General features: G+C 36.1%; 2 protein-coding genes across 7 annotated transcripts; one reads left to right on the top strand and one right to left on the bottom strand.

The window, feature by feature from the left end:
- Nucleotides 1-12,174: 12,174 nt before the first annotated feature.
- KMO (kynurenine 3-monooxygenase) lies at nucleotides 12,175-60,645 on the top strand. Of its 5 annotated transcripts, none has more exons than XM_056816075.1 (16): nucleotides 12,186-12,514; nucleotides 21,551-21,783; nucleotides 25,183-25,252; nucleotides 25,523-25,620; nucleotides 27,134-27,223; nucleotides 33,537-33,585; nucleotides 34,488-34,575; nucleotides 38,342-38,507; nucleotides 40,002-40,073; nucleotides 42,578-42,699; nucleotides 43,508-43,655; nucleotides 47,601-47,658; nucleotides 49,924-50,006; nucleotides 54,925-55,026; nucleotides 55,117-55,176; nucleotides 60,177-60,645. In XM_056816075.1, exons 5-16 carry the CDS (start codon nucleotides 27,155-27,157, stop codon nucleotides 60,339-60,341), a joined length of 1,182 nt encoding a protein of 393 aa, XP_056672053.1. In that variant the 5' UTR covers nucleotides 12,186-12,514; nucleotides 21,551-21,783; nucleotides 25,183-25,252; nucleotides 25,523-25,620; nucleotides 27,134-27,154; the 3' UTR covers nucleotides 60,342-60,645. The 5 variants fall into 5 exon arrangements, with proteins under 5 accessions (XP_007481618.1, XP_056672053.1, XP_056672052.1 ...); XM_056816074.1 differs by having other exon boundaries at nucleotides 21,548-21,783; XM_007481556.3 differs by lacking the exon at nucleotides 21,551-21,783 and having other exon boundaries at nucleotides 12,175-12,514.
- Nucleotides 60,646-61,755: 1,110 nt separating this feature from the next.
- OPN3 (opsin 3) lies at nucleotides 61,756-132,109 on the bottom strand. 2 transcript variants are annotated; one of them, XM_016430230.2, is made up of 5 exons: nucleotides 131,291-131,951; nucleotides 71,452-71,771; nucleotides 68,468-68,719; nucleotides 63,414-63,647; nucleotides 61,756-61,999 (listed from the first exon to the last, which is right to left on the bottom strand). In XM_016430230.2, the coding sequence occupies exons 1-5, from the start codon at nucleotides 131,931-131,933 to the stop codon at nucleotides 61,868-61,870; spliced, it is 1,581 nt and encodes a 526-aa protein (XP_016285716.1). In that variant the 5' UTR covers nucleotides 131,934-131,951; the 3' UTR covers nucleotides 61,756-61,867. The 2 variants fall into 2 exon arrangements, with proteins under 2 accessions (XP_016285716.1, XP_001377924.1); XM_001377887.4 differs by having other exon boundaries at nucleotides 61,756-63,647; nucleotides 131,291-132,109.
- Nucleotides 132,110-132,528: the final 419 nt, after the last annotated feature.

Below are 132,528 nucleotides of genomic sequence, written 5' to 3'. Positions count from 1 at the left end.
TATGTCTTTGGATTGCACAGGTACATATAGTACAATCTATATCCTTCCTATCATTCTCTCTATAATACTTTTGGTAAGTAGTCATCCAGCTTCCTTGAAAACCTTCAGCCAGGGAGATTGTCTCTAAACCAAGTAAACACATTTATATTGTAATGGTTAGATGATTTTTTTTTCCTTACATCAATCTAAAATCTGCATCTTTTCAAGTCCTCCCCATAGTTCCTTGTCCTTCCTTCTGGAGCCAAGCAAAATATATCTCTTACAAAGTATTGTCTCTCAGGTATTTAAAATTAACCATTATTTTCCCCTGTCATTCTTTCCCTCTGGTCTAAATATTCCTTTTTAATTTATCTTCCTATAGAGCCATCATGGTACTTTGGAAATTAATAACTAATCAATAAACATTTATTAAGTATCTACTTTTTGCTAGGCACTACTGTAGGCACTAGGAATACAAATACAAGATTTATTCAGTCCCTCCTCTTACAGAGCTTTTAACGGGGGCAGATGATACACAAAAAAAGGTCTAGTATAATTTGAGATCTACTACTGGTAGAAAGAGACTCTGCCTTGCCACTTTTTTGTCATTATTACACTTGATCTTGACTTTTGTTCCTCCAGAAGAATTGGGTTTTTTTATCTCTATAAAATAATCCTTTGGGAATTTGATTGGTACAAGACTGAATAAGAAACTTAATTTATTTATTGTCATTTTTATTACATAAGAAATTAATATTTCACCTGTTATAAGCCTGTATTTTTGCAAAGAGTATTTTGTACTTGTATTCATCTAGTTCCTAGATGTATTTTGATAGATATACTCCCAAATTTTTAATAATCTTCTGTAGTTATTTTGAATAGGATATCTTCTTTCTGAGTTTTATTAGTATTCTACAAGAACTTTTGTATATTTATTTTATATCCTGCAGTTTTGTGGAATGTGCTATTTCAATTACATTTTATTGACTCTAGAGTTTTTTGAGTATCATACAAGCTGCAAAAAACAATAATTTTGTTCCCTCTTTGCTATACTTATTCTTTCAATTTTTCTTTTTTATCTTATTTCTATAGCTAAAATTCCTAGGACTCTGTTGAAGGGTAGTCATAATATTGGCCACCCATTCATTACATCTGATCTTATTGGAAAAGCTTCTAACTTTTCTCATTTACATATGATATTTGCTCTTTATTTTAGAGAAATTTTATATTATATTAAGGAAAGATTCATTTGTTCCAATAAAAGGTTCCTCATCTTCTTCCTAAGACCTCATTTGAGCCAGCTATTTGGTACAATAAACAGAGTGCTGGGCTTGGAGTCAGAAAAACTCCTTTCCATGAGTTCAATTCTGACCTTAGTATTTTTTAACAGAAACAGGCAATGAATTTTTTCAAAAGTCTTTTTATTATCTGTTGATATAATCATGTGATTTTAGCTATTTATATTATCATTATTTATTATATTTATGGCCTTTTTGTTGAACCAACCTTATATTTTTGCTATAAATCCAACGTGATGATAGTGTATAATCTTTCTAATATATTATTATAGCCTATCTACAAATATTTACTAAAATTTTTGCAATACTAGTCATTAGAATATTGTTTTATAATTTTCTTCCCTTGTTTTGTTTCTCCTTGGTATAGGTATCAAGACTATATTTTTATCATTGTTAATATCGTATTATTTTCCTATTATTTCAAACAATAATATTTGAGCAATTGTCTGTGCAGTATTAGAACTGATTGTTGTTCTTTGAATGTTTGATACAATTAATTTATTTTCCAAATATTGTGTTGGCCCTATAATTCACTGAGTTTTTTTTATGGATATTTATTAAGTACCTAGAATCTGTTTGAGAATGGTGGGAAGAAAAAGAAGTTCAAGATGTGGTCCCTGCCCTCAATGAGTGTACAGTGTCCCTTAAGTGACAAGATAGTACATTATATGCCAGATAAGGAATATGGATAGATGATATTAAAAGAGTTCAGAAGATGAATCTGTCACTGAGTTGTGGTAGACAGGAAAAGCTTTATAGAAGAAACAAAATTCCAGCTGGGCAATGAAGAATGGTTAGAATTTGGATTAGCAAAGTAAAGGAAAGCATTCCAAGCTACTGAAATAAGGTAATTTGGAGACATAAATGAACAAGTTATCTTCAGAGAACAACAAAAAGACCACTCTGACAAGAGTTCAAATTAAGAAATATTGAAATTTAAAATGGAAATTTTGTCAAGAGGTTATGAAGGGATCTTGAGTAACATAATAAATCCCATGGCAAAAAAAATGGCAGACACCATTGGTATAGCTTTAAAAAACTTAGGGAAAACTGTAGAACCAACATAATATTTGAAAAACAAATTAATCCTATTAAAATTCAAAGGACAATTAATTCCAATATTGCACACACTGTTCACAAAAATAGAAAAAGAAAGCACATTTCCAATATCATGTTTGATACAAATATAGTCTTGATATGTATTGTAAGAGCAGGTTGCAAAGGGAAAGATGGAACATTGAATGAAGAGATGATTAACAGAAAGAGACTGTTGGTAAAAGAGGATCATGGGAAAGGAGAACAACCTGGGAGAACTCCGAAAGGAACTCAAGGCTTTTGAACTGGGATCTCAAAGTGGCAGGAAGCACTTTTCCTTGCTGAGATCTTGTCAAGAGCCAACCAAAGATATACCAGTGACTAGCCCTGTGATTTCACCTGAAGATTATATCTACATCATTGTACCTCTAAGAACATCTATCAAGATTGTCAGGTCTCTTCGGACCTGTGGGGGTCTTGGATTCTTGGTTAGAGAGCTTGACTCTCTCTCCCTGTCTATTGCATTTGCTCTATTATTCTTTGATCCTTGTAATATTAAATTTAGAGTAAGAAAGAGTGGAAAGGGAAGGTGAAACTCTACCTGGCTTTGCAGCTGACAGAGTGAAGGGCTTTTTGGGACATAGATAATAGGAACCCTGATTTCTTTAATCCAACTCCCCACTTCCCTATATCCAACATCTATTAAACATATTCAAATCACAGTCAGATATTTTCTAGAGTTGTTCAAAAGAGAACAGCCTTTACCAGTGTTGATCAAGACCCCACCCTCCAAGACTTGGGGCAGGCTTATCTTTCTGGCCAGTTCGTGCAAGGGAATTTAGGAGTACCCATTCCATCACCTGATAGGGAAGACTTCCCTTCAACTCCCCATAACTTGCTTATAACAGGGGAACCCCATTTTCCTAAGTAACACCCCTTGATATCACAGCCCAGAAAGTGAGTGTGTGAGCTCAGTAAGAGTCAATCCACCTGGACTTCTTTCCTTCATCACCTCACCTGCTCATCAATTGTAGCCTCCTCTAGCTCCTTTCTACCAATAAACATCATCCCTAAGCATCATCATTACAGTTTCATAGATTAACCATTATAGTATATGCAGGAGAGAGAAAACTGAAAGAGAATAATGCCCTAATGAACATTATGCAAAATTTCAAATAAATATTTGCAAATAGTCTATAATTACATAGTTTCCCTAATAAATCATTCATGAAGTCCAGTAGTATGGTAAACTGAGAACACTAGATTTAAAGTCAAAGAACTTTGGTTCAAAGCCTGACTTACTAGTGTGATTTCAGGCAAAATACTTATTATCTTCTCTGGTCCTCAATTTCTTTTTCTATAGATTTCCCTGATCAATACGAGTATTCCTTTTTACTTAAAAGATTATTGAAATATGGTTCAGCATCTTAAGAAAAGGATCAATTCGACAAGTGATTAATTGATTTCCAGTGACTAGGGCTTCCCTTAAGGCAGGGGTCCCCAAACTTTTTTACACAGAGGGCCAGTTCATTGTCCCTCAGACCATTGGAGGGCCGGACTATTAAAAAAAACTATGAACAAATCCATATACTGCTGTCTGGGATGAAAGAGGCTGCAGCGCTGGCTGTGATGGGCCTGTTCTACCTTGCACAGGCCCATCACCACCACCACTATACCGGGCAGCAGTATACACAGTGCATAATCCCCTCCCCCAGATCACTGCTCACCATACTGATGCCTTCCATTGTGCAGCCACAGAATCCTTCAAACGGCGCCTCTTTCTCATTCAGTTATTCTCAGAACAAGGCGCCAGGCAAAGGATTATGTCACCGGAAGTAGTACTGTAGGTGAGCGGCACCGCGCTTTGCAGGGCCACCACATACAAGTGCACCTCTCACTAACCACCAATGAAAGAGGTGCCCCTTCCGGAAGTGCAGTGGGGGCCGGTTAAATGGCCTCAAGGGGTGGCCAGCAGGCCGTAGTTTGGGGACCCCTGACTTAGGGTCTGGCTGAGACCCAGGAGTTTAGATTCTTTTTTATATGTACTGCCCCTTTGCATTAGCATATAAGGAAGAATGATAAACTGCTCTCGATTTTCCTATTACCTCACCCCCAAAAAGCAACTGATGTCAACTTATGAAAAAGTACATGAGGTAGAGGTAGAAATATCCATGCATGTGATTTTTCCAGCTGAAGTGATAGCACCTTCTGGCACACTGATAGAGTTCCCATAGAAGTGCTATGGCAAGAGTCAAGTGTGTCCCCTCAACCTGCAAGAGGAACTTATAAATAATATCCCTGATCCCTAAATTCCTATGTAGAGGGGGAAAGAAAAATAATTTCAAGTCTCAGTGTTGACCCAGAATCTGGCCTTCTGGTCAGAATATATAAACTTCCTGAATAATATCTGTTTTGTGGGTTTTCTTACAGCTCAAACACCAAATTCAAAAGTTCCTATTAATTTGTGGAAGAGGATTACTCAGGTAGCAGCTGGGCCTGGTAGAGCAGGAAAACATATCTATGACTTGAAGAAACAGGGGCCCTGGACCCTTCCCACCAACACCCTTAAATAGTGAGAGATTCACACAGTTCAAGTCAACTGGGAAGGGGCATTTCTTGTTCAAGACTCCAAATATGATGATTGCCTAGGGACATATATATTTATGGGCTATTAGAGTGTTTTGTGTTTTCTATATTTGCTTATGAGTTCCTATGAGTCTTTTCTATTTTCTTTCTGGTGAAATACTGTCCTACTCAATATGTGTTTATTACCTTAAATGCTAGGAACTATTTTTGCTCATAATGGGAGAATTTCCTAAGCTATATTTAGAGATTTTTCCCATAGTTAATTCCAGGTGGGAGCATAACATCACAAAAAGAGGAAATTACCTGGTTTGGAGTCAGCCTCCAAGTTCAAAGTATAACTATTTTGCCTAGAGATTTGGGAGTGAAAGACAGTCATGGGTAAAGAAAAGTGATGGTTACATGACCTCTAAGATTAGCTCTCAATATCTGATCCTATATATTACACTGTACCTACCCTATTCCAGGTCCTCATCATCTCATTCTAAGGTTATTATACCAACTTCCTAACAGCTTCTTAGATTCTGGTCTCTCCTCCTGCACTCTATGTTAAATACATAGTAATAATTTACATTTGTTCAGACTTTTAAAATCTACAACATGCTATATATACAAAATCTTATTTGATCTTCTTAATGACCATACAAGTTAGGTTCCAGAGAATGTCATCTCCACCTCAGGTAGCCCAGGAACAATTCCAGGTTTGGGCTCTAGTCTAAAGGTTCTCTGCAGCAAGGGGATATTTTAAAAGTGGGACTCAGAGTACAAATATGAATCAGGTCTGGAACAGGTAGTTTTATTCCTGAAGGGAAAGGGAATTCAGAGCAAAAGTCATAGAATGACTAGAACATAAGATAGTAATATCATTCTGTGTGCCAGCAGTTGAGAAGTCAGTATTTAAGCTACATTGAGGCGTTTGCAAATAGTTTCTTTGTGAGAAGTGTTAATTTGTTAATTACCTTTTTTAAAAAAAACTTTTTATCTCCACTGAGCATAGCCCAATCAATCCCAGCCTGTCCAGTCTGATCTCATACTAATCTTGCCCCCACACCAGCTATTAAAACCAACTAATATGACTCAACCACACAGACAGACAGACACCCTCCTCATACTGACCACCTCTGTCTCCTTACCTTAGTTCATGCTATTCCCTCTTCCTAGCGAAGATAACTCTTCCGTTTCCCAGCCCATCTCCATCTTTAATTCTCTCTTTTTTTAAAGGTTCAACTCAGATGCCACTTTCTTCATAAAGTCTTCCCTGACTTTCCCAACTGAAAATGGCTTATCTTTCTTCAAGTTTCTCATAGCCCTTATATTACACCCTACCATATATTAGAATCATTTGTGTGCCACTCCTGCACCCGTGTTACATTAGAAGCACCTTGAGAGCAAGGTTTGGCCCATTTCAGTTTATTCGTGGGGTCCTAGCACAATTCTTTGTTTAATATTACCCAGGAAGGTACCTAATCAAAATCTGTCAATGAAATTATAACTAGAATTCTTAGGGAGCCATATGACCAAGCTACCACAAGGGGTCACTATTGAATGACTTTTGACTCAATCCTAGAAGAGAAAACATTGTACTTTATAGTTTTTGCATCCTGATTAAGGAATTAATAAATGAAAGAATAATTTCTTAAATTTAACTACCGAATGTTTCACTAAAATATCACTCTAATGCCTCATCATGGGATGGCAAAGGCTAATGATTTTTAAGTCACAAGACTAAAACTATCTGCTTAGTCAAAGAGGGATTGAGGGCTGACCCAAAGGAACATCCAGTTTCTTGAAGTACTGATACTTTTAAATACGATCCAAAATTACCAAGTCAGATGTGCAAGAAATCAAACCATTCCCCAATTGGCAAATGGTCAAGGGATATAAATAGGCAGTTTTCAGATGAAGACATCAAAACTATTAATAATCACATGAAAAGGTGTTCAAAATCTCTCCTGATTAGAGAAATGCAAACCGGAACAGCTCTGAGGTACCACCTCACACCTAGCAGACTGGGCAAGATGACAGTAAAGGAAAATAATAAATGTTGAAGAAGATGTGGCAAAATGGGGACACTAGCCTCATTTATGAACCTTTTCCAAGTTTGAGTGCCCAGAGGGCAAATTCAAGCTGTTGCAGAGTCCCTGCATTACCGGAGAGTGTTGAGGGAGAAAGTACTTGCTTTGGATGACTGGACAGAGGGGTGGGGCATGCAAAAAAATGTCCCTGGGTGCTGGTTAGAAGGGGAACAGAGCAGCTCCTGAGTGCCAGCTCTGCATTTCTGCCACATCTTTGCCAACACAGTAATGCATTGCTGGTGAAACTGTGAATTGATCCAACCATTCTGGAAGGCAATTTAGAATTGTGCCTAAAGGGCTTTAAAAGAATGCATGGCTTTGATTCAGCAGTATCACTACTAGGTTTGTACCCCAGAGATAAAAAATGGGGATGGACCTGTTTGTACAAAAATACTTATAGGAGAGCAGCTGGGTGGTTCAGTGGGTTGAGAGTCAGTCCTAAATTCAAATCTGACCTCAGACACTTCCTAGCTGTGTGACCGGGCAAGTCATTTAACCCTCATTGCCTAAACCTTACTGTTCTTCTGCCTTGGAACCAAAACTGTGTTGATTCTAAGATGGAAGGCAAGGGTTTTTAAAAATATATTTAGAGGTACACTTTTTGTGGTGGCAAAAAAATTTGAAAATATGGGATTGTCCCTCTATTGGGGAATAGATAAACAAATTGTGGTCTATGATGGTGATGGTACAATAGTACCAATCATACAATAGTAATTGTGCTATAAGAACTGGGAAGACCTCCGTGAACTGATGCAGAGTGAAATGAGTAGAACCAGGAGAACATTGTACACAGTAACTGAAACATTTTGAGATGATCAAATGTGATACTAATTTGTTACTAATAGCAATGTAATGATCCAGGACAATCCCCAGGGCTTTATGAGAAAGAATCCTACCCACATCTAGAGAAAGAACTGTGGACATAGAAATCTATATATATACATACATGTATATATATATATATATATATGATTTATCACTTGTTCCTATGAGTATATGATTTGGGGTTTGGGTTTTAAAATATTATTCTGTTATAATAATGAATAATATGGAAATAGATTTTAAGTGATAATACATCTATAACCCAGTAGAATTACTTGCCAGTTCTGGGAGTGGGGAGGGAAGAAAGGAGGGAGAGAACATGAATCGTGTAACCATGGAAAAGAGATTTTTGAATAATAAAATAAAAATTATATTTAAAAATATCCAAAATGCCTTTTATGGCTTTTTTTTTGCTCTCTGATTCTCTTTTGACTCATATCTTCTTGATTTGATCTCATATTTGTATGTATATCTTGTCTCCCTAACTGAATTCTGAAATTCCCTGAGAGAAAAATTGGGGGACTATTATTTGTTTGTTTTTAAAAGCTAGAAGCATCACTATCAATAATTATAATAATAACTGAATTTGTATAATGACTCTGTGAACCAGGTAGTGGAAAAACATATTTTACACATGAAAAAGGTGAAGTTTGGAGAAGTACCCAGACTTTTTCAAGGTCAGATAGCTAGCAAGGATTACAACCTGGACTCTACCTCAAATATTTTAATTCCTAAACAAGTTCCCAAGAACACCTATCATACATTACAAAAACACAGATTTAGGACTTCTAGGCAAAAATTAAGTGTTTAATAAATGCTTGCTTAATTGATATTTGGGTGAGAGTTTGTATAACTCCATGAAAAAATGCTCCAAATCACTATTATTTAGAGAAATGCAAATTAAAACAACTCTGAGATACTATCTGACACCTCTCAGACATGCAAAAAGGGAAGATGACAAATGCTGGTGATGATGTAGAAAAATTGAGACATTGATACACCATTGGTGGAAATGTGAACTAGTCCAACCATTCTGAAGAATAATTTGGAAATTTATCCAGAGCTATAGGACTGCATTCTTGTTGGCCTAGCAATACCACTAATAGGTTTGCATTCCAAAGATTTCAAAGAAATAGGAAAAGGACCTATTAGTAATAAAAATTTATAGCAGCTCTTTTTGTGGTGGCAAAGATTTGAAAATTGAGAGAATACCTATCAATTGTAGAATGACCGAACAAACTATGGTATATGGTTGTGATTGTCTACTACTATGTTATAAAAAATGACCAGCAGGATAGTTTCAGGAAAAAAAAAAACTGGGAAGATTCATATGAACTGATGCAAAAGCAAAAGGAGCAAAGTCAAGAGAACATTTTACCCAGTAACTGCAATATTGTTATAATGAGCATCTGTGAAATATTTATCTATTCTCTACAAAATAATGATCCAAGACAAGTCCAGAGAACCTATGGTGAAAAGTGCTATTCACCTTTAGAGAAAGAATGATGAACTCTCAGTGAAGATTGAAACATAGTTTTATTTACTTGCTTTATTTTAATTTTATGTGTTTTATTTGTTTTTTTGAAGTACCGGCTTCTAGTCTTATTTATTATTTCAATAGTTCTTTGACTTTCAATTTTATTAATTTCTCCTTTGATTTGTATGATCTCTAATTTAGTCTTCATCTGAGGATTTTTAATTTGTTCGCTTTTTAGTTTTTTAATTTGCATGCCCAATTCTTTGACCTCTGCTCTTCTTCATTTGTTAATATATAAACACAAGGATATAAATTTCCCCCTGAGTACTGCTTTGACTGCATCCCATAGGTTTTGAAAGGATGTCTCATCATTATCATTTTCTTCAATGAAGTTATTAATTTGCTTTATTTTTATGCGTATCTGTGTTTTCTTTATAAGTATGACTTATATGTACATATGTTTTTCATGACTTCACAATACCATATTGCTTGCCTTCTCAAGTGTAGGGCAAGGGTAGGGGAAAGGGAGAGAATTTGGAATTCAAAAATTTAAAAATCAAATGTTAAAAATATTTTACATGTAACTGGAAATATTTAATGTAATAAAGTGTGTGTGTGTGCTATTGTTGTGGGGGTGAAGAGATGCACCCCTTGGGTTCGGGAAGGATATCTTTCTGCAAGAATGCAAGACTCCAAAACTTAGCTTAAAAATAAAAAGAGAAATTTATTAATTTAGAAAGTAATATTGAGGATGACCAGGAGGATAGTACAGGTGGAAAAGCAAGATGGAAGGCTACTCCTTGGGAAAACAGCATGAATGGAAAAGCTGTCCCCCTAGTAGGACAGCATGGATAGAAAATCTGTCCCCCAGACAACATCAGTTATTGGGATTTTATACTCTTTACAACATGCTATGTCATGGTATGGACATGACTCTAGAGTAATAAACCCTCAGGCATTCCATCAGGGGTTTGGTCATCTGACTGGGGTCTGCCTGGAGACATTGGGGATGACCCTCATAAAAGATTTTTTAGTTTTAGGGAACAGACAGATGTCTAAGATACAGCCTGATGGTATTGAGGTGTAGCCTGGAGGTGCATCTCTCTGTCCATCTTAAATCTAAAGGAGGATCAAAGGAGCACAATCATTTCAGGGTCCTATAGGGGTCATTAGATGTTTTAGTCTAGGAGTCACGAGGAAGTAAGGGAGCAAAGGAATTTCCCTGATAATAGTTTGCCTGAGTTTCTGGGGGTGTAGTGCCCATGTCACTATGACTCATACACTATTTGGAGCTGCAGAAGTAAGGAGAGACCATAAAGATAATATAGTCTAATACTCCTCAGTTTATGAATCAAGAAACTGAGGCACTGAGAAGTTAGAATTGCCAAAGGTCACTTAGTTACCAACAGATCTGGGTTCTTTGGCCTCTCACTTTATGATTTCTTTCCCACAACACCACAATTTCTTAATCTTAACTTTTTTTAAGAAATCAAAATATGTGCTGATGGAGTTGTGAATTAATCCAACCATTCTGGAGGGTAGTTTGGAACTATGCCCAAAGGGCACTAAAAGAATGTCTGCCCTTTGATCCAGCCATAGCACTGCTGGGTTTGTACCCCAAAGAGATAATAAGGAAAAAGACATGTACAAAAATATTCATAGCTGTGCTCTTTGTGGTGGCAAAAAATTGGAAAATATGGGGATGCCCTTCAATTGGGGAATGGCTAAACAAATTGTGTTATCTGTTTGTGATGGAATACTATTGTACTCAAAGGAATAATAAAGTGGAGGAATTCCAAGGGAACTGAAACAACCTCCAGGAACTGACGCAGAGTGAGAGGAGCAGAACCAGGAAAACATTGTACACAGAGACTGATACACTATGGTACAATCGAATGTAATGAACTTCTCCATTAGTGGCAATGCAGTGATCCTGAACAACTTTTCTCTAAGAGAAAAACCACTATCTACATTCAGAAGAAAAACTGTGGGAGTAGAAACACAGAAGAAAAACAACTGCTTGATTATATGGGTCCAGGGGACATGGCTGGGGATGTAGACTCTAAATGAACATCCTAGTGCAAACAACAACATGGAAATAGGTTCTGATCAAGGACACAAGTAATACCCAATGAAATTGCACATCAGCTGCGGGAAGGGTGGGTGGAGGGGAGTGAGGGAAATAAAGTGAGTATTGTAACCAAAAATAATAATAAAAATAAAATAAAAGTTAAGAGTTAAAAAAAGAAATCAAAATATGATGCACTGAAATGATTTTCTAATTTTAAGGAAAATTTACTATATTGTGTGTATGTTGATTATCAGAAGTTTTAGGAGTATTCATTTACCTTTAGAAATCCTGGTGCATTTATTTGCCTTTCTAATTCATATTGTGTCTATCTTTGAGGCTTGAGAAATTTGAGGTGATTACAATAATAGCTAACATTTTACATAGAATTTTAATATTTGAGCAGCAGTTTACATGTTATATCATTTGATCCTCACTACAAGCCTATAAGGCAAATCATATTATTAATCCTGTTTTGCAGATGAAGAATCTGAGGCTGACAAATTAAAAAAAAAAAACCCTAAACACATGGGGTTGAAAAATGACTGTTGTCATAAATTGCAATTGCCTAAATACTTAATTAAGGAGGATAGCATATGAAAACTTAATGAAGATTGAGAACCCCAATGATGATCCCCCATTGGAAGAAAATTAAGCCACTGTTTAAACTTTAGTATGTTAAACCTCATCTGAAAGTTCCTCAGTAACTTAGAATGACTAATCATGAATGAAATTGAAACTAAGAAAATATCCTTTTAGAAAAACCACTATAATATGGTTCTGTGTTGAAAGGATGTATACTACACATCTTTATGGGAAGTCAATTTTTATACATATCTAAAACTTTTGAGCTCTGGTTAGTTTGAGTAAGTAAGGAATTTCCTCAGTTCCTGAATTAGAATGATTCTGGATGGGGAAATTATAGAGTTAAACACTATTCTGTTAGTTTAAGAGACACTACTGCCTGACAAGAAGCCAACTTATCCTGACGTTTGAACTGCTGGTTAAAGCTTCAAGGTTCTCAGTAATATAAAGCCTGAGGAAAGAAATGAGTAGGAAAATAGTCTCCCTATTGAATTAAAGAGAAATTGAAGAAGAGTCACTGAAAAATACTTCTGTGATTATGGAGTCAACTCACAACAAAAAGAAAAAAATAGTTATCATTGGTGGTGGATTGGTAAGATTTTAAGTCTATTCAAATCTGTTGCTTTTAATGCTGTTTTATTATTGTAGCAATTATTATTACACACATAGAAACCAAAATTTTACTTTTGAGATTATTTTATTTTTCTGCATTTAAGTGGACTAATTTTGATTTTGACCTACTAGTAAATGATACATTATCATATAATACTTTAATTTAAATATAATCTTTCCTCCCCTCTCTCTTCTTTGCCATTTTGGCTTAGAATTTCCTTAAGACTTAAAGCTGTGTTTCCTTTTGCTATTGACGGTTTTTACTATAGCATATCTAGTTTTTGCCTTAAATTTTATTTTCCAAATGGATTTAGGATCTCTGTATGTGTGGTATACAAACCATTCCATTTAAAACTAAAAATAACTAAAAAACATAATTATGTCTATGCACAGCCTCAGTTGGTCTATTGAGCAACCTTAATCAACTAATAAACCACAACAATTTACATTTTTTTAAAATAAAAGTTGATGATTGCTAAGCAAAACAGATGGGCATATTCATTTATAACATTTACTTTTTCTGTGGAAGGACATGGACTATATCTCCTAAATTAATAAACTAACTCATTCGATTCAAAATACTCAGCGGGAGCCAAACAGGGAGGGGGGGAAAAACTTTTAAAGTGTCTTTTTTGATCATTGTTATTCATTTTTTCCATTTTAAATAAGTCATTGTGGAACAAGTTCATTCAATTAACAAGTACACTAGAACTTCTTGTTCTCATATTAGTTTGAGTTCCTATCACAGTGCCTTGCTCATAGTAGTTACTTATTACATGTTTTTTTCTTTTTAATGAATCAGATAGTACTATAGGAAAACTTGATCTCCTTTAACCTCTCCTCTGGGACTTCACATAACACCTTGTTTTTCATGTCTCATATACTTATCATGTTAGAGGATTTTAGGATTATAGTTACCAGCGTTTGTGTCTTATATTCCTACTAGATTGTGATAATTGTGTTTTATTTAAATTTTGTATTTATTACTACCCTCCCATCTCCTTTATTTATTTTTGTTGTTCAGTAGTGTCCAACACTTTGTCAGTCTACTCTGGGGTATTCTTTCCAAAGATACTGGAGTGTTTTGCCATTTCCTTCTCCAGTGAATTAAGGCAAAGAGAGGATCAAATATAAAAATCCTCTGCTTAACCAAGTCCCTTTTCCCTTTCCAGTCCAGCTATACCTTACACTACCCTCTCTCCACCTTCCACTCTGTACTCTATAGTCCAGTAATGTCATTCTCCTGGCTGTTCTCCATATATTGATAAACCATCTCCTGACTCTGGACATTTTCACTTATTGTGCCTCATCCCTGGAACTCTCTCCTTCCTCATTTCCAACACCTAGCTTCCCTGGCTTCCTTCAAGTCTCAGCTAAAGTTCCACTTCTACAAGAAGCCTTTCCCCAGCCCCCCTTAATGCTAGGGTTTCCCTGATTATCTCCAATTTATCCTGTTTGTATGTAGTTTGCATGTTTTGCATTAGAATCTATCAGACTTCCATTAATCTTGTAAGTACCTTGAGAGCAGGGACTGTCTTCTACCTTTCTTTGTATTTCCAGTGCTTATCTCAGTGCCTGGCACATAGTGGGTGCTTACTCAATGTCAGCTGACTGGCTGGAAGTTCAGAGGAATGAAAGATCACTCCTGTTTCAAAGAAAATAGGGAAGACTTCATGGAAGTGGTAGCATGTAGGAGGGATCTAGAGGAATGGATGGTGTAATTTACTCTGATGATCATAAAGAATTAAAAAGAAATTAATATTGCTTTACAAAAACAAAATCTGTCAAAACAGAATTAGACTTCAGAGCTTAGGCATTTCTCTTTTGATTTAGATTTGGAAGATAGCCTTTTGAGGTCAAATAACTCTCCTAGTAAGAGTAAAATCCTCAGTGGCAGTTCCACAGTTTCCCATGAAACTAGTACTTTGTTGATCCCCTTGGATGGTATCCTGTGTTTTATCTTTTCAGGTTAAGCAAGAAGAAAAAAGTAATTGACTATATATGGAGGAGTTCTTAACCTAGGGCCTTAACCCCAGCAACTAACTTGGGCCCTTAACTGAGGTCAAATGTTAGTGAGTCCATAAATTCAGATGAGAAGAATAATTATATCTTTATTTTCATTAGCATCTAACATAAATTTATATTCCCTTCAATGATGAATGTAGGCAAAAACTACAGTACTATTTACCACCACCATATTAACAAAGGTATATGACACACACACACAAAAAGTTTAAAATGTCTGGTCTAGAAATTCAGCCCAATGATTTTTACCTAGGAATTTGCCCTGACTACTTGTTTTTTAAAATTGATAATTACATGTCTGAAAAAGTAGGAGAATTGAGAGAATCCTATCCTTTAGGCATACTGAAATTCTGTGTATATGTGTGCAGATGTACGTGTTGTTTTCCATTGCAACAAAAAAATTCTGTTACCACAAATGATTATTGTCAGTGTAAGGACTGCTGAAAAGATCGATATATGATCCAGAGTACAAAGGTTGACCTTTGAATCCCAGCTGAAGCTTTTCTGTACAGACCATATTTTGGTGACTCTGTCTCTTGTATATCTGCAGGAAACCCAAACTCTTTGCTCAAAGAGATCTTAGCCTTTCCTTATCAGATTGACTAATCTACTTCAACTTTGCCTTTTAGGAGTCTGTAATTGAATCTTATATTAGAACAAAGTCATATTTTTGTGAATCTTGAAAGCATATTTTTTCTTTCCTTACTATTTAGCTATTAGCTATATTCACTTTACCATCCTTCAGTTGCATGAGTATCTTTCATTTCTCCAATCTCATTTAACTCAGCATAATTGTTTCAAAGTATAACAAAGAGTTTTGAAAAGGGTCCCCTTGAAGCATGAACTCTCTCAAGTCAGTTCTTTCACCTCTAGACAGATCTAACTGCTAGGAAGTATATCTCCCAACATCAAGTCCAAATTGCCAATACATAACTCTTACTCATTGGTTTCAGCTTAGTTTTCTGACACCAAACAAAAAAAATCTAATCCCTCTTCCATTTGAGAGGCCCTCAAATATGTTTACCACTCCCACACATCACTGTATCTGTGAAATCCACTACTTAATTCCAAGCAAAATGTTTGGAGATAGCATTTCCAAGATCCCACACACAAATCTAATAACCAAAACCATTATGAAATTCTATGGTGGTGTCCACATTGATTGAAAGAGACTTAAAAAAAGTAAAATTAAAGTTGAGTCTGACTTCTCTAACAAGAATTCTAAAAGAAACGCTAACATCTTTAACTCAAATCCTACCTGCATAGGAAAAAAAATTTCAGAATTCTCTATGGAATGACAAATAATTCAAAAATTTTACTAGAAATGTAAGAAGCTACAAGTGAGAATAGAGCTTATAATGAACATATTTTCCAAAGCAAAGACTGTAACCTATGGTTTGACAAAATTTGTCCCCATTCCCATCCTGATTTATGACTCTTAAATCAGGAAAATTGCATAAGCTTTGCATAGTTAACACTAATTACTTCATGCTAACATTATGGTGTTAGTAAACTTTAAAACTAGATGTATCCAGGCTATTCATTATTACTACCTGCTGTTCATGCTATTTCTCCCACACAATTAGCACACAACCTATGTGGACAGCTATTGATATAGATGATAAAAGTAAGCACACAGTTTGTAGGTAAAGAGATATATTGAAGAAACACACAGATGAATGAATGAATGAATGAATGAATGAATGAATGAATGAATGAATGAAGAATGAAAAAACCATTATTAAGCTCTTACTAATATGCCAAACAGGGTACTGACCACTGGGGATTCATATGCAAAAATGAGACAGTCCACACCCTCCAGAAGCTAACATTCTAACAGGAAGAGACAATCCAAGGAAGGGAATGGGTGCTCAGTAAAGATTTTTTGGTCTTGGGACCCTGAGGTGATGAATGAATGAATGAATGAATGAATGAATGAATGAATGAATGAATGAATGAAGCATTTAGTAAATTGACTGTAGAACAACAGGAGATTCTATTGGCATGCCCTTTTCAGAGATAGCATTGATTTAAGGACAATTCTTGGGTCAAGAGGTGGAAAGGTGTGGGAGTTAGGGGAGATGGGAGGCTTCTCTGTGTGACAGGTATGAATACACTCAGGGTGGGAAATGACTGGAGGGAGGATGAGGATACATGCCCCCAGGATTTCAGAGATGGGGACCTGGCCTCTCTGAGACTTGGTCTCTGGAGGTTCACTTTGGAGGTTTTAGCAACAGCTGCAGGACAGAAAACAGATGGGATAAATTGAAGACCTATATGTTCCAAGGAGGTCAGAACTGAGTGGACTGGTTGCTCTGAGGTCTGAATGGTCTCTAGAGGTCTCCTCTGGAGGTTAAGCAGCTGCTGCTGCAGTAGAACTGTGTCCTTCATTATGAGTGTTCTCAAGTTTGTGCAACCTATGTGTATTTTACTTCTTCCAGGAGGTGCTGATAATGACAGTGTGTGTGGGTGGGGGTGATAGTAGTGATAAGTAACATTTCTATGTGGTTGTTCTTTAAGTTGTTCATAAAGTGCTTTACATATAGGTTATCTTGTTTGTTCCTCACACCAGGCCTGGAGAGGAAAAGTACCACAAGTTGGGGGTTTTTTAATACTCATTGTACAGATGAGAAAAATCAGACTCTGAGAAGTTGGGTGACTTGCTAATGGTAACACTGTAAGCTTTTGAAGTGGAGACAGTATTAACCTAACCATTTCTTACCTTCCCCACCTCCCTGTTTCCCCTTTCAAGAAGACAGCTGTGCTTTAAGCAGACGTTTTGTGGGTTAATCACATACTGTATTTTTTCCCATAACAACTATTTCATAAACTAAATTGAATGCTAATTTTTTAGAAAGTGTTAAGGGGAAATAATATAATCTTTATACTTCTTATATTATTTTCCCCAGGCTTTCTTCCTGTCTACCATCCCTACTATTGGCCATCAGTTGAGAAAGGGGCTCTTACTAAGAGCCACCACAAAGATGGTAGCATATGGCCTCCTAAGCAAACTCTAGTATAGACTTCAGACCTTTCAAGATCTCATAAGACCCTACACCAAAAGAAAGAAGATGATATAAAATCAGAGAAAGAACATTTGTGAAAAGTGGAAAGCTACTATATAAAATTAAAATAAAAAAATTTCACCAAATAATATATTTTCCCCAAATAAAATTTTCTTTACTTTAATTTGACTAATATTCTCACATATGAAACAATAATGAGGTAGCAAAGAAAAGAGGACAAGACAGAAAGAGAAAAAAGGAAGACAAGTTTACTATATATATTAACTATTCCACAAGGCAATATAAAGTGACTTTTTTTGTTGTTGTTAAATGCAGGCTGATTCACATAAAATCGTGATGTCCAAAGTAAGTCAATATTTAGGGCACGTGCTATCATTTGCAAGGAAGGGACAACAAGATAAACTAGAGTTCAAACACAATCTCAGGTACAGTGACCCAGATAACCTTTGAGGTCCCTTTCTACTCCATGATTCCCAGATGTCATAAACAAAGAAGGATTGTTACAGAAAGATCCAGAAGTGAGCCTGCTGGTCTCAGGTCAGTAAAGGTGCCCAGGGTCAGAGACCCAAAGAATTTCCAAAGTGGTACAGGAGACGAACAATGAGTTTACACCATCAACTTGACAGTATTTGTTCACTGCCACATTTCAGATTTTGCCAAGGTCTTCCTCCATCTCCATCTGTCTACATCCTATGATCTCTGAATTCATTACATGGGTAGGCTTCTTCAGCATATAAAATATGAGTCTAAAACCTCCACTATATAGTAAGACCTATTAATTTTTACTTCTTCACAAGTCCTTCTGAACTGTGATACCTATGTAGAGGACCCCTAGGGTAAGTACTATATTACATGACCTATTGGAGAATATGTTTCATTATGTTTCTATTAATATAGTAAAAGATCAAATTAAGTTTTCCAACTAACTTGTTTAGAACTTGGGCTGACTATGTCACTACCCTGCCTTGGCTAAGGCATCTAGGTGGTTCAGTGGATGGAATCCTGAGCCTGAAGTCAAGAAGACCTGAATTCGAATCCTACTTCAGACACTTAATAGCTGTGTGGCTCTGATCAAGTCACTTTAACTCAGTTTTCTCATAGGGAAAATATAATAATGTAAGTATAATAACATATATGATATGATATGATACAACAATATAATATGATGATATATATTATATGATGTGATGTGTGATTATATAATATATGTATGATATGATATTTATAATATATGTATAACATAATATAAATAATAATATAAAATGGGGATAATAACAGTACCCACCTCACAGGATGTTGTGAGGCTAAATGAGACAATATTTATAAAGCACTTAGCACAGTGTTTAGCACATAGTAGGAATATATAAATGCTTATTCCCTCCTCTCCCTGCTCAAAAAATGTTTAGTGGCTTCTAATGTTCCTTCAGTGTTTCTCAGCTTGACATTCAAGGATCTCCATGCTTTGGTTCCTACACAGCCTTACAGCTTTATTTAATACTAAACCTGAATAGAAGACAGGCCCTGGAGTCAGAAAGATAAAAGTTAAAATCCTGGTTCAGGTCCTTACTAGCTGTGTGACCTTGGGCAAATCATTTAACCTCTGACTCAATTTCTTATTAGTAAAATGAAGATAATAATACCACTTACCTCATAGGGTTGTAAGAATCAAACAAGATAACATACGTAAAGTTCTTTGCAAACTTTAAAGTATTATATAAAATTTTTAAATAAATTTATATAAATTCTAAATACATATTTATAAATATAATATATACATTTAAAATTATAAATTATTTCCAGAGTGTTATATTTCAGTCAAACTGGACTATTACTTGGTCCCTAATCCCATCTCAATCCCTCTATTCTCTATCTCCATGCATCCACATAGGTAAATCTCTCATCCTGGAAGACACTCTTTCCTATCATCTGGCTCTCAACCTCCTTGTCTTCCTAAGCCTCCTCTGTTCCATCCCTTTCCCTGCTGCTCTGGCCCCACACTATTAATGCTCTTATCCCTCCTCAAATCATTCCATCACCCCAGTCCCCTTCTGCCCTGTGTTTTGCACATTTTGGGGGACTCTATTCCTGAACCTGTGATAGGTGGAGTTAGCTCTTGGTGAGGGGAATCCCTTTACCTATCACAGCACACTAGTTACTGCTCAGAATTAATAGGCTGAGAGAATTGCCTGGTGCATTAAGGGATTAAATGACTTCTCCACAGCCATATGGCCTGTGATTATCAGAGCTGGGACTTTAGCCTAAGTCATCTTGACTCCAAGATCAGCCCTGTGTCCTCTGTGCCACACAGACTCCAAGACTATGTGCTTTATCTATATCTATATCTATATCTATATTATGCACTTAATCAATGTTTGCTCAGTTTATTGAATTGAAATCCTCTTAAAAACCTCCTTCTTTTTTGTATGATCTACTCTCTCCATTCTATTCATGGGCAGGTTTTTAACCTAAGTGCAAGACTTTTTAGTTGTATCTATTAATTTCCTCTTATTAGTTTAGTTATTTTAGCCTTTTTTATACATTTTTGGAATACTAATTCTGTTAGCAAATACACTATCTTTTCATCTATAAATTAATAATGATGTTTTGTTCTTATGCATTCATATGATGAAAATATTAAATTAAGTTTAATTTAACTTAATTTAATGGTTTACAGAATACAGTCAAGAACAGAGTGCAAAACAAACCACTAAAAAAGTCTTTCCAAGCCAACATCAACCATTAGTCTTTGGGTGTGGTCATTTACCCTACTACAAATGGTTTGAATCCATATTGTTACAGACTGTGCATGTTTTTGAGCAAGCAATTTAACATACCAGGACCTCAGTTTCCTCATCTGTAAAAAAGGAATAATGGACTGGGTGATCTTTAAGGCTCCTTACAATTCTAAATCCAGTGAACTATGTTTTTATCTTGTCTACAATTCTACAAAAATAGACTTCAAAGGCCAAAGGTGTCAAAATCTATGATCCTAAACAATATGATTTAGTCAAATTCTTTTTTGAAATCAAAGATTATTTTTATACAGAGTTTGGATTACATGACTACTGAGACCCCTTCAGTCTCCTAGATTTAGTGATTCTACTTTTGTTTATTAACTTCTTTGAGCCATTTATGTTGTGTGCACTTTTTTGTGAGGTAAAATAAAGGTCCTCCTAAGAAGGACATTGGTTGATCTAGGGAGTGTCCAGAGGTAGGTAAATAGAATGATGAAGGACCATAACTCCAGGTCATATGAGGAACAGTTGAAGAAACTGAATATTTAACCTGGAGAACAGAAGGCTCAAAGGAAAAATAATATCAGTTTTCAAGTATTTGAAGGGGGTTAAACTTATTTGACTCCAGAGTGCAGAAACAGGAACAAAGGACAGAAGCCACAGTTAGATGAATTTAGGTTGTTTTGTCAGGGAAAAAAAAATCTACCAATAGCTATGATCTATACAAAAATGGAGAGGTTGCCTTAAGATATGGGAGTTTCCTTGTCATTGCAGGTCTTCAAACAGAGGCAGGAAATCCCTTTTGAGTATTTACTGGATTCAATCAATAATGAGGTTCCTTCCAACTCTCAAATTATGTATCTTTTCTATAGAATTTCCTCATTTTGGAGGCTTTTTACTTGTTAAAAAGGAAAATAGATTTGTTAGCTGCCAGGGACATCTATGGAGTTGCAATAGGGGACAGTTTAGAACTGTCGGGGGACAGCTTAGAGCTGTCGGAGAACAGCTATGGAGTCACAAGAAAGAAAGACTGGAACATTATCAAAGAGGGATAATGAAAACGTTTATTGTAAGCAGCACATCAGATTTAAAGCTCTTCTCGAGAGACACAATCTATCCTCCCCAATCCTCCCCAGAATGTGAACAGGGGAGTTAACCCATTCCCAAGAGATCTTGGAACTGTTCATGCAGCCTTGAACTGAGATTACTATGTTTTGGCATATTCAGCAGGAATGGTATGTCACAAACACCTGGGAAGAGGAACTCTATTCCATGAAGGCATGGATGGTTCACTGCAGTTAGCCTGGCATGAATTCTTCCTAAAGAACCTGGAATACAGAGAGGCGATGTGGTTTAATGCGAGGAGGGAAACAAGCATTTATTAATCACCCACTACATGCCAGTTGCTGTGTTAAGTGCTTTCCAAATGTTATCTTATTTGATACTCACAACAACCCTACAAGGTAGGTATTATGATTGTCCACCTTTTACAGTTAAGAAAATAAGCCAGACAGAGGTTTAGTGACTTGCCCAGGGTCACACAACTCTTAAAGTGTCTGAGGCCAAATTTGAAACCAGGTCTTATTATTATTATTGTACTTCATAGCCACCTGAAGGAAAGAATTCTTGATCTTGAATCAGGAAAGACATAGGTTTTAATCTTTTCAAGGCACATTTCTCATCAATAATATATAGATAATAATAATTTTTGTGATTCTCTTAGGGTTGTTGTGAGTAAAATGTTTTATAAACCTTTTAAATGTTATGTGAATGTGAGCTATTATTACTGACCTGTAGTAACCACCACTTCCCTTTCTAAGTGCTCAAAAACTATGACTTTATGACGATAATCTCTTAGAATTTTTCCAGGAATCAGCATCAGCATTTAGTTAATTGACTTGCTGTTGGTATAGTTTACTTCCTTCCTCTTTTTGAAAATGTTTGCTTCCATTCCTATGGCAAACCTCTTACTCTCCACTGTTCCTCAAATATCAAGATAGTGGTTTAGTGTTCAGCCCTGTAAGTTCTTACATCACTCTACTCCCCATAGCTTACTCTCTCGTCAGCTTCCATTCCCTACCACCTTTACACAGACAATTTCTGGATCTATATATCCAGCTCTTTCCTCAGAGCTCCAATTCTTCATTATCATATTGGCTACTGAACATTTCAAATTGATTGTCCTAAGCATCTCAACATATCCAGAACTGAACTCATTATCTTACCGCTTCCACCACTCAATAAATTTTCACCTCTTCCAGTCTTCCTTATTTCTGTGAAAGCATGTTCCCTACTCCCACCCCTCCAAAGAAAGGGAAATGGAGAAGAATAAGAGGTCCATTGAATCAAATAAATTATTCAAAGAAAACACCAAGTTATATTAGCTCATTATAGGAAAGGGCAGCATGATGCAGATGGGGGGAAAAATCTCAAAACAAACACTGGAGGAGATCTTAGAAAACCTTAATTTCTTTTTTTTTTTAAACTTAATTTCAATTGCAGCTCTGACCTCCCTGGGCTCCTTCCGAACTTGTAATAGGAGAATAATCATTACAATCTGTACATCACAGGATTGCTAAGAAGAAAATTTTTGTAAATGATAAAACATAATGTGTGATCTAATATTATGATAGTTTAGTAGGCAAAAAAATCCTTAGAAGAGGGCAAGAGAAAGGCTACACATACAATAAGCTGAGCTACTCATTTGTATAAGAAGCTCACAAGTCATGTAGCTATGTCTAGAGAAGTACTTACATATTAAAACTGAAATTTACAAAACCCAAAATTAGTGAGTGATTGTTTGCTTTTGAAAAAATACCACATTCTTCCTTTGAAATATTATCCATTTTGTCCATTTCAGATTATTTTTCTCAAAAATATTTATAGTAGCTCTTTTTGTGGTGGCAAATAATTGAAAATTTAAGGGAATACCCATCAATTAGGGAATGGTTGAACAAGTCGTGATATATGATTATAACTGAATGCTACTGTCCTATAAGAAATAATGTGAAGGATCATTTCAGAAAAACCTAGAAAGATATGAACTGATACAGAATGAAGTGAACAGAACCAGGAGAATATTGTACACAGTAACACCAATATTGGAGAATATTGTACACAGTAACACCAATATTACATGATAAACATTTGTGAATGACTTAGCTATATTGGCAATATATAGATCTGAGAAAATCTTTAAGAAGTCATGATGAAAAATGCCATTTGCCTTCACAGAAAGAACTGAAAGAGTCTGAATGGAGACTAAGACATACTATCTTTTATTTTATTTCTTCCCTTTTCTTTTGTTTGAGTTCTCTTTTACAAAATGATTAATATGGAAAACCATTTTACATTATTACACATGTAAAATCTATATCAGATTGCATTCTGTCTCAGTGAGGGGTGAGGGGAGGAGGAAAAGTGAAAATCTGGCTCAACTTTTTTACAAAGAAGGTTAAAATTGTTTTTTCACTGAATTGAGAAAAAATATTTTAAAAGAAAAATGAAATTATTTTCTTTATAAGAATCAAAATTACAACCAATTTTTAGAATACATCTATTAGGTCAAGTAAATTAATAATACTAATCTACTTATATAAAGCTTTAGTGTTTATAAAATTTTTTGTTTATAACAACTTTGTGTGATAGTACATACATTATTATCTCCATTTAATTGAGGAATAAATTAAGGTCCAGAGAGGATCAACGAGTTGCTCAGGGTCACATAGCAAGTCATCATGAGAGCTACTATTTCAATCCTGTACTCCCAATTTCTAGGTCTCATATCCTGTACTCATTGCACTATATCTTGCAGGTATTACAGTACAACCATAGTGGCTTAAATTAGAGGTATCAGACACAAGGTGGGCTAGCAGCATTCTCAAAGACAAACCTAAACCAGATTAAAATATAATTGGAGAAATGCTTAACAAAAGAAGTAAAAATAAAGTAAAGCACAGGTGATGTAGGTTTGTGGTTTTTCTAAGTCAATATGTGGCCTATAGGGATCCATATGTATAGATGAGTGGTTCCATTTGTATTTGAGTTTGACACCACTGGCTTAAATCACTATATTCTACTATTTAGAAACTAGATCTGGTGAGGTTCCTACTATATAGCCAGAAACTTTAAAAAATGAATGTGTCTCTGATGCTTTTGTGTAATTTGAAGAGCCTGGCACTATGCCTCACATATGGAACGCAATAAATATTTTTGAGTGATAATGACATTATTCTGGGTCTCGTGAATATTTTAAAGTTTTCAAAAAGATCGGAGGAGCTCGGGCTATATATATTGGTAGTACTGAATTACAGACATTTCACCAAATCTGGAAACTCTGCCAAATGGACTTTTGTTAAACTGAGGTTGCCAAAAGAGGGAGTTAAGTGAGAGGGTTTTGAGAAAGTAGAGCTTAAACTCTGGTCTGTATGTAAGTTACTGTGCCTTAAGAATGATGACTGGTAAATTAAATGATGGATGCAAGTTGCAAAATTGGCAAAATGAACCAGAGAGGCAACAAACATTTATTAAGTGCTCATTACATGCCAGACACTGTGCTAAGTTCTGCAAATATAAAGAAAGGGGAAAACACAGTCCTAGTTCTCAAAATACTCTCTTTCTAATGGGGAAGAAACATGTAAACAGCTGTGATATATATATGAGGTAAATGGAAGGTAATCTCTGAGAACTAACAGTGGAGGAGTGAGATGAATGGAAAGGAAGGAAGGGGCCAGATTGTGAAGGATTTCAGAAGACAATTGGTGTGATTCATTTAATTCTGGTGACTTTAAAATTCCTTTCATTTCAAAAGCCTTTCATGTCAAAAATAGAAATATGAAAAAAAGAGGTCTCTTTACTTCTAGGTGGGTGCATTAAATGCTTGCTTCCTTGCAAAAAGAGGTTTCGAGGTTGATGTCTATGAAGCCAGGGAAGGTAAGCAAAAAATGACTCTGTGGTTTTGATTCCTTGGCCTTGCCTGTTTTTCTAGACTTCCAGAATGAAAAGAGAATAAAGGAACTATTGGTATGTTTTAAAATTCCATTAGGAATAGTAATATCTTATTTAAAGAAATTATTAGGATTTCAAAAATTTAGTTGTGAATTTTCCAGCTTCTCCAATAACATTTTTAGTTTGCTGTATAGTGTATCTTGTGCCACCAACTACATTTACATAACCTGGAATTTGTTTCTCTTTATATTATAGATATTCGACTTGCGAAATCTGCCCGTGGAAGAAGTATTAATTTGGCCCTTTCTCATAGAGGGCGTCAGGCTCTTAAAGCTGTTGGACTAGAAGACCAGGTTGTTTGTCTTCTATTTCTTCCCCAGGGCTTGTAGAGTATAATCCTCTCTTGAAGTTTTCCTATGTTGTCTCCTCTTGGAGTGGAGGTGATCCTGGATTCATTCTTATTCCCACTCTCTGACAACACGGTATAAGATTTTTGGGGTTCTACTGATTGATGATGATGATGTCGATGACAGACAACTAGCATACAGCTTTTTGAGGTTTACTAAATCCTTTACGTGTGTTATATCTTGAGTACAAGCTTTTCTTAATTCCCCTAATTGTTCATGTATACTTATTTATGTACATGGTGTATGCCCCAGTACAAGATGAGTTTCCTGAGGGCAGTGTCTTTTTAAATTTTATTTATATATCCTGAGAACCTAGCACTATGCCTCACAAAGAACAGTCACTCTTTGATCAACGCTTAGTAAGTGAAGGAACAAATGGATGGACAATCTTTTGGTAATGCACTTCTTCAAACAAAGTGGATTGGTAATCAAACATGCAGTCAATTCTTGGACCCACATTTAGAGTCTCTAGCTTTTTAGGACTTTCTCAAGTTTACATTCCATTGAAATAGCCTTTCAAAAACCTTTACACCACAATGAGCTGTCAGTGTGAGGCAATACCAAGTACCTTCCAGTAATACAAAGACAGAACCATAAAATAACACAATCTCAGAGGTAGAAGGGATCTCAGAAGTGATTTAGTCCAACCTGTACCTGATCAGGAATTCCTCTAAAATAATAATATAAGAGTCTGATAATTCCACTCTTATTATATTTCTTACTATTACAAGATCCTATAACTATAACAAGATAATTTTATGGTGAGGGACAACATAAAGTTGCCTCAGGTTCATATAGTTCCCTACAACCAAAATAACAATTACTCTGAACCCTTAGTTAGGAAAAGAACATTAAGACAGATATTAGAATTGATTTATATTTATATTATCTCTAGTAAACCCCTGGCTTCTTTGAAATTGAGGCAAAATTCAGGTTACTAGAAATGACTAGGTAAAGAAGCAGCAGAACATGCTAATAGATAGGCACTAGGCAGGGAAGTTGGGGAAAGAATAGGCCTTTCTTGGAATTTCCCTTGATCTATGAGAAGCCATATACAATTAATGGCATTCGCTCTAACTTTCTGTTCCCAGGTGCCTGGAAAGCACTGGCCCTTCTCACATTCTCCTTTGTTTCAGTTCAGTCCTGCTTCTTCCCCCTTTCACTTGTTGCTCCTATGTTTCTAGTTTTTTCTGACTCATTTCTTGACTTCCTTTTTCCTTCCTCTTTGCTACCAGATCCTTAAAATCCTCTCCTGAGTCTGAAATACTCTTGTAGAAGCTCCTTTAGTAAAGATCAAGGTCCCCAGGCATTCATTAAGTGAGATACTACTATGCTATATAAATCAGCCAATCCTTTAAATGAATTTCATAAAAGAGAATTGCAAGCTATACATTATAATCTGTTTATTTGATAAATTTTGTTGTTTGAAAATAATTAGTCACTTCTAATTTTAATGTAGGTTGTATCCCAAGGTATTCCCATGAGAGCAAGAATGATTCATTCCCTTTCAGGAAAAAAATCTGCAATTCCTTATGGGACAAAAAATCAAGTAAGTTTTCCCTTGAAATTCCATTTTGCATGATAGTTATGTCTAAAGCCTAGAACTTAATAACTTTGTTTTTTATTCTTCTTACCTTGGTATTACCCAAAATATGACACCTATCTGAACAATAGCATACTAACAATAATGATAATAATCGTTGATAAGAGTGGTTCAAGGATTATAAAGTTTTTTTGTATATATTGTCTCATTTGATACTTATAACAGCCTTATAATTTAGGTACATGTATATTATTATATCTATTTCATAGATAAAAAGGCTAAAGCTCAGAAAGACTGAATAATTTATCCATGGAAATATAGCTAGTTACAGAGCAAGGATGTCAATAAATGCTATTCTTCAAAGTATTCACTGTGGGAGGCTATATGATTATTCCAAAAGCGTTGTCATTGTTCAAAACATTTTTGAAATTGTCTTAAGAATAAGTCTATTTCTGTCTCTCTCTCTCTCTCTCCCTCTCTCTCTCTCTTTCTCTCTCTCTCTTTCACACACACACACACACACACACACACACACAGTCTTGTATTATAGCCAAAACTCGGGTTTTGTACCTCAAATGGCATTTCCCTGTTTAATTATTTACCTTATTCTTAAATGTCCTTCTAAATGATCTTTAGCTCTTTCCAAAGATCAAACCCATTCAAAAAGACCAAAAAGTTCTAATTCCTGAAATTATGTGTTACAGTCTCTCAAGATAATCAATACCAAAAAGAGTAGTTTAAAAAGGTTCTGGGTAATGGCATCATCTTTGTAATAAGTTCACAGCTATTACTTTGAAGGGGCACCACTCATTTTGTCATATAGATTCTGTTAAGCTTGTTTAAAAATCTCTTACATTAGTTTGCCTTAAATATTATAGATATACTAACATGCATATATGTGTGTATATATTTGCATAGATATAGGTATTCATGTATCTATCAGGGATTATTTGCATGAGATAAAAATATTTTTCTGGGCTAGATGAAGGGTTAGGAGTCTTATTCCCTCTCCCTCTGGAATTCTCCCTTTGGAATAAGGGCATCACCGATTGTTTCTAACTATTGACCTTCTCTTTCCACTGAGGGTGACTTCCTCTCTAATTAGCATCCTTAGTTGCATTCTGAAGGAGGGGTGGGGGAACATCTCCCTGAGCATGTACTAAGTAGAAATGTAGTGAAGGCCATGTAGCCCATGATGGCAGGTTGTCCTGTCACCAGACGGGAACTGCTTCTGAATTCACCTTTTGTCTAGGGAAAAATAGGATTCATGACTTTACCTAGCTTTGGGGAAAAGATGAATTATAAATAAAGAAGAGTCTCTTTAATTTGGTGGGTAGATTCTAGCAATCTCCAACAGAAAATCTTATCTCATTCTCTTTGTTTCTATGTAATATCTTAGTCACTAGCTCTCTTTCTTACATTCCAGGCTCACTAATGAAACACATACAAATCAGAAATTGTTATGGTTGGCTACTCCATTATTTTATTCTGGCCTTCAATACTAGCTGAACAGAGATTTAACCAAACTTTAAGGAATGGATAGACTTTGGATTTAACATAAATTCTCCTATACAATTTCTGGTAAATCATAATCTGGTATCAGTTCATCTAAATGGAAAGCAAGTTCAACAATGACTGAACTTAATAAAGACATCCTCTGGTCTCAGGATGCTCTTCAGGCTATGATGGGTAGTCATCATCAACAGTAGGGGGCAATAGATGAGTTCCAGTAGTTACCAAAACATCCATCACCCTATCTGACTTCGTATCCACTCCATACTCACAAAAAATCTCAAATGGAAGCACCCAAGCTGATTCCTGTGCCTGCACATAGCTTTACCACTCACTTCTCAAGTAAGGGCAAGGGGAAGACAATGCTTTCTTTTTAAGGCATTGTCCCTCTTTAGAGTGGATGGAAAATTAGAAAAAAGAAACCTGAATGATTCTGTGCCAGCCTGAAGGCTTTATCTCAGCTTCTCTGAATCTTTCAATCTAATGATGTAAATGTGCTCTATAGAGAAAAATAGAAAAAGTAATAAATAACCATCTATTCATTCAATACTGATGAGCAAAAGCTTTTCTAGTAGGCTGAATTTTTTCATGTTCCTTCAAAAATAACTTGGTCAGAACTGATTTGCATTTCAACTTAGAGAAATGGAGTAGAACCATTTCCCTCTCACCTGCATCAGTTTCTAAAAGAGAAAATAGAATCCAGATGGTACTATGTAGTTTTTAAAAGCAAAATAAGATTTTTGATTTATATATTTTTTCTTTTGATTTATTTTCATGTGGTTTTCTTTACTTGTTAACTTTCATACATTTTCTTGAGCTCAAAAAAGGGTTTCATTATATAATTATATTTTCTGAATTTGCTTCCTTGGGAAAGAAGCAGGTATGCAAAATGTCCTTCCACAAACTGGAAACTCTAACACTTATTTTTTACACAGAAATGTAAAGTTTGGGGATTTTTGTTTTTTCCCTATGAACAAAAATAAAAGTTGAGCAATCCTGATTTTCCTCTGGTTCTGGCTTTATTCTTCAGAGTTCCTTTATTTTCCTTATTTTTAGTCAACAGTGGTACCTTCAAGGAAGCAAAATCTGTAGGTGCATAATGACAATGAAGCCCACAGAAAACTGAAAAATTCACATATTTAACATGGTTTTTTTTTTGTTTGAATCCCTTATTATTGAATTCTGCTTATTTTTCACTCCCATGGAATGCAAAATTCATTTTTGGCATCATACTGACACCTTCCCAAGGATAGAGAGTGGGGAAAGAAGAAGAGAGAAGAAAGTCAACTGGTTTAAGTTTCAAATAATATGTCACAATCAATCAGTCATTGTTTGGACATTTACTGCCTTCCCAATATTGGTCTAAGTGCTACTAGATATGCATTAGAAGAATAAGATACTATTTTTGGCTTCAGGAAACATATCATTACATCCTATGGTGTGGTACATCTTCTATATTTGAAATTATTTGAAAACAGTACCAAATACAATAAAACTTTCAACTAGAAAGGACCAATAAAAAAGTTTAGGAAAGAAGAAAGTTGATTAGAGGAAACATCGTTAGACTAGATAACCTTAAAAATCCTTTCCAACTCTTATGCCATGATCCTTTACTACTGAGAGGCCCCGAGCCTTGAAGAATGGGCAGAATTCAGTCAGGGAGAGGAAAGAGCAAAGTGCATATTCCACACCAAAATTCTTCCAGACACATGGGAAAGTATTTATGAAATGTATTTGGCTGTGGGGGGCACAATAGTGGGGGTGAAAGAAAGGGACAAGGAGTTGGGAAAAATAAAAACTGCAAAGTTCAGAAAATGGGTTTCGGGTCAGAAAAGTCCTACCTCTCTATATAGATTTTTTTGTTTTTTTGTTTGTTTGTTTGTTTTCATGAAGTCCTAACCACTGGAGCTAAAAGCATTTATAAGAACATGTTGGGGGCTCTGAAAAATGTTGTTTAGTTAGTTTCATTCTGTCATCCAATCTAGCTTGGAATAGCATGGAATCCTGTCACTTTTCTCATTGTTCCTTTCTGAGTCTGGTACCATGTTAGAAGCTGCACCAATGTAAATAATGTGAAAGTCAGTTGTACCTATCTCCTGAATTCTATAAATTCTATAAATTTATGTAAATTTATAAATTTAAAAATTATAATTCTATAAATGAATTCTATAATTTCTATAAGTCACTTGTAGATATTGTTTTTTCAGGTAATTAAAAAACCTCCAGACTAATTTATTGCTACTCTTGTTTTTTATTATTTACAGCATCACCATTTAGCATTAGATTAGCATTAGGGAAATGAGACTTGGGGAGGAATTTTATTTTACCTTTGGTTAATTTTAGTTAAGAAAGAATGAATCAACTTTCTTTTTATTTTAGTTGTATATGAAAGTTGGAGGGATGATATCTTGGGATTCTTTAAAACCTTGTGAATTTATGTATATAACAAAGTATCCAACCAGATGTAAAAATCATTTATGTATGCTCTCTGAACAGGAAGGAATATCTGAATTCTTCCCATTCATTGAAATTCTTTCTGACATACTAAAATAACATTTCTCAGTTCTGTTGCATTGAAAAAATAAACAATCAGCACATCAGACACCAGGGGTACAGTGCAGAGTAATAAAAAGTGCCTTGATTTTAAGCAAGGCAATAAGAAAATTCTTTTTTTTTATTCCTAGCATAGCAGAACTGAGTTATTTAAATATTAACCACAGTCTAAGTTAATTCAGATTTTCACTTTACAATGCATCATGTACTTACTAATTAGCTCTATCAGTAATTCTTTAGAGTTGTCAATATTCCTTTAATTTGGAATTTTATGTACTTAAGGTGGGTCAATTCTGTCATAATTTTGGATTCTCTACTTCCAGTCCAGAGCAATCACCAATGTGTTGAGCCCTAAAAACTTTAACCTGTGTAAAAGTTGTCTTCCATGTCCTCCCAACTTCCCTTTCTTTGCTCTCTGTTATTACTCAAAATGTCAAGTGCTCTCATGTTGCTCCCTAACTACTCTGGTCCTCCTACTTCATTCTTGAACTAGGCACATCCTTGTTCCCATGAGGGGTGCCTTAAATTCCTCGGAAATAAAAATTCTGGCTATCTTGGGGTCCTACCTCTTAACTAGCTATTTCAAAGGATGTGGCATTAGGAAATAAGAGTTTTAATCATTAAGAGGCCATATAATCTCTCTGGGGCTCAATTCTTCGTAAAGTGAGGTAGTTAGATTAAAATGATCTCCAAGATTCATTCTAGCTCTGAGATTCTGATTCTATGACAATAATATGTCATAGAATAACATGTCAAAAAAACCAAAATCATATCAAAGTAAGAATGACAGAGCAAACTGAATTTTAAAACAATATCTAGCATTAAACATACCTCAACCTAAATGAATGATTCTCTAATCATAAGATTACAGAACCTGTCTTTGTTAAGCACTTGAGGAAAATACAGGGGTAGAGGGGACAGCCTTGAGGTTTTATAAGATCCCTTGAATTACAACATAGAATATTGAATGTTCTATTGACTTTGTACTAGTTCAAAGTATGTGTGAGGGAGCAGGGGAGCCCAGAAATTTTCTTAGTCCCACCCTCTAAGATATTCACTTATAAAATATTCTTTATTTTTATTAGTCAATTTCCACCGAATATTACTTTTTAATGAATGTATCTTTGTGTATTGTATGTAGGATTTACTCTATTTGTGGTATAACTATAAATTAATGTCACTTTTTTGCTTTCAAATAAATGTGTGCATACGTGTGTGTGTGTGTGTGTGTGTGTGTGTGTGTGTGTGTGTGTAATGTTATCTCATTCAAAGTAACTCCTTTGAGAAGCTTTTGTATGATACTTAATGCTGGTAAATATTTTTCACTTTTGGAAATAGCCCAAAGCCATTCAGAGATGAATCTTTTGTTGGGCTTAATGACCAAAGTGGACCTTCCTGTTATGGGTCAAAACCAACATATGAGTCTAAAAGATTAATATGACTAATTTTCTTGTGTTGGTGTCTCTGTTGCTAAATGTGGAAAACATTGCAAAGAATTCCAAAGTTTTTTATTTGTTTTTTAATAATAATAGTACACTTGGGCCATAGAGGGAGTTTCCATACCTGGAAGTTTCTTATGTCAGGGAAATCACAGGTCCTGAATTTATTTCCTTTGTGGAATTGTATGAGGGTATGTAGAGTTCAGGAGGTTTCTGAAGCAACTGAATAGGATGATCTGATTTAGTTCAATGCAGCAAACATTTATTAGGTGAATTTACTCTGCAAGGAAAGGCACTAGCCACTAAGTGAATATACACTGACTTTATGATTAGTTTCTTGTTATGATTGGTTATATCCTCTTTTTGTGGAAACACTGCTAAATTCTAAAAAAGAAGAGTTTGACTTTAACAATATCAAATCTTAATAACATAAATAACAAAAATTATATATTTAGGTTGAAGACTTTAAAAGAAATAGCACTGTGTTTATTGATTATCTAACTATTTAAATTGAAAAATTGAATGATTGTTCGGAAGCATATTTGTATATTCTTCTTCTTTTTTTTTTTTAAACCCTTGCCTTCTGTCTTGGAGTCAATACTGTGTATTGGCTCCAAGGCAGAAGAGTGGTAAGGACTAGGCAATGGGGGATAAGTGACTTGCCCAGGGTCACACAGCTGGGAAGTGTCTGAGGCCAGATTTGAACCTAGGACCTCCCATCTCTAGGACTGGCTCTCAATCCACTGAGCTACCAAGCTGCCCTCTGTATATTCTTCTTAAGGGAACCTTTCACATTTCTTTTTTTTTTCTTTTAGTATATTCTTTCTATAAGTAGAGAAAGTCTGAACAAGGACCTGTTGACGGGTAAGTCTAGCATCTTTATACAACCAAACCTTATTTGCTTTTTTGCAATGTTATGTTACCATGATGTTTGAGACTGATATAGCAACCTTAACATTTAAACTATAGTTTGTCTGGTTGCCTGATTTTTTGTATCCATAGCACTTAGTAAGTACATAATCAGTGCTTAGTTAAATGCTCTTTAACTGATAATTTTCTACTATACACTGATTATACAATGCAGACAATCTAAAATATCAAGTTATATTATCATGAATTTAAAGCCTTCCAGGCAATGGAAATGTTCACAACAGATAACTAGGATAAATAACTATGTAAAAATTTGAATTATTATTTACTTAGAAGTACTTATTCAAATGACATCTTATAATATGATCTAGCTGATTCTTATTTTTTTTAATTTTTTTTTAAAAAACCCTTACCTTCTGTCTTAGAACCAATTTGGTTCTAAGGCAGAAGAGTGGTAAGGGAGAGGTAATGGGATTTAAGTGACTTGGTCACACAGCTGGAAAGTGTCTGAGGCCAGATTTGAATCTCGGACCTCCCGTCTCTAGACCTGGCTGCCTGAGCTATCCACTGAGCTACCTAGCTGCCCCCTGATTCTTATTTTCATTGTGTCATTTATGTCAGGTATATGAGACTTAAACAAATAAGTCTGAATTTTAAAAAATTTTAATATGAAATGTGCAAAAAGAAGATAAGTTTATACACGAAGTTTTAATATCAGAATGATACTGGGAAACAGGAAATAATGTCAACTAAGAATGATGTTAAACCAATAGACTTCAATATTGTAAATGAATCACTTAGCCAGGTTAAAAAATAAATTAAACCCTCATCTTTTCTTGAATTAGGTAAAGAGAATTTAAATTACATCTCCATATGTTTTTCTATTTGTTCCTTAGCTGTTGAAAAACACCCCACTGCAAAGATGCACTTTGGACACAAGTTGTTGAACTGTAAACCTGAAGAAGGTGTAATCACTCTCCTTGGGTAATTAATCACAGTCATCAGTCTCCATAAAGGACTAGGGAGGTGAAATATCAGGAAGTATGGAATTATTGTTTGATTAATCTTTTTTAAAAGGCTTCAATATTTATCTAGGGAAATGTTCATTTAAAATATGCTTCCTTCTTTTAAGAGGCAAAATTTTACAGCTTGAAGGAATCTTTGAGGCTTTCAAGTGTACTTTTAAATTAAATGAAATTTTCATTCTCTGTCTGAATGATCAATATCATGTTTATACAATCTCAATTATCTAATTAATTTAGCTTTCCCTTAAAATCCTCTGGGATAAGAATGAACTGTAAAAATAGGGAAAATATATGAGATTAGACAAATCCACTGACCTTATTGAGTTTTCAGCCTCCTTGATCTATGTAAATTCAAAACTAGTGATCAATCTTTCTTAAAATACTATCTCCCTCTGCCATGCAATTTTTGTACTCTAACAGTTATGACAACAACAATAACAATAGTAATAGCTGCTGTTTGTATAGCAATTTGATGTTTCTGTAGTGCTTTACAAATATAACCTCATTCAATCTGGACAACAAACAAGCCCTTTAGATAGGTACTCCAAGTGTTCTTGTATTTATTTTATAATGAGGAAGCCAGAGTTCATAAGCAGACAACATTTGCTGAATTAAACTCAAGTTTTCCTTTATCCAGGTCCAATAGTCTCTTTTCTATACTGTCATTTTTGTGCCTAATTCTTGAGCTATTCTGTATATTTTCTTCGCTGGTTATATTTCCTCCTCCTATCATTTAACATAGCCTCATCCTTTACTCTGGCCCTCTTTCTCCTCACCTCTAGTCAATTAACAAATTCTACCCAGAATTTCTTCTTTATGTTTCTCCTTCCTGTCCCTTCCTTTTAATTTCCATTGCAATTAACCTAGGGCTTGTCCTTATCACCTCACACCTTTTTCTAATCCATCCTTCTTGATAGATTCATTTTTCTAAATACCATTTTGTATTTGTATATAGTACCAACTCCTACACCTTAATCTTCCATTTCATACAGGATAAAGACATTTAAAGTCCACTATGGTCCAACCCTTGCCTGCCTTGCCAACCTTATTTTCTATAACTTTGCTTAATGACCTACATGCTTTAGTCATATCAATGGGACACTATTCCCTGATTATATGAATTCCTACTTCCAAGTCTTTTTTTCTGCTATCTTGATTGCTATTCATGCCGTTTTCCTTAATTTTTATATTCTACCTTATCTTAAAGGCCTAACTCAGGTCCCATCTCTTCCATGAGACAACTCATGACCCTCATTTATTTTTCTGTATTTTAAACATCTAAAACTCAGCACTGTGATATATATGTGTGTGTGTGTGTGTGTGTGTGTGTGTGTGTGTGTATGTATGTGTGACAAGGAAATCACTTTAAAAGACTGATATATATTAAATTAAGGTCGCCAAGGAATTCAGCTATGTAATTCCTAAATGAAAACTCAAGTCAGCAGTCAACCTTTTATGGAGTTTAATTACAAACAGCAGGAAGAAAGGTATTAGAGATAGAGAGAGAGAGGGAGAGAGAAAGGGGAGAGAAGGGAATAGGGCTTAAATACCCCTTCTGTTTAGGCTGGGCCAAAAGGCCCAAGCCCTTAGATAGCTGAAGCAAAGAAAAGAGATCAGTCCCTATCACTCACGTGACCAAAATGGAGAAACAGTCTCAGGGGCCTCCACCTCCAGCTTCCTTCAGAGCCAGCCTTCTCAGAGCAACACCTCTCAGAGCAAAACCTCTCCAACCACCCACCAGTCCTCAGACCCTGCTATCTTTAAGGAAACCATCCAAGTTCCCTCCCCTCGGTTTTCACATCTACCAATCATTGTCCATGTCTTCCCTGTGCCAATGGTGGCTCTACCTTAACCCAGGACCGTCCAGAGGTCTGTGGCTTTGCACATGTCTGTTGAAGGTCATATTCTCAAATAATTAAATCTTGATCCTTTGCTGCAGCCCTTCCTAAATCCTGTTACCCTGAGTAGGGTGGAGATTGGAATAATTAAATTTTGATCTATGCTGCAGCCCTTCCTAAATCCTGTTAGGACTGAGTAGGGTGGAGATTGGAATAATTAAATTTTGATCTATGCTGCAGCCCTTTCCATTGTTCAGCAAAAGGTTTCTGTCCTAAAGTAATCTTAAGAAGGGAGGAGGAGGAACCTCCCTTGCCAATGGGGTTCACATTCCAATGGTGAAATTTCCAACATTCACAAGTCTAAGAAATTTTAAGGTTTACATATGTATGTATATAGTGAATGAGCAATCAATTTTTCTTGAGTATCAGAATGATCATAGGATTATATATTTAAAACTAGAAACCTTAATCAACACTTAGTACAAATCCTTCATTTTATAGAAAAATAATGAGGTCACTTGCTCAAGGTCAGTCAGGTAGTAAGTAGCAGTCCCTTACCTTCAGTCTTGGAATCAATACTGTGTATTGGTTCCAAGGCAGAAGAGTGATAAAGGCTAGGCAATGGGGGTTAAGTGACTTGCCCAGGGTCACATAGCTGGGAAGTGTCTGAGGCCAGATTTGAACCTAGGACCTCCTATTTCTAGGTCTGGCTCTCAACCCATTGACTTACCCAGCTTCCCCCAGTAGCAGAACTCTTATTTAACTCAGATCCCCTGACTCCAAAAACATTACTCTTTCCAGTGAACAATATCATGGATTGCTCTTTTTCAATTAAAAAACTTTGATATCTTTTTATAATGTCATGTACTTTCCCAATATGTCCTTTCCCTTTCCCCTTATAGAAAGCTATTCTTTATAAGAAGGAATAATATTTTTTTAATTCACTAAAACCAAATAATGACATTGTATGCAAAATGCCACATCCATAATCCTCCCACTCTACAAAGAAGGAAGAGTTGCCTTCTCCTGTCTTTTCTTTGGGACCAGGCTTGACCACTCTAATTTCACATCATTCCATTTCATTTGCTATTTGGTGGCTTATTTCCATTTACATTCTTGTAGTCATTTTGTATATGATTTTCCTTGTTCTCATTTCACTTTCTATTAATTCACGTGGTCCCTCACACTTCTCCCTGTTCATCATATCCTTTTCTTAAAGGACTAGAATGTTCCCTTATATTCCTGTACCACAATTTACTTCTTTATATTCTGTAAGGTATATATTTTGTTTGTAGTTTTTAGCCACTACAGAAATGTTTCCATCAATATTTGGGCATATACAGAGTCATTTTATTCATTTTTGATCTACCTGGGGTTTATGCCTAGCAATATAATCTCTTTGACAAAGAATGCTGACATTTACTTACCTCCTTAGCACAATTCCAAATTCCAAATGGCTTTCCAAAATGTTTGTACCAAATCATAATTCCTACCAACAGTGCATTAGTGTGGATCGCACTTAACAATAATAAAAACACCAGCAATAATAGCTAGCACTTATATAGCAGTACTTTAAGGTTTTTTGAATGCTTTACATGTTAACAAATGATCTCATTTGATCCTCACAACAAAAGATGATATTATTATTCCCATTTTAGAGCTGAGGAAACTGAGGCAAAGAAAAGTGGCATGCCCAAGGTAACACAGCTAGTATCTGAAGCAAGTTTTGAACTCAGATCTTTCTGAATCCATGAAAATTCATGGCACATTTGAAGAAGTTCACTGAGTGACAGTACTAAAATCTCTGGGCAACTCTGTTACACTGAAGAGGCATACATTTCTGTTCTAATCATTATGCCTAAAGATGAACTCTACTTGTTTTCACAGATCTAATCAGGTCCCTGTAGAAGTTACTTGTGACCTTATTGTAGGATGTGATGGAGCCTATTCAACAGTCAGAGCACAGTTCATGAAGCGGGCTAGGTTCAACTACAGTCAACAGTATATTCCTCATGGATATATGGAACTGACTATTCCACCTAAGAATGGGGAGGTAAGGAGAATCTCCTCCCGCCTCATTAAAATTTCTGCTTTATCTATTTTTTAAACTGCCCTTTAAAAAAGATGTACTATAAAGTGGTATCCATTACTTTCAGAAAACTTGACCACTAGACCATGAAAGAAAGAAAGGGCCAAAGTTCTTCACATCATGACTCTGGCTAGTTAAACATTAGGTTAAAAAGGTAAGTAGCAAGTTTGGAATTAGTGGAAGGATGTTTCTTCTCCCATCTTCCTCTTGGCTTAAAAATATTTTTAGCATACAGGAAACATTTTTATGGTGTCATAAGCAAATAAAACCAGCAAGTTATAATGAAATAAACTGTCAGCCAACAGAACAGTAATACTGGTTCTTAGGAAGAACTAGCAAATAGCATTGCCAAGATACTTGCATTTTACTGGAAGATCTTTTGTCTGTCATGCACTGATTTAATCCAGCCTGACAATCAGAACATTTGTTAGATCACCGGTTTGTTAATTCATAACCAGATGGAACTTTGGAGTTCATTTAGTAATTGGCAGTCTCGGGAATCAAAGCCAAGTCCTCTGATTAGATATGCTTATATTACTACCATACCATGAAGGGATAATACTACTATGTATCAGTCAGCAACCTTAGTTACATCTAAAGCCTAAACAAATTATTTATGCATTTTGAACAAGTTTGGAAAATGTATTCTGTTGCATTTGTATGTTATTTTGTTATTGTGTAACAGAGGTTTTAAGCCTTCAGTGTAACAACATGCCTTGATATTTCAAGGGTTCATCTTTCTTAGAGTCTTTAGAGAAGGCAGCTGGGTAGTTCAGTGGATTGAGAGCCAGGCCTAGAGATGGGAGGTCCTAGGTTCAAATCTGGACTCAGACACTTCCTAGCTATGTGACCCTGGTCAAGTCATTTAACCCCCATTGCCTAGCCCTTACCACTCTTCTGCCTTGGAACCAATACACAGTATTGATTCTAAGAAGGAAGGTAAGAACTAAAAAAAAAAGTCGTCAAATACTAGATGTCCACTCATTAGATAAGTTGTACTATGAATTCTTTTGGCACTTCCCATCAATTGTCAACCAGTAGACATAATAAACTTAAAGCAAAAGCATTTGCCAAAATGGTAGAATAAGAACAGTAACTTTGAAACATCCCTCCTTATAAATCTGAAGCACACACAAACAGCATCAGAAAGAAAAGTTCATACAAATTAAAAATACAATTGGAGTGAAGATTGCACCCCAGAAACACATATGTCAAAAGAAACATATTATTCTATTACCACAAGGACAATGTACTTTGTGCCCTATTGAAGACTTCTAGAAGCTTCCAGATGGGCCCAGTGTCTGCTGAGAAGATGACAGAGAGTCAAGCCATTCTGTTTAAGAAATAACACAACTTTGGTTACATTATCAGGGAAACAATTGTGCCACATGGAGAATGAGTTTAATAGAGGTGTTTCCTTAATGCTTGAGTAAATTTATGTGGTTTTTCCCATTTCAGTATGCCATGGAACCTAATTATCTACACATATGGCCTAGAAACACTTTCATGATGATTGCACTTCCTAACCAGGTAGAGTATACTACACCATTATTCACTTTTGTATATGTACTCTGTTTGCTTCTCTATTTACTGTTGTCTATGGTTAATTTTTTAAAAGCTTTTATTTATTTAATAATGACTAAATATTTTCCATGAATGTGCTCTATCTATGAGGAAAAATTTGAAGGATTCAGGATTGGTTCAAAGGAAAGAGTTTCTTATAACTGTAAGGGTTAAAATGGGAGTTTTGACAAAATAAGAGGGCAACTTTTAATAATTTAAGTTTTAACAAAAATATAGTAAAGTTGTAAATTAATATTGTCCCTTTAAGCCAGAGAAAAGAATACTTCTAGCAGCTTTTAACAATTAACAATTTAGTTTAATTAAAATAGAGATAGTAAAAGAATATAGTAAAATGAATATAGTAAAGGAGAGAAATATAGGAAAGAGGTACAGAAAGAAAATTTCCTATTGTTATCCTATAGCTAACAATAACTAATTATAATTACTACTAAAACTGTCTCTGTCTTCTCAGGACAGGTTCTTCTGCCTGGCACAACATAGGCCAAATCCAACCTACTCTATCTATAAATGATTCACTAACTATCTAACTCCCTAAAATAATAGCCACCACTCACTCACTCCTTCAATCAGTTTTCTACAGCCTCCTGTCAGTAGCCAACTGCCAGCAGATCCTTGCCTCAGAGACAGACCTGCTGTCTAGAGATCCTAGAGGCAAAAAGCCCCTCAACTGCCAGTAGCTGCTTCCTTTTCTACTCACTAACCAACTGTCCCCCCTAACTTCTTGTCAGAGGGCTGCCTAATTCCTCTCCTCAGTCCTAGTCTCCCTGGTAATGGAAGCTTCGGCTCTGGCTCACTGACTCCTCAGTTCTGATCCACTGAGAAATCCTGCTCTCTAGCCTCTTAAGGAGACAGAGGGAGAGATTAAGAAAATGCCTTTAATGTAACTTTTCCTGAGTGCATTCTTGAAGAAAGTCAGGGAACTTATGAGGCAGAGGTTAGGAGGGTGAACATTCCAAACATCCAGGACTGCCAGCTCAAATGTGTTATCCTTTTCATTAAAATATAAACTCCTTGGGGGCAGCTGGGTGGCTCAGTGATTTGAGAGTCAGGCCTAGAGATGGGACTCCTAGGTTCAAATATGGCCTCAGACACTTCCCAGCTGTGTGACCCTGGGCAAGTCACTTAACCCCCATTGCCTAGCCCTTACCACTCTTCTGCCTTGGAACCAATATACAGTATTAATTTCAAGATGGAAGGTAAAGGTTTAACAAAAAAGAATGTAAGCTCCTTGAGGGCATGGAAGTGTTATTTTTCAGCTAGGTGTCCTTAGAGCCTAGCACAATGTTTAAACATAGTATTTGCCTAGTGAATGTTTGTCAAAATGAATTTGAATACTGATGAAGATAATGTTATTTAATATATGAAAATGAACTGATATATATTAAGTGATTGTGAAGTCTCCAAGAAAGCTGGAGAATTTCTTCTACTTATTAGTACTTTTCCTTCCTTCTGTCTGCTGTAATTTAGCTCAACAACTGGGCCACCATATCTTATGTGTTTGTTATATGCAAGGCACTATACTAGGCACTAGAAAAATAAAAACATCACAATTACTGGTATTCATATAGGTTTTATAAATTATATTTCATTTAGTCCATACAGTAATCCTATGAATTAATAGTATCATTAGAATTTTACAGAGGAGAAAACTGAGATTCATAGAAGTTGAATGGCTTACACATAGTGACACAACTAGTATCAGGGACAAGTTTTAAACCTAGGTGTCTAGTGTCTCCAAATTCACATCTTTTCCACTATTCCCTTACTGGTTCCTCTGCTATTTGACAATTTTCATTCTTCATTAATATTTCCAGTGTATTGATTGGAATCTTGAACCCTTGGGACTACATTTCCCACAATCCCCTTTTCCTTTTCTTATACATGTGTCATTGTTAATTTGGTATTCGGTTCTCATTTCTTCCACACTTGCTCTCACACACACACCCCCCAAGCTTTCTTTGGCTTGGACCAGCATGGAGGAAAGGAGCAGCTTTCTTTCTCTGGAGTTACTTTCCCTTTGATCTAAGTTGATTTTAATAAATAGCACTAAAGTAATACTTGAAGTATCAGATATTAATTTTAATCTTTACACCAGGAAAGATGAGAGAGAAAGGACAAAGGAGAGGAAACTCAGTCCAAGACTGTTGGCTGACATTCTGGATAGTCACATGCATACCTGAGAGAAACTATTGGCTTTCACAGTATGGAGTTAAGGGACAGAATATTCAACCCAACTTGGGCCTGTGGGAACAGTTCTTGGACTCCTTTTATACTTCGGGTACAGGAGTGAGGATAAACTGATGAGGTTTTCCTCTACAAGTCATATATTAGGCTTCAAACCATATGGCTGGACTTCCTCTTGGACATTAACATGTCTAACCAAGGCTATCTCTTCATTTTCCATATTCCTGTTCCCTTTGATATGTGAGGTACCCTTTTTCTTTTTGCAGAACAAATCCTTTACCTGTACTTTGTTCATGCCCTTTGAAGATTTTGAAAAACTCACTACAGGTAGTGATGTGCTGGATTTCTTCCAGAAGCACTTCCCAGATTCCATCCCTCTAATGGGAGAGTAAGTTTCATTATCCACTGCTATACATTCTGGTTCATGATCTTGGGTTGTCCAGAATCAAGTAAGGGAGTTTATATTCTTTTCTCTTTTGGTTTAGATTGGTTATACAGTCACCAAGAGCTGAACTTGGCATTAGTACACAAAGCTGAGCAAATGCTTTATTTTTATAAAGAAATCTGTATAATCTCTAGTCTTTTCCCTCAAACTCCCCACCACCATCACCACCACCAAAAAACAAACAAACAAACAAAAAAAAAACTCCAGGAAAGGCTTTTTGCATGTGTTTTTTGTGGGGTATGAGATTTCTCTGAACCTTAGTTACTTCATTTGTGAAATATGGAGAATAGTATTTGCACTGTCCTTAAAGATGTGCGATAAAGCTGGTAATTTGTAAACCTCAAAGCATTCTAGAAATGTGAATTACTGCCCTTCTTTCATGGAAATACCTATATTGAAATACTGCAATATCTAAATTGAGTTTACCAGGACATATTAATGAATTTGAAAAAATGCATCACAGGGAAATACAAAAGCTAAATATGGTTACTCAACTTTAGCCTAAAGATATTTGCATTGCAACAGACATGGCAAACACTTGGTCTAGGCAATTAGAAACATAGGATCACATGATGCCAGAGCTGCGCAGACCTTTCCTTCTTTGCCTTTCCTGTTTCTTCAATGGCACACCTAGGTATGTTTTAATATGCCATAGCCAGTAGACTTGAACATAATAAAGTGAGTTTCACCATGATGTAAATTCTGCTACTTATTGCTAATCTATATATGTTGTGAATTTTGTCCCCCAAAGAGAAGCACTGAAACGAGATTACTTTCTGCTGCCAGCCCAGCCCATGATAGCTGTCAAGTGCTCAACATTCCACATTGGTTCCCAGTGTGTACTCATGGGAGATGCGGCACATGCTATTGTACCCTTTTTTGGACAAGGCATGAATGCGGTGAGTTCCCATTGCTAAGCAAGTTACTGAAGACATTATTTCAACCAAATATCCCAATTACTTGATGTCAAAGGCTCTGTTCATATGATCTCCAAGAACTAGTTAATTAGTAAAAGAATCCCTCAACGGGGTCATTTGGCTGATCAGGTCAGTTGATTAAGTGAAAACAATTGAACTGATAATCCACAGACATGTCAGGGGTGGAATTGATAGGAGGTGTCATAGTTTTTGGTTCAGTGAGAAAAAGAATGCACATATTAGAAATTTTAAATTGATCTTTTTCAGGAACACAAGGCCATATATACATACATATGTATATTCACAAATAGCATGAATGTTACATATATTTTATATATGTATATATGTGTATATATTTATTCATATATTTCATAGGCTCCATATCCTACATGGCAAACCCAAGGAAATAATTTACTTCATATATGACAGTATTAAATAAAAGTACTATACTGTTAAAACCTGAATAATGATGTCTCTTTTGAAAATTCAGTGTTCTTATAAGTAGTTTACTGGAAGGAATTAAAGGTCTTCAAGATTGTCAACGAACACAAAATAAATGATAAAATGAAACACAAGTGAAATCATGATGGTTTCCCAAAAATAGCTGCTATAGACAAACGAAGAAAGGGAGAGAAAATGGAGCCTAAATTATGAATTCACTAACAGAGATTACAAAAAGGGGTAAAGATAAGAAACTTAAAAAGAATAAGCCTGTAAAGGAAAAATGTTTGATACATGTTAGTATAGTATCTCTATAGATATATTTATAATCTATTGTATCTACTATATATGCTGGGTTTCTTGTATATGTAGTATTCTTTCTGGAAGCCAGGGACTATAGCACCTAAAACATTATTATTCTACAAATATTGGACAAAATGATATTGAGGCAGTATAATACAATGGAAAGAATATCAGACTTGGGAGTCAGGATTCCCTGGTATTAGCCATGTGGTTAGCGGGCAAGTCACTTAATGCCTCTGAACCCCAGTTTTTCACTATAATACAGGGATATCATACTCATATCACCTACTTCACTGGTTTGTCATGAGAAAAGTACTTTTTGACCCTTAAATCCCTTTTAAAATATGGCGTTTTAATAATAATTAGTACTACTGAAATAATCATGGTCTGCCCAAATGTACCTGAGATCATGAAGTGTTTATATAGATTAGTCAGTCCATTAGCTTTGATGATGGGGAGATAATTTAATATTCAAAGCTGTAAACAGTTGGTAAGCATAGGCAATTCTTTTTGTGATTCTCTTTTAGAAGACTTTATTGTTTAAATGGAAAGATGAGTATTTATACTTCTATTACTCTGGTCAGTAAACCATGTGAAACTGGTTTAGTCACTGCTGTTCACTGGGTTCCAAACATACTTCTTGCTTTCCATACAAAAGTTACATAAGACAAGAACCCAGACATGAAAGAACTTAAAGGAAATGACACCCAGAAACACTTAACAATAATATATAATTTTACATAACAGATTCTTTAGAAGTTCAAGATAAAGTGCTATATGAGGTGCTGGGGGAAAGTTATTACTGTACTGACAAGGGAGGAGCTTCATGGGAGAAGTGGGATTTAAACTGGGATTTAAAGGCATTCAGTAGTCAAGAAAGGAGATGGAGTATATTCTAGGCAATAGGTCAGAGTGAAGAAAGGCAATGAGGAAAGTGGGAATATGGTATTTTCCTGAGGCAGAGATTAGCAGTTTGGCTAAAGGGCAAAGGCATAAAGGGGAGCAATATGAAATAAGACTGGAAGGGAAGGGTAGTGCCAGAGTGTGAAGGACTTTAAATGTTAAGTAAACCTTTATAAATAAAATAAATAATAAATAATACTGTTGAACAGCCAAATGAAATATACCTAAGGAACATTAGTCAGGAATTGGTATGGAGCCAGTAAGAATGGATTGGAGAGTGGTGAAAGTGAACATGGGAATAATTCTAATGATCTATAACAATAACTTAAAATGGATAGTAATAAAGCTTTGTACCTTAGTGGTGGCAGTGGAATTTGAGAAGGAATGTACCTGATTGACATCTGCAGATAAAATTGATCCAGTAATCAGTTAAATCCAGTAAATCAGTTAAAGATGCAGGCTTGGAGCCAGAAAATGTAAAATGTTTACACATATATTTCCAAATATATATATATATATATATATATATACATATATATTTACACATATATACAAGTTAAAATATGGGAATGAATAAAATTGACAAGAGAAAGCATAAAGAGAAAAAAGAGGACCAAAAGCAGAACTTAAGAGAGCATTCTTTTGGGGATCAGACAAGAAAGTGATGAAAAAGACAGATGTGCTTTGTTTCTGAAGCCCAAGGAAAAGAAAGTATGTAGAAAGACAGAGGTAGCCCTAAAGTATCACAAACTACAGAAAGGGCAAGGATGAAGACTAAGGAAATAAAAAGCCAGGAAGATTTAGTGGTTACTAATGACCCTTGAAAGAGTAACTTCTGTTCAATGGTGGAATAGAAGCCAGAATGCAAAGAAAGAACTGAGAAAAAGGTAAGTGGTGAGGAGGTGAAGCCATTGTATAGAAATAACTTTTTCCAAGAAATCTGAAAATGAATAGCAGGAGAAAATATAGAATGTGAATTGCATGTGATAGAAAGGATAGGTAGGGTTTTGTTGTTGTTGTTGTTGCTGTTTGTTCGGCTGTTTTTTAGGGATATCTAGATATGTTTGAAGGAAATAGAGAAAGATCAAAGATGCACGAGAGACTGGCCAGAACAAGGTGCTAGAGATAGAGGAAATTAGATCAAGGACAGAGGTAGAGGCCTTAGTGAGGAAGAATAGGATTAGTTCTTCGTTTATGACCAGAAGTAAAAGGGAATGTTTTCTTGCAAAGATATTGGAATGGTTTGCCATTTCCTTCTCCAGCTCATTTTACCAATGAGGAAACTGAGCAAACTGGGTTAAGTGACTTGTCCAGGGTCACACACCTAGTAAGTGAGACCATATTTAAACACAGGAAACTGAGGTTTCCTGATTCCAGGCTTAGTACTCTGCCCACTGTGCCATTAACCTACCCTAATGGTAGATTAACTTTAACTCCCACTTCTATTTAAATAAGAATTATAACAGAAAGTATTGCAATTATAATAGTTTAGAATCTCTTTTAAAATTCTGCCCTTATTTTGGTAATTATAAATATAACTTCATCAATCAAAATCATAGTTTTCAAACAAGAATTCTCAGAAATCATCTAACCCTATCTCCTCATTTTAAGAGGAGGCCCAGAGAAATTACATGGTTCACCAAAGGTTACAGTTATTAAGTACTTAAGAGAGGAACTGAATCCAAGTTAGATTCCAAATCTAAGGCTTTCACTGCACCAAGCACTGGTTAGCTTATGATAGGATCATATATTTAGTGCTGGAAGGGACTTTACAGGCTCTCTATTCCAAATCCTGTATTTTACAAAACTGAGACAAAGAGAAGTTAAGGGTCACATAACTCTTAAACTGGAGTGTTCTGGAGGCAGCTCTAACCACCTTGTGAGAGAACCAATTGTTAAATGTTCTGTGTAAGCATTTATAAGTTGGACATCAGACTACAAATTAGGGGTTGATACATTATTTTGTTAGTTTCTAGAAAAAAATAATGGAAAAATGTTAATCAGGCTGATTAAACTTTAATTTTTTTTTTCTGGAGAGCTGGTTATTAAACATTTACCATCAAATGCCAGCTATTAAATGTCTAAGGCAAAATTTGAATTCAGGTCATATTTTTTCTGATAATATTTGAATAGTTGCAGTTAGAAACAGCAGAGCAAGATGATTGACCGAAGAGGGTTTTATATGATTTAAATTCACTTGTTAAAAAGGGTATGCATGTTTAAGAACCTAGTAAGCTTTAATTTTGGGTTATTTACTAACTTGGAATGATCTCTTTTCAGGGCTTTGAAGACTGTTTGGTATTTGATGAATTAATGGATAAATTCCATAATGACTTAAGTAAGTAAATCCCCTTTATGGAGGTTAGTAACGAGAGTAAAAACAATACCATTTAATCATTCTATGTAAAGTGATTTTTGCTATACAAGGTTGATTTTTGCTTTATTAAGATGACTTTAGAACCTAATCCCTAATAAGATGATCTTTATTGTTAATCATTGCTTTTCCTCTATAAATCTTTTATAAATAGCAAATATGCTTCAATATTGTAACAGATCAAGTCTATCACCCTTTAGTATGAATGCACTATTAGGACTGTTATCCTAGGATCCCTTTAAAGTGAAAATACCCCCTCACCTCATTTTCTTCTCTGAAATTCACAACATATCAGGGCTGGCCCTAGGGTAAACTAGCCTCAGAAGGGTACTTAACATGACTGACCTAGTTAGGCCCAACAATAGACTCCCCTACATTCTTCAATCCAACAATTCTCAAACTTTTTAGTCTCAGCACTTCTTTACCCCCTAAAAAATTATTGAGGATTCTGCTCCCTTCCAAAAGTTTTTGTTTATATGGGCTTTACCTATCAATATCTATCATATACAATTTAAAATATCAGTATTATTATAAAAATAGTTCTGACTTCACACTTCAGAACTGCTCCCTTAACCTTTCTTTATTATCTCTCTCCATTCTAAAACTCATTGAAGCCAAAGATCCATAGTTCTCTTACACACACACACACACACACACACACACACACACACACACAAACTCTCACACCCTTCCCAAGGCACTGTGATACCATCTCTGATTTTGGCATCCCAGTTTCCATCACTAAAAAACCTACCTAGAACTGGCCCAGAAAACTGGCATTAACTACTCAATGACTCCTTAGATAATGGAAAAGGGAGGGTTCAGGTGAGTGAATATGGGCAAATCAGAGGGAATGTGATTTGAGTGTGTTTAGAAGGAGTAATTATCCTAATGGGCAGTTCTGATTATTCCTCTATTGTCTCTTTATTAAATTAAATGTTTTTTTTAAAGTTTTTCAGGGCCTTCATAATCTAGCCCCAGGCTACTTTTCCAAACTTATACATTACATATAAAAATATATATTCCTCCCTATCTGTACTCTATAGTTCAGCCAGATTGACCTTTTTGTTCATCAGGAATTGTATTCCCCCTCTGCAGTTTTACAGTGGATTTCCTATGACTGGATTGTCTTCCTACTCTATCTTTGATTCTTAGACACCTTTGTTTCCTTTAAACTTCTCAGTAAGTCCCATCATCTGCAGGAAGCTTTTTTGATAGCCCTAGCTGTTGATGTCATTACCACCATTCACTTGTATTCATTTTCAATGAGAGACATCCTATTGGCCTCTGAGTAAAGAAGATCAGGGTGCAAGATCTGTCTCTGATACAATCTGGCTTTGTGGCCTGAGGCAAATCACTTAACCTCTTAGTACTATGGTCAACTCATTAAGACTGAGAATGTTTAAGACTCTCTAAGAGGTCATCAGACAAGGCACTGAACAGGAAAGCTTCCTCCCTAGACCACTGAAATCACAGGTCCAACCATTATCCCCTCTATTTTGTATATACTTATTTTGATACATGTTATCTCCCCACAAAGAATGTAAACTCCATGAGGGTAGGTATTATTTCCATTTTGTCTTCATATCCCATCCTCTTAGCAGAAGATCTGAGCAATTATTAAGTACCTACTATGTGTCAGACCCTATGGTAAATAAGGTTTGGGATACAAAGGCAACAACACAATCTCTAACCTCAAAGAGTAATCTAATGAGAGAGAAGGGACTTTTTTGTAGGCAAAATGACTGCAGTCACCAGAGTATGACCCTAAACCTTTTTGGAACATGAAAGATGGTGATAATTAAATAGTAAATGATAACAGAGAAAGCTGTCAATATTGATGCTAATTATGGGTGCTGGATAACTACCAAAAAAGAATTAGAAAGAGAAAAAACAACAGAAAAGTCTGGCTTAACCTTAGAAAACGAATGTCAATTATAGTCTTTCATGTAGATTATTTGCCATTTGTGGCTAATTACTATAGAATACAATAGTAATTATTTATACAGATCTTGTATTAATATATTTCATTAAAATTGTGCTAGTCTACTAAGTTGTTTGAATACTGAAGTAAGATCTATAATCATAAACTTAATCTTCCTAGTTTGCTATTCATATAATGTGGCCCGGAAACATGCCTGCTTACATACACATATACTTACTCTTAAGTGCACTTTAAGGGCTTATTTTGATGGATGGCATGGTTGAATTCTTTTACATGTTTTCTAGGTATCTGTCTTCCAGAATTCTCAAGACTTCGAATTCCAGATGATCATGCAATTTCGGATTTGTCCATGTATAATTACATAGAAGTAAGTGAGGAGGTTTGACTCTCTTTTGACTGAGGAGGCATTTTTGCTTCTAAAGAGTTTCTCTACTCTTTCCTTACTTATGGTGCTGTTTTCCCCACTTTCATTTTTGCCCAAATATGATAGGTTTGTAAGAAACATCTAGTAAAAGAGCACATGTAGACAAAAGGGACAGAAACCTCATTCCTCTAGCATTTCTGAGGATAGTAATAATAATTGCAAATGTTTATATAGATTTACAATTTGCCAAAGGCTTCATTTAAACCTCAGTACAACCTCATGTGCAAAATGTTACTGGTATTATTGTCCTCTTTTTACAGAAGAGGAAAATGAAGCTCATAATAAGTGATTTGTTCTGGGTCACACTGCCAAAAAATCTTAGAAAGGGAATTAAAACTGAAGTCTTTCTACTCAAACATCATCACTTTATGCCACTTCCTTACTATTCCATGTTACCCCTCGGATGATTTTTATTGAGTTTAAGGGTCTAAGTGAATCTGATATGAAATGGAGCTGCCTTCTTTCCTTTTCTACAACCAGAATTGCTATCACTTGGGTACCAGTGGCACAATCATTCATATACATACATACACATCCTTCATTACTGCCTCTTGGGTTGTGTTCTGTCAGTGGTGGTCATCTATACACATTGTCCGTCCTCTGCATACTCAGGATCATTAGGATGGTATATAGGATAATAATAACAGTAATAAAATAATAATAACAATAGATAAAATATATACATAATATTTAAAAAAAATTTTAAGTGCTTCACACATATCTAATTTTGACTTTCACAATAACCTTGAGAGGTAAGTGCTGCTGTTTCCATTTTCTAGATGAGGATACTGAAGCAGATAGGCTGAGTAACTTGCCCAGGTCATACAGTTAGAAGAATTGTCTGATACTTTCTGGACTCTGCTCTAAGATATAAAAAGATAGCATAATACTTTGCTTCAAAAAATAGATTCAGCCCTGAGATGTTATAACAGATATATGGCATGCAGAAAAATTGTACTAACACTTTCACTGTATATTGCCTAATTTAGTACTTAGTTTTGTTTAAGACTCCACAGATTGAGAAGTAAGAATGGGGGAGGGAGCTGGGTGGCTCAGTGGATTGAGAGCCTGGGTTCAAATTTGACCTCAGATACTTCCTAGCTGTGGGACCCTGGGGAAGTCATTTAACCCCCATTGCCTAGCCCTTACCACTCCTCTGCCTTGGAGTCAATACATTGATTCCAAGGCAGAAGGTAAGAGTTAAAGAAAGAGAAATAAGAAGAATGAAAGAAATTAAATAGTTGGAAAATGAATATTATGAAGAAAAGCTTAAAAAGTTCATTTAAGGAAGATGGTGATGAAGTTATTTTTTCTCATCTTTTTAGAAGAGAGAAAAAAAGATTAAATAAGTTTAACATGCAACAGAATAGATTTAAATAACATTTAGTTAAATTAAATCCAACAAGGACTTCTGAAATTCTTGCTTCATGTTCAAGGCATCATTTTAGCTGTTATGCTTTCAAAGAAGGTTACAACATTCTATGTTCAAGAAATTTACACCTTAATTATAAGATACGTTAAATATACAAATAACTCAAAACACATTTTAAAGCACCTACTCTGTGTCACACAGTGTGTTAGGCATTGGGAATACAAGTGTAAAGACTAAAAGAAACCCCCACTTATTAGAAGCTTCTATTCTAACCAGAGAAATATCAAGGATTTGTATAAATTTATAAAGAATTATAAAAAGATAATAAATACAAATAAATAAAAAGTCATTAGCTACCAGGTAGTTTAGGACTGGCATTTGGGGGATCAGGAAAGGGCTTATGTAAAAGGTAGAGCATTGCAGATATTTGGAATGTCTGCTACAAAGATGTGAAGATAGGCTGTGAAGAAAGGTAAAGGCCAGTTTGGCTTGATTGCAGAGTATAAGAAGAGGATTCAAGTACAATGAAACTGGAAAGTCACATTGGAGCTGGGTCATAAAGAAATTTACAGTTTTTACTAAACAGAGTTTACACTTTATCCTAGACACAAAAGGGAAACACTGAAGTTATTATGTAAAGAAGTGACAAGGCTGGATTAGTGCTTCAGCAAAATCACTTCGGCAATTGTGTGTATGTGTGTGTGGATGAATTAAGGTAGGAAGAGATCTGAGGTAGGAAACCAGTTAGAATGCTGTTACAATATTCTAGGTAAAAGGAGGTGAGGGCTTGAAGCAAGGTGGCTGTTATACGATTAGAGAAAAAGTGACCCTTGTCAAAAATGTTGTGGAGGTAGAAATGACAAGATTTAGCTGCTGATTGGATATATGGAGGAGAATGTCCTTTGATTTGATGTACTATCCAGTGAGAGGCATATGAGTAGCTCAGTGGATGGAGCACTGGCCCTGGACCCAGGAAGACCTTAGTTAAAATATGGCCTCAGATACTTACCAGCTGTGTGACCCTGGGCAACTCAGTTAACCTCTGTCTGCCTTAATCTGCCAGAAAAGGGAATGGCAAATCATTCTAGTACCCTTGTCAACAAAACCCCATAAACAGTATAGTCCATGGGGTCACAAAGAATTGGACACAAATGAACAACATACAACCAGGCAGTCGCTGCTCAAGAGTTGAATTGCAAGGCTGTAGAAGTGACTTACACAAGAGACTTACAAAGCTGGAGATATTTCTTGAAGGATGAAGAAAATAAGGTAGAATGCAACAGCCTTCTGGTCTATTCCTACCAACTCTGAAGAGGTAACCCCATTCAGGTTAGCTGGCTCTAATCCTCAGCTTTCTACACTGTGAATTATGCTTCACATCCCACTGATGTTGAATATTCATAGCAACAGGCTAGACTTCCCCAATGAAGACCTGACCCACAGCTCCCCTCAAAAGTTTTTATACTCTTATTGGAAGCCTGGATGGACAAATACAGAGCTTTAAGAGGTTTGAGGAGGGATAAAAGAGCTTTATAAAGATAGCTATGGTGAGTAAGAAAGAAAATTGTTGTTCAGTCATTTCTCAGTCGTGTCCAACTCTTTGTGATCCTATTTGGGTTGTTTTTGGTTTTGCTTGTTTTTTAGGCAAAGATACTGGTGTGGTTTGGAATTTCCTTTTCCAGTTCATTTTAAGGATGAGGGAATTGGGAAAGTTAATTGGCTTGCCCAGAGTCACACAGCTAGTAGGTTTCCGAGGTCAGATTTGAACTCAGGAAGATGAGTCTTCCTAACTTTAAGTCCAGCACTTTATTCACTATGACATCTGACTGTCCCCAAAGGAAACAGATTAGAATGGTATAAAAGCATTGCCTTGCTGCTGTGAGAGCTCAACTGAGATTATGCAACGTAAACTTGTTGTGAACTCAGTTAGCATAGTTTTATGATAGTAATCACTAGCAGACTGTGCCTAGCAAAGAGTAGATTCTTAATTGTTTGTTGACTGACTGGATTACTGAAGCATTTTACTGAGGGAAGTTCCATAATAATTCCTTTATATTTTTAAGAACAGGAAAAAATACATAAAAATGGCCAAGAACAGATTGGATGCCATCTCTGAGATCCCTTCCAACTCTTTGGGATAAATAGTTGCCTTAGGGAAACTGTATGGTACCATATGCATCAATTTCCCTATCCTACCAGGAAGCAAGAAGAATGCTTCAAACCATATGGCACAGAGCCTCACCAGTTCAGGGTCACAGTGAACCCTTGATGAAAGGGCCATTTATTGACTCCTCAAAGACCATACACTGTACCACGAAGGTCCATTCTCTATTTTTGAGTCATCTTCACAGTCTAGAAAGTGCTTTGAACCAGAAGTTTGGAGACAAAACTAGTTCTAGCTCTTTACTCTGACTGACTAGCTGCATTACCCTGGGGGAATCACATAAACCTTCCAAAATTTCAGTTTTCTTCACTATAAAATGGGTATACTTAAATTATTTACATAAGAACACAGTTGCAAAATACTTTGTAAAGCCCAAAGTGTAACTGTATATGAATATTAGCTCTTAACAGAAGCACCAGAAGGCATAATGGGAAAGAGAGCTACTCTTGGAGTCAAGAAGATTCTGAGTTAAAATTCTCCCTTCAATTCTTACTAAACTGTGTGAGCCTAGGCAAGTCACTTAACCTCTGCCTTAACTTCAATTTCATCATCTGTAAAATGAACATAATAGTAGCACCTAACTCTTGGAGTTGTAAAATTCAAATGGGAGATTTGTACATCACTTTGCAAACTTTAAAGTGCTATGTAAATGCTATCTATAATTTTTATTATTGGTTGCATTATTGTCTATTTTATAAATATATATATGGCACTTCTGAATATCCTTTTAATTTTGATTAAAGAGTAAGGACATCTGAACTGAAAAATGGAGCATCCAATGTGAAAAAGAATTGGATTTTCGGTAGTTTTCAAAAGAAGAAAAAAGATTCTGATTTATGTCCCTCCCCCTCCACAAAGGCTTCTCAGATCACTCCTACTCTATAGGATTTCATCTAAAAAATCACTTTCTCATCAGATTACAGGATTTAGATCTACAAGGTAACTCAAAAATCATCTACTAACATTATTTTAGTCAGGGGAAAACAGATTCAGGAAGAGGAAATACCTAGTTTATGGTCACGCAAGTCACCAAAGATCCAAAGATCCCAGTATCTTCCCTCCAAATTCAATATTCTATGGCAACAATATTATACTTTGAATCTCCATCAAGGGTAGCTAGTGCTACATCCAAGTCTACCAAGCATCTCCTGATGTTGGTGGTAAGATCATCAATCTATCAGTACTTATTAAGTATGACAGGTCATGTGTCATGCTGTTTAGCTATTATGTTTTGGAACAATTTCTTTAGAGCCAAGAGTAAGAAAGAGCAGATTGTGGCAGCAATAAAAAGCAGTGTCACAGAAGAACCCTCTCATTTATTTCAGATGCGAGCACATGTCAATTCAAAATGGTTCATCTTCCAAAAGAATATCGAAAAATGTCTTCATGCAATTATGCCATCAACCTTTATTCCACTCTATACCATGGTAAGAGATAATCTAGAGAATATTAGCCTCTTTGAATTCTTTTTTTAAAATGGGAGAATATCTGAAAATATTTTTAATATTTCCTTACAGGTCACTTTTTCCAGAATACGATACCATGAAGCAGTTCTACGGTGGAAATGGCAAAAAAGGGTGAGGAAAAGCTTCTGATTTTTACTATTGCAAACCAGTTTTGTTGTTTTAGCAAGTTGCCACGGCAAGGTGGGATGCTAGATTGAGAATGAAGAAAACAGATTCAATTTCTGTTTCTGACAAACTTGGAATGGCATGACTACAGGCAAGACATTTAGCCCTGATACACAATTTTCAATGGCTGTAATTACAGTTGGTTTGCTGTATTCATGGGGAAGAAACTTTTCACCAGTAAAGTCACAGGGCCTTGCCACCTTGATGTATGTTACTGCTTCATATATGCCTCTAGCACTGTCTCTTTCCGAAGAATTAAGAAGTAGAGGCAATAAAATTGTGGTTCTTGGGCCTACCCTCTTAAAAATGAATTCTGTGCCTTAATAAATGATTGAGGCCACAAAGGCATCTTGGTTAATGGGACAAGACAGAGAGGGAAGTTGATAAGAGAAAGAGTTTAAAGGGAGAATAATAAAAGCAAAAAGCTGCACACTAAACTGCACCTCTTCATTTTTTAAGTTGATTCAGCCCAGTGACTGGCATCATATGAGTAATTTTACTGGCTTAATAAGCTTGGGTATGTTTCAAACCATCATGCTTCATGGTTAGAATATATCTAAATTGTTTTGTAATGCCATTAAAAATATTTTCCTCCCTCAAAACATATAGTTTGCCAAAAGTTGTGGTACAATTTTAAGCTTTACAGCACTCAGAACTTTTTTTTTCTCATTCGAAAAGTTTTGTAAGCATCAAATTAAATATAGTAATTCTGGAAGCATCAGCCTTAAAGTGCTAAAATAATTAACTAACAATTCTGTATTATCTTAACCCCATGTTATAGCCATATTCTGGATAAATGTATGTATATATAAAGAGAGAAAGTTAAGAGATAGATATATATTTCAGTAGACATATGTCTCCATATCTCTATCTTTGTATCTAGCTATCAGTCTATTGAGTAGAATGACATGTGAAATATTTTGGAAATCTTCTTTCCTATTTACTGCTTCCAAACCAGTACAATATGTCAGGGCCATTAAATAAAAAAGGCTTTGGGAATGGAATGTGAAAAATTACGTTGCCAAAGGTTACTAAGATTATACAACTCACACGAGAACAGTCAGTCTTAATCATCCTTCTAGTTTGGGATACAAATTAAACATTAATACCCAGTTAGGGCTCCAGTTCAAGTGAATCTTTCTAGTCTACTTTCAGCATCTTTTGGTTCAAAAGAAAATGTTCATTTTTGAAAAACCCAGCTTGAATGAATAGATATAAATCATGAAAAGCTAATCTTGCTTTTAAATACATGGTATCAAGGAAATGAAAGGTTTGATTTACCATGTCTAATTTTTTTAAAAAATGTCTTTACTTGAACAGATCTGTGATTTCACTGGTATGAGTAACTTCTGCAGATGAATTTCCTTGCACTATTACCTAGTCTGATTTTCAGAGGACAGATGCATTGCCCATTGTTGGACAGACTTATGTTCAAAATGGTTCCAATTCGGTTAGGACTTTGGGGTCCCTGAGGAGCCAGCGTCAGCTTACTTTTGAAATGAAGCACTGAAGAAATACCTTGGTGGAAATTCAGATTTGGATCAGTTGGGAAATTCAGGATTCATAGGATAATATTTTTGTATTTGGATGATTACTCAGTGAAAACACAGTGTTTTGTTGTTAGTTTTTGTTTTTTTAATGAAAAAAGGACTTTGATAAGGGCCCTTTGACTCTGATGAGAATGAGTTCATTTTAAACTCAGAACTGCAAGTTCAGAATAGTTAATGTTTAAGCAGTCACAGAATATTCTCCCAATATTTTACTACTTCCCTACAGACCTAGGAAGCAAGTTAATTAATCTCCTTTAGTATGTACATTGACACCCATTAAGCTGGAGTTTTTACTTAGGTGATACAATAATTGATATTTGATTTTGCAGGAAAACAAGTCTCGAAATCACCACGAGTGTATTTAATTATATACATGCCTATTTCCACATCCTTATTGGCATAACTAAGTCAATAAAAGGGGTCAAGTTAAGTCGGACCATACTGATACAAGAGCACAAACCTAGGGCAAAGATCATGAAGTTTGAGGGAAACAGGCTGAGTCAGGCAAAAAAACAAAACAAAACAAACAAACCAAAAAAAAAAACCCACTTCCCTTATATTCCTTGTGTCTTGATCTAGTACTAACCTTCCTGGCTTTCTGTAATAGATTGCCTGCTTCACTACTCTTCTCTTCCTTGTGCTCTCATGTCATTTTCTATTTATTCAGGGTCTCCCATTGGTCAAGAACACCACTGGGTCAAGGCAGTACTACAGATTAGAGACTTTCTTTACCCTTGACCCTCAATTAAATACTCAGTCCCTTATTTTTTAAGGATATGCTTTATTACTTAGCAAGTGTGTCATTATATGAAATTATTCCTGCTAAAGCATTCAGATAAAATCCTGCTCTACCAGCCATTATTCTTTTAATCCATGTCAGTATTTCATATCTGTTTGAGTCTTAGACTTGCAACTAAAAGATGTAGGTTCTATTATTTATTGCTCTAACCTTGGGAAATTCCTTTGCCTGGGCCTCCATTTGTTCTTCTCCAAAAGGAGGGGGCTGGATTGGATGATCTCTCTGGTCTCTGTGAATCTCTGTCTCTAGAAAAGGCCTACATGGAGTTAATCTATTGGTGGGGATATCAGACACCCAAGCAGTCCAGTTTCTGGGGTTCTTTTGACATCTTTCAAATCATTTTCACCTGTTGGGCTGACCTTGTACTTACTCTTTTCTCCCTTGAGAATTTTCTCATAAGCACTTAGCATTAACCTTTCCACCCAAGCTCTTAAATCTTCCCAGCATGGTTCTGGAGCTCAGAAAAAAAAAGCCATCAATTCAGATTCTGCCTGAATGTCCCAAACCATTGTCATAATTCAGTTTTATTGAGTGATTAATAGCTCTGGCTAGAAGCTGCAGTTACTAATGCAGCAAATAATGGGGGATATCATTTACCTAGTAAAAGACATGACATGAAATTTGATTAGGTCATATGTCTAAATGATGAAAATATAACTGTCTGAGAATTGGAAAAAATCAGTCAATTGGTTGGTTATTCTACAATTCTCTCTCTCCTCTACCCTTACCAGGTTTTGAACAAGTCTCCTTTTTGTCTTTTTAGTCTCTGAATTGATACCTTACCACTATGTAGACTAATCCTGAGAATGGTTACTACTATAAGAAATTATGTTAATTTGCCCCCCCCCAAAAAAATTGTGCCCTGAGTCACAATGTCCTTCTGTTTCTTTTTCCTCATGAAGTGTTCTGCAACTCGGAATAGTTATTGATCAACTAATGTAGGCTCATATCCTTCCTCTAGTTTATGAAGCAATTCAGCCTGATCTCCTTTCTGCCCTAGAGGCAGAGCTGAAGATCCTTTTCCTTGTTCCTGCCTGGGGTTGTGACAAGGAAATCACTTTAAAAGACTGATATATATTAATTTAAGGTCGCCAAGGAATTCAGCTATGTAATTCCTAAATGAAAACTCAAGTCAGCCGTCAACCTTTTATAGAGTTTAATTACAAACAGGAGGAAGAAAGGAATTAGAGATATATAGAGAGAGAGGGAGAGAGAAAGGGGAGAGAAGAGAATAGGGCTTAAATACCCCTTCTGTTTAGGCTGGGCCAAAAGGCCCAAGCCCTTAGATAGGTGAGGCAAAGAAAGGAGATCAGTCCCTATTACTCATGTGACCAAAATGGAGAAACAGTCTCAGTGGCCTCCACCTCCAGCTTCCTTCAGAGCAGCACAACCTCTCAGAGCCAAAAAAAACTCCAACCAACCCCTCAATCCTCAGACCCCTCTATCTTTAAGGAAACCATCCAAGTTCCCTCCCCTCAGTTCTCACATCTACCAATCACTGTCCATCATTTTCCCTGTGCCAATGGTGGCTCTGCTTAACCCAGGATCACCCAGAGGTCTGTGGCTTTGCACATGTCTGTTGAAGGTCATATTCTCAAATAATTAAATCTTGATCTTTTGCTACAGCCCTTCCTAAATCCTGTTACCCTGAGTAGGGTAGAGATTGGAATAATTAAATTTTGATCTATGCTGCAGCCCTTCCTAAATCCTGTTAGGACTGAGTAGGGTGGAGATTGCAATTTCCAAGACCTGGTTCTGTCATTCCAAGTATCTCCATTGTATCAATTCTAAAATCAATCATGACTCAATGAAATTCCTGTTCTATGCTTAAGCATAGGTCAAAGCCCTTTCCATTGTTCAGCAAAAGGTTTCTGTCCTAAAGTAATCTTAAGAAGGGAGGAGGAGGAACCTCCCATGCCAATGGGGTTCACATTCCAATAGAGTTCCCACTCTCAATAGGAAATTTTTCAAGTATGAAATTTCCCAATGGTGAAATTTCCAACATTTATAAGTCTAAGAAATTTTAAGGTTTACAGGTTGAATACAAAAAGAAGTTCATTCCTGTGAAACCCTTCTCAAGTCTGTGCGGTTGCTTCAGTAAAAAGCACTTCCCCACTTGGATAGTATTATAATAAATAGAAGAGGAAGGTTTATTCAAATTGTGTTTAAGATATCTATTGAAGAATTATTTACTTTCTCAGCTCCATTTATACTTGGCAGAGCAGGCCTTAGAATTTGCCAGTTGACAGTTAAAAAATATTTACTATGCCTCTCCTATATGTAAGGCAGTGGCTAAGCCCTGGGAGATACCTTAAATTAAATGTTCCCCAATATTCCCTCCAGGTTTAATATCCTATATGAGTCAAAGACTGACCTTTGGGTAGGAGACAAATACAGAGATAATTTTAATGAAAACTAAAGCTATGTCTGAGAAATAAAGCTTGGGAGAATTAGAGAAGCCTTGAACTCATCATAATAAGAGCTTAATATGTGTTTGAAGAATAGAATTATTGAAATAACGGGCCAAGCAAAAGCCTTAGGAACACTGTTGTCTCACCAGATTTTGATTTCCCATGATATACCTTCTTTCCTTACAGGTTATAAACAAAGGACTCTTTTTCTTTGGGACAGCAACAGCCCTAAGTGGTACCTGCTTACTTATAACTTACATGTCTCCAATGGTCCAACTGAAGATGCTGTGGCACTGGATCACTTCCTTCAGGAGCACAGAAAACCTCTTTTTGAAACTTCCATGGAAGTAAAAGAGTGAATTCTAGATTGTGATATAGGCCATTATGAAAGAGAATTATCTAATGACAGATGGTTGTTTTCTTGAAAAAAGACCTCAGCCATTCACAAACATAGAGTGACCTCCATTTACAATTCACTATTTAAAAGCATCCTTCAAATGATAATGCCATTTGAATTAAATTTATAAAAGAGTATACATTTTTTTTAATTGAGAGCACTAGAATGATTTTGGACTTTCTGAATATTGTCCTGAAGGTCCAAAATCATCTTATAGGTGACAGTGCTATCAATAAAATCCTCCTGAAAATTTAAAAATTGTGAACTAATTTCTCTTTTTAAAAACCCTTACCTTCTGTCTTAGAACCAATACTAAGTGTTAATTCCATGGCAGAAGAGTGGAAAGGGCTAGGCAATGGGGATTAAATGGCTTGCCAGATTTGAACCCAGGTCCTCTAGACACTCAGCCTGACACTATCCAGTATGCCACCTGATTCCTGAATTTCAATAGAGAACAGATGAAAGCATTATATTAGGACTCTGGTTTATTACTAACCGATATGGGAAGTGTATTCTGTTGTGCAGTCTGTTAGCTCCAATAGTAAATAAAGTATTTCCCCTGTCAACACTATCTCTAGGTTTCTATCATGGAAATTAAAAGGCAATGGTACAGATGCCTGATTCCTCCCAAAATGCAGAAAATCCTTTTATCAGCAGCTTTTATAGGTACCTACCTCTCTATTAAATGAATTGGAATTTCTTATATATTGATCCATTAGCTAGGTTCACATTGTAAACAAGAAAATGAAAAATGGTATTATTATGTTGTCAGTACCGTAATTTTTCTTAAAAGGCTATTTGTGTGGTCCCACAAGAAGTCATTTGAGGGGTAAATTCACATTTTTCCCAGTATGTCAGTAGAGCTTTTGGCCTTATGGTTTTCTCTAAGGCCAGAGCTCAGATATGAGGAGAAACAACCTGATTTGGAAAGAACACTGGACTAAGAATAAGTAGACTTTGAGTTTTAGTCCAGATTCTTCAGCAAATTAATTATAAGATCTTGGACAAATGCTCTTAGCTCTCTCTAGTTTCCTCTTAAACAAATGAGGAAGTTAGACTAGGTAGTATTTAAGATAACTTCGGCCATCATTCTGAGTCTCAGGTGATCATGGAGAACTCTAAATTTGTACAGAATGAAAATTCTATTTGTCCCAGTTTTAGATAATGTGTTCCTGGGAATATTTATGCATATTCATAATAGTGTATCCATATCCTTCTGGAGAGAAAATAAAATATATGCAGTAATTAGTCAATAGAACCTTTTGAGGCCCAGCAAGGCCATGGCATGGCTCAGTGAAGGCCAGTTACATTTTACTTAAACATTTTAAACACCTTAATTTCTGTACAAAAATAGAAAAATGTTAAATATTTTAAAATGTACACTGAGATGTTTTATTAGAAATATGAAACATTTTACTTTATTTTAGACCTTCAATCACAGTTTAACCAACTTGATCTTTAGCTATAAGTTGGGGTTGGGCTAGTCCATAAAAGTGACTTTCAAAAGCACTTTTTGTGAAAACTTTTTCTTTGGTTCTTCTCTTCTCAGTCTATCAAGAAATTCACTTTGAGGTTCATGAAAGATGCTATACCAGCAGGTCAAGCAGTTATCCTGACAATAAAAATTAAATAATAAATATGAGATAATGACAAATAGAACAAATATTTCTCTTCTAAGTCCAGGGAAGAAGCTAGTATAGTAGAAAAAGCATGGATGTTTGATTCATAAGATTAGGTTTTAAGTTCTGGCTTTAATATTTACTAGTGTTACCTTGGGAAAAATCTTTTGACCACTCTGAAAATATATTAAATGAAAGGATTGGAGTAGTTGAACTCTAAAGTTTATTCTAGCTCTAATTCTGTGTGGTGGCACTCTGGAAGCCATGTAAATTCATGATTTCAAATCAGTCTTGTTTTAGTTATATCCCTATTTGGGGAGAATAGCCCGTTTTCTAATCCTTCACCATTTTCTAATACACTGTTGGTGCTTGACTAATACTATCCCCTTCCACATGTGTTCAATAAATGCTATGTGCTTGGCAGATATATATGGAAATTAATGAAAGTGATTAATAAGCCTTATATCATATTTTGTCACATGTAGTTGATGACTCTCCCCTGATTAATGCCATATTTACTAGATATATTTTTGGTGATGCAGGATTCTATATTTTAAATACCAGAAAAGTATTGTTAGCATTATTTTAGAGTACAAGAATAATTTTTTTTCAAAATGATGTCTTCTTTCCTCTAGCATGCACATATTCTATAGTTGTATTAGCAGCACATCTGTCTTAATCTGTTATTTGGTTGTCATGGTTAAACTTATCATCAAAGTCTTCTGCCAACATCCATTTATTAGAAACTGGGAAAATACCTATAATTTTTCATTTCAGAGCTGGATAATCATGATATCACATTTATAAAGGAGACAGTTGGACATAGTTAGTGTAAAGAACTGTGTACTCTCTAGTTACAGTTGGTGAGTTTTCCTACCCATTTTATGTATATGTGTAAGATGAAGAATTTTTGAAGTCACATATTCAAAACAGAGAGAGAGAAAGCATCACAAGCACTAGAAAGTACAGCATTTAGAAACAGTTCGAATAAAAATATCCTTCTTATTTGGAAAGTGATGAGTCCTACTCTCTTAACAAGTTGTATGTTTGACCTTGCAACTTTACCTTGCCAGGCCTCTAAAATAAGGAGATTGGATTAGATGACCTTTAAGATTCTTACAGCTCAAAATAATCCTCTAAACATCTTACGTTGTTAAGTTGTATTTCAATACATGGAGCACCCATTGACCAAAATCATTGTTCAGGTATTTTCTGAGGCCAGTGAACATAACTGGAGTCCCAACTGTGTCAACTGGTGTTTATCATATCACAGTGGAGCAAAAATCCTCTGGGAAATTTCATCACAGTCTTCAAAATTAAAAATCAGAAGCTGTGTTCACCAAGCAAAATCTGGTCTTTTCCTGTCTCCCTCCTTCCCTAGAGAGGTCGAACTTGGATCACATTCACCTTTGTCCCACTGTTTTTGTCATTCTCATCAATCATCTGAGTCTCATCACTGGTGATGATGAAGATGATGGAGGAGGAGCTAAAAGTCACTTTCTTCTTTGGCCGATCTCCAACTTTCTGGGACATCACTATAGGTCTTATCTGCTTTTCGGTCCTGATGACAGGTCTATCTTTCTTGGGCTGCTGGAATTTTAGCAGCCTGAAACACAGGAGCTGTAAAAGGCATCTCCGAAACTGCACAGAAAAAGAATTATGACAACAAAATACCAAATTAAAGGTCTTCCATCTGAGATGCCATTCAAGAAAATGATTTGGAGATGATTCTGGGACTTGGGATTTTCTTGAGTGGAGGGGTGGTAAATTCCCTAAGTGTGAATATTGTTAGTTACCCTCAGCCTTCTTCTTAGTCTACTATCCAAAATAATTTACAAAATAAAACATTGTATTGAGGCCAGAATCTAATGTTCATACCCTGTAGAGATCCCATTAGCTTTGCAGCCAGGCAAAAGGCCAGAGATTGACACCCAGCTGATCCCATAAGAAGTAAGTATAAAGGTGGCTGGGCCAAAAGCTGTAATGTTCATCAGTCCTTAACTCTAAGTGGAACTCAAGATAGTCTTTCCGTTGTTGGTTCTTTAGGTTCACATTTATGTTACAAACAAAATATATTTATTACAAAGGAAATATATTTATGATTATAAAGATGACTTTGGACTCATACTGACCATGTGACACTAGGCAAGGTCACTTGAACCTCAGTGCTCCAGGCAAATCTCAAAAACTACAAATCACTGAGCTTCTGACCTGCCCAAGTAGAGGGAGTTCCCTCCTGTGAGAATTCCCTATTACAATGAATGCCCACAGAAAAAGCAATTTCCTTTACTTGGAGCTAAATAAAATGTGTTTTATTTGCTTTCAAATTCAAAATGAGGAATATAAAACTCTAAAAATAAAATACAATAAATATTCACATTAATTAGTCTTTTAATTCTTGGAATTCTAGGACTATCTGTCCTGCACAATTTTGCCCTTAGTATAATGTTCTATTATTTTTTCATATTTGTATTATCTCCTCCACCATGTCTTAGAACTCTTTGTATTCCCCTTTATACCCAATCCTTATCTCTTACACTATAGTCTTAAAAGATCAGGCTCTCTCTTTAAAAATTATGTTCTCTAAGTTATTTTCCTCTCAAGAGAATGTAAGCTTATTGAGGTTATCTTTGAATTCCCAGAGCATTAGAGTAATGTCTCATAAATAGTAGGTACTAAGTATATACTTGTTGGGTGGTATTGAATGAAATTATCCTACAAGTGACAATCAGCATTTCTTGCTAATTACTGAAATATGGTCAAAGGCAAGTAACAAATTCTCTTTCTCTATATGTACCCTCACTTCCCCCCCCCAAAAACTAAATTTGAGAGAGATTGAAGACTTCATGATTTTAACATACATCTGAATTAAAAAGATAATGATGGTCAAATTAACAACATTCTCTTGTTTGTTTGTTTTTTAAACTCTTCACTTCTGTCTTAGAATCAATACTGGGTATTGGCTCAAAGGCAGAAGAATGGAAAAAGCTAGATAACTGGGATTAAGTGATTTCTGTAGGGTCACACAACTAGAAAGTGTCCAAGACAAGATTGGAGGACCTCCCATCTCCCTATTCATTGAACTACCTCCCTGCCCCTTTCCTTTTTGTTTTAATGTATAATATTTAAATCTTAGCATTGGGAACAATAATAGATGAATCAAGTCAAGAAAAACTTGTTAGAAATAAAGTTCTCTTCAATAAAGGAAGATTATTGGGTTGCCTAAAACATGTTTGAAGACCATTAATAATCATGAAATCCCAAACCATAGAATTCTACCTTACAACTAGATTCATTTACTTCACAAGGCATATTTCAGTTAGATATATAAAAGGCAACTAGATATTATTTTATTGATTTTTACATCAATATATGTTGTTCTCTTACATTTTGTTTGGAGAAACTTTTTTTTCCCTATCAAGGGTCACTGAACCACTGCAGGGAAAATGTATATGAGGACACATGATCTCTGATTGGAAAATGGTCTCAGAGCCCATCTTGTATCCAAATAGGAATCCCTTCTACAAAGGGATTCATGCCCACATAAAAAACAATTTCCTTTACTTGGACCCAAATAAAACATATTTTACTAGTTTTCAAGTTCAAAACAGGGAAGATAAAACTCTATTTTAAAAAAATACAATAAACACATTAGTCTTTGCTGCCTCTGAATTCTAGGAATGTCTGCACTGAATTGTCTGCACTTTGTGTTTTCCTCTTTTTCGTATTTGTGTTATCTCTCCAAATTGTAAATTACTTCAAGGTAGGGACTATGTCTTATAATTCGTTGTACTCCTCATTATAATGAGCACATTTTGGCACATGATAGAAATTCAACAAAGACCTGGTTTATTGTCTAATTATGTATATATTTATATATACATATTTTTTTTCCATATGATGTCCAGTGAAGGGAAATATGTAAAAAAGAGAGTGAACAATGGAGAACAAAGAACAGAAGAGAAGGAAAGGTCAGGATGGTGAAGAAAGAGAAGCATGGGGAGAAAGAAAGATCAAAAGAAAAAGAGCAAGAGGGGGAGCTTTGTGAAATTTGAGGTTAGTGTATCCAGTCAATATCTCATGTCATGCCATGTGCTATAGGTCTATGAAATTCAGGCTCAGTTATAACTTATTATTTTCCTCTGAAAGTCATTCAATAAATAGTTGTTAGCATCTAATGAAAAGGGGAAGGGAATAAGCATTTATAAAGTGCCTGCATTTCACAAATATTATCTTATTTTGACTTCTCAAGAACCCTACAAGATAGGTACTATTATTATCACTATTTTACAGTTGAGGAAACTGAGACAAATGGAGGTTCAATGACTTGTTCAAAGTCACAAAACTAGGAAATGTGTGAGTTGAGTTTTGAGTTTAGGTCTTCTTGACTCTAGGCCTAATTCCACTTAGCTTCCTCGCTATTCTACCTACTTCATATATAAGGCAGAATGCTAACTGCTAAGTTTTGATGAAATAATATAAAGTTTTCAGCTTTTCAACTTTGATAAAGCCAAATCATTAGGGACTTGAATTTGTAATGGAGAGAATTCTCTGGGTTGATTCAGTGACTACCACAATATCACCTTGAGAGAAGAGGGACTTTAGAACATTTGAATTTTTTAAAAAATTTTTAACTCCACCAATAAAAATCCTTCAAAGATGATGTGACAGTCATCATTTCAGATACCCTTCTCCTGAAGAAATAAATGCTTTTGTTGATAATAACCAATATGAATTTCATGAAAAAATCTTTTTAAAATTGCTTTGGCTCTTCTTTGTGAAAGCTTTTGGCAGCATGAATAGCAGCATCCCATTCAAGTAAAAACTGTGGCCATATGCTCACATTGGGATCCTGTTCTGTGAACTGAAGGGACTGTAGAGACAATCTAGACCAAACCCCTTGTCTTGCATATGAGGAAACTGGCCTAGGGAAGTTAAGTTGCATGTTTGCCATATGTAAGGTCCAGAGTTAATCATATAACAAAACAACAAACCATAGTTTTTGCCTTTACAATTACGGAAAGGAAATGCAAGCTTTACAGATAAAAAGATTACAAAGTTCACAAAGGCAGTAAACATCAAAAAGTAGGGTTTAAACCCAGGTCTCCTTACTCCAAAGCCAGAGCTTTTCCATTGGTACTGGTCCTCATTACTCCACTTCTTTTCTTCAGGAGGGAGATGGGGGCAACCTACTCTCTGTCATTACAATGTTTTTTCTATGGAAAATAGACTCTTTTAACTAGGATAATTCCTGTTTACTAATTTAAATTCATGACTTTAGCTGTATATGTGAAAGGTAGAATCTGGTTTGTGAAAGCACGACCAATAAAACACAAAAATACATAATTGTGATCTTTCATGATGTATCTTTCAACTGCATTTTCAAGTTGCTGCAGAATAACTTAATATATTGAAATCATCATTCTCATCCTGATCCTATTTCCTCAAAGAATGTGAATTTGAAAAATAAAACATCTCCCAGCCTATCATTTCCTCTGCTTAAATGGCATTTCCCCTTCAATGGTTCATCTACAGGCTAAGGTGCAAAATCCTTAGTCTACATTCTAGATCTCTTATACTACAATCTTATCCTACTTACTACTCTAAACATATCTCCTGCTACTCTTTGCTTTCAGCCAGGCTGGCCTTTTTACCATTTCCAAAACACACATTATCTATTATTATCTATCTGGAGTAGAGGCTCTCCAGTTGTTTCTGCTCATCTTAATTTTATCCCCTCCTCCTTTGGGCTGGACTCAAACTAGGCCACCCTCTTTCTTTCCTTGAAAACTAGCTAGAATCATTTTTCTTCTCTGAACTCTTACAGCCTTTATTGTCTCTTCAATGCATTTAATGGCCTTGCGTTGTTAACTATCTTTTCATCTGTGTATGTTGCATTTCCTTGTTGTTTTTTCATTTGTGTTTGATTCTTTGTGACCCCATTTGGGGTGTTCTTCGCAGAGACATTGGAATAGTTTGCTATTTTCTTCTGCAGCCTATTTAGAGATGAGGAAACTGAGGCAAACTGGGTTAAGTACTTGCCCAGGGATTCCACAGCTAAGAAGTTACTCATTTGAACTCACAAAGATGAGTCTTCCTAACTCCAGACTGGGTACTCTATCCATTGAGCAACTTAGTTGCCTTAATGAGGCTATAATGGCAGAAAATGCTGATTGTTGTTGTGATTGTATTTCTGAGTTCCTTTTTGTACCTGTCTCTGGCCCTTACACATGGCAAGTATGCAGTTTGGCTGACTTAGTTAACAACCTTAATATGGACCGAATTAGTATATATCCAAAGTCAGTAAAATTTAAAGTTTCACAAGAAATTTTTAAATACTATGAACATTTTAGGAACTGTTTCTTCTCCCTGCTAAACTCTGATTTAGAGAATTATTCCTAATGCTGCTCTCAGTTTTCCCCAATTTCTGATGGAAAAAACCCCATTGTTATAAAGCATACCTTTCTGCTCATAAAGATGTAGATAATTGGATTATACGCAGTACTAGATTTGGCAAAGAGAGATGCGATGATAGCCACAGTTGGTGTGACCAGGCTGCCATAGCCATTTGCTACCAAGAGACAGATCACTGCATAAGGCATCCAGCAGAACAGAAATATTGCTATCATTAAAAAACACATTTTGGCCACTTTCTTTTCATATCTCAGGATTTTAATCACTTGGATGGTTTGAAGCTCTTCAACACATCGGAGCTGCAAAAAGGCAAAAGAGGAAAAATTAGAAACAAAATGAAAGCCATTTTAAAGAAAATAATAACTTTCATTTGGTTGCATCTTACAAAGCTTCAGCACATACATTATCTGATTCCATACTTGCAACTGTTGTATGGCGATGTTTAAAATACATAAGCAAGTGGTGCAATGGGCAGAGTAGTAACCTGGAGGGTGAAAATTCTGCGTTCAAATCCAGCCTCAGACACTAATGTGCTGTATGGCCCTGGGCAAGTCACTTAACCTATATTAGCCTCAGTTTCCCCTACTGGAAAATGAGAATGATAATAATACCTGCCTCCCAGGGTTATGAGGATCAAATGGAATTATGCTTGTAAAGTACTTTACAAGCTTAAAGCATTGTCTAAATGTTAGATATTACTATTATAAGACAAGTATTATGATTGATATTTTACAAATGAATGAAATAAGGTTCAGAGAAGTTAAACAACTTGCCCAGTGTCACACATGTAATAAGGAGGAGAGTTGGCCCTCCTAGGTCAGAGGGCCTTAGAGTTTCTTGACTCTAAGACTGGTAATGAGAAAAATTTATTTGTGCTTTGTTCTGATCTAATAAGGGACATTGAGAGATTACAGATTTGGGGTGGAAGGGAGGCTTCTTCTTTTCTCATAAGGGAATTTTTCTGTCTTCTTATCTGGGTATAATAAAAACTATTTTCAAGTTTCTTTAAATAGCTAACGGGTAAATTATTTAGAGTGGTTTTTCCCAGAATATAATCTTCTAGCTCTCAAAACACATACCAAACTTGCGTTGGTAATAGGAGTTTTATTTGGGAAGCACATCAAACAGCTGACCATCTAATTATGGAATTAGTTATTAATTATTAATTTGTTAAAAATTAATAAATTATGGAATTCTTTTTGCAAAAGCCTCATAAAAATTAACCTTGTGGTATAAAAGCATATATTTAATTTTACTGCTACTCTGCATTTGATTGTGAGGCTTTTATATCCTATTCTATGATCTTTTTTGTGAAGGTGCCATATACTTCTGAGAAAAAGGTATTTTCCTTTCTATTTCCATTTTTTTCATAAAGGTCTATCAAATCTAACTTTTCTAAAATTCTATTCACCCCTCTAATTTTTTTGTTATTTTTTGGTTTGATATATCTGATTCTGAGAAAGGAAGGTTAATGTCCTCTACTAATATAATTTAATTACCTATTTCCTCTTGTAACTCATATAACTCTTCCTTTAGGAATTTGAATGCTAGGTCATTTACTGCATATATGTTTAATATTGATATTACTTCATTGTTTATGGTACTTTTTATCAAAATGGAATATCCTTCCTATTCCCTTTTTTTAAACCCTTACCTTCTATCTTAACATCATGTTAGTTCCAAAGCAGAGTAGTAGTAAGAGCTAGGCAATGAGGATTAAATGACTTGCCCAGGCTCACACAACTAGGAAATGTCTAAGGACATAATTGAACCCAAGACCTTTCATCTCTGTGTCTGACTCTTGATCCATTGAGCCACCTAGCTGCCCTCCCCCTTCCTTATTTCTTTTAATTAGATCAATTTTGACTTTTGCTTTGTCTGAGATCATAATTGCTACCCGCTGCTCTTTTAACTTTAACTAAAGCATAATAGATTCTGCCCTAGCCCTTTCCCATCTCTCTATGTGTCTCCCTGTTTTAAATATGTTTTTTTATAACAATGGCTTTCTTACTTTCAATTTATTCATCTCCTTTGATTTTCAGAATTTATAATTTGGTGTATAATTGGTGGTTTAGTTTGTTCTTTTTCTAGTTTTATTAGTGGCCAATTAATTGATCTGCTTTTTTATTTTTTTTTAAATCTTACCTTTCATTTTAGAGTCAATACTGTGTATTGGTTCCAAGGAAGAAAAGCAGTAAGGGCAAAGCAATAGGGATTGGTGACTTGCCCCAGGGTTACACAGCTAGGAAGTGTTTGAGGCCAGCTTGGAAACCAGGACTTCTGTCTCTTGACCTGGCTTTCAATCCACTAAGCCACTCAGCTACCCTTCTTTTTTATTGATGTAAGCATTCAGAAACATACATTTTATCCTAATTACTGCCTTGGCTATATCCCCAGAACTTTATGTTGTCTCATTGTTGTCATTCTCCTTAATGAAAATGTTGGTTCTTTCTATAAAGTGATTTAGTTTCCAATTAATTTTAGTCTATTTTTCATTGTGTTATACCATCCAGAAATATGTTTAAAACACCCATGATACAAATATAAGACCTATTAATCATTTTCTGATCTTTTAATAGACATTTGGGAGTATCAATTAGGATTTGTTAAATCAAGAAAACATAAAATTTTAAATTATACACAATACCATTAAGGCTTTGTCAGAATCTCTCTCTTTTTCTCTCTCTATCTGTCCCTCTGCCTCTGTCTCTCTCTCTCTCCCTCCTACTCCCTCTCCTTCTCTTCCCCTCATCTCCTCTTTCTCCCTCTCCTTCCCTCTCTCTTTCCCTCTCCTTCTCTCTCTCTTTTTCTGTCTCTGTCTCTCCCCCCCTTCCCTCTGCACAATCCCCCCACATAAGTGAGTCACATCTTGGAAAAAAAAAACAGTACTGTGTGGCTTTGTTAGAAAATTCCCTACATTCCCCATACTATAAGATCTTACAACCAGTAATTATATACCATTACATTGGATACTGTTCCAGAGAAAATTTTGTAATGATGTATTTGAGAGTTTAAAGAGGTTGCAACTCACCATTCGGATGGCGTACAAAATATGGCCATAACAATAGGCCATGACACCAACAGGCAACATCAGACAGCCAAAGAATAAGAAAATCACAAAGGAGGAATCATTGGGGTCTTTAGATTTCCAGTCCACTGAGCAGCCTAGGCCATGGATTTCCAGAGTGTATCTGTTCCAGCCCAGGAGAGGAGCTCCAGTCCATACCAATGAGTAAAGCCAGATGTAGGTTATAGCCCTCCAAGCCCAGGAAAAATTAATCACCTTGGCATGGACAATTCGATTGTAGCGCTCATAGGCAAGGACAGTGAGGGTCATAATAGAAACAATCCCTGCAACAAAAAAGAAGAAAAAGAAGAAATGGGAGAGCACAAAGAGGCCCAGGTAAATGATGGAAATAACATGATCTTCTTCACTCAGAAATCCTTAGTGTACAGATTAAACAGACCAGAAATCAAGGTTTAACTTTCCAAAGTTTAAAGTAACTTAGGAGCCAAAGAGATCCCTATTTAGACTTATAGAATGTTAGCAAGAATATTAACTATCTTGTGTAATCCAATATGAAGAGAATAAGTAACCAGAATTTTCAGAATATAGAGTTAAAAATCCATACTTACCATTTTCTTGCCATCTAGAAACCTTGGGATAGCAATTATAAAGGGAGACATCATTTCCTCAGATCATCTCTTTTTATGCCCCACTTTGGCTAAATCTAAAATCAGACAATGGATAAAGAGTTTTCTTGTATCCTTTTGACTGTTCAATTGGAAAAATATTCCTTTTTTTAAAAAACTCTTAGAATTAATACTGAGTACTGGTTCCAAAACAGGAAAGTGGTAAGAGCTAAGTTGGGCTTACAAGGATACCATACACACCACTAAAAGAGTCAGATCAACAAAGTACTAGCTTCATAGGACACTGTGGAGTCACCATTGTTGATTTCACTCTAACCAGGAGAGTGTTACTTAGCCTTAAAAGATCATCTTCCAAGTCTAAGCCAAAAGGGAAGTACCTTGTTTTTCCCTGAGGTCGAATTCTGTTCTGATAGATTTTGCTTTTTATAAAGCAAAACTAATTTATTTTCTTTCTTTCTTTCCTTCCTCCTTCCCTTCCTGCTTCTTTCCTTTCCTTTCCTTTCTTTTCTTTTCTTCTCTTCCCTTCCTTCTTTCCTTCCTTCCTTCCTTCCTTCCTTCCTTCCTTCCTTCCTTCCTTCCTTCCTTCCTTCCTTCCTTCCTTCCTTCCTTCCATCTTAGAATCCATGCTGAGCAAAAGAATGGTAAAGGCTAGGCAATAGGGGTTAAGGGACACACAGCTAGGAAGAGTCTAAGGTCAAATTCAAACCCAGAACCTCCTATCTTCAAGCCTGGCTCTCAATTTACTGAACTACCTAGCTAGCCTTGAAAATATTTCCTAATATGGACTTGATTTGATTTAATAATTTGATTTAATAAAATTAAGTGTTAAGATTATGATTGGCAAGTTAAAGTGCTTAATGGGAAAATACTTCTAAAAGACTTTAGCACTATAATAATTATTTAGCTATATAGGAAAGATATAATGAGCAGCTGCTGCCTGAGGAAGAGACAGAAAGCAGTATGTACCAAGAGAATCAATCCACCACCCTGACCACCATCTTTCCTCATGCCCTAATGGAAACAGCTCAGGATTCTTAACCCAAGAATCTTAGGAATCGAGCTTCCCCGACTTGGTCACTGGACCTCCTTCCAACTCAGCCCCCTTAGATACCACTGAGAGGAAAAACCATTGTGGAGAAGGGGTCCATCTTCCTCATTATCATCATCAACAATTGCTGGCCAGCTGCCATCAATGTGTGAACAAGTGCAAGAGTATTAGAGGCAGCCAAACTCTCCCCACCCAACTGCCCTCCAAACCACTAGTCTTCCTTCCTGCCCAGCCCTAACAGCTGCTAGCTATCCAAGGAGGAAGCTATCCCTTCCAAGTTCCAACCAACTACCAACTACTCAGAACAGACAAGAAAGCCTCACTACAGCAACAAGAGATGCCAAGGGAGGGACAAGAAGCAGCCTTCACCAGGTAGATTAAACCATCACCACCTTGACCACTGTCTCCTCTGAGAACCTGAAAGAAGAGTGCAGGACAGCGAACTAAAGAGCCTTTGAAACAGCAGGGTTTCTAGCTCAGTACCAAATGGCTCAACATTAGAAACTAACTTGATTTTCAGTAGAATGTGAGCTCCTTGAGAGCAGGGAGGGTCTTACTTTCTTTTGGTATCTTTAGCACTTAGCACAGGGCTTAACACATAGTAAGGGCTTAATAAATCTTTATTCATTCATTCATTTTTTCTTTCACTCATTCATTTGTTATTAGGTCTAGATAAAAGATATGGATAAAAGAAAGGAACATTGAAGCAATAAAGAGAGAGTAGTTGTCATGTTAACTGGTCTTAGAATACTGATCCCATTTTAATGGGATCACCTAACTGCCCTATTTGATCCTATTATCAGTAAGTAAATATGCAGATCATAAACCATTTATGAACAGAAGCTAATTGCCACTGTGGATAGAGAGGTGGGCCTGGAGTCAGGAAGATGTGAGTTCAGATTTGGCCTCAGACTCTTACTAGCTGTGTTGAATCTGGGCAAGTCACTTTTTGTCTCAGTTTCCTCAAATATATAAATATCTGCATATATATATATATATATATATATATATACACATATATATGTATGTATGTATGTCTATACATAAAATGAGCTGGAAAAGGAAATGGTGAACCATTCCAGTATCTTTTTTTCAAGAAAACCCCAAATGGGGTCATAGAGAATAAAACATACTGAACAACAACAAAAAACCTTTTATGGCTTCATAAATAAGTATCTGAGGCAAATATGTTTACCTAGGTCACAGAGCTAATAAAGGGCAGGGATGGGATTTTAACCCAGAGTAACCTCTTTATTGAGTGTGGCTGGCTATTCAATGGTATAATTACAGAAACAATTAGAGTGTGGTCTATGTCTCAATAATTTCAGTTCATTTACATTTATCAAGTTTTCCCATCCAAGCACAAAAAATTAGTGTGAATGAGGACACTGCCTTACAAATTAGCACTTATCTTCTCATGTGTTTGAAGCTAAGAAAGGAGCTCTTAAGATTAGAGCAAAGAAAGAAAAAGAGTAATCAACTCAATTTTAGAAAGAATACATTTTCTCTGTTCAACAAATGAAATTATTAAAAACAAAACTGGTGGATTGTGTCATTAAAATTTAAAATAGTTTGCATGATAAAAGGAATGTTTTCAAAACAAAAGGAAAAGTTTATTTATGATATATGTTATATACATTTATATAGGGATATGTTTGTAATTGAATACTACTATGCCATAAGAAATGACAAGCAAGATGATCACAAAAAATAACCTGGGAAAATCAGTATGAAGTGATATAAAGTGAAGTGAGCAGAACCTAGAGAATGCTATATATACACAGTAGCAACAGTAATATATGATCAACTGTAAATGAGTTAACTATTGTCAAAAAGGCAAGGATCCAGGACAACTCCAAGGGACTAATGACAAAAAAAGGATATCCATTGCCAGAGTCCTAATGGAGTTTGAAACATACCATTCTTCACTTAATTTTGTCCATGAATTTTTCTCCAGAGTAAGCAAAATGTATCTTGTTTTACAACATGATGAACAGGGAAATATGTATTATATGATAATATGTGTACAACCTATATCATATTTCCTGCCCCTTGTAGAAAAAGGGGGAAAAAAAGATTAAGAAATAGATTTTGGGACATAGCTAATATGAGAATTTGTTTCTCTTGAATAAACAAATTTATTATAATTTATTACATATTTATAACAATCACATCATATTATTATTACATATTATATTGTTATATATTAAAACAAAAGATTAAAAAATTAGAGGAAAGAGGGAAAAAGCAGTTTTAGGGTTAGCATTTTATCCTTTTTCTTTTTAGTTAAAAAAGAGAATTATGGACAGTATGGGTACCAAAGTATTGAAAAATGTGTTCGCCATGGCTAGTTAACCATGAATCTATTCCCCATTCCTTATGCCATGGCAGATAAATTTTTTTGACCCACCTCATTTTGTCATACTCATGTAGATAGATTTGGTTTCTATCACTATAGCTGAAATACATGTAGCCCCACTAAAATATTCTTTGGATCTATATACTCTAGGATAATTTTGTTTTTAGGATACAATCTAATATATGTTTTGAACCTTTTAATACTTGTGAAATCCAGTTTATCGTAGTGAGTTAAGTCTCTCTACCATTCCCATTGATTTTAGAAATGTCCTTCCTTATTCCTAAATATTATTTTTTAGGGATGAGATGGTGTTCTTGGAATTTCCTTCAGTATTTGTTATCAAGCAATCAACAATATATTGGTTTGCATGCCTATATTCAGAACTCTGTTATGTTCTGTGGGAGATACAAGAGGCCCAATACATGGCCTTTGCCCTCAAGGACCTTAGAGTCTGCTTAGGAAAACAAAACAAATATTTCACATGAAACAATTGGAGAATATATGAAAGAATATGATAAATTTGTGTGTGATGTGATGTTCTATGAGACTGAATACATTTTGAAGAACATTTCCTGGAAGGAAGGAACCCACATTGAACCTTGAAAGATACTTGGGATTTTGATAGGCAGAAAGGAAACGTGAGAAGTATAAAGCTTGGGTGGCAAGAAAGCAAAAGCTAAAAACTACAGAGCTTAGGGGCAAATAGATGGATCAGTGGATAGACAGCCAGAGCTAGAGATGGGAAGTCCTGGTTTCAAATCTGGCCTTGGACACTTCCTAGCTGTGTGAACCTAGTCAATTCATTTAATTCCCATTTCCTAGCCCGTACCACTCTTCTGCCTTGAAATCAATGCATAGTATAGATTTTAAGATGGAAGGTAAGGCTTTAAGAGGGGAAAAAGGAGAATTTGAAACCTAGAGTTAGCTGGTAGTTTTGTACATAGTACTACTGGCTCTAGAAAGGAAATACATTCCTGCTTTTTTACAACTGAGGAAAATATATTTTCTATTCCACCTCCAAAACTGGACAGACTATGAACAAAATGAATCGGAATAACTGAGAAGCATAGTGTCAATACCAAAAGATATTATATTTATGCAGTACTCTGCCCTTCAGATCACATCTGAACTATTGCATTTAGTTCTAGGCACCCTATTTTGGGAAGATAGTAATAGCCTAGAGAACATTCCAAAGGAGAATTACGATTATGGTGGAGGGTCTGGAGACGATGCCATTATAAGCATCAGGTGAAGAAACTATAAATGTTTAATTTGGAGAAGACCAGTCATATAGAAAAGGAACTAGATTTCTTTTGCTTACCCCAATGGGGAAAAACTTAAGAATAGTAGGTTAAAATTTTAGCAAGGAAGAGATTGGCATCATGGGAGGAAAATCTTATAAGCAAAGCTGGAAAAAAAGTGTAATGGACCATTTCAAGAGGTAGTGGGATCTCGTTACTGGAAGTTTTCAAGTAGAAGCCCAATGACCACTTGTCAGCAATACTGTAGGTGAAAATCTTTGTCAGGTATGGGCTGGCCTAAATGGCCCACGAGGTTCCTTCCAACATTGAGAATCCACACACAGGATTCTGTGGGTATATATTTCTATTATTTTTATCTGCCATCGTTTAAAAGATTTATCAGGTCAATCATAGTAAGCACTCAGTATCAACATGGCCCTAAATAAGATACTTGATACAGGGAATAGCCAATACCAGTAAAATCTCAGACCTATTCCCTGCTCTTGCCCTTGAGTCTCTTCCAGAATAGGCCAAGAATAACTGGTGTGAGATTTTTGAAGGAATTTTTGTTTTGGCACGGGTTGAACAATCACAAAATTTGAGAATTGGAAGAGACCCCAACAACCATTCAATCCAACATATACTCAAAAGGAATCCCTAGTGTAACATATCCAACAAGGGACCATCCAGTCTGTGGTTTTCCTCTGAAGATGAGAAATACATCACCTCTGCAACGTTCCATTTTACTTTTGAATATATCTAATTTTTAGGAAGTTCTTCCTTAAATCAATCCTAGATTTATGTCTTTGTAATTTCTGACCATGCTAATAGCTCTGTCCTATGAGGCTAAACTGAACAAATCAAATCCCTCTTCTTTGTGACAATCTTTCAAATATTTGAATTTTGAGTTCCACCTCATCACATCCACTTCTTTTCCAGACTAATTATCTTCAGCTTCAGAAAGTCATCTTCATAAGACATGGAGCGTTGGATACAGAATCAAGATGGCTTGGATTCAAATCCTACCTCAGAGACTTAGTAGCTGTGTTCACTGGACTTTTAATTTCCTCATCTGCAATACAGAGTTTTTGGCCTTTAAGGTTCCAGCTCTAAATCTATGCTCCTGTGACCCTGTGGTCCCTACAACCTGGTTATCCTCTTCTGGACACTTTTGCTGATGACATTCTATGAATAAGTATTTGATAATTCTGTTAGACACTTACTATTTGTAAAGTTAACTTTCACATAAATTATCACTTGAAATATGTTCAAAGTTAAGACATTTGCAATTCTCACTTTTACTGTGAAGTACTTATCACTGAAAATTAGGATTATAACAGTCTAGTAATTCTGGATGATTTTTAGTTCAATGTAGACAGAATGGGAAATGTAAATAGCAATCACCTTAATTAGAATTACACACTCATTTCAAGGTTGCATAGAAGAGAGTTATAAAAATCATCCTGTATATTTCCCACAGGACATTTTGCCCAGAAAGATAATGAATGCAGATACATACATTTACCTGATTACATGGGAGTCGTATGGGTCTGTGATACAACTTGCTGAGAACTGTGGCCAAAGTACTACTCCAATGAATCACGTTTATCCTTAGGGAATATGTGGACCACCGATTTAGAATTCAAAGTGACCCCAGAGGCCACCTAATCCAATCCCCTTATGTAATAGATAAAGAAACTGAGACTCCGAGAAGCTATTCTACTTATACCAAATCATACTGCTATGGGTGGACGGTAGATTTCTAATCCAGATTCTCTGATACCTGAAAGCGCTAGCGCTCAGTCCTTTGTACCACTCAGACTAAGAAGTGAGGGAGTGTCTGGTGACAATAAAACATCATGAGAAGTTCTGTACTTGGGAGTTAGGAGGCCCCAACTCTACCATTCACTAGCCATATGTCCTTGGGAAAGATGCTTAATCTCTCTGAGACTCAATATCCTCATTAATAAAGGAAGGAAGGAAATAAGCATTTATTAAGTACCTACTATATGCTAGGCACTCACTTTATAAATAGATTCTCATTTAATCCTCACAACAACCCTGGGGAATGATTGCTCTTGTTTTTCCTGCTTTATAGTGGAGGGAAGTGAGAAAAACAGAATTTAAATGACTTGCTCTGGTCACACAACTAAGAATGAAAGGCTGGATTTGAACTTATGCTTTTTCTGATTCTGGTTTTAGCACTCCCCCTACTGCTTTACTGATTTGGCTACAAAATGAAGATAACAATGCCTTCTTCACAGTTCTATTGTAAATATTAAATGAGATGGAGCTGCTGGATAGCTCGTTGAATTAAGTCCTGGATTCAATTTTGCCCTCAGACACTTCCTTGTTGTGTGACCCTGAACAAGACATTTAACCCCCAATGCCTGGCCCTTATTGCTCTTCTGCCTTGGAACCAATACACAGTACTGATTCTATGATGGGAGGTAAGGGTTAATAAAAAATATTAAATGATATGATTTGTTTTACAAATAGAACTTAGAGAAATCTATAAATGCTAATAATGATAGCAACAATAATGACGATGGTCTGGGAACAGGGTTGCCATTGTTATGACTGGATGGAGACAGAGGCTGAGAAAAAAAATGGTAGTAGGGTTTCAGATAGTCATAAAAAGCCATCCCAAAATAAATGACTATTTTTTCTTTTTTCTTCCTCAAGGAAAAATCAATTTCGCCTTCTTCCCACTAGATGGCAATATTGAATAAATTACTGTACCTTCAATAAACACACCAGTCTTAACAGCAATCAGAATAATTTGACCACAAAACATTTATAGGCTTAAAACAAATAGATACAACCAACACATGTTGGCCAGGGATACTTGGAGTATGTCCCAACCAGAAGGAGAAAAGAGAAGGTAAAGGAATGATGGGGCAAGGGTAAATTAAGCCTTTTTATGATTAAAAAATATATAGTAAATATTTTCATTTCAAATTCATTATTATGAAGGTGAAAATATCAGTAGTGATTATATTTCCCATGCAACTCCAAACTATACTGCATAGAATACCAGGATTCTGTAGAGCACAGCTTGGGAAATGGTAAACTAATTTATGGAACAGATTTCTATTCAAATAATTCTGGAATGATTAGGATCTTGGGAAATATGAAGAATTGTCCAAGGGGCAAGAGAAACATCCTTGGTGCAGTTCATTACCATTGGATGGAATGAAGACAGATAGGTCAGGGAACCCACCTACCATCCAGACTTCCCATTAAAATACTATGTAGTGATGTTCATGATGGCCTCTGAGAACCACCAAGTAGCCCAATACTAAAGATTTTATTTTATTTTTTTATTTTTTTCCATGGTTACAAGATTCTTATTGCCTCCCTCCTCTCTTACCTCCCCCCTCCTGGAGTTGACAAGCAATTTCACTGAGTCATACATATATTCTAATCCTATATATTTTAATAAACACTTATGTGTCTGACTAAGGGAGCTAGATACTTAATCTCTCTCCCAGTGGCTATGCCACTAAAGCAGTGATCTGTTCATTTTTACAAATTCACATGTATACAGCAATTAAGAACCCTGGATTAAAAGGCATGGATCTCATAATTTGCTGTTTAAATTTGGGATCCTGTGCCTCTATTTCTGCATTGTAAATGTCACATTATAATAATGGTCATTGATTGATATACAGCAAAAACATACTTCTTCTGACTATGTTGAAAATAATTGAAAAATCATCACATATATACTTCATTTATAATATGTATTTTAAGAAATGCAGTTGTATTGCTCTTGGGTATATACTACCACTAGAATTAGACAAACTAAATGCTGCTTAGCAGCTCAGGAAAGGTCAGAGTGCTAAGGAAAGTGGGGCTATTATTTATTAGGAAGGAAGCATGGCATAGGGGGTAGAGTGGCAAACTTGGAGTTATAGAGACTTGTTTCGAACCCTTTGTCAGAGAGGTTTTAATTGTGATGATCTGGGTAAGTCACCTAACCTACCTATGTCAGGCTCAGTTTCCTTCTCTGGAAAATGAACTGGAGAAGGTTATGACAAACTACTCCAATATCTTTTCCAAAAAAATCTTAAATGGCATCATAAAAAGTTGGACAAGACTGAAAACAACTAAACGACAAGAGAGAGAAATGTAATGAATGAATTCTCAAGAGGCAGTATTTCTTAATTTTCAAGTTAGATTATTAATTAGCCACTCAAGAAAATCTAAACTGGCCAGTAGACTCCTTCCATCATCCAAACAGATGCCAAGGAGCATGAGCAGTACAAAAGAGATGGGGAAAGAGAACAGCTGGGCAAGAAAGAGCAAGTGAATTTCATCTTATATGGATATCAACTTCATCACTCAGTCTCTTCCCTGGATATCTCAAGATACCTCTGATAGCTGCAGAGAAGATGGACTTAGAGACCCCCAACTTCTCCCTCATTACTTCATTAAAGGAAGAGGAGGATCTCAGAAGGATGCCAACATGACCCTTCCTCTTCATCATGTGGCTAGGTCACTGTACTCCAAAATGGCGGCTTGGGCCATAGTGGTTAGAGTTTGCTGGCTTAATTTAATCTTTTAAGTGGGTCAAGTGGCTGCTCATCCCTTCCTGGAATCATGTTATCCTCAACAAAGATCTCAGTAAAAGGGAGCACTCAACCCAGTTTCATAGCCTGGCAGAAAGAGTGTGTAACCTCAACTCAAATCAGACTGTTTCAGTCTTTGCTTGGGGTGGGGGTGGGGGGATGAGGAAAAATTATTTCATAAAAAATCCCAATTCGACATTAATTTCCCACAGAAATAAAAGACAGCCTTTCCCCCACAAGCATAATCTATAGACTACTCAGACAGAAAGAGAACATAGATGAAGTTTGGGAAGAATATCACAAGCCTGGCACACAGATATAATAGAGTGATGATGAAGACTAATTCTATCCAGACATTTGCTAGAGTTCACTCTTCTCAAATCAGAGCAGCAGATAACTTTTGTATTTGCCTTAATGATAATTCCATCCTTCAAAATCTGAAAGAATCAACAAGGGGAAATCTTAGTATAGAGCCTGGCATAGAGTAGACACTTAATAAATGCTTATTGACTTACTCTTCTAAATCTATTAAATAGAGATGATGAGAATACTGGAGGGAGGGAAAGTGACTATTATTTCCTAAAGGTTACGACAGAGAAAAAGAGAAATTTGGGTATAATCTAACACCACAGTAGATTTAGGGAAAATAAATTTCAGAGTTCAAAGGAAGGATATGGAGGATACTACAGACTAAAATTCTCTTAGGTAAAGTCAACCCAGGAGAGACAGAAAATGCTCAGGAATCAGATTCTGTAGGGGAAAAAAGAGAAACAATTCCCAAAAAGAATGAGAAAATGAGACTTGTCTGAAGAGGCTAAAGCAGAAACATAGAGAAAAGGGAGGAAGAGAAAGAAGAGAAGAGAGGAGAGGGGAGGGGAGGGGAGAGAAGGGAAGGCAAGGGAAGGAGAAGGGAGAGAAGGATATACAGAGAAAGAAAATGAGGCCAAATAAGAAAGGATGAATATAAGTAGATATTACAATCCTGGAAAATTAGCATCTGATATGATGTTAAGTATAAGTAAGAGCTGTCAAGGGAAGCTGGCAATGTTTTAAAAACTATATTGGTTAGGGGGCAGCTAAGTGGCTCAGTGGATTGAGAGCCAGGTCTAGGTTTAAATCTAGCCTCAGATATTTCCTAGCTATGTGACTCTGGGCAAGTCATTTAACCTCTATTGCCTAACCCTTACAGCAGTTCTGCCTTAGAACTAATACATAGTATTGACTCTAAAATGGAAGGGATGGGCTTTTAAAAAAAAAAACAAAACAGAACTATATTGAGTGAAAAGGGAATCAAAGAAAGGATAGCACCTTTGCTTGGTGTGAGTAGGACAAAGATAACTAAGAACAGAAACCAGACAAAGCAAAATTCTTATTTCGCTTCTGTTTTCTCAGCTTAGGAGAAGAGGTTTTCCACTCAAAATGATGGAACAACAAAATAAAGGTTAATAGGATGTTGATGCCTAAAATAAATAAGGAGATTGTAAGAAAACAGCTAGTTGTCCTTAATTTCAAGTCACCCAGGTCTAATAAAATACATCCTTAGGTACTGAATGAACTGACATAAGTGATTGCTGAGCCACCAGCAGGAATATTTGAAAGATTATTTACGGAAAACAGAAGTCCCACAAGATTAGAGAAATGTCCTGATTATAAAAAGGGGGGGGGGGCAAAGTATACAGATTGCTTGACTTTAATTCCTGGGAAAATGCTAAAAACAGATCATTGCAGAGTTGGTTATTGGTGAACATCTAGAAAGATGGTAATCTAGAAATCAGTGGCAAATGGTGATTCCAAAGCCAAGATGGCTTCATTGAGAATAAGTCATACCATAATCAAATATTTCCTTTTTCAATAAAATTACTAGACTGATAGATGAAAGGAAATGCTGTAGATAAGCTTTAGAATTTCATACTATACTCTTGGATAAAATTGCTGCCTGGAAAACTAGTTAGGTAACTGGACTTTAAATAATAGTAGCTGGGAGCAACTGGGTGGCTCAGTGGATTGAGAGCCAGGCCTGGAGACAAGAGGTCCTGGGTTCAAATTTGACCTTAGTCACTTCCTAGCTGTGTGACCCTGGACAAGTCACTTAACCCCCATTGCCTAGCCCTTACCACTCTTCTGTCTTGGAACCAATACACAATATTGATTCTAAGATGGAAAGTAAGGGTTAAAAAAAAGAATAGTTGCTAATGATTTTATGTCAACTTAGCTAGAGGTCTTCAATGGAGTACCACAAGGATCAGTGCTTAGCTCTGTTCTCTTGAACATGTTTATTAATCACTTAGCAAGATAGCTTGTTCATCAGATTTGTAGATGATATTAAACCGAGTGGGATAACTAATACTCCCTAGGTAACTTGACAGCATGGCACATTGTGCTGTCTCTATGATGATGAAATGCAATCAGGGTTAAGTGTAAAGTCTTACAATTTAGTAAAAAAGGCAACTACGGTACAAGATATGAGAGGTATGACTTAGATAGTAGTTTGAAAAATAGAGCGGAGGATCAGGATGTTATAACAATCAAAAAAGCTAATAGAATCTTCTCCCACATTGAGATAAGTAAGCATAATTCCTGGAATAAGGAGATGGCTGTCTGCTAATGATATGTCCTTATCACATTTCAAGTACTGGGCTCAGTTCTGGACCTCACAGTTTAAGAAAGTCGTTGATACGCTAAAGAGTGTCCAAAAGGAGACCAACTAGAATGATGGAGAACCTTGAGTCCGCACTACGTAAAGATTAGTTGAAGGATGTAGCATGCACAGTGGCGACACTCTGGTAAAAATGTCTCAGCAGACAGACTAAAACAGGCTGAGGGTTACCCACAGACCTCAAACCCATCAGGGAGTTGAGGGAATTTCTATCCCCAGTATGTGAGCACTTCCCCTGGCGGAACAGGCAAATGAAAACAATTTGCTTAGAAGTTGGCTGAAGCAAGCACTGTGAAGAGCTTAGAGCTTGGCCAGACAGAGAAAATGAAGCTGCTGACATTAGGCAACTCTGCCTCATTTATGTCCAATTCACATGCAAATCAAAATATCATCCTGTGATGCCCTTAGATAAATAACAACAACAGATTGAAGGAAATGAAATATTTAACCTGGATAAGAGACTGTTGGGGTATAAAGAGTCGGGGGGGGGGGAGACATGATAGTTATCTACAAGTATTTTAAGGGTTGTCAAATAGAGGACAGATAGATTTGTTCATTTTTGCCACAGAAGACCGAACCAGAGGCAATGGATAGAAGTTGCCAAAATAAAAAGCATATTTCATTTTTTGTTTTTTCTTAAACCTTTATCTTCAGTTTTAGTATCAATTCTAAGACAGAAGAGTGGTAAGGTCTAGGCAATGGGGGTTAAGTGACTTGCCCAGGGTCACACAGCTTGGAAGCATCTGAGGCCACATTTGAACCCAGGTCCTCCTGACTCTAGGCTGGAGCTCCTCCCTCTCTGCTACCTAGCTGCCCCTTATATTTATGAAAAAATTCCTAACAATTAGAGGTATTGAAAAAGTGGAATGTGTTGACTTGAAAGGTAACCTTAGAGGTATTACCGCCAGAGGCTTGATGGACACTTGTTAGGTTTATTATAATGGAGATTCCTTTTAGGTATACATTGTACTAGATGGCTACTGATAACCCTTCCAGTTCTCAAATTCTATTATGTGATTCACATTAAACTTTCTTAAACATTCAAATAAATATATCATCTCACTAAGGTGGAGGTTTCCTAATTGATCCTGCTAAACATTGGGGACAGAAAAGAAGGCAAAAACAATCTTTGCCTTCAAGGAGCTCACAATTGAATGGAGGGAGGGGTATAACATGTAAATAACTAGGTATTTACAAGATATATGGGTGGTGAAGGTGGTAGCGGTTCATCCTTCATTTTCAAAGAGAACCAATGACAGCCCAGGGTGTTATCTTGACCTGAGAGTAAATTAAAGTGAAGCAGAGATGCTCAAAGCCATCAGCCTGCCTTGCCTCTCTCTTCCAGAGCCATCAAAGTCCAGTAGCAAGACAAAAGTCGGGATGGCCTTTGTTGGCAAGGTGACGTCTTTGCTTTTTAGCATGCAGTACAGATTTTTCACAGTTCTTCCAAGGAACAAATATCTTTTAATTTCATAGCTGTAGTTGCCATCTGCAGTGATCTTTGAGCCCAAGCATACACAATCTGACACTGCTTCCATATCTTCTCCCTCTATTTGCCAAAAATGTTGGAACCAATTGCCAAGATCTCAATGTTGTTTGTTTTCATGTTAAGCTTCAAGCCTGCTTTTTACTCTCTTTTCTTTTACCCTCATCATGAAGCTTTCTAATTCTTCACCTTCTGCCATATCTGAGATGGCTGATATTTCTCCCATCAACTTTAGTTCCAGCTTTTGATTCATCCAACCTGGCATTTCACATGATGTTCTCTGCATATGAATTAAATAAATAAGGTCACAATGTACAGCTTTGTTATGCTTCTTTTCCCATCTTAACCCAATCAGTTGTTCCAAGTTCAGTTCTAACTGTTGCTTCTTGACCTGCAAGCAGGTTCCTCAGGAGACAAGTAAGATGGTCTGATACTCCCATCTCTTTGAGGACTTCTCATGTTTTGTTGTGATGCACACAGTCAAAGGCTTTAATGTAGTCATGAAGCAGAAAATATTTCTCTGGAATTCCTTTGCTTTCTCCATAATGCAGTGAATGTTGGTCATTTGGTCTCTAGTTCTTCTGCCTGTTCAAAAACTAACCTGCTCTTCTGGTAAGTTTTGGTTCACATTGCTGAAGTATAACTTACAAAATCTTAAGCATAACCTTGCTGGAATGTAAAATGAAAGCAATTTTTTCAGTAATTTGACCATTCTTTGGCATTGTCCTTCTTTAGAATTAGGATATAAACTAATATTTTTCCAATCAAATGGCCACTGTTGCGTTTCCCAAATTTGCTAGCATATTTAAATAGCATCATCTGTCTTTTAGGATTCTAAATAGGTCAGCTGGAATTCTGTCACTTCCACTAGCCTTATTGTTAGCAGTGCTTAAGACCAATTTGGCTTAATTCTCCAAAATGGCAGGTTCTAGATCAGTAACCACACCAATGTGGTTATCAATGAGGTAAGCATCTTTTTTTGGACGGTTCTTCTATATATTCTCTTCTTGATCTCTTTCTAGTTCTGTTACATTCTTACCATTTTTATTTTTTATTATGCCCATTTTTGAACATTCCCTTGATATATCTAATTTTCTTTTTTGTAACCACTGATTTTATATATAACAACATCTATAACATGATAATACTATATAACACATAGGATTTGTTATAAATATGTAATAAATTATAATAAATCTTCTTATCCAAGAGAAACAAATTCCCACATTAGCTATGTCCAAAAATCTATGCCTTATTTTTTCCTCCTCCTTCATACCTCTTCCCCATCCCCATCCCCAAGAAGGCAGATACTATGATAAAGGTTGTGCATTATTATATAATACATATTTCCCAGTTCATCATGTTGTGAAACAAGATACATATTGCTAACACTAGAGAAAAATGCATAGAGGAAATAAAGTGAAGAATGGTATTTTCAATCTGCATTTGGATTCTGTTCCTTCTATGGCAGTGGATATCCTTTTTCATCATGAGTCCCTTGGAGTTGTCCTGGATTCTTGCCTTGTTGATAATAGTTAGGTCATTTGCAGTTGATCATGCCTTACATTAGTATTGCTACTATGTACAATACTCACTTCATTTTGCAGCACTTCATATTTTTTGTGATCATCTTGTGTGTCAGTTCTTATGGAAAAATAGTATTCAATTACAATCATATACCACAACTTGTTCAACCATTCTCCATATGACAGACATCCTTTCAGTTTCCAATTCTTTGCTACCACAAAAAGAGCTACTATATTTTTGGACATATAGCTTCTTTTCCTTTTTTCCTTGATTACCTTAGGAAATAAACCTAATAGTGGCATAATGGGTCAAAAATATACATAATTTTATAACTGAGAATAATTCCAATATGTTTGGATCAGTTCACATTTCTATCAGCAATGTATTAGTGTCCCTATTTTTCCACATCTTCTTCAATATTTGTCATTTTCCCTCTTATCATTTTAGACAATCTGATTTGTATGAGATGATATCTCAGAGCTATTTTTATGTGCACTTCATAAATAGTGATTTAGAGCATTTTTAATAGAATTATATGCAGCTTTGATTTCTTCATCCCAAAGCTCCATTCATATCTTTTGAGCTTTTATCAATTAGATAATGGCTCATATTCTTACATATTTGAGAAGGTTCTCTATATATTTTAGATATGAGACCTTTATCTGAGAAACTATCTATAAAAATTTTTCTCTATCTTATTGCTTTCCTTCTAATCTTAGATACATTAGTTTACATTTAGTTTTACAAAACCTTTTCAATTTAGTATATTCAAAATTATCCATACTACATTTCACAATGCTTTCTATCTCTTATATATTTACAAATTCTTCTCTTATCCAAAAAACTGATAGGTAATATGTTCCTGTTTTTCTAATTTATTTATGATATCTCCCTTTATGCCTAGATAATATATTTATTTTGATCCTCTCAGTAAATGATGTAAGACATAGGGCTATGTCTAGTTTCTGCAAAACTGCCTTTTACTTTTCCCAAAAATTTTTACCAAATACAGAATTCTTATTCCAAAAATGTGGAATTTTGTTTTTGTCAAACACAAAGCTGCTATAAGCTTTTATGGCTATTCGTTATGTGTCTATCCTGTTGCATTGATCTACTTTTCTATTTCTTAACCAGTACAACATAGTTTTGATAATTATTGCTTTATAATGCAGTTTGAAATCTGGTACTGCTAGACTTCCTTCCTTAATATTTTTTATTATTTCCTTTGATATTCTTAATACCTTTTGTTTCTCCAAATGAATAGTCATTATTTTTCTAGTTTAATAAAAGAAATTTTTTGGAAATTTAGTTGGGATTAAGTAGGATTGTCATTTTTATTGGCTCTGCCAATTCATGAGCAATTAATATTTCTCCAGTTACTTAAATCTGACTTCATTTGTATAAAAATGTTTTATAATTATGTTTATATAGTTTCTGGATTTTTTGGAAGATATACTCTTAGATATTTTATTCCATCTCTGGTTAATTTACATGGGTTTTCTCTTACTAACTCTTCTTACAATACCTTGTTAGTGCTTTATAGAACTGCTGATAGGTTTATGTGGGTTTATTCTATATCCTGCTACTTTGCTATGATTATTGAGAGTTTCAATTAACTTTTAGTTGAATCTCTTGGATTTTCTATATGTATATCATCATATCATCTGTGAAAAGAGATAGTTTTTATTACCTATTTGCTCATTCTTATATCTTCAATTTCTTTTTCATCTCTTATAGCTATTGCTAGCATTTCTAATACAATATTAAATAAAAGTGCTTTTAATGAGTTTTTTATTTCTGATCTTATGGGAAAGGCTTCTAACTTATCCCCATTACAGATGTTTACTGATGATTTTAAATAGCTATTTCTTATTAATCCAAGAGAAAATCCATTTATACCTATTCTTTCAAATGTTTTTAATTGGAAGAAGTATATTTTGGTAAAAGTTTATTCTGTATCTATTGATATAATCATATGATTTTTTAAAAAAAATTTGCTGATGTAACCAATTATGTTAATAGTTTTTCTTACATTAAACCATCCTCAAATACCTGGCATAAATCTGGTTTGATCATAATGTTTAAAATTTGTGATATATTGTTGTAGTGTCCTGGTAATATTTTATTTAGAATTTTTCTATCCACATTTTTTAATGAAATTGGCCTACATTTTTCTTCTCCATTTTTTCTCTTCCTGGTTTAAGTATCAGCACAATATTTGTTTCATCAAAGGAGTTTGGTAGGACTTCTTTACTAATTGTTCTAAATAATGTATTTAATCTTAAAATTATTTGATCTCTAAATGTTTGGTAAAATTAATTTGTAAATCCATCTGGTCCTGATATTTTTTCCTTAGGAAGTTCTTTTATAGTCTGTTCAATTTCTTTTGCTAAAATAGGTTCATTTAAATATTCTATTTCCTCTTCTGTTAATCCAGGGAATTTGTATTTTGTTATTTATATTCTATTATTTTCTGGGTTTTTTTTTTTTGCATTGCTCATTTAAGGAAACCTTATCTCTCTTTGCTATTCTCTAAAATTCTGGAGTCAGTTGAGTAAATCTTTTCTTTTCTCCTTTACCTTTCACATTCCTCAGTAATATGTAAAGCCTCATCAGACAGACATTTTGCTTTCTTTCTCTTCTTCTCTGGAATGATTGTTGTTGTTGTTGTTGCTGTTGCCTCCTATACAATATTGCAAACCCCTGACTTTAGTTCTTTAGGCATTGGATCTACCAGATGTAATCCCTTAAATCAATTCAACACTTCCACTTCATATTCATAATTTTAAGTCAGACCTATATGGTCTGATGGTTTTCTCTACTTTCTTCACTTTAAATCTGAATCTTGCAATAGGAAGTTCATGATCTGCACCATAGATAGCAAATCACTAGGCCATATCCATTCTTATATGAATCACATCTCTATGAAGTTTTTCTCTCCAAGGTCTGATTCACTATATTTCCTATCCTATATATTTTTACAAAGACATCTGAAGCTCTAAATATTATTTCCAATTTTCTTTATAATTATTTTTTCCTGTGAATTATTGGGCACTTCCTTCATTGTCATTCTTCTTTTTATAGTTTTCCTGATTTCTCCATAGCATTCATTCGTAAGGAAAAGAAAAGAAAAAAACAACTAAATCTATGTGCTTGTCTTCCTTCCTATACATTTCTAGTATGAGTACCTCTTGAGTAGACTGATGCAACTAGTAAAATATGTTCTTTGTAGTCCTCATAAAAGGCATTCCATGTCCAGCGAGGGACCCAGCATTCAGCCTACCCCATCCTCCTGAAAACCAAACCCTTTTTAGATACTGTCTCACAGTCATCTCCTTGCCTTCCCTATCTTTTTCTCTCTTCAAAACAACCAACCTTTCATTTATAAGAGATGAAAGCATCACTTGTACATTCAGTCTTTAACCTGGTACTTCATATTCCCTAAAAAGACATTCCAGATTTCTTCTGGAGGTATTTTTTTAATTTTCCATAAATAATAATTACTTGTATTTTTATTAAGATTTATAGAACATATTTCTCCACAACAATTTTTGAAAAGTATTGTAAATGTTACCATTTCTATCTTAAGAAGGCAATCGAAGCTTGGGGAGGTTTTGACTTGCCCAAATTCATACAATTACTAAAAGCTTAACTTATTTCCTGATTCTAGATACAAAACTCTTTAAAAAATGTTTCCCAAACACTCTTTGTTTTCCTATTAGTAGACATCCAGGTTAAAGTTTATTTTCCCTCTCTGGCATTGATCTTTCTTAGGTAGGTCAAGCTCCTCACTCTGGAACACAGATTCCCCTTGACCCACCAGCCTGGTCCAGGCAGCTTGCTCTGTTGAAGTTCCTCCATAGGTGAGATGATCTTCTGCTCCTCATATTTCTTCTGGGTCTTCTTTGCAGGTCCAATACTGTCTCAGTATGGTGTATAAGAGAGAACATTGGACATAGGCAGGAAGGATCAGGGTTTGAATCTTATTGTGCATAAAAACTTGCTTTGTGGTATTATTCAAGTCATTTAACTTTTCTGCACATTTTTCCCATCTGCAAAATGGGATTGATGATAAAAGGTCTACAAGGCTAAGAATCAAATGGGATAATATATGTAAAGCCCTTTACGTAGCTTAAAGTACAACATAATGCTAACTATTATTATCATTGAGAGGCAGCATGGGATAGTGGATAGAGCTGACCTGGGAGCCAGAGAGACTTGGAATGAAGTGTGGCACAGGATAAATCACCTCTATTTGTTTGTATATAACTAGGTACCTCTAATGTTCTTGTAACTTGTGCACTATTTCTTTGCTTAGTAATTCCTTAGCTCCAATTATCTTGGGGAAGATATATTTTAATCTAGTCAGTATATGAATTATAGGAATTTCCAAAGTTAGAGAAGGCTGAATTAATAAGTTTTTTCCTGTGTAAAAAAAATTATAAAACATTGTTCTGTCATTTCTCTTCCTGACATGATCTTTTTGTGGGTTGATTTTTCACCCCACAAAACCACTTGAATCCCTTCTTGAACAGTAAAATCAGCTCTCTCATTGGGAAAGTGCCATCTCGAATGTTTTTCAATAATGCTAATTATTAATTTAAAAAATGCTAATTTTTCATTGAATTTATTTGATTTGGCAAAAATGAAACCAAGTAATAGCTTTTATTTCCAATTCATGATCATCTCTCTCCTATCTCTTTCCCTCCTTTCTTTCTCAGTTATTTCCTCCAGAAATCATTTTAATCTCCTGGATATTTAGCACTGAAGGGGATCCCACAAAAGTTAAAACTCTTTGCATAAAATAAAAAAATGTGATTTGAGGTAAGGAGCTTAAAGGGAGAGGTCTATTTTGGGAAGCCAGGTGGAAATACAGCCAACTGCATTTCAAAAATATTCTTCATGTTTCAACCAACTGAAAGCTTCTGAAACATCAGGGGAAAATCAATTGCCAAAAACAGAATGGCTCAGCAAGGTAATAAATCATAGGGTTTAGAGCTGGAAAAATTCTTAGGTACCATCCACATTTTACAAATGAGGAAGCTAAGGCCTACAGAGGTTAATTCACTTCCCCTAGTTTACATAGCTAGTAAGCAGCAAAGCTTGGATTTCAAAAACCCGATTGCCTCATGCCAAAGAAAATACTTTTTCCACAATTCTAGACAAATTTCCTATAGTCTAATCCTTCTTAGAGGCAGCTAGGTAGCATTTCTGAACTTGGAGTCAAGAGGATCAGAATTTTTGATTCCTGCTTTGGATGTTTACTGGCTATGGGATCTTAAGCAATTCACACAACCAGTCAGTTTCCTCATCTATATAGATATATTTATATAGATGAGTTTCCTCATCTAGAAAACGAAGATAATAATAGCATCTACCTTACAGTTTCGTTGTCAGGATTAAATAAGGTACATATAAAACACACTGAAAATCTTACAGCTGTGTAAATGTGAACTGTTAATAACTATTAAAGGTCACTTTATTCAATTAATCCCAATGTTTCTAACATGTAGACATCTTTTTGGTCCCTGCACTTGTCATCCAATAAATAGACTGGTTATCTTTTCTTGCTCTGCAAATTTGAAAAGTGTGTCACCTGTGCCTCTGTCCTAGTCATTGATAAAGATGGTAACACTGGGTCAAGTCCCAGACCTACCAAACTGATATCAAGCCATGAAAGGACTGGGTCTGGCTATTTAACCATTTGAGTCCAATTAATTGTGCTATCACTTGTCCACATCTCTATCATTTTTACAGGAAGAACATGACAATCTTTTCCCATTTTTGTTGTTGGAGAAAATTGAAGTAAACCTGCTTATGACATTCCCAGATCTAGCAGTTTCATAATTCTGCTCCCCAAAAGTCAGACATGACTTGCTCTTGATGATGTGATAGATCTTTGGTATAACTATTTTATTTTCTAAAACAATCTCTTTATGATAATATGTCCTAGAATTAAGATCATTGGTCTATAATTTTCTGATTCTGTTGTCTTCTCAACTTTTGAAAATTGCCTGGCTTTCTCCAGTTCTGTGGTAGTATCCCCATAGTCATCCACGTTAGCCTAATAATAGTAAGACCTTTTGTCATAAAAAGGTGGGGTTTGGGGCAGCCTGTCTATTAGGCACGCCCAACAACTGTGTGTTCTCACCCAAAAGTTACTAGTTTGACACGCATTCCCTTCACTGCCCTCTTTGTTGGTATTCTTACATTTTGTGCATATAAAATTGTATATCACTGGGGAAATCTATTCAGATTATTTGTTTACATTTATATTCTTCAGGAGGTCCTAGGTTCAAATCTGGCCTCAGACACTTCCCAGCTGTGTGACCCTGGGAAAGTCACTTAACCCCCATTGCCTAGCCCTTCCCACTCTTCTGCCTTGGAGCCAATATTGTGTGTTGGCTCCAAGACAGAAGGTAAGGGTTTAAAAAATTTTTTTAATTTATATTCTTAACAAATATTCAATGATAATTGACAGTCCATAATCAACATCTACATTAAATACCTCTTTATTTGCTTATTTCTCCCTTGAGAGGCAGATTGATGTAGTTTAGGCGATTTCTAAAGATGCTTTGAGCTCTATCTAATTCACTTTAAAACTAGGGAAGGGAATTTTGTTTGAAGTGTCTCTATATTCTTTCTTCAGAGGGAGGGTGCCTTAAAGGGAAGAGCCTAGAACTTGGAATCAGATGTGGTCTATATAATGTCCCCACCCAATTCTTACTAGCTGTGCGCATTAAGATAAGTCACTTGACTTGAGGCTCCTTATTTATAAAATAGGAGCAGTGATGCTTGTACCACCTACCTTACAGAGTTGTGAGGAACACGTGCTTTTCAAACATCAGAGTGCTCCGTAATAGGAACTATTATTATTATCGCCCCTCTGGGCTCTCCTTGAATTGTTATAATAATGTCCTAACCAACCTCCCTCTGTTGCTGTCTGGTTGTTTGGTTTTCCGACTCTGATGGATCCCATTTGAGATTTTCTTGGCAAAGATACTGAAGTGGTTTGCCATTTCCTTCTCCAGATCATTTTATAGATGAGGAAACTGAGGCAAACAGGATTTAGTGACTTGCCCAGGGTCATGCAGCTCATAAGTGTCTGAGGCTGGATATGAATTCAGGTCTTCCTGACTCCAGACCCAACATTCTTTATCTACTGAACACCTAACTGCCCTAATGTTCTAGTTGCTCTGTGCTAGAAACTATCCTGTATACTAGCATGAATTTTTATCTTCCATCTTAGAATCAAAACTGTGTATTGGTTCCAAGGCAGAAGAACAGCAAGGGCTATGCAATGGGGTTTAAGTGACTTGCCCAGGGTCACACAACTAGGAAGTGTCTGAGGCCAGATTTTAATCCAGGACCTCCCATCTCTGGGTCTGGCTCTCAATCCACTGAGCCACCCAGCGGCCCCCTAACATGAAATTAATTAGGGAGTGGGGATAAGGACTAGACCTATGATGTCACTGATACTGAGAATCCCTGGGTGAGGAAACTTCCTATACAAATACATGTTGGCATCTTCTTTACAGTTTATACTCTTAGAGAGTTGCCTAAGCTCTGAGAGAGGTTAAATGATTAGCCCAGGGCCACAGCATGTGTCTGAAATGGGATTTGAAACCAAGTCTTCCTAGTTTCAAGAACAACTCTCTATCCACTATGACATATTACCTCTCATTAAATAATTAACTATGCTATTAAAATATTGCTCTTTTCAGGAATTTCTCTTGCTTACACACGGGATCTGTATCCCAAGCCTTTGCTAAAGAAGGTCCAACCTGCTCTTCTTGGCTATCATACTTCTATCAATTAGCCCCAGCCTCAGGAATCCAGCCTTTTCTTTCATTACCTCCTGGCACTAATTCTCTGCTATAAACAGGTTGACCTCATTACCATCCCCTACACAAAAGATGTTCAGTCCTTTTGTTCTATCCTTGTTCTTGCTGTCCAGCACTCATATTTATTTCTCATCTGCCTAGCTTGAGAGGAAGCATGTCATGTATAATATAATACAATACAATATAATACAATGTAGTATGATACAATAAACATAAGAAAACATAACATAACATAATGTAACATAACATAATGTAATATACTATATAATATAACATAACATAATATGACATGACATGACATTATAATGTAATATAATGTAATATGATATGATATAATGTAATATGATATAATACGATATGGTATAATATAATATATGATATAATATGATATGATATGACATAATATAATATGACATAATATAATGTAATGTATATACACATACATATCATTCAAGTGTGTTCGGGCAAGCACTCACAACTGACACTCTAGCAATTGTGTGACCATGAGAAAATCACTGCACCTTTCTAAGACTGCAGCAACTCGGTAAGATTTATCTTCAAGATTCTAGAAATTTACAATCTCTGTTGGTAGAGAAAGTTCCCACAGCTCCGAGTCACACACTGAGGTTTGTCTCCTCTCCCCAGCTTGGCCATAAGCTCCATGAGGGTAGAGACCATATCTGTTTCTGCTTTGTACCCAATCCTCCTCTTTCTTCTCCCTCCCTATATACCCAGTATGAGAGATGTTCAGTAAATACGTGTTGATAATGAAAATTTGTGTATTCTTTCTATATTTACAAAAGGAGGATAGACATGAAACAAGGGGAATGTTCAGCTTAGGTTGTTAATACAGCTACTTCCCATTAAGAAGAATGAGTAAATCCACCCATACCTACAGCTCAAGTCATTAGGAAATTTGGCTCATAGGACTGGCCTCAATTGTACCCTATTTTGATAGTCCATTCCCAGCTCACTGGATGTCTTTTTAGGACTCAAAACCAATCTAGATCTGCATTATTGCCCCTTTCACTGATTTACAGCTTTGGCCCTTGACTCTTGATTTAAATGTCTTCAGATGCCATTGCTATTTTGCCAACAATAGTTTCACTTTATCTTATGGATGCCCCATTTTGCTTCTGGCCCTTCTTTACTCTGCTTTGACTGTTCCATTGCTGATCCCTTCACTAAAGACAAGTCCAAGATTCTGTCTTCCTTTTTTTTTAAACCCTTACCTTCTTGGTATTTAGTACAATTCTTAGTATTGGTTCCAAGGCAGAAGAGTGTTAAGCTCTAGGCAATAGGGATTAGGTGATTTGCCCAGGTTTCCATAGCTAGAAGTGTCTGAGGCCGGATTTGAACCCAAGACCTCCCATCTCTAGACCTGGCTCTCAAAATACTAAGCCTCCTAGCTGGCCCTGCTGACTTTCTCTTAATCACTATTGCTGGAATGGTCCTAGATGCCATGGCAACATGTGTCATGATGCCTCACCTGGCACCTTGGCCATCATATACCCCACCCTGAAAGCTTTGCCTCCAGCAGGTATGCAAATCATTTTGGAATTAAAACACAAAATTTGATAGCCCGAGTAATTTGTATTTTAATTTGTGTGAGGTCACTCACTCCTCAATCAATCAATCAATAAATCAAAAAGCATTTAGCTTGTGCCAAGTGCTAAGCATTCGCAATGAGAGAGAGTCCTTGTTTGAGATATTATTAAAAGTCATAAATACAATGAACTCTTTTCCTAGGTTTATTACTTTCCATCTATAATAAACTGATTGAATCACCCTAGGAGGCATCTCACAAAGCTGGCAAGAAGAGAACCAAAAAAGTGCTTAATGAGAAAGTGACTTGGTCCCACTTCCTTAACTCTACTCCATATCAGGAATGGTGGGATCGCCTTTGGTACAAGGGTATTTCCATTCTCCAAGTGCTTATGAACCCTTTGCAGTGTATGAGGAGAAGCAAAAGAATGAAGTTAATTCATACTACTTCCCTTTAAATATTTTGTTTCAAACAACCACTGTCCATCAGCAGTTATTGTTTTGCCCTCTCTTAACTTTGCTCGTGCCATTCCAAATGCCTGGAATAGCCTTTTTCCATCCTAAATTTCTTTGTATTGAAATCCTTCCCTTCATTCTAAGCCCAACTCAAGATAAGCCCAACTCAAGGGTCAGCACCACCCCTTAATAACCCTCCTCTCCAAATACAGTGCTCTTCACTGAAATTTCTTTCTTCCTTTCCCCCCTCAAAAATCAGTTAATTTTGTTGATTTCACAAGCTTTGAATTCAGAAATAAGAAATAAGAGGTTCAATAATTCAGTCTGGGACAGCATCGATAAATAAAAATGCATGTGATTTCAAAAGAAAACTTTGTACAAAACTTCAAAAATCAGACTGTCACTTCAAGCTGTCTTGTAGGGATTCCCAAGCCCATGCAAACCCAGAGTACTTTCTCTCTGGTATCATGGAGATTTTTTTTATATGTATAGATTATTTGTATAAATGTTTTCTTTCTTCTCCCTCTCCATGTTCCCTCATACATTAGATAATAAGTTCCTTTAGTGTCTGTGTGTCTTTGTACTCACAGCATCTACCTCTTTATAATTAATGAACTGTAAGCTCATTGTGGGCAGGGACTACTTTATTTTTATCTTGTATTTCCAGGGGTTGGCACAGTGTAGGTCCCTAATAATGCTTTTTGATGGATTAACAAATGATCATTGAATTGAATGGCTTAAACATCCATGGCAAATCTGAATAAAGTCTTGACTACTAGAGCAAAGACCTACTTGGTGTTTCTGCTTCAGATTCCCTACCTTTGTTTTGCCCCATACAAACACTTGTCTACCCTTTGAATATTTACAGCACTCTCATCAGAAATGGTCCCTAGGAAGCTAGATTCCATAGCAGCTGGTAACTTTCTTGTTGCATTTTCAATAATTTTCTATTATTGTGCTGCTGACTCAACCCAAGAGTATCAAAACACAGCCAGAAGGTTTGGTGTCAATTTTCTCTGAGGGCAGAGTACAACTCTCAGCTAAATAGTTCTTTAAAAGTAACTAGTCAGCTGGAAAGTGAGCTATAATGGCTCCAAGCCATAGAAGGAAAACTATGAGAACAGAGTAAGCAACTTATCTGAAAGGGAGGTAACAAGAAAGGACAGAGCTTATGAGAAAAGAGCAAGTTCCTTGGCGAGGGGCCCAAGGTTTGAACAAAGTAAAGCCTTGAGTTGGTAACTTTTGCAGGATAAGTGGGATAAGTCAGAAAATGCCATTTTCTTGAAACTTTTACATGCTCCAGCAGTTATATCAAACTCAAAGAGAGAGAGGAGCCATTAAACAGTAGATAAGGATCACAGAAAAACTGTACATTAGTTTAAAAATGTAATATTCTCTATGCCCTGTTGTATTTTTATTCCATAGCATAGATTCCATAGCAGCTGGTAACGTTCTTGTTGCATTTTGTTTAATATTTCCCAGTTATATACTATGGTATGGGTTGCACTTAGGGGAGATATAGGCCACATGCAATACACATGTTGGCCACCTCTGCTCCAAATCACCAATAAGAAGAGAAATGGAACTTAAAACAGCTCTGAGGTTTTACCTCATTCTGTGCAAATCATAAAACATTAAAAAAAAAGGGGGTGGTAATGGTTGATGCTGGAGGGGCTATGAAAAGACAGGCAATCTGATGGATTGTTGGTGAACGTGTGAAGTATACAGATCTGGATTTCAATTTGGAATTATGCAAGAAAATGGCTAAAGTATTCATATTCTTTGAATCAGTAATCCTAATAATGGCACATAGTAATCATCATCATAACAAACTTTGATATAGTACTTACTATGTGCCAGGTGCTATGCTAAGTGTTTTACAATTATTTCATTTGCTATTATTATCCCTATTTTATAGATGTGGAAACTGAGGGAAACAACTGGTTAGGTGACTTGCCCAAGGCAACACACAACCGTGTACATTATATAGTTAGTAAATGTCCAGGGCTGAATTTGAACTCAAGTTTTCCTGAATCCAGATCTTGTGCTCTATCCAACATATCAACATGTCAGGAATGACAAACATTTTCCAAGTTGGACAATGGTCCAACATAAACCAAAATATTCGGAGCAGCACTCTTTTTGGTAACTACAAACTGGGGGCAGGGGAGGGGATTGGATTTAAATTGCTTGGGGAATGTCTAAAAAAACTATGGCATATAAAGGTAACAAAGTATTATTATACAGAAAAAAATGGCAAATGTGAGGAATTTGGATAAATATGGAAAGGTTTATATAATGTAACAGTGTTCAAGGATAAGCAGAACCAAGAGAAATATAGATATATAGTGACAATAATGTTATACAATTCAAATGATCCCTAAAAGAAAGCTGAAATATTACTAAAAGAATAACTAAAAGAAAAACAAAGGAAAGCACAGCAGAGAGATGATGATCTTTCCTCACTTAAAGCAGAGAGGATGGAGATCATAAGGACAGAATATTATTAATCAATCAAAAAACATTTCTTAAGTGTTTACTATAAGCCAGGTATTGTGATAAGCACAGAGGATACAAAAGGGGGCAAAAGACAATCACTGCCCTCAAGCAGTTTACAATCTAATGAATAAACAAGGTTCTTTATCAGATATTTTTGCTTAATGGATTTTTGTCAGAAGGGAAGGTTGTACAGAGGAGGCTAGAAAGTGATTGTGATGTGTATACAAATGTTAATGTAAATATAACTATATTTGTTTTAAAATGTTTTAAAATGGATTCAGGTGAATTTCTAAAATTATTTAAATAATTGCTCATGAAAAAGTGAAGTAGAGAATATGAGCTCATATTCATATATGAGGACGTGTCATTAAAATATAATCTGTCTATTCAACATGGAATCACAAAGTTGGAAGAGACCTTAGAATTCATCTAATCTAAACTTCTACTCACTATTTAAATTCTTTCTATGACATCCCTGACTTGTTCAGCCTCTGCCTTCTTGAATACCATCAGTGTTAGGGAGATCAGTATTTTCTGTCAGTTCATTCTAGTTGTGAATAGGTGTGGTATTTTATAAAGCTCTATATGTTATTGACTCAATCTGCCTTCTAATTACCATTCATTTGTTCTATATTCATTTTCTGGAGTGACAATAAACAAGCCCCTTTCCTCTTCTACATGGATAACATTTCAAATAGTTGATGAATGCTATCAGATTCCCCTGTAGGACTTCTCTTTTTCAAGCTAAGCATCACCAATGCCTTCAATTGGGATTGTGCTAGAGAGGAAGACCAATAAGCAAGGTGCAAAGGATGGAGAATGACCAGGGTATGGATATGTCCTAGCAGCTGGAATGTGAAGAGGTCACTAGAAATGAGTCATGAGACCCTCAAAGCAAGAGAGGTTTTTAAGTGATGATGCCTAGTCATAGTATGGTTTGCAGACACATTTTTTCTCCTCTTCTGATGCACAATGAATTGCCAATGTCTCAATTACGGAACCCAGATTTGAACACAACAGTCCAGTTATGAACAATATAATGGAATTATTGCTTCATAAAATTTGGATACTCTACTTCTACTAATGCAGCCAGTGATTGCCTTTTTTTTGCACTCTACACTGTTGGCACATATTATAAAGCCTATAATGAATCAAACTCACTCTCCTTAATATTCATGTGAATTTTTCTCATATGCCAAACCAAGTCTACACCATCCTGTTTTTGTGCCACTGATGTAAAGTGCTTTGTAAACCATAAAGCATTATGTAAATGCTATTCTTGATATTATATTATTAATTTAAACCTCAATGCAAAATTTTAACTTATCCATGTTAGATTCTAACTTGATGGTTTCAGACCAAGAACTGACCTGAGGAGATAATTTTGAATCTTGATTCAATTTTTTTCCTACTTTAGCTATCTCTCCCAACTTTGTAGGACTTACAAATTTCTTCTTCTGAACATTTCAGAAAATGCTTAATGTTGAGTGAAATACCCCACTGTCAGGAGCTCCATCTCCTGAGAGGATGAGAAAATTTATCATCCCTACCAGATCTTTGCCAGCAGAAGGTACCATTGTTTACTGAGAAAGCAAGAAAACCTACTATGTGTTGGAAAATGTTTTTCTCTTCTGAATCCCTGTGATTCAGAGTTAAAGTTTGCCTAAGTAAATACTTGGTTAGCTATGTAGTCAAGTGGATAGAGTTCCAGGTCTAGAGTCAGGAAGACTTGAATTCAAATTCCGCTTCAGGCACTTACTAGCTGGGTGACCCTGAGCAAGCCATTGAACTTTTTTAGTCTTAGTTTTCTCATCTGTAAAATGAGTTGGAGAAGGAAATGGCAAAGCACTCCAATATCTTTGTAAAGAATACCCCAAAAAGAATCATGAAGTCAGACATGATTGAACAATAACCAAAAGTAAACACTACCTTCCTCTGCTACTACTGCTTACTGGATCTATTTGAATTCTCCTCCATAGTCTGCATCACACACTGTCTTTTCCTTCTCTTTTGCTCCCTGATCAATTGTCCCCAAATTGTCCCTTGTGCTTTATTGTACTGTCCTCTTCCTCACACTCCTCTAACTTCTGCCCCAGAAGATGCTTCATCCCTAATCAACTTCTCCAGTACTGGATGCAGTCTCTTTGCATGCTCTCCAACACAGGAATCTGGAGGACTAAGAATACTTTTTCCTCCTTCCCTCTGCCTCATTGCTCAACAATCTCTCTTGCTTTGAGGGTCTCATGACTCATCTCCAGTAACCTCTCTACAGTACAGCTGCCATGACACAGCCATACCCTGCTCATTCTCCCTCTTTTATCCAGGTGTTTAACTTATGGTCTTCCTCTAGCAAAACCCCAGTTATACTACTCAGGTAAGAGGCATGTTCCATATGCATGCTGATGTCCTCTCAAAAATCCTGGCCTCTCAGTTTTCTAAGTTCCTTCCTTCTAATGATCTGCACCTTCCTTCAATCTCAATCATGCAAAAGAATGGTAATCATCTTGATCTTACCATCATCCCTAATTGACCTCCATAAATCAGTTAGGAAATTCATCTTTAAGACCATAACATCTTTTCCTTCAATCTATTTCTCTGACTCATTAATGTCGATTAAATAACAACAGCAACATTAATAGCTAATGTTCTTAGCAGCGTCTGGCACATAGTATGCACTTTGTTCCCTTACTGCTTATTTCCCATATGGCATTTATATAGCATTTTAAGTTTGGCAAAGTGCTTTAAAATATTACCTTTTGGGGGGCAGCTGGGTAGCTCAGTGGATTGAGAGCTAGCCCTAGAGATGGGAGGTCCTAGGTTCAAATCTGGCCTCAGACACTTCCCAGCTATGTGACCCTGGGCAAGTCCCTTGACCCCCATTGCCTAGCCCTTACCACTCTTCTGCCTTGGAGCCAATATACAGTATTGACTCCAAGACGGAAGGTAAGGGTTTAAAAAAAATATTACCTTTTTAAACTCACAACAAACCTAGATAGTAGATGCTATTATTATGCCCATTTTATAGGTGAGGAAACTAACACTGCAGTATTTTGCACATGGTCACATAGATAGAAAGTGACTGGGGCTGGATCTGAATTCAGGACGTCCTAATTCCAGATCCAAATGATTTTATTTTTATCCACAGAGCCACTTTACTGACTCTAAAGCTATTTTTCATTCTCATCACAATCATTCCTTTTTTCATTCATCTTCTCCTCTTTGGCTTCACTTTCTTCATTTCACAATCTTGGCATGTAATTGGCCTTACTCAACTTCATGCTGTCCTTGATGCTCTATTCTTTTATTCCTTTTCCTATCTCTATACATGTCTTGCCAAACTCCAACACTGGATTGTTCCCTTTACTTGCCTTCTCCAATTCTACTCAAGTGCTGCTGAATACTGATGGAAAAAGTCAAATCCAAACAAATTTGTTATCTAATGTTAACTGAGTCTTCACTTAAAAGGCAATCTTTTTACTCTTCCCTTACTGATTCTCTATCATAGTTCTCACAAAGGGTATTCCAAAGCTTCACTTCTTTCCTCAAGACAACTTAGCAATTTTCATTCTTCCTGGAAGAGGACCTTGCCTCATGCTCTACAAAAATCAAAGAAAAAATAGAGGCCAATCTGCTGTGATCTCCCTCTTCTCTCTAAATACTTTATATCATATCAATATTATCCCCAATTCTCTTTTGCTTCAGTTACATTCTTGCCAAGAACAGACCCTCCACTCATGCCCGTCATCCCATCCCTCCTGGCATTGCCTTGATCTTGTCCTTTCGAAGATTATAAAAAGTAGATCATGTCTTTATTCACTAGTTTCTTCCCTGCTGCTTACAAACATGCTCATATATTTCCTATCCTTAAAAACAAAACAACCTGAACTTAACTCTCCCTCAAATTATCATGCTACATCTCTCTCTCTCTCTCCTTTCACAGCCAAATTCCTAGATAAAGATGTTTATATTCAAGTCATTTCTTCAACCTCTCACTCGTTTCCCAACTCCTTGAAATATGATTCTTAGTCTCACCATATAACTAAATTAATCTCTCCAGTGATACCAATGTTTCCCTCCCCACCCCCACCGGCAGTAATCACTGCTCTCTCTAGATCTTATGACCCTCTTGACTATCCTCTCCTTCTGGGCACTCTCTTTTCACTATGTTTTTTGTGATTCTGCTCTCTCCTGGTTATCCTTCTTCCTGCCTTATCGTTCTTTCTTGGCTGCCTTTGCTGGATTATTACTGTGAAGATTGGATTTAGCTATCTCCTGATTGTAACAATGAAGATACTTAGCTTTTTCTTTATTGTGAAGATAAAATTGTAATCTCCTGATTGTAACAATGAAGGTACTTAGCTCTTACTTTATAGTGAAGCTAGAATTTTAAGATACAATCTATTTTTAGATTATAACTACAAAAAGGTGTTAAGGAACTACAAAAGGAGAACTTAACAAAAAAGGTGTTAAGTAACCCAAAAAGATATAATCTAAACAAAGAAGGTGAGGACTAAAGAAGGGACAATCCTGGAGAAAATATAGCCAAAGAAGGTGAGAACTAAAGAATGGGCAGTCCTGGAGAACAGCATCTGCTGTGATTGGTAGATGTGAAAATTTGGAGGAGGTGACACAAGAGAAAAAGATCTTTAAAAAGAGGAGTTTCAGAGATTCGAGATTAATTAGCTGGGACATTCGGGCACTGAATCAGAGGAGCGACTGGAATACAGTCACCCAGACTTCTTTTAGACTGATATCATTGGTGAGAAAAAAGCTGACTTAGTGACCCTGCCTTTCTCCTCCAGGAAAGGCCCAACTTCTTGAGACTCTCTTCCCCTGGCTGGGGCTTAGAAATTCTAACTGGTATCAGAAGAAGCCAGAGTTTCTAACTGGTATCAGAAGAAGCCAGAGTTTCTCTCTCTCTCTCTCTCTCTCTCTCTCTCTCTCTCTCTCTCTCTCTCTCTCTCTCTCTCTGTCTCTCTCTCTGTCTCTCTCTCTCTCTGTCTCTGTCTCTGTCTCTGTCTCTGTCTCTCTCTGTCTCTCTCTCTCTGTCTCTCTCTGTCTCTGTCTCTGTCTCTCTCTCTCTCTCTCTGTCTCTCTCTGTCTCTCTCTCTCTCTCTTTCTCTCTCTCTCTCTCTCCTTAATATCTTCCTTCTATTTCAAATATTGTAAAAAAAAAACTACCATAAATACCATTTACTTTGGTAATTCATTTTGGGATTTAGAATTAAATCCCTGCCAACCACCTAAATAATATATTTCAGAGTCCAACCACAATTAATTTTAGCATTACTCAATCACCGAACATTTATTAAGTATGTACTATATGCCAAGTATTATGCTAAGTGCTGGGGATAGAAAGATCAAAATGAAACAGTCTGTGCCCTCAGAGAGTTTATGTTCTAATTTGAGGAAGGAGAAAGCAGTGGCATCTGATATAGCTGGGAAAGACACACTGAAGGAGGCAGCAACTTAGCTAAGCCCTGAAGAGAGATAAAGATTATGAGAAATGGAAGTGAGGAAAGACTAAATGAATGGCCTGGAGGTTGCTTGTACAAAGGTAAAGACATGAGTGATGAAGTGATGACTTTGAAGAACAGCTACTAAACTGATTTCTCTGGAACACAGCCATTTGAATGGAATGAATGTGAAATAAGGCTGAAAAGATACTCTGGACCCAGATGGTGGAAGGCCTTAAATATCAGACTAAGAGGTTAATAGGAAGCCACTGAAGGCTTTTGATTGGGGAATGGATGTGGTGGCATTAACAGGTCTGTGGCTTAGAAAGATCATAAGGTTTAGAATCAGAAGGTACTTTAAAGGTCTGTCTAATAAAATACTGGGCTTGGAGTCAGGAAGATTCATCTTGCTGAGTTAAAATCTGGTCTCAGACACTTACTAGCTGTATAACCATGGCCAAGTCACTTAACCCTTTTTATCTTCATTTGTAAAATGAGCTAGAGAAGGAAATGGCAAACCACTCCAATTTTTTTTGCCAAGAAAACCTCAAATGTGATCACAAAGAGTCAGACACAACTGAAATGACTGAATAAAAAAATCTTATGAAACCCTGCGCTATTGTCAACAAATTGTGCTTTGCTTCCTCGTCCTCTTCCAAACTCTGCCCAATCATTCCATCACTGGATGCATCCTCCTTTGTTTTGAAGCTCTTTTCATGTGACACATTTCACATATGAGGAAGAAAGTTTACGTGACAAAGTCAAACTCCAGGAACATCAGAGGAAAAAGATAAATGAACAAAGCATAGGACCTTGTTCTTCTAATGCAGCTGAGCTGAGGAGGACAGAGTCTCAAATAATATTTCTTGTAAGCCAGGCACAGCTGGTATTTTATGATCAATATTTGCTAACGGGATCATCTTTATGAGATATTTTGTGCTTTGGGAACATAAACGGTTATTTTCTCTTTACGCAAAAAGGCAGTTGTTTCTATTTGGTGAGCCATAGCCAAAGGCCATGTTGATGCAAAATTATGTTTTGAACTAATGGCTATCTTGAGCAGCAACCCTAAAAATTCAGGTCCAAAAAGAGACCCTCAGGAGTCTGGATTTTCTAAATAGTTGTTGCTAACATGGAGGAAAAGAAGAGCACTGAATTTCAAATAAAGAGATACGGATTTGTCTAGAAGGTCTGACAGTGACTAGCTATGTTCATCTCCTGGTTAAGTCTGGGTAACACTCTAAGCCTCAGTTTCTTCAACTGCAAAAATAGAAGATAATTATAAATTAGGAGACTGTACTAAGAGACATATTTTGTAAATTTTCAAATGCTGCTGTTATTGTTTAGTTGTTTTTGTCATGCTCACATATCATGACCACATTTGGGGTTTTCTCAGCAGATACTGGAGTGGTTTGCCATTTTCTTCTCCAGTTTATTTTACAGTGAGGAAACTAAGGCAAAGGGGAATAAATGATTTGCCCATGGTCACATAACCAGTAAGTATCTGAGGCCATATTTGAACTGACTTCAGGGCCAGCATTCTATCTACTGAGCCACCTAACTGCCCTTTCGAGTAGAGCTGCCCTGCTCTATCTACAATGTGCCAGGACCATAAATTTTAAGCTAGAGGAAACCTCAGGGGCCATCTAATCCAACCCAATTATTTTACAGATAAGGAAACTGAGGCCCATGAAGGTTAGGTGATTTGCCCACAATCAAACATACAGAGAGGCTTGCTATTTTCTTCTTGATTTGGATTAAGACAAGTCACAAGAGTGACTTGCCCAGAGTCACACAGCTAATAAATTTCTGAAGCTAGAACTCAGGTCTTCCTGACTCCAGGCCTGGCACTCTACCCACTGTACCACCTAGTTGTATAAATGTGTTATTAAAAACATGTGATTAATAATACTAGTTACAAGTACAGGTGTTGATCTTGCAATGTAGATGCCATCAGCATATTCTATTTGGAGTGTTTCATTACATTGATATTTCTTTTTTATTCTACTTTAATTTGATATTTTCTTCAATTAACATCCATCTGTACAATATTTCATGCTGAACGTGCAGTTGGTCTGTCTCACTGATGTGTGAACCACCAACAAATGTAATTGTGAATGCCATCCAATTATGGATGGTTTATCAAGCCTTATATTGACTCGTTTGGGGGGCAGATGGAGTATAATTTTGTTGATAGTATTGAGACTATCTGCAATTAGACACAATCACAATGTAAGTAATTTTAAAATATATTAAAATGTATTGTTGATGTATTATTACATTGGCAGAAGTGTAGTTACTTTCAGCTTGTATATTCCCTCAGTGTCATCTATTTGCATGAACTCAAAATATAGTTTGTGAGTGTCAAATGAACAGACTATAATAAGAACAATAGCTAGCATTTATGTGGCACTTTAAGATTTGCAAAGAACTTAACAAATATCTCAATTTATCCTCAGCAGCCATGCACGGTGGTAGTATTATTATATCTGTTTTACAGGTGAGGAAATTGAGGCAGACAAAGATTAAGTGATTTTGCCCAAGGTTATACAAGGAATAAATGTTTGAGGCTGGATTTGAATGCAAGTCTTCCTACTCCAGGCTGGCACTATAGTCATAGCATTGCCTAGCTGTTTATAAAAAGAACCCCCAAACTACAAATCTATCTCTGACAATTAGATGAGGACAAAAATATATCCAATTCACTTTTTTTTTTGGAGTTTAAGAGAATTCAATTCAAACATCTCATGCAACTGTGGAATTTGAAAGGGACTTCAGACATCATTTAATCAATCCATTCATTTTACAGATGAGGAAAATTAGATTTAGGAAAGTAAAGGGATTCACACAAGTTCACAGTGAGGTGAAGACAGAGCCAAGATTAGAAACCAGGTCTCTTGGATGCCAAGGCTGAGTGAGCTCTTTCCCTTTTGCAGCACTTGTTGTCTTGAGATCTTTTTGTATGAATCAAGTTTGTTTCCCAGAACTGTACTAAACCATGAACAAATTCAAATTTCACAAACATTTATAAATAGCTCCTATGTGCTAGATTCTGGGGATACCAAAACAATATGACTGCCTATTTGCAAATAACTGGATGGGAAATACATGTACAGACATAAATAAATACGAAGTAAATTCAAGAAAGAATGCTAATAATTAGTTGGATTTGGGAAAGGCCTAGCAGAGGAGGTAGAAACTGATCTGTACTTTGAAGGAAGCAAGAGATTCTATGAGGCAGAAGTGAGAAGGGAGATGCATTCCTGACGTGGGGAAACCACTATTTCAAAGAAATGTAGGCAAAAAATAAATGACAAACTCTTAAATCTGGCTATCTGACACACTAAAGGCTTTTTTAATGTCAAATATTTTAACCCATCCCTCTAATTTTGGGAAAAAAATACTGAAAATCTCAATCCAATCTCTAATAATAGGGGGAGAAAGCAAAGGAGAGAAAAACAGAATTGGAAAAAAACTTTGCCTAAATATTTTTTTCCTGAAAAATCAATAGTAGCAGCTATGGAATTATAAGTCTGAGTTCATACCCCTGACATTTATTACCTGTATGACTTTAGGTAAATCACTTCATTTCTCTGGTTCTCAATTTCCTCATTTTCAAAATGAAGGAGTTGGGCTGGGGGGGGAGGGGGTCTTTATCATTCCCTCTTTTGAGATATTTTGAGAATTTATCCTTCAACATCCTCAAAACTGTGTCACCCCTAGCAAAGATCTCCTCTGTGAACACTTGTTTTATTTACCTGCTTTTTCCATGTTTATTCTCTAATACAATTTCTACCTTCTTTTGGAAGCACAGTCAAGATGGTGGCATGTGGTGACCTCTCTATTCTCACTGGTGGAAAGATTGTTATAAAAATATTTTAAGGTCATCTGTTTGTTGTTCTCCTTCTTGCTTTCCCCTTACATGCCCCTGGGATGCCTTTGTTTAGTGAGATCTCATGCAAAGCTTTCTTTAGACTGTTTTTCCCCCTTCCACTTTTTACTACTTAATAAGGTGATACAACTCTCCCCATAATATTTTACAAATGAGTTTATCCTCTAAACCTATTTGTCCTTGGCTTCCAAATCTCTCCATTTGCCAACTATGTCAAATGTTTGTTGACTCATATGTTTTCAGGATACATTGGTGCCCCTTTTACAGTAATTTATTTACATCAATAAAAATTCTATGTGAAATTATTAGTATTGCTGTCCTGTCTTCCATTTTTATTTATTTCTGTCCAATGAGAGTTGTTATATGCAATATTTTCTCATTTTTATTTTTCTAACTCTATTTATTTTTATCTTCATTCTAAATTGTTAGTTTGTCTTCAGACATACAGTTGTTTCAAGAATTATTCCCATATTTCCATATGGGGTCTATTTTCTGTCTATTAAACTATAATCAATTTCATTTTTGTGATGTTTAAGATGACCAGCTTTTTACAATTTTTTAAAAGTATTAATGATACATAGGTATAAGGCTTCTGTTTGGCCTCTTTCATTCCTTATTCTTAAACTATATTTTTCAAAATGCTTCCCCCCATTCTTACTCTGTTCAAGCTTTACATTGAAGTCAATTTAATTTGTAGTCTTATTATCATAATAAGATCTTCTCTCTGACTCGGTGAATAAAAATAATAATAATTTAATATTATTATACTGTTACCCAATGTCTCATGCCCAGTAAAGAACAGAGCCAGTACTCAAACCTAGGGCTCTGACTCTGAGTTCTTTGTACTCTTCACTGCTTCTCCATCTTTACCTCTTTATCTCTCTCACCCTCTGCCTCTTTACTCTCTATGTCTCTTTGTTTCTGTATCTCTCTGTCTGTTTTTCTCTTCCTAAGGTATGGTGCATGGACTACAATTATTTTCATAGCAGTCTTCTTGCCAACATTTTTCATGAGAACAAACATCTCATGAAATGGTTTTCTCATTGACTTTGGGCTCATAATAAAGTCAACGTGCCCATTCCCATGTCTGTGTCTCTAAAGAGAATCTGAGTCATCCTTCCACTTAACTATAACTTCCTTTTGTCTGGTTTTGTTTATAGCAACAATGTCATGACTTCATTCCTCAAGTAGTGTGACTATTTGTTGTTCATTAGACAAAGATTTCACACATAGAGTACCATTAGTTAAGTGAATAGAAGATGATCAAAAAATTGATTCTTAGCACCCTCTGTCTCTTTTTTTTTGCCACTGACACAATCAATACACATGTAAACAGGGAAGAGGAGCCAGTGCTACAAAGGAGTGAAGTTTCTTTTGATTTTTTCTTTGGTTCCAGTTTGTAACCCATTTTCTTTAAATTCGATTTTTTTCTAAATGAATAATGTTAAATATGAGTGGTGAACTTAAGGGAAAAATAAATAAAAAGTGAAGCACAAACAGGAATATAACTCCCAGGAATAATTATCTATTTTTAAAAGTGTCCAACAAAGTCTCTATTACTGACTCCTCTGTATTCATATTTCTTTCAAATTATCAACTAGAAATTTATCCTCTTCCTTCATAGGAAAAAAAAATACATCTATGTCTTCATTCTGCACTTCTAAGTCATCATGCATCAAAGAGGCCCAGCTCTATCTTATTCTTCCTTTCATATATGCTTATTTTTAATTAATGCTCCTAGGCCTTTAGGGTGCTGTTGACAATTAAATACATATTTAATGATTGAAAAATGCCAGACATCCAAGAACATGAGAAGCTAAATCACAGGGAATGGGGACTAATAAAAGGAATAACTAATCAGCCTTTTTAAAAAATGAGCTATGGCATACATGTGTGTTTATATATATATATATATATGTATGTATATGTTATAGTAATTTTTTTTCTTCAGATGTGAAAATAGCATAAAGGAGAGATAATCCATTAAAAATGTTCCCACATAAAAACTCCACCCACTAATATTTGCAGTTTTGACAGTTATTTAAGTGTACTTTTAAAGATTTTACACAATTGAATTCTTTGTTCATTTCTTAAACAATATATGTTTTATTGTTTCAGAAGAAACTTGTAGCAGAAGGGAAAAAATGGATCTGGAGACAGAACTCTGGATTTGAGTCCTAGCTCTGCTCTTTATTAGTTGTGGGACTGAGTAACTCACTAAAAAAGAGTAATAATTAGTAATAATAATATTTATATAGTACTTTAGGGTTTGGAAGTGCTTTATATAGGTTATCTCATTTGACCTTCATAACAACCCTATAAGTGCTATTATCATACCCAGGCGCTGGGAAAAGTCAAATGACTTGCTCAGAGTCACACAGTCAGTAAGTGTCTGAAGCAGAATTTGAGTTCAGATCTTCTTGACTCCCAGTCCCATACTCAGTCCACCATGTCACCTTACCTTAACTATAAAATCAGAATAGTGAAGCACGTATATAGTAAGTGTTATGCCTTCTAGTGGCAAATTTATGGGAGGACAGTCCAGTATAGTGAAACCATGGAGGCTCTGGAGTTAGAGGCCCTATGTTCAAAGGTCAAGCTCTTCCAGTTACTGGCTGTGTGATCTTGGGTCAGGCATTCGACTTCTCTTAATCTCATTTTCCTCATCTGTAAAGTGAAAGTGATGGATTAAATGACCTATAAGTTTCCTTCCCTGTGCCATGACAAAAATTGCAAAGAATGGACAAGCATAGATGGTTTCAATCTATTCCACTGGATTTGCATGACAAAATCATGGATTCATTTGAGAATTGGTTATGAGTTTTTCTTATAAGGTTTAAATCCCTGGAAATGTTGCCAAACCTCGATAAGGTTACTACAATAACCACATGCCCATAGTATTTAGAAGGATGCCTTCAATTGAACCCATTGGCTATAGTCCTAGTTGGCAGTCCAAGCAGGGAGCCTTGTAACTGGAGGTGCCACCAGTCCATCATGTCCCCACAAAGAGAGACTTCTTATATGTGTGTAGGCAGAAAACAAGGGATAAAGGTGAAATATAAAGTGATAACTCAATTAACATGCTATCTGGGAAATAATCTGTTGTATAATTGAGCAGCTTTCTCTGTCATCCATAATTTTGTAACATTGAAACAAACAATAAAAAGTTGGTTGTTTTTTTTTTTTTAATTTTACTCATAAGTGTTGAGTATGACTGACTTTACTTATAATCCATATAGAAAATACCTTGGAAGATGGCTTCTATTTGTCTCTGGTAAGTAGTGTTGACACTGGATACAACTATAAAGCTCTGAAGCTTATCTTTAAAGTTTACTGACATTTTCTTTGCTGTTCTATTTCCTACTCCATTCCTTCCCCTCCTTCATGCCCTCAGTGCCTATAGTTTTGTCATGCCTCCTCCATCCCCATCAAAAGAGTAAGATTTGATTTGATTTACATTTGTTGGTAGATTGACCTATTACATTTTAGTTGAACGAATATAAAATATCAATCCTTGGGTAAATTTAACCAACATTTCCCACCAGAAGAAATTGGTAATATTTAGCCTGGAGAAAAGAAAATTGTCTATGTGGACTCCCTCTCTCATACCTATTATCAAATATTTGAAGAACTATTCAAAGGAAGAAGGAGTAAACTTATTCTATTTAAGACCAAAAATGAAGACTAAGATTAACAGCTAGAAGTTACACAGAATCATATTTTGAAGTAGTAACAATTAGAGTTCTCTAAAAATTATGTCAGAAACTGGATTCCAATGCCTCACCCCTTTGTTGGAGATGCTATATAAATAATGATCGTTTCAGGTAAGGGTTATACAGGATTACTTCAAAGGTCCCTTTCAACTCTTCTTGAATTTTTAAAATTTAAACCTCATCTCTAATTGTAGAATAAAAGGCATCAACTCCATTTCAAGGAGTTTCAGGTATCGGCAAACCATGAGGCAACCTGACAAAATGGGTAAAAAATTAGGATAGGCCCCCAGAGTCAGGAACACTGTAGGTTTGAATTGTACCTCAGACACTTGCTAGCTGTATGATTTGCTAGGTATATCATGAGACTTCTCTGAACATCAACTTTTCATCTGTAAAATGGGGTGTCATAAGAGTACATGCCTCCTTGGTCTATCATGAGGATGAAATTAGATAATGCATGTAAAAACTTTGTAAACATTGAAAAGAGATATAAATATGAGGTAAAAAAAGAAATTTGGTTGGCAGATGGTCAAATACATATTTAATGAATGACATGCATATTCCAGAGCTCAGTTCCTAAAAATAAATAAATAAAACTACCTTTAACTATTTAAACTCAAAGGTATATACTACATACACTCACACACTATAAAAGCTTATACTAAAATAGGTAAATCTGATTTAGTACTTTTAAAATGTTCCCATTGTGAAATGCCTTGGCACTGTTTTAAGATGATGGAGGGGGAAAAAAAAGATGATGGAGGGGAAGGGCACCTTTTTAGTCTCCATACACTTCAGACCCAATCTCTGGCAAGGCCCCTCCCTCTGAGTCTTCCCTTTCCTCTTAAGTCCTCATCTCTACCCTCCCTGCTTGATCACAATTTGGGCTGCTACTCCCATTTCTCCTAAAATTATGCACTCTTTTTCCTTCCTTTCACTTTATGACTCTTCCCCATTCACATTTTGTTTCATGGTACCATTTTGGTTAGTAGCTTATGATAATTTTCTATGATAGTCCCTCCCTCATCTGCCATCTTGAAACATTTCTATTCCTACCCTAGTGTCCCTACCATGGTTAGTTTCCAATGATGGTATCCTTTGAATGCATCCTTTATTTTAGAAAGGTACTTTAGCAGTCAAAAAAGCACTAAACTTTGAGAAAAGGTGAGTTTTAGTTTCAGCCAACTCATTAACTGGCTGGGTGAGGCAAGGCAAATTGTTGAACTCTTCTGGCCTTCAGTTTCTTCATCTGCAAAATGGAGATTATTGACAATCAGAGTTGGAAGAGGACTAATTGTCACTGGGTCTAACCAGTATCTGAACAGTAATCCTCTTTAAAATATCCCTAATCATGCGATCAAATTAAAAACCCCCAGCAGAAAACCAAACTAGAAATCCTAAAAATTAAGGGAGAAATTAATAAAATCGAAAGTGATAGAACTATTGATTTAGTAAATAAGACAAGAAGCTGGCACTTTGAAAAAACAAACAAAATAGACAAAGTATTGGTCAATCTAATTAAAAAAAGGAAGGAAGAAAAGCAAATTAACAGCATTAAAGATGAAAAGGGGGACAGCACCTCTGATGAAGAGGAAATTAAGGCAATCATTAGAAATTACTTTGCCCAATTATATGGCAATAAATACACCAATTTAGGAGATATGGATGAATATATACAAAAATACAAACTACCTAGACTAACAGAAGAGGAAATAGAATTCTTAAATAATCCCATATCAGAAAATGAAATCCAACAAGCCATCAAAGAACTTCCTAAGAAAAAATCCCCAGGGCCTGATGGATTCACCAGTGAATTCTATCAAACATTCAGAGAACAGTTAATCCCAATACTATACAAACTATTTGACATAATAAGCAAAGAGGGAGTTCTACCAAACTCCTTTTACGACACAAACATGGTACTGATTCCAAAACCAGGCAGGTCAAAAACAGAGAAAGAAAACTATAGACCAATCTCCCTAATGAATATAGATGCAAAAATCTTAAATAGGATACTAGCAAAAAGACTCCAGCAAGTGATCAGAAGGATCATTCACCATGATCAAGTAGGATTTATACCAGGGATGCAGGGCTGGTTCAACATTAGGAAAACCATCCACATAATTGACCACATCAACAAGCAAACCAGCAAGAACCACATGATTATCTCAATAGACGCAGAAAAAGCATTTGATAAAATACAACACCCATTCCTATTAAAAACACTAGAAAGCATAGGAATAGAAGGGTCATTCCTAAAAATAATAAACAGTATATATCTAAAACCATCAGCTAATATCATCTGCAATGGGGATAAACTAGATGCATTCCCAATAAGATCAGGAGTGAAACAAGGATGTCCATTATCACCTCTACTATTTGACATTGTACTAGAAACACTAGCAGTAGCAATTAGAGAAGAAAAAGGAATTGAAGGCATCAAAATAGGCAAGGAGGAGACCAAGTTATCACTCTTTGCAGATGACATGATGGTCTACTTAAAGAATCCTAGAGATTCAACCAAAAAGATAATTGAAATAATCAACAACTTTAGCAAAGTTGCAGGATACAAAATAAACCCACATAAATCATCAGCTTTTCTATATATCTCCAACACAGCTCAGCAGCAAGAACTAGAAAGAGAAATCCCATTCAAAATCACCTTAGACAAAATAAAATACCTAGGAATCTACCTCCCGAGACAAACACAGGAACTATATGAACACAACTACAAAACACTCTCCACACAACTAAAACTAGACTTGAGCAATTGGAAAAACATTAACTGCTCATGGATAGGACGAGCCAATATAATAAAAATGACCATCCTACCCAAACTTATTTATCTATTTAGTGCCATACCCATTGAACTACCAAAATACTTCTTCACTGATTTAGAAAAAACCATAACAAAGTTCATTTGGAAGAACAAAAGATCAAGGATATCCAGGGAAATAATGAAAAAAAACCACATATGATGGGGGCCTTGCAGTCCCTGACCTTAAACTATATTACAAAGCAGCAGTCATCAAAACAATTTGGTACTGGCTAAGAAACAGAAAGGAAGATCAGTGGAATAGACTGGGGGAAAGAGACCTCAGCAAGACAGTATACGATAAACTCAAAGATCCCAGCTTTTGGGACAAAAATACACTATTCGATAAAAACTGCTGGGAAAATTGGAAGACAGTGTGGGAGAGACTAGGAATAGATCAACACCTCACACCCTACACCAAGATAAATTCAAAATGGGTGAGTGACTTAAACATAAAGAAGGAAACCATAAGTAAATTGGGTAAACACAGAATAGTATACATGTCAGACCTTTGGGAGGGGAAAGGCTTTAAAACCAAGCAAGACATAGAAAGAATCACAAAATGTAAAATAAATAATTTTGACTACATCAAACTAAAAAGCTTTTGTACAAACAAAACCAATGTAACTAAAATCAGAAGGGAAACAACAAATTGGGAAAAAATCTTCATAGAAACCTCTGACAAAGGTTTAATTACTCATATTTATAAAGAACTAAATCAATTGTACAAAAAATCAAGCCATTCTCCAATTGATAAATGGGCAAGGGACATGGATAGGCAGTTCTCAGATAAAGAAATCAAAACTATTAATAAGCACATGAAGAAGTGTTCTAAATCTCTTATAATCAGAGAGATGCAAATAAAAACAACTCTGAGGTATCACCTCACACCTAGCAGATTGGCTAACATAACAGCAAAGGAAAGTAATGAATGCTGGAGGGGATGTGGCAAAGTAGGTACATTAATTCATTGCTGGTGGAGTTGTGAACTGATCCAACCATTCTGGAGGGCAATTTGGAACTATGCCCAAGGGGCGACAAAAGAATACCTACCCTTTGATCCAGCCATAGCACTGCTGGGTCTGTACCCCAAAGAGATAATGGACAAAAAGACTTGTACAAGAATATTCATAGCTGCGCTCTTTGTGGTGGCCAAAAACTGGAAAACGAGGGGATGCTCATCAATTGGGGAATGGCTGAACAAATTGTGGTATATGTTGGTGATGGAATACTATTGAGCTAAAAGGAATAATAAAGTGGAGGAGTTCCATGGAGACTGGAACAACCTCCAGGAAGTGATGCAGAGCGAGAGGAGCAGAACCAGGAGAACATTGTACACAGAGACTAATACACTGTGGTATAATCGAACGTAATGGACTTCTCCATTAGTGGCGGTGTAATGTCCCTGAACAATTTGCAGGGATCTAGGAGAAAAAAACACTATTCATAAGCAAAGGATAAACTATGGGAGTGGAAACACCGAGGAAAAGCAACTGCCTGAATACAGCGGTTGAGGGGACATGACAGAGGAGAGACTCTAAATGAACACTCTAATGCAAATATTATCAACATGGCAATGGGTTCAAATCAAGAAAATATGTAATGCCCAGTGGATTTGCACGTCGGCTATGGGGCGTGGGGGGTGGGGGGAGGAAAAGAAAATGATCTATGTCTTTAATGAATAATGCTTGGAAATGATCAAATAAAATATAATTTAAAAAATATCCCTAATCATTGATAATCTGATCTCAGCTTGAAGACATCTAGAGATGAAAGACCTCCTTCAGAATTCTTCTCCCCAGTGTTGAGAAGGGTCCACCTTCTTCTTTAAGTTCATGGGATGATCAATTTGAAATAGTTCTCCTTTTAAAAGGAAACTTTTATTTGGGGGCAGATTTCCTGTTGTAGTTCTTAACTCTGTTCCAGGCATTCTCTTCCTCCTCCTCCTCTGAACTTTTCTCTAGAGCAGTATATTTCTAGGATACCAAACTCCCTCTCTGAGTTTTCCCCTCAAATGAGTCTCTAATTTAGACCTTTTTTCTGAGCTGCTTAAAACATGTTAACTGACCCTTTTTATAACAGAAGCCACTCTTGACAAAACTCAATTCATTTCAATTAACTCCTATATCTTAAGCCGATGAATCATTTTGCAAGTTAGTTTTGTAAAGTTCCAGGGTTAATATGATACAGAAAAAAAATATATATATACAACTATTTTAACAATAAGATTTATTTCATTTTTTATATTTCCTATTTTTGACAATTTAAATCTTATTTCTTATTTTAACAATTATATTTCTTATTTTTGTTTTTCTTTATGCCAACACTTAAATTAGACCACTGCATTCACAAGAATCAAAAGCATTCAGTCAATGGAGTCAGTTCAATGAGACAGTCATTCTAAATTAGTTATTTTGCAAAACAAAAACAAAAACAAAAATTGGTGGATTTTTTGATATCCTCCCCCTTCTACTTTTTAATTCATTTTTCTATTGATTTTGAGAGGAGAGAGATGATTTATATAGACTCAGTCTCAAAGAACCCAGAAAATCCAGGAAAGTAATGGTGCTAAAGATAGTGGCAAAGATCTGGAAAATAATCTGAGATTTTAACAAACTCTTGATGGCCTTTGAACAAAATCAATGCTAAATGCATGAAACCTTAACTTCTTGTGAGCTGAGCTCCTAATTATAGGGCCTTCATTCAATTTTCTTTCAATTCAATAAGTAGTTATTAACATCTCACTATGCACTAGCTACCATGTAAGGCACCTGAGTCACAAAGACACACCAATCTCCAAGAATTTACTTTCTGTTGTGTCAACAGACACAAATTAAAAGAAAAAATAGGAAAAGTATACAACATCAGTGCAGGGTAATTTTAGGGTAAAGGGAGAGTGTTAAGTTCAGGGAGGAAATCAGGAAAGGTCTTGTGTAGTTGCTGATATTTCAAATGAACTTAGAAGGGTGCTGGGGATTTTAAAAGGGAAGGGTAAAGACAGAGAGCATTCCAAGCATGGGGGATGTAGAGTAAATGTAAAGGTGGGAAGGGAGATAGAATATTCTATACTGAGAGAGAAAAGTAGGTCATGTTGGCTGAAATAGCACTGGCTATTTCAGAGATGAGGGGATGCTAATGTGAAATCAGACTAGAAAGCCAGGTTGGAACAAGATTATGAAGGGCATTAAATGGCAGCAGAAGAGTATGCATTTGATTCCAGAGGCATTAGGAGGCTACTTAAGCTTACTAAGTAAAGAATTATTAAAAATATGCAACAACAAAATTGAATTCATGGAATTAAATAAATGGGTCATGTTTAATGTTATTTGTATAGCTGATTGTGTGACAGTTAACAATAAAGTATCAACAAAGATAGTAACTGGACATCCAAAAAGGGAATAATAAAAGTAGCTTCTAACTCACTTAGATAGCATATTTTTAGAGAATATAAAATGTTTCCTTTCTTAGAGCAGATTTATGGTTTAAAAAAACAACAACAACAAAAAGCCAACAAAAAAGCAACTATAGATGGTGAGATGATCCTAGATGAGAGGAAGTGGGTGTAATGAATCAGGCAATCAACAATTAAGAAATTAAGAAAATCAATAAAATGAAATTCAAGGATATCAGGATATCATTGATGCTGACACTACAAGGTATGTCAATGGAATGAAAATTCTTTAATATGCCCCAAAGCCTATGTTTGGTATTATTATGACTCCAAATGGTGAAAAAAAGTTCTCTGGGTCACCCATATGATTTAGAGAGTGATGATACCTGGGTAATAGTTGTAAAGAAAGTATGTCTTCATAAAGAAAAGCAGACCCAGGATAAACCAAATGAAGATAGTGAAAAGCATTAAAATCAAGGAGAGGAGGGAGAGACTGCATGTGGGAGGCTCAGACAACAGAATAAATACACAGAACCAAAGAGAGGAGGTACCAAGATTTTTGTTATCTGAGTTTTGGGGCCAATAGTTGAAAATAGGTTGTGATAGAACTGAGAGTGTAAGGTTTTACTCTATATCCAAGAAAGGAAAGGGCCTGCCTGGTTTTTCCAGTAAGAAGCTATGAGTAAGAAATACAAATTGGGCCTGAGTATGGAAATGGGGTAAATGATCCACAAGGATTTATTAAAGCATCTGTGATGTGCCAAGCATTGTGCTAAGCTGGGGATAAGAATCAAAAGTGAAATACTCTTTGTACTTAAAGAATTTACAATCCAGCTAGGGAAGATTAAATATATTTATATATATATATATAAATATAAAGTACATACAAAGTCCATGAAAAAATACAAAGTGATTTTGGATGTAGTTGAAGGGCAGGGGTAGAGAGTAGCCTTTAAGCTAAGTGAGGAGGGAGTACATTCCTGGCATGGAGGACCAGCAATCAAGAAATATTTCAATCTTTCAATAAGCACTCATTAAGTGCCTGCTATGTACCAGACACCGTGTTAAGTGAAAAATGAATGGAGAAGGGTTTGGAGTGTTGTGTATGAGGTATGGTGAGAAGGCCTTTTTGGGCTGGATTTTATTATGAAGTGGGCTAAGTGTTGAATAAGGCTGAAAAAATAGGTTGGGGCCAGTTCGTGAGAAGCTTCAAAGGCCAGAGGAGTTTTTATTGACTCTTTGAAGTCATAAGGAGCCACTGGAATTTTTTGAGTACAGGAGTGACATCTTAAGATCTCTGCTTTAAGAGTATCGCTTTGGTCTCGGTTGTTGCTGTAGATGAACTGAAGTACGGTGATATCTGAAGCAAGAAAAGCAATGATCTTACCACTTCAATAGAACAGGAGAGAGGTAAAAAGGGCCTCTATGAAGATGGTTATGTGAGTGGAAAAAAAGGGATGATGTGGGAGATACTGTGGAGGTACAAATTTAAAGTTGTCAATTGACTGGCTATCAATTAGGTGTGAGAATGAGGAGTCAAGGGTTGCAAAACTGGGTGACTAGAGGAAATAGAAATGTGAAAGGTCAGAATCTGGGCAAATTCCAAGGGAGAGATAATGAACTCCATTTGGGGCAAAAGTTGTATCAGATTCCATTGAGATGTTTGGTTCAAAAATGTTGGAGGGGGCAGCTGGGTGGCTCAGTGGATTGAAATTCAGGCCTAGAGATGGGAGGTCCTGGGTTCAATATGGCCTCAGACACTTCCCAGCTGGGGACTTTGGGCAATTCATTTAACCCCTAATGCCTACCCCTTACCACTCTTCTTCCTTAGAATCAATAAAGGTAGAAAGTAAGGGTTAAAAAAAAAGTCAAAGGACAGTAAAAGAAAAAAAAAAGGAATGTGTTTGTGGGGTGAGGGAACAGTTCAGGGTAGCACCACTGTCATAGGGATAGGAAGAAAACATTTATCAAATGCCTATTACGTGCTAACCACTGTGCTAAGCCCTTTATAAATATTGTCTCACTTGATCCTCACAATAATCCTGGGAGGTAAGTGCTAGTATCATCCTTTTTAACAGTTAATGAAATTGAGGCAGACAAAATTTAAGTGATTTTGCCTAAAAGTGCTACAAAGCTAAAAACTGTCTGAGGTCACATCTGAACTCAAGTCTTCCTGGCTCCAGATCCACATCTAGCTGACTCTATGGGATCAGAAGACAAAGCAGGGGGAAAAAATACAAGACCACCCTATAACAGAGAGAACTGTGCTAGTTGATTGGGAGATTCAAAGTTCAATAAAAAATTGTTCCAGTCTTTAAATAGCTGACAACCTAGGAGGTGGTAGGTAAGCATCAATCCAGAAGCTTCCTCAGTATTTCAAGGATCTGTGGGATCTCATCAATGTGGGTACTCCTGCCACCAATGCAGACTGCAATTCCTCTACAATTTAGTAGATAAGCTTTAAGAATGTCTGTGACCAAAAAATGTATCACTGCAGCAGACTGGTGATGGGTCTCTCTGAATTTAAGCTGGCTGTTCCTACAGCCATTCACTAAGCTTTTCCAGATTAGAAATATCTGCCAAGGCCTGAACTTTTCAGATAAAGCTTTTGCACCCCTGGGAGACTTCAGTGCCACACTGAAATACCACAATATGATTCTGGTGGACTTAGAGTTTAGTAGGAGACAAAACACCAAAACACTAACCCAGACAGCTATAATCTACAATGAGGCATAAGAACAACAGGGAGTTGCAGAATAAGGTCCACATGAGGTCTGAGTGGGAAAGTGATCCCCAAATGGAGGCATAAGTAAGGACACCCTGGAAGAGGTATTATTTGCATTTGGCTTTAGAGTCTCAGTAGGAATTTAATGGGTAAAAAAGAGGAAGCCAGTGTCAGTAAAGAAACAGTAGATAGATCAGGAAGAAAGGACTTATTTTATTTTATAATAATGATTATATTAAAACTGAGGACACAAGAACAAGTGTGTAGGCAGATAGGAAGGTGTCCGTGGCAAGGGAGACATTGAAGATTCATGCCTGAGAGGAGACATTGGAGCAAAGTTATGAAGAAAGCAGGAAAGAATGGGAGGAAGGATTGGTTAAAGGGTAAGTATAGTGAGTAAGTATAACTCTTCCTCAGTACCTGGAGAAAAGGAAGGACAATGATACAGAGAAGGGTTGAAGAACAAAGTAGAGGAACTGAGGGAATTCACAATAGTATATTCTCAATCTAAACCTAAAGAAGCAGACTATATGATTCATGATTAGCTGTTAAGTATAGCTGTACAGCAAAGGGAGAAAAGAAAATGTTTGGTACAATAGTAGAGAATGAGATAAGGAATAGTTACAGGCATTGTAGGAAGATTGTCAAGGAAGTAACAAGGGCCAACTGAGGTTATTTATCATTGATTTATGGTGAGTGAAATCAATTTAATTTCCCAGTAAAACTCAGCAGCTCTGGAGCTAGGGTGGAGAAATTAGATGATGAAAGTTACCCAGGGTCTAGAATCCACAAGTTGAGAACATAGGGGTAATGTATTATAGGGCGGAAGCTAGCAAAGCTTTGAAATTTCATGGTATCAGATGAAGAAATCAAAACTATGAATAATCACACGAAAAACTGTTCTAAATCCCTCCTGATTAAGGTACCACTTTACACCTAGCAGATTGACCAATATGGCAGCAAAGGAAAGGTATAAATGTTGGAGGGGATGTGACAAAATTGGGACACTAATACACTGCTGGTGGAGTTGTGAATTAATCCAACCATTCTGGAAGGCAAGTTGGAATTATATGCAAAGGGCTATAAAGAATACCGGTTCTTTGATCCAGCCATACCACTGTTGGGTTTATACCCCAAAGAGATAATAAGGAAAAAGACTTGTACAAGAATATTCATAGCTGCGCTCTTTGTGGTGGCAAAAAAAAAAAAATTGGAAAATGAGGGGATGCCCTTCAACTGGAGAATGGCTGAACAAACTGTGGTATCTGATGGTAATGAAATACTATATTGCAGAAAGGAATAATGAACTGGAGGATTTCTATGTGAATGGGAAGACCTCCAAGAACTGATGCAGAGCAAAAGGAGCAGAACTAGGAGACCATTGTACACAGAGACTGATACACTGTGGCACAATCAAATGTAAAAGACTTTTCTACTAGCAGCAATGCAATGATCCAGGACAATCCAGAGGAACTTATGAGAAAGAACACTATCCACATCCAGAGAAAGAACTGTGGGAGCAGAAACACAGAAAAAAAATATGATCAATCGAATGATCTGATAGAGATATAACTGGGGTTTTGTCGTTAAAAGATCACTCTATTACAAATATGAATAATATGGAAATAGGTTTTGAACAATGATACATGTAAAACCCAGTAGAATTGCTTGTCAGCTCTGGGAGGGGGGAGGGAGAGGGGGAATAAAAATAATAAATCATATAACCATGGAAAATATTCTAAATAAATTATTATTTTTTAAAGCAGCTCTGAGGTACCACCTCACACCTAGCAGATTGTCCAAAATGGCAATAAAGGAAAATAGTAAATTCTGGAGGGGATGTGGCAAAATTGGGACAATAATACATTGCTGGTGGAGTTGTGAATTGATCCAACCATTCTGGAAGGCAATTTGGAATTATACCCAAAGGGCCTTAAAAGAATGCATGCCCTTTGATCCAGAAATATCACTACTAGGTTTGTACCCCAAAGAAATAATTTAAAATGGCTGTACAAACAAACATAGCCATACTCTTTGTGGTGGCAAAAAATTGGAAAATGAGGGGGTGTCTCTTGATTGGGGAATAGCTGAACAAATTCCATGTAACCATGGAAAATATTTTAAAAGAAATATTTGAAAATTAAAGAAAAATATTTTCAAAAAGAAATACTAAGGAAAAGCAAAAAAAGAAAAAAGAAAAGAAAAGGGGGGGGGATGGTATATGCCCTCAAAGAGTTCAAAGAACATCTTCCTAGTACTTGAGAAATAGGGTTATGGAAAGAAATTTAATTTGGATATTGATTGTGACACTGAACTAAATATATAAGAATCGCACCAAGTAACAACTCCTACATGCATCAGTTTTGTTTTCTGTTAAATGGTGATAGTTCTGCCATTAGTAAATCCCTCAGAAAGTTGCTTGCAAAAATCCTAACAGATTATATAGATAAAATTCTTCAAATCCGAAGGAACCACATAATTATCAGACATTATTGGAATATTGGTAATAAAAATGTTTGTAAATCATTTAAAAAATGGTATCCAAGCTCAAAATGAATATAAATTAAGCCTGTGAGTGTCAGGAAGATGGACCTAGAAGACAAGATAGATCACTGGACCCAAGATCACAATCAAAATGAAGTGTAACTTTAGTACATTTAGTACATAGAAAAGGGAGAGGTAGAGATTATAGTTGGATAGAATTCCAAAGATGTAGATCTTGGAGGCAACACAATTCTGAAAGATAGCTAAGTCCAAGTCATGACTATTTTCCTTTGTGGCTGAACTATGGAAGTGAGAAGATTACTCTGTATCAGTATTCTATATTGGTCTAATTTACAGTTAATGTATTTGTTCCTGTAACTGCCCGAATCATGGTTTTGGTCTTTGAACTTAGTGCAGAAATTTAGCTGATTGTAATGAGATAAGTTTAGAAATCCAGTTCTCCTGTAATCATTGTTCTGTTCTTCCCTCAAGAAAATCTGTTGTCCTCAGGGAATGCAGGTGGACATCAGGGATTACAGACTAATATCTTTATAACACCAAACCATCCTTTAAGGATGTCTGGTTGGCCATCCATAAGAAGCTAGCCCACTATCTCTAACTTTGAAGGTTTGAGTTTTAGATTCAAACAATAAATCTTTCTTATTCATAGTAGGAAAAAAGGGGTGGGGTTGTTATTAGACCCTCATTTTCAACTTCTAGCCAATCATATTGTCCCTGGTGCCTCAGGTATGTAATGTCATTCTGTCTTCAACTCCATGATATCACCAACTCTAAAACCAATTATATTTTTACCCTCCTAACTTGTTCTGTTCTTTGTTCTATATTCCCCAAAACTATAAAAGAGTAGCTATTGTTCTGTTTGGTAGTCTTTTGGTTAAATGAAGCAGCCACTAACTATTGGCAGGTAGTGTCTCTGTTAACAAATTATTATCTTGCTCACAGAGAACTTGCCTCAGTCTACCTTTCACTGAATTTCATTTTTGACAATAGTGATATGGAGATCTTTGAAATTAAAGAAGTTGATAAATTATGTAGTCAGTTGTCAGAGGGCTCTCACAACATGATTTGAAATTTCCTGATGGGATGAGATGAAGTTAAAAAGAAGACTGTAAGCCTCACATTAAAGTTACCATGAACATTAGGAGAATGATATGGGGATTGGTATATGATAATTGCAAAGATGAAAAAGAGGATAGCATAAATGGATTGCCTGGATCTTGAAGGAGAACGGACCATTGAAATGTGGTGATGGAAAAAGAGGCCTAGAAAACAAAATAGGAAACAAGAAGGGTGCTCATGGACCTAAGATTTATCCAGAATAGAAGAAAAGATGACCACAACTAGAGATGGTTATATGGAATAGGTGTGATCATACAGGAGTGTCTTAAAAGCAAAGAGGTAAAGGAAATACACATTGAAAAGTTCAAGGTTGTACAGGAGTTTGTTAACAATAAAGTAGAAGCTCCAAAGGGAATAGTAGAGTATGCTTAATGATGGGGAAACTGATTGGAATGGGAATGGGAAGAAAAAGAATGATATAAAAAAAGAGTGGTGAGCATTCTGAAAGAGGTATTATGGGAAAGCCAATAGTTACACATGCATAACTAAAATTAAGGAGTCAGTATATCAGGAAGTAGGTTAATGTGGCATACTTTATCCAATGACAAAATTCAGCAAGTTACACCCATGGGTTAAAAATAGAACTTAAGATTCTGGTGTTTTGATATAAATCCATGAAGTTTTTCTTGAGATGTACTTCAGTCTTTTCCTTACTAAGGTCAGGAAGTATGGTATTGCCATCACTATGGAAATGTATATGTAACCTCTCTATACCCAAGATTTGGTTGAGATGGGATCCTATTTTAATAAAACCCACCCTTGTGATATTAAATTGGATCCAAACATTATCTGAGCCATAACGTCTAGCTTACCAAACATTACCCTTTTATAATATGATTTCATTCTTGTAGGTCAGTAGCACAAAACATGATAGAATACCTCTAATCATATTAGAGAATACAAAAACTGGGCTGTTTTTCATTTCTGTGTTTCATCATACAAGTAAATGTGATAATGTGTTATCCATGCATTTGTGACTGGAACTTTTCTCTGGAAGAAAATTCAAGAGTGAAAACAATCACAAACAATTATAAATGTAAGAGAAAAGTAATTTCATGCAACAGCAGTTTGTAGTTTGTTGGGACATGACTTGTTTTTTCAATGTAGACCTTTGCTAAAACAAATCATTATGACTCTTCTCATATCTCTTAATTTCTTAAAAATAAGAGAAGACTACTGAAATTATATTAGAAGACAACAAAAAAGTTACTGACCTTATATTTCTAAAACAGTACTTGAAATAAAAAGGCAATGCCTGACTAAAATAACATGCCAATATGGAAAGGTGCTGAGACTAGGTAATAGACTTCATTTCTGTTGTCCCAGGACCATGCTACCTAGCTTTGGAGAAGTTAGCCGCAAGGTGATGAATTTTTCTCCTGCGATATCTCAAAATTATTAAGTCATAGAAATGTTGCAATCTGCAGTAGTGGAGAGTGTTCTCACACCAATTAAGTTATAGATCCTTAGACTACATAAAGATCTATTGTCATAGAAATATAGATTCGTGCATACATGCGCTTGCAACATCCTTATGGAAAAAAGGCATAGTATATGCATATCTTTTCTGAATATTGAATATTTGAAAAGAAGACTCTTAGGCTTGTGTGATTTGGGTTTGATCTTGCCTCAGGGCAGGATGGTTGCCCAAAATGCCTCTTACTATCTTTCTAACTTAATGAGAACCATGGATGTGTCATTTAATTTGAATAACTTTGAATTAACTGATCATTTTTAAGACACTCCCAAATCTCATTTCAACAACCAGTATTTGAAAATATCTTGTAAGAAAAAGCTGTAAATTTGTGGAAGCAAAGGGGAAGTCAGGCTGAAGAGCATGACCCTGTAAAATTTACTAGGGCATACTTTGCAATAGTCAGTATTCCTTGACTGTTAACATAGGCTTGTTCAAGATAATAAGGCTTCCAAAGGCATTGTCAAGGATATAGCTATCGCCGACTTTGTGACACAATATCATCACTCCACATCTCTTTGGTGTACCTTGTGCCTTGATGCTTTCAGAAGTTTACAATATAGATCACTCCTCAAGGCTCCAATCAGTTACTCAAATCACAGAGGAATAGAAACATAGACACAAGGTAAAAGACTTCCTGAGGTTACCGCGTTCTTTCAAACAAAGGACTCCTGGTTCTTTTACTCTACCTCCTGGCAACAAAGTGGGTTGTGCCATATGTGGGGCAATTTAGGAGCAATGGGCCAGAAATCTGACTAGCTGTGCATTTAGAAACTGGCTAAAGGCAGCTCTGGAGAGGAAGAGAGGGGTGAGTGCTCTCATCAGGGTTACTGGCAACAGCTGCTGCCTTCCTGCCTGGCTTTGATGATTGCTGTAACAATTGCTTCCCACATCTGTTCATGGGCCTTGCCCTAAGCACATCAGACACAGATAGGAGTCCCCTTTCCTGTCCACTACATCACCATAAAAGTGCAATATCAGGGAGTAGCTATCTGATTCTCCCCTTTAGTCAATAGCTTACTGAAGCAGACTAAAACAAGGCACTTCTACATGCACTCAGACAAGCATTGGCCAATTTGGTCAGTCATATCAACTGGTATTTATACTGAATTGACTGGCTTTCAGAAAAAAATTGATTAGTCACTTTAGTTAAAATGGTCAATTTAATAGCATCACCTAAAACAATAATAATAAATTCATTTATGAAACACTTTAAACTTGCCAAAATTTACTCTTCACAATGTCCTTGCAAGTATATGAGTGTATATATGCATACAAACACAGTGTATATACACTGTATGTGTGTACATGTGTATATCTTCTAATTTAAAGTTATAACCAGAATTGAAGTATTTTGCTTTAGAAACCCAGAGGCTGGCTCTTGCTCTTCTGGATTAAAATGAATCAGTCTGGGTTCAGTATTTGTATGTTTGTTTATTCATTCATTTATTGACTGTATAGTCTATAGCTTGAATAATAATAACATTGAACTAAGAACCACAGATTTAAAGCTAGAAGAGTCTTATGGGATCATCTAGTTCAACTCCCTCATTTTACATATGGAGAAACTGAGGATCAGAGAAGTTAAATGACTTATCCAAGGCTGCACAGATGCTAGAGGCCAGATTTGAACCCAGGTCTTCTGATTCCAAATATAATAAGTGCTTGGACGGGCATCTCCTAATCTAAAGTCATAAAAAGTATCACAGAATCACAGAATTGGAAGTGACCAGAGAGTGTATGAGGTATCCCAAAAGTCTAATGTAGATTTAATGGCTTTAAACTGCACGAAGATTTTTGGGATACAGTAAAGTCATAACCCAAGCTCCTTATTTTTATAACATGAAAAAACTGAGGCTTGGGTGATTAAAGGCTTTGTACAATGGCCAGTTAGTAGTAGATCTGGGACAAAAACTAAGATCTCTTGACTTTCACTTCATTGGATTTTCTGCTATACAATGCTGCAATGTCTAGAGTACTGGTCCTGAAGTCAGGAAGATTTGAATTGAAAGCCAATCTGACATTAGCTGTATGACCCTGAACAAGTCCCTTAACCTCAATTTGTCTCAGTTTCCTCCTCTCTAAAATAGCTATCATAATGGCATCCACCTCCTAGGATCGTTGCAAGGGCAAAATGAGATCATAACTGTGAAATACTTTGTAAACATTAAAGCACTATATAAATATTATTATTCTAATTGTTATTATTAATACTAGTTATTAGTTATTAATTATTAATACTAGTTTAGCATTGCTGAACTGTAGCATGACTGTCAATACTAGAGATTCTTCTTCCTTACCCTACCTACCCCATTCTGCAAACAGGGGGCATAATTCATGGATTTTTTCTCAAAGACTGAAATCCCTAGCTATTGCTGAGAACTTGTTCAGTTCTACAACCACCAGTGACTTATCTGCAATGATTTAGGTAATCTCTTCACTTCCCTGCCTCAACCTCCCACTTCCCCTCCACCCTTACCCTATTTAAATTTGGGTTAGGGTGGCAATCAAAAGCTTGATTCTATGCAGCTAGGTGGCTAAGATTCAGAGCCAAGCCTAGAGATAGGAGATCCTGGGTTCAAATCTTACCTCAGACACTTCCTGGCAATGACCTTGGTCAAGTCTTGGATACATGGTATTAATTCTAGACAGAAAGTAACATTAAAAAAAAAACAAACTTTTGTGGAAGAGGCATGAAGGAAGAGAGAGAATTTTCATGCATGCAAGACAGAAAGCTGGGGACATCACACCTTGAACCAAGTGCCCTTAAAAACAGTGCAGACTGAAGATAAAACTATGCCTTGTGTTTTCATTATATCTGATTATAACTCTAGGGTGGTCAACTGAGTTAGGGGAAGATAAAAAGAGGTACTGAAATTCTAGGACAAATGAAGAAAAAAGAAGAATGTGATAGTTAACTAATATAGAGCTTATTTACTATGAACTAGTCCCTATGCTAAATAATTATCTTGATTCTTAAAATAACCCTGGGAGGTAGGAGCTATTATTACAGTTGAGAAAACTGAGGCAAACCGGTTAAGTGCCTTATCCAAAGAGGCCAAATCTAAAGAGTCCTGCTGACTCCAGTCCCAAGGTGCTCCCTAAATGCCCAAAGAAAAATTAAAAAGGGCAACTGATGATGTTTGATGAAGCCCTCCAATAATAGCCCCTTGCTCCCTTTACTACAGCCACAGAATTGGGGCTAGAAATGAACAAAAATGTTAAGAGAAATGGAGGGGGAACTTCCATAACTACTAAAATGGTCATGGCTCTGAGGCACCTATTTTGGCAGCCTTCACTCATGGTGTCCTTTGTAAGAAACTATACTAAATGTCTAAAGACAGCCTGACAGGTATTTTGAATTACTCTAAAGAAGAGAGGTTGATAGTTACGTGGGAATCTTTCTATAGCTTTCTAGGTATACACACACTACCAATCTCACAAGCTTTAATTATTTGTAGAAATCATTATTTGATTATATTAAAATATTACTTGATATATTAAACAATATTATTTAGTATTTATTAATAATAAAATAACCTTTGATATTGCAATCAATTATATGATTAAAGTTATGATTTACAAGGTATTTCTTCAGCTTCATAAATGAAGTATAACTAGCGATGGCTAGTTTTTTATACTAGATTATCTAGATAGATAGATATTATAGATACTAGATATATACTAGATATACTAAATACTAGAATTACTGAATATACCTGAGCATTAGCTGTTTTGTATAAAAGAAAATAATTTCCCATTATTATAACACTCATTGGTTCTCTACATCCTGCAATGATAAAAACAGTAGTGAATTATTAATACTGTTTTAGAATATTGACACCTGTCCTGAAAGGCAGAAAAAGAACTATAAAGCCTGGAAAATACATATTGAGGTTCCTCTCATCATGCAAAAATGCAATTCCTTTTACAGCTCTAGTGAAATGAAGCCTTCATTCATTCAAAATATAAAATCTCAAAATTGTTGTTGTTGTTTTTTTTTTTGTATTTTCTTTAAGGTTAAGCAATATAAGAAAATGTTGCATTGACATTCAAGTTCTCCTTCGAAGAAGACCACCACGGATTCCACAGGACTGTTACCTGCATATCTTCATTGGCATCTGATTCATTCACCTAATTACTTTATAATTTCCCTTTGGGCTTTAATGATATGAAACTGACATGGAAGAAAATAGAACAAGAGTAGCCAAGATAAAGCTGGCAACAAGAATCTGAATGAAACTGATTTCTAAAGAACCACTTGGAGATTTTATAACAGGCAAAAAGTAATATGAATCCATCACTTGCTAACTCAGTATTTCACTTCTAATTCTGGGGAAAGCACTATTTGGGTTCATGCCCCCACCCAAAATGCAAATCACATTTTAAAAATCTCTTACATATTTACACCCTTCACTTTTTTTTCCAAAGAGAGAAAAATGGATCTCTTAAGTGTATTTAGGGAAACCAGGGGGATGTGAGGGCAAAGAAATGAACTGATGAGCCTGCAGGTATTGTCAAGAGAAGTTTACAGAAAAGGAGCTAGAGAGCCAGAGATTTGGGAATGAATGAAATATAGATGCTGTGGATTAGGGCCATGGCACGGAGAAGTATGAACGAGGTCATGGTCATCTGAAGGGTGGGAAGCGAAGAGACTGGGCGAAATGAGGGCAAGCTGTTTGTAGTCATGAGGCCTGAGGTCAGATGGGAAGGAAAATCTGAGAGGATGAATGACTGCGAGAGCTGTAAAAAGTGATGTGGGGCTAAGTAGGTGAAAGGGAATGAGTGGATTATTTGACGAGTAATCAGAGACAAGGAAATGGTCCAAAGGGAGGGAAAGGGAAGTTTGTAATGGAAAAGAGGAGCGTTTTCTCCTTCCATCCCAACTCACCGAAGAGAGTGTTGCTAAACCCGTCCCATGCGCAGCCCACCGAGTCCCAGACCCAGCCGCTCCTGAGGCACGACACAAAAGTAAAGGTGACTCCAAAGAGGGACACGAGCAGGTCATTGAAACTGATATTCACCAAGAAGAGGTGAGTTGGGGTGCGGAGCCGCTGGAACTTATAGTAAAGGACAAGCACCAGCAAATTGTTGCACAAGCCCAACAGCCCGATGGTGGCGATCAACAGCGCTAGCAGCTCGTAGGTCCCGGGACTGAAAAGGGGCGCTTGGCGAGGGCTCCCCTCTGGCCCGGGCTCCCCAGTAACCCCAGTGCCACTGGCTCCTCCTGCTCTGCCGCTGCCCCAGTACCCGCCACCGCCATCGTCGCTACTGTTGTCGGAGTACATGGCTAGGAAACTGGCGGTCCTAGGAGCAAGTGCTTCCAGCTGCTGCCAGCACCCTGGGCGCGGTTCCGGCTCGGGCTCCAGCTCCTGAGCGCACTGGGGCCATAGTGAGTTGAAGCTGCAGCAGCAGCAGCAGCAGCAGCCGCCGCCGCTGCCGCCGCGCCGCTCCCACGAGAGGCGCCAATGAGAGTGGGAGAAGAGGCAGTCAACCCACTCTCCCCCAGATCTGGCTCTAGGAAGCCTCCCCATCCCCCATCCTAACCCCTATCTGTTTGTGTGTGTGTGTGTGTGTTGCGCATTTGCGCGCGAAGAGAGAAAAAGGAGGAAAAAGAAAGCTGCTTTTTCAAAAATGTGGCAGGCATAATCCACTTTACCCACGTCTTCCTCCTTCCTGAGGACATCACGACACTTCTTACTATGTGCCTGATGCCTAGTAAGACCTTAATAAATTTTCTGTCTCTCTGTCCCTGTCGCTCTGGCTCTCTCTTTCTCTCTGTCCATACATCTGTCTGTTATCTGTCAACTCTATTATTTCTTTCCTTCTTATCATCTACCTCTAAGTCTCTATCATATACCATTATGCTTTCCTTTTTATGACACTCATCTGAACAGGCTAACCAGTTTTCTTCCTGAATCCTAACCACCATTCCATCATTCAAACAAACAAATGAGAGCAGGGAGAGTGGTGGTGACAATTTACCATTTACTAGTAGGGAAAATAAATTAAAATGTTACAGGACCATTGTGGCCATTTTTGATGCCACCGCTAACAAGGTGAGGTCTTCCTCATTTCAGTATACTAATGTGTAAAATAAAATGGCTGGACTAGATGATCAACCCCTAA

Source organism: Monodelphis domestica, chromosome 2 (genome assembly GCF_027887165.1).
Source record: "Monodelphis domestica isolate mMonDom1 chromosome 2, mMonDom1.pri, whole genome shotgun sequence".
In the NCBI taxonomy this organism is placed as follows: Eukaryota; Metazoa; Chordata; class Mammalia; order Didelphimorphia; family Didelphidae; genus Monodelphis; species Monodelphis domestica.
This window is presented reverse-complemented; position numbering and strand designations above follow the sequence as displayed.

Excerpts from the sequence above, each read along its gene's own strand:
- KMO (XM_007481556.3), top strand. The coding sequence starts at position 12,461 with ATGGAGTCAACTCACAACAAAAAGAAAAAAATAGTTATCATTGGTGGT. Across the intron at positions 50,007-54,924 it reads CCATGTATAATTACATAGAA|ATGCGAGCACATGTCAATTC; the intron begins GTAAGTGAGGAG and ends CATTTATTTCAG. Across the intron at positions 55,177-60,176 it reads GGTGGAAATGGCAAAAAAGG|GTTATAAACAAAGGACTCTT; the intron begins GTGAGGAAAAGC and ends CTTTCCTTACAG.
- OPN3 (XM_016430230.2), bottom strand. The coding sequence starts at position 131,933 with ATGGGGAGGCTTCCTAGAGCCAGATCTGGGGGAGAGTGGGTTGACTGC. Across the intron at positions 68,720-71,451 it reads TTTTGTACGCCATCCGAATG|CTCCGATGTGTTGAAGAGCT; the intron begins GTGAGTTGCAAC and ends GCCTTTTTGCAG. Across the intron at positions 62,000-63,413 it reads ACAAAAACAGTGGGACAAAG|GATAACTGCTTGACCTGCTG; the intron begins GTGAATGTGATC and ends TTTTATTGTCAG.